This window comes from Vigna angularis, chromosome 1 (genome assembly GCF_016808095.1).
Source record: "Vigna angularis cultivar LongXiaoDou No.4 chromosome 1, ASM1680809v1, whole genome shotgun sequence".
Taxonomy (NCBI): Eukaryota; Viridiplantae; Streptophyta; class Magnoliopsida; order Fabales; family Fabaceae; genus Vigna; species Vigna angularis.
In genome coordinates, this window is record NC_068970.1 from 50,018,196 (window position 1) to 50,153,021 (window position 134,826).

The 134,826-nt window shown below is 33.8% G+C and overlaps 6 protein-coding genes and 1 non-coding gene across 15 annotated transcripts; 4 read left to right on the forward strand and 3 right to left on the reverse strand.

The window, feature by feature from the left end:
- The first annotated feature begins 22,510 nt into the window (after nt 1-22,510).
- Nucleotides 22,511-33,453, forward strand: LOC108346032 (MADS-box protein JOINTLESS). 2 transcript variants are annotated; one of them, XM_017584962.2, is made up of 9 exons: nt 22,511-22,637; nt 23,049-23,234; nt 24,155-24,230; nt 28,820-28,881; nt 28,967-29,066; nt 29,299-29,340; nt 32,408-32,446; nt 32,731-32,834; nt 33,238-33,453. In XM_017584962.2, exons 2-9 carry the CDS (start codon nt 23,053-23,055, stop codon nt 33,245-33,247), a joined length of 615 nt encoding a protein of 204 aa, XP_017440451.1. In that variant the 5' UTR covers nt 22,511-22,637; nt 23,049-23,052; the 3' UTR covers nt 33,248-33,453. The 2 variants fall into 2 exon arrangements, with proteins under 2 accessions (XP_017440451.1, XP_052728066.1); XM_052872106.1 differs by having other exon boundaries at nt 22,527-22,686.
- Nucleotides 33,454-35,551: 2,098 nt separating this feature from the next.
- On the forward strand, nt 35,552-42,687 carry LOC108345988 (guanosine nucleotide diphosphate dissociation inhibitor At5g09550). 3 transcript variants are annotated; one of them, XM_017584911.2, is made up of 13 exons: nt 35,552-35,837; nt 38,416-38,478; nt 38,552-38,635; nt 38,964-39,071; nt 39,199-39,371; nt 39,529-39,640; nt 39,851-39,931; nt 40,007-40,069; nt 40,534-40,635; nt 40,751-40,875; nt 41,277-41,487; nt 41,888-41,962; nt 42,465-42,687. In XM_017584911.2, exons 1-13 carry the CDS (start codon nt 35,751-35,753, stop codon nt 42,516-42,518), a joined length of 1,338 nt encoding a protein of 445 aa, XP_017440400.1. In that variant the 5' UTR covers nt 35,552-35,750; the 3' UTR covers nt 42,519-42,687. The 3 variants fall into 3 exon arrangements, with proteins under 3 accessions (XP_017440400.1, XP_017440386.1, XP_017440409.1); XM_017584897.2 differs by having other exon boundaries at nt 39,851-40,069; XM_017584920.2 differs by lacking the exon at nt 41,888-41,962 and having other exon boundaries at nt 39,851-40,069.
- Nucleotides 40,325-48,496, reverse strand: LOC108346015 (ycf20-like protein). 6 transcript variants are annotated; one of them, XR_008250526.1, is made up of 5 exons: nt 48,138-48,406; nt 44,637-44,859; nt 43,544-44,039; nt 42,187-42,242; nt 40,325-40,993 (listed from the first exon to the last, which is right to left on the reverse strand). XR_008250526.1 is itself a non-coding variant. In XM_017584933.2 (4 exons), the coding sequence occupies exons 3-4, from the start codon at nt 44,816-44,818 to the stop codon at nt 43,595-43,597; spliced, it is 627 nt and encodes a 208-aa protein (XP_017440422.1). In that variant the 5' UTR covers nt 44,819-44,859; nt 48,138-48,273; nt 48,367-48,496; the 3' UTR covers nt 43,395-43,594. The 6 variants fall into 6 exon arrangements, 3 of the variants coding, with proteins under 3 accessions (XP_017440422.1, XP_052736347.1, XP_017440431.1); XR_008250525.1 differs by lacking the exon at nt 40,325-40,993 and adding an exon at nt 41,314-41,447; XR_008250524.1 differs by lacking the exon at nt 40,325-40,993 and adding an exon at nt 41,314-41,447 and having other exon boundaries at nt 42,187-42,507.
- Nucleotides 48,497-56,314: 7,818 nt separating this feature from the next.
- On the forward strand, nt 56,315-58,444 carry LOC108325218 (uncharacterized). The gene is made up of 4 exons (XM_017558250.2): nt 56,315-56,465; nt 56,567-56,738; nt 57,840-57,956; nt 58,160-58,444. The coding sequence occupies exons 1-4, from the start codon at nt 56,353-56,355 to the stop codon at nt 58,289-58,291; spliced, it is 534 nt and encodes a 177-aa protein (XP_017413739.1). The 5' UTR covers nt 56,315-56,352; the 3' UTR covers nt 58,292-58,444.
- Nucleotides 58,445-58,916: 472 nt separating this feature from the next.
- On the forward strand, nt 58,917-61,316 carry LOC108338275 (uncharacterized). The gene has a single exon (XM_052872328.1). The coding sequence runs from the start codon at nt 58,917-58,919 to the stop codon at nt 61,314-61,316; it is 2,400 nt and encodes a 799-aa protein (XP_052728288.1).
- Nucleotides 61,317-62,989: 1,673 nt separating this feature from the next.
- Nucleotides 62,990-67,075, reverse strand: LOC108333989 (uncharacterized). The gene is made up of 6 exons (XM_017569541.2): nt 66,825-67,075; nt 66,653-66,748; nt 66,503-66,543; nt 65,516-65,633; nt 64,023-64,103; nt 62,990-63,250 (listed from the first exon to the last, which is right to left on the reverse strand). The coding sequence occupies exons 1-6, from the start codon at nt 66,993-66,995 to the stop codon at nt 63,194-63,196; spliced, it is 564 nt and encodes a 187-aa protein (XP_017425030.2). The 5' UTR covers nt 66,996-67,075; the 3' UTR covers nt 62,990-63,193.
- A 50,261-nt stretch (nt 67,076-117,336) lies between these two features.
- On the reverse strand, nt 117,337-117,443 carry LOC128195138 (small nucleolar RNA R71). Its single transcript, XR_008246710.1, has one exon. It is a non-coding gene; the product is annotated as a small nucleolar RNA R71 (small nucleolar RNA).
- Nucleotides 117,444-134,826: the final 17,383 nt, after the last annotated feature.

A 134,826-nucleotide genomic window follows, 5' to 3' on the forward strand; every position in this document is an offset into this window, starting at 1 on the left:
GATAAATTTATGTCTGTCAAGATATTAGCAAATGTAAATTTACGTACGTTATTGTAATAACAAACATAAATTTAGTGTAAGTTTGAAAAAAAATATTCAAATTAATTTACGTCTAATGTCTCTGCAACATACATAAATTTATGTTTGTTATAAATGGAACAAACATAAATTTGCATATGTTATTAAGTAAAAAAAAATGTAAATTTAAGTAGGGGATTTTAATATATGTAAATTTATGTCTCTTTCAATTACATTTAATCTAAAACAAATGTAAAAAACCTAAATAACAGAGATAAAAAGAATTTTCTATGTGAGTGAACTTAATTCGATGTGAAAAGTTAGCGTGTTTAATTCAAACACAATATCCATTTAAAATTGAAATGAGGTAGAATGCATAGAATAAATTGTGGATAAATAGTTGAATATGATAATGAATCCTAAACTAGTGTATGATTCGAATCCAAGACTATGTTGTTTAGATTTAAACTAGTTGTATTTTATGTATAAAACTAAGTATGACGGTTAAAAGAATTGAATTAGCTTTGTATATGTTTTACAAAATATACCTCATTTATTGTATGTCATTCCAGTGTTGAACTTGTTATTCAATCAACGCTAAAACAATAATGTTTATTTTAGTTATTGAGCAATATCATCAAAAAAATGTCCACTTGGTCATTCAAGAAGTAATGTTCCTTGCTTATATTATGACTTGATGTTTGCATAAAAGAGATAACAAATTAATTTTCTCTCTTCATAAATTCTCATCACTCAAGTAACGCGTGGCTCATTAGTAAAGAGAAGAAGTGTTGAAAATAAATTTTTGAAATTTTGTGGTTTGAGTAACAAGTCATGTTACACAAGCGATGGTGTGACACTTAAGGAGTCATTGTTAACTCTTTCCAATCTATTGTTTGGTGTTCAAAATTATCACTAGTCACTCGAGTATGGTAGAGTTAACATTAATTCTTCATTATCCTTAAATATATTGCTTAAGTAATTTGATAATGCTCAAGAGGAAACATTGTTGTCCAAGCAATATGAGTTGTCACTCAAAGCTTTTCAATCATCATATCCCTAATTCCTTTGTCATTCATTTTTATATTGTTATATATATGAACTACTAGAAGTTCTTTACAGTTGAATAATGGTTATTCAAATTCTTATATTTACACCATGGAGTGACTTTAATTGTCATCAATGAAAAATATTATGATTTTTATAAGTAGTGATTAGATCCATATTATTGTGATGAATACATGTTCTGTATTCTTTTTATCAATCAAAAAGAATATATAAATGTGAAACACTTGGGATGTTCCCATCCGTTTACAAAGTAGCTCAATGTACAAAGTAAATGAAAAAAGCTCAAAGAAACTAAAAAAAAATACAAAAAGTAGATATAAAAGAGACAAGCTAAAAGATGCATAATAAAGAGATGATCCGTACTCTTCCATGTGCTAACATTTTAACATATCCCAACAGAACTTAGCCACTCTTTAGAGCCTATTAAAACTTATACAACTAATGATTTGGACCAAAATATGCAAAATGTTGCTAACCGGTTTTTATTTCTTAAAATTGAAGAAGAATATGTAGAGGTAGCTCTATTTGTCCTATGTATGTCTGCAATATGCCCTGAATAAAATCTCAGCAGAAAATATATACCTTACAACCAAGATTTTGTTCCTCTATTAGTGTATGTCCCTACTCTTCTTTCTATATTACAGTCTTCTTGCACCCACACTGACATAGTATTATACCTTTCCAGAATATCACAGCCATTGCATCAACATACAAGAACAAAAACACTTAAATTATAAAGTCTTAGAGAAAAGTTAGACCATGCAGTAGAAGAAATTCAGACTCCCACAAAAGGTGAAAAAACAAAAGAAACTATCATGTTGGAAACCTCAAATACATAAGTGGACTCAAACACCAATCGAAATATAAGAAATAAATTGTTGGGTATTTACTAGTGATCCATGTAATAATTAAGATTTAAAGAAGTTTATGTATTGTATGAATAACAATTCAATGAGATTTTAGGTTCTATTTGAGTTGCGTAACTAAATGTATGGGATAATAAAATTTAATGAAGGTTGTTGTCATCAATTGAAAAGAAAAAAGGAATAAGTAACACTCAAATAAATATGTAAGAAATAATCTATCATAATACATTATTAAACAAAATATATATAAATTAGCTATTATGATAAATATTAGCCTCTAACTGTAAACATAAAGTTAGTATTTCCAAAATAATTTATCAGTAAATGTCTTTGACTGATATAATTTACAGTTTTTAATAGTTTTAATGTGCATTTATTAACAAATTCGGTGTATAGTTACATGTATACACCTTCTTAAGTTTGAAAAAGTAATTAAAAAATTGTGCATAAATGAATTGTAATAAGGTACTGAGGAGTTGATATTTGTTTAAAGTGTTTAAGAAGAGAGTTTGTAGAATGTGGGTAATTTTAAAAATATTTTATGGTATCGTTGAGTGTGGTGAGATGGTACGAGTGAGAATTAATTTTGCAGAAATGGAAGGAGAAAGGGTTGAGTGATGATGATGGGTTCACAGGGATAAGGCAAAGGTACGGGTAAAATATGAATCATAGATTGGTGAAGTGGGGTTTTTCTTTCACAAAATGGACAAGTTAGGCTTGGAGTGTCTGTGTCTACATAAAACAAAACTTCCAACAAATACAAATTCATTAATTACAAATCTTCACGTGTTAAACGGGTATTCAAGAGAGCTTCCTGTCTTACAATCACCACTTTCTAACAGCCACACATTATTTATTCATTGTTATACAATAAATAATGTATTATCATAAATAAAAGACGACTGTATATGGATGAAACTTTTCAAATAAAATTAGAATTAATTAAAATAAAAGCTTATTGCTATGATAAAAATTCTCAATTGATTTTTTTTACAGAACTTTTAATAAAAAAATTTAATTAGTAATTTAGACTTCTGAATCTTTTTAATTAATTAATTATGACTGTGATGTTTTCTTTTTTTTTCTACTTGTAACCACCCAAATTTCTTCCAATATACATTCATTAAATACTTAATAATCATAAAGTCTTTATGATAATAATAATTGGAGATAAACTAATTCATCTTGTTAGACCATATTATGTTTCAACATACATTTAAAATAAACTAATAATTATTTCAAAACACAAAATAGGAACTTAAGAAAACTAATGAGGTTTTCTTAACGGACAATGTCCAACAATAGCACTAATGCACAGTAGTATCAACAAATGTTATATCGATAAAGATTTATCAAAAAAAGGTCAATATTTACTTTTAGATTCAATGAAATAATGTTTAAAAATCGGTTATTGATAATTAAATGGACTTAAGTTCAAATTATAAAAATTATAATATTAAATCTATGGTGAGGTTGGTTTTTCTTTTTCTTTTTCTTCTTTTTCTGATATACTGTCATCACTCTTTTCATGCTTATTACATCCTTGTTTTATGTTCTAGAAGATTTAGGTTCGTTCCTGAATCACTATAACCTAAGGATTTCAGATCCAATGTGATTTATTCACTCTTTATTTTACTATGTAAGACTTTCACACATAGCACACCCTCTAGATTTTATGGGAGTCTTCAATAAGAATGTGATGGTTTTGATTGACCACAATTAGAGATTAATTTTTCAACTCAATCCAAATTAGTGAAATATGATAACTTGTCAACTCATCTAAATAATAAACACAAATCAAACAAAAAATCTATAAGAACAAGATGTGAATATTAAAGAAGTAGTAGTATAGAAAATTTAATTAATTACATCTAACCTTCCATTTCGAAGATTCAACCACTCATGATTATCTAGAATCAAAGCTCAAAGAGTTGCAAAACCTCCCTTATGACTCTTGCTATAGCTATTATAAGCATTATAGATAAATAAATAACTAATACTCTCTAGTATTATATGTTGAAAGTAGAGGCATAACCTTGTGTTTATAGAACATTTTGGGCATACTCCCCTAGAATGCACCTCAACTTTTTAATGGTGTCATCAACTTCCTATACTTGGATCATGTTTTTCTTGTTTGCACTTAATAAACTATGTTGCCTCTTGCGCACATAATTTTCCTTTCTGTGTGAAACTTGATTTTTATGTCATGTGTGATTTCACCTCCTTAGAATGTCCTAGACAATCCTTGGGCAAGAGGGTCATACCCCTGTAGTAAGAACCACAATGTACGTTTGTAATAAATTTATTTTATACATTATATATCATATTCTAACGATACCAACAAATTATAATTCTCTTTCTTTTATTCTTCATAATGAGTGTGTTTAACAAGACTCTCACATAACACATTGATGCATTTTGTAAGGAAATTGTTTGATAGTGCATTTGCCCATGCATTAGTGCATTTACTAAAGCTTTTCTCAAAACATTTAGATTTCATAAAGCTTATTCAAAAAAAAAATCTTATCTTTCAACTATACTATTTTTTCAAAGATAACATTTTGTCATATGCTCATTTTGTTTATTATTTTTTGTTAAACTTAAAAATAAATGAAGATGTTTAGACAAATCAGTCTTATAGACGACCTTGTCTTAACATTAAAGGGTAAGTGTCAAAAAAATTGTCTAATCATTGAGCACTTTTTGATCTTATCTAAGCATTTTTTTTTTATATTTGTAGGTTTCATGGCTCATGCTTCCAAGGTTGGGGGGAGGACAACTTATTCCTCCAAATCAAAGCTCAAATGGAAGGGGAGGAAAAGGATGAGGGTAGGATTGATGTCCCTAATCTTTAGGAAGTAGAGGTCAACATGCATAGGTCGGGTGTTAGAACGAAGAGACTGGTTATAAACCAAGGGACACTAGCAAGGAAAGAAAGAGGCTAAGAGCTAAACTTTTAGGTGAGGGAAAAGGGGTCGGTGCAAGTACCTCTGTTGGCTCGAGAGACTTGTCCTTTGATCTAGGGGAGTTGAAAGGCCCCTTAATACGTATGCGCAAAAGTGTTTCTATTGAGTTGTTGGCACTAATTGAAGGTGGTTGATAGTTCTAACCCAAGGTGTTGTTTTGGGGACTCCTAGAGTTTCTAAGCTAGGCTTTTATTCACAACCGTCGGATAGTCAACATGGCCCAAAAAGAATTAAGATAGGAGGGGAAGAAGAAAATAACCAAGGAACTGGCAATCGAGAAAAAGGACTAAGAAGAGGAACAAAAATCTTAGGCTGATAAGGAGAAGCAAAGGGCCGATAAGAATAAGCTCTTGGAAGAAGAGGTCTTGTGCATGAAGACGTGGAAGACTCGATGCTTACAGTGTGAGAAAAAGGCCAAGGGCAAAGTTCAAGACAGAAAATTATTTGAAGAAGACTGAAGAAAGATAGAAGATCTCTACAACCATATCTTTATTGAGTATAAGAGGCCAAGATAGGTCAGGGTCTTCTAATCCTTTGAGATGGGGAGTTTTAGTAATGTCATCAATAAAAGGGTGGCAACACTTCTCACCCACTACTAGAGAGTGATGAAACCTCATAACATGGCATAACTCACTTTCAAAGTCGAATGCAGGGTAAGTGTGACGGCTCCTCAACACGGACACCGTGTTATCAACAATCTCCTTCTTCTTCTCTTTCTCCTTCTTAGCAACAACATTGGCCTTAATCTTCCGTCTTAGCCTAGAGTTTTCCTCCTCCAAGACATCCATTTCCTCAACGTTTCTTTTACAAAAATCCATAAACTTCTATTACATCTTCGCCTGATTTTCCAAGATCTTAATTATGTCAACCACAAAGGGTGACTTCTCCAGCAGCTCTAACTGTCGTGGAAACATGTAACATCCCAATTTCTCATACTTGATAATTCATAATCGACATATTGTAGCATTATAGAGTCATTCATAAGGAAATATAAAGGATTTCACACATGATACACATTTAAATTTCAAATACAACATTCAAAAAGATAACTCGAACTCTTCTCTATTATTCTTCGGCTTCTCTCCTCACTTGCACTGGATCAGACAGTATTCTGTCATCTACTCCCACATAACACACATGTTATACGATCATCGCACAAAATATATATATATATATATATATATATATATATATATATATATATATATATATATCAACACAAACACAAACAAGTAGGGCTAAACTAACATGTAATAAATTATTTATAAAACATGCTTAATTATATTACTTCCCATAAAAATAATCATATCATCATGCAGTAATTATAATAAATTTAATCATTTTCAATGCAACACTCCATGCCATCCACAACGTTAACACTTATGCCCAAAATCGGCAGATAGAATAGGACCTCATGCCCCTCTCACCACGTAATTCATCCTTCTCTACTTGAGACTGGATGATTATTAGAGTACCAGGATAACCTCCAACAACAAGACTCTCAACATCAACGTGCACACTAAATACTTACAACCAAAGAGTCTCTCCATGAGACCCTTGACCAATCTCACATCACACTCATATTGATCAACTCATTCATCATGCAATACATATTTGATCAAAAATCACATTCGTAGCTTAACATAGAATAATGTTTTAAGTCAATGATACAATCAGACACACAAATCAATAAATAAAATTACTCAAAATTTCACCTAATATGATCAAATATTATTAACAATTTAACGAGTTATAGATTTATATGGGGTGATTATTCTTATTACTGCCTTTAATTTCATATTTGACTAATCAAAGTAAACAACATGTTTAGAATCTACTGTAAAAGTTTTAATTCGATCCAACGGTTAATGAAGTGGGAATCTTAATTTTACCTAACTGACTCAAAAATAGAATTTAAGATAGAATTGAGTTTTCTAATAAACAAGAAAACAATTTCTCTAAACATCGACATCCAATTAAAAATTTGAGCAGTCAATATGACTAAATATGTCTTAGAAACTATATATTAAAATTTTAGGTTAATCTAACGAATAACTAGGTTGAAATTGAAGTTTTACTAGGGTAACTTAAAAACAGAATATAAGTGGTTTTGAGATTTATCTAAAATGTGAAGTTAATTTCCCTAAACACAACCATCAAACTAAGAATCTGAATGGTTAAGATGATTTTATATGTCTTATCGACCATATACAAATTATCAGGTCAATCTAATTGTAAACAAAACGGGGATTAAAGTTTTTACTGGGGTAACTTAAGGACAAAATTACCGTTTTAATCAGGTTACTCAAAAATGCGATAATTATTCCTCTAAGTATAGATCTTTAATTAAAAATCTGAATGGTGAAAAGGGAGTAATATCATTCAGGAATCATATATAAATATTTCAGTTTAATCTAACAGTAAACTAAGTGAGAATTAAAATTTTACTCATGTAACTTTGAGACAGAAATAAAATGGTGGTCAATTTACTCGAGATTTGCAAAATTCATTTCTTTGATTACAGACTTTAAATTAAAATTATGGACGGTCAAAGTATATTAATATCTCTCAGGAATCATATAGCAAAGTGTAAGTTTAATCTAACGGTAAAAAAAATGGGGATTAAGGTTTTACAAAAATTCAACATGTTCATATCAAAATAATAAACCTAAAATATACATTTATCATGCCAAGAAGAGAGTTATCCCTTCCTTATTTATAGGCCAAAAATCAATCCACCGAAAGTTAGTTTTTCCTCTGTTTTGATTGTTTTTTATTATTATTAATTTTTTTATTTATTTTACAAAAATATATTTTGAAGAAATGTATTCCACTAGGTTTGAACCTATGTCCCAAGTGTTACAAGATAGTTACCATCTAAACTACGAAATTTTTTTGTTTAACTTACCACAAAACTTATTAATCATATTTTCTATCGATAAAAATTATTACTACTAATAATAATACTAAGAGAAAATTACTACTATTTACTAAGATGAATATTTTCATGGGCTTTAATTCTTCCCAACAACAAAAAAATTTTACCTCAAAAACTCTACACTTTAAGAAAACAGATAGGGGTATGATTCTTTCATATCTTCTTCTAGTTCCCATGTAGAGTCACTTGTTCTCTTGTCCCAAACCACTTTGACTAATTTGATAGTTTTTCCTCTAAGTTGCTTCATTTAAGGGTCTTCTATACCAACTAGTTGCATTTCTATTGAAACATCCTCTCGGATTTGAATCTCCTCCACTTCTAAAATATGAGAAGGATCAAGTACATACTTTCTTAGTTAGGAAACATGAAAACCTGAATGCAGATTGGCCAATTGAGGGGGTAATTCAATCTCATAGGCAACTAGTCCAATTCATCTGAAAAATTGGTATGGACTAATGAACTTAGGAGAAAGTTTCCTCGAGCAAAGAGCTCTTCCCACACCCGTGGTTGAAGTCACCTGCAAGAAAACATGATCCCCAACTTCAAACCCTAACGGTCTTCTCCTTTGATCAGCATACGACTTTCGTCTACTTTAAGAAGCTTTCATTATTTCCCGTATCAACTTTACTTTGTCTGTGGTTTGTTGTAGTAACTTAGGTCCTACTACAACTGTTTCACCATCCGGATACCAATACAACGGAGTTCGACATCATCTGCCATACAAAGCCTCATAAGGTGTCATACTTATACTTGCTTGAAAACTATTGTTATAGGCCAATTCCACAAGAGGAAGTATTTCATCTCGACCACCTAGAATATCCAATACATAGGTTTTCAATAAATCTTCTAACAACTAGATAGTTCTTTCAGATTGTCCATCGATTTGAGGATGATAGGCAGAACTCATTTGTAACCTGCTGCCCATAACTTCCTATAGAGTTTGTCAAAATCTTGAAGTGAACCTTAGGTCTCTATCTGATACAATGCTCAAAGGCACAACCATGCAATCTTACTATCTCTTTTATGAACAATTGTGCCAACTTAGTCATTGACATCCTCAGGTTTATTGCTAACAAGTGAACACTTTTAGCCAATCGATTTATGATAACCCAAATAGCATCGTGACCTTTCACCGTTCGTGGTAAATGAGTAACAAAATCCATAATAATGTTATCCTATTTCCACTCTGGTATGTCCAATTACTGCAACATTCCTCTATGTGGTTGGTATTCCACTTTTGCTTTCTGGCACATTAAACAAACTGCTACAAATTGTGCTACTTCCTTCTTTGTTCTAGGCCACAAAAAAACTCCTTAAGATCTTGATACATTTTAGTCATGCCTGGATGCATTCTAAAATGACTTTTGTGTCCTTCTTAAAGGATTAACCTTTTTATCTCCATATTGTCTAGTACACATACTCTACTTCTAAATCTTAACACATCATCAGATCCTAACCTAAATTCCTTAGCTTGTTCTGTTTCAATCAATTTTGTTGCCTTTTGTAGGCTAGGGTCCAATAACAGCTTCTCCTTGATTAAACTTAGAAAGTCATTAGATATAGTTATATTACTACATCTAATGAAGTCTGCTTCAAACTCCACCTATAACTTTAGATCTCTGAATTTCTCCACCAATTCTAATTCTTTGATCATCATGTGTGAAACATGCATTGTCTTCCTACTTCAGGCATCAACTACCATATTTGCCTTTCCTAGATGATACACCAGTTTGAAATCATAATCCTTTAAAAATTCCATCCACCGCCTTTGCCTCGTATTCAACTCCTCTTGGTCAAATAAGTACTTCAAACTTTTGTGATCGCTGAATCTTGAAATTGAGCACCATAAAGATATTGTTTCCAAATCTTTTGAGAAAACACCACTGATGCAAGCTCTAGATCATGGGTAGGATAATTCTTCTCATAAACCTTTAGTTGTCTTGAAGTATAAGCCACTACCTTTCTTCTTGCATGAGAACACAACCTAACCCCTAATGAGAAGCAACATAATAAACCTCAAAAGATTTACTTGGATCTAAGATAATCAATATTGGTGCCCTCGTCAACCTGTGCTTCAGCTCCACAAGAAGCTTTTCTCACACTTGTCCATCCAAACAAACGGTTGATCTTTGTGACTTAACTGTGTTAAAGGCATTACTATTCTTGAGAAACCTTCTATAATAGCCAGTTAAACCCACAAACCTCCTTATTTCCGTTATAGTCTTTGGTCTCTCCCACTATAGCATTCCTTAAACTTTGGCTGGATTCACCACTATGCCTTGAGCTTATGTAACATGCCCCAAGAATTGCACCTTCTGTGTCCAAAACTCACACTTTGACAGCTTTGCATATAATTTATTTTCTCTCAAGATCCCAAGCACGATCCTTAAGTGTTCAGCATGTTCTTCCCGAATTTTAGAATGGATAAGTATGTTATCTATAACGACTATGATCAACTTATCTAGGAAGGGTGAGAAGATTCTGTTCATGTAATCCATAAAAAAAGTTGGAACATCAGTTACCCCGAACGACATAACTACATACTCGTAGTGTTTGTATCTAGATCTAAAAGCAGTCTTTTGTACATCTTCAACCTTAACTAAAATTTGATGATATCCGGACCTTAGATCTATCTTTAAAAATACTTGAGCTCCATGTAATTGGTTCGTCAAGTCATTAATTCTAGGAAGAGGGTACTTGTTCTTGATGGTTAGCTTGTTTAACTGCCTGTTGTCGACACACAATCTAGAGTTATTGTCCTTCTTCTTCATCCGTAGTACAAGTGCTCCCCATGGTGATACGCTTGGTCGGATGAATTGTTTCTCCAACAACTCATCAATCTGCTTCTTCATCTCAGCCAATTATGTCGAGGCCATTCGATATGGATCTATCGATATTGGTCCAGCTCTAGCTACTATGTCGATGAAGAATTATACTTCCCATTGAGGAGGCAACCCTAGCACTTCCTCTGGAAACACATCACCAAACTCATTTACTATGGGAATATTGAGGTTTTGTTCATTTCTCTCGACTTCCATATGAGTTAAGATGATGAAACACATAGATCCTTCTCTGCCTTCTTATAACACTTGGTGTGATGACAAGAACTCTGATTATACTGGGTTAGGAAAGATCAACTTCTTCCCACTATAATCTATAAGGATATGATTAGCAGATAATTAATTCATTCTTAATATTACATTTAAACCTTAGAAGTAAGGATATAAGATGTACTTTGAATTTACGTTCTTCTACAACTATCAAGCAATAAGGACACATCCTTGACATTTTCATTAAACCAGAGGCTAGAATAGATACCATAAGATCATACCACAACTCTTTTACTGGCAGATTTAACTCTTGAATAAGAGTTTTAGACAAAAAAGAGTGTGTTGCTCTAGAATCAAACAACACATTCAAATTTCTACTAGCTATTATTCAACATCCAATGATGAGATTACCTAACGTAACAACTTCAGCTCCTGTCAAGGCGTAAACCCTCCTAGTAGCTTGTGGCCTATCATCAATCCTTCTCTATTGGGGTGGTTGTTGAGGTTAAGCAGCTTTTCTTCTGCTAGAGGAACAGTCTCTAGCAAAATGTCCTTCTATTCCGCAAAGAAAATATCAGTTGCGTGCAATAACTTGTGGACATACGTCCTTCAGATAAGGTCCTCCACAAACATAGCATTGGATTCTTTTCTGCTCGGGCTGCTATTGATGAGGATTCCCTTGAAATCTCTAAGGTCTTTCATAAGGTCAGTTCCTCAGGTTCTGTCCAGCTCTCGCTTCGATTGGTCCTCCTACTCTTTAAAGCTTACATTGAGTTTCCACTTTGCCTCTCAGCCTTTCCACATTTCTAGTATGTTCGACTAGAGTAGGGAATTCCTTAATAGCTAACAAAGTCACTGCCAACTTGATCTCGGCTCTCAACCCATTTGTGAATTTTCTACACCTCCATTCTTCGTTGATAGGTTGTGTATAGAAGCTTCCTAAATGCTTAAACTTATCAGCATACTGAGCCACTGATTTGTTGCCTTGCACCAACCAAGAACTCGAATTCTTTGACATGTCTTACGCTGTCCAAAAAGTACTAAGCGTAAAACTTATTCTTAAAAAGCTCCCAAGTAATAACTTTGCCCCCTTCTTCTAGCATCAACTTCATGTTGTCCCACCAGTGTATTGCTTCACCGAACAGTTAGTACTCTGTGTACACTAGTCTTGTCTTGCATGAACATCCCTTAGCATTAAAGATTCTCTCCATATTTCTGATCCATTGATCAGCCTCATCCAGACTCGTCCTTTCGTTGAAAGTAGTTGGGCGATGTTGTAAAAAGTTTTATAAAGTTCATTCCTGAACTTTGTGAGGTGGAGCGTGGGATGGTTTGACAAACATCCTATTCTAAACTAATTGTCTTAAGGCTTCCACATGCTATCTTTGGCTGGCTTCAGAACATTGCCTAGCCGATTCCAACTGTTGCATAGCCATCTCGTGTTGTTGCATTAAAGTAGTGCCTTATTATTGAAGAGTCGATGCAATGGATTCTATAGCCCTTGCCAAGCTAGGCATGTAAGAGGTTGGAACGGTTAGTGGGCTAGGTGTCATTACTCTGTTCACACAGAGAATTATCGTTAGTACGCTCTATTATATGAGTTTGTAGGACAAACTCACAACCCTCAGATCGTCCTAAGGATGAACTGCTCTGATACCAATAATGTAACATTCCAATTTTTCACACTTGATAACTCATAGTAGATATATTGTAGCATTATACTCATTCATAAGGAAATATAAAGGATTTCACACATAATACACATTTTAAATTTCAAATACAACACTCAAAAAGATAACTCGAACTCTTCTCAATTATTCTTCGGTCTCTCTCTTCACTTGTACTAGATCAGACAACATTCCCTCATCTACTACCGTATAACACACACATTATACGATCATCGCAAAAATTATATATATTAACACAAACACAAACAAGTAGGAGTGAGATAATATGCAATAGAATATTTATAAAACATGCTTAATTATATTACTTCACATAACAATAATCATATCATCATGCAATAATTATAATAGATTTAATCATCATAACATATAATAATCATGTCATACACAATCATCTAGATGAGACATTCATGCGTGATCAGGGAGGTTATGCACTTTTGGTAGCCTCCACTACTCTTTATAGATACACTTCCAATGAAAGACTCAATGTCATCCACAGGGTTAGTCTATTAGCACCTATGACCAAAATCGGCACATAGACTAGGACCTCATATCCCTCTCACCACATAATTCATCCTTCTCTACTTGAGACTGGATTATTATTAGAGTATCAGGATAACCTCCAACAATAGGACCCTCAACGAGTCTCTCTACGAGACATTTGACCAATCTCACATCATATTCATATTCATCATGCAATACATATTTGATCCAAAAATTATGTTTGTAGCTTAACATAGAATAATGTTTTAAGTCAATGATACAATCAAACATACAAATCAATAAATACAATTACTCAAAATTTCACCTAATATGATTAAATATTATTAACAATTTAATCAGTTGTAGTATTATGTGGGGTGATTATTCTCATTAACGCCTCTAATTTAAGATCTGACCAATCAAAGTAAATAACAACAGGTTTAGAATCTACTATAAAATTTTAGTTCGATCTAACAATTAATGAACATGAGAATCTTAATTTTACCTAGTCGACTCAAAAACAGAATTTAAGATGGTATTGAGTTTTCTAATAAACACGAAAATAATTTCTCTAAATATATACATCCAATTAAAAATTTGAGCAGTCAATGTGACTAAATATGTCTTATGAACTACATATTAAAATTTTAGGTTAATATAATGATTAACTAGGTTGAAATTGAAGTTTTGTTGAGGTAACTTAAAAACATAATTTAAATGGTTTTCAAATTTATCTAAAATGCGAAATTAATTTCTTCAAGCACAGTAATCCACTTAAGAATCTAAGTGGTCAAGATGATTTTATATGTCTTATCGACCATATATCAAATTATCAGGTCAATCTAATGGTAAACAAACCAGAGATTAAAGTTTTTACTGACGTAACTTAATGACAAAATTATTGTGTTAATTAGGTTACTCAAAAATGTGAAAATTTTTCCTCTAAGTACATATCTTTAATTAGCAATCTGAACGATCAAAAGGGAGTAATATTCTTCAGGAATCATATATAAATATTTCAGTTTAATCTAACGGTAAACTAAGTGGGAATTAAAATTTTACTAAAGTAACTCTGAGATAGAAATAAAGTGGTTGTCAATTTACTCAAGATTTGTGAAATTTAGTTGTTTAATTACATACCTTAAATTAAAATTTTGAACTGTCAAAGTGTAGTAATATATCTCAGGAATCACATATCAAAATTTAAGCTTAATCTAATGGTGAATGAAGTAGAGATTAAGGTTTTACTGTGGTAACTTCAAAAATAGAAAACACGAAAAATATAGTCAATGACAATCAAAACATTTGCAAGTAGACAGTTAGTTAACAATACAAAAATCTAACATGCTCATATCAAAATCATAAACCTAAAATATATATTTATATGCGCAAAGAAGAGAGTTTTCTCCCCCTATCTCTTTTCCAGTAATTTCCTCTCGGTCAAAAACTGCTCTCAGTAGCCTATCACAACTCTCCTCTTCTTATTGGTTGGTTGCATCTTGATTGCACTACCGAAAGTTAGTTTGTCCTTTGTTTTTATTTTTTTATTATTATTATTATTAATTAATTAATTGATTTTATAAAAATACATTTTGAAGAAATGTATTCCACTAGGTTTGAACCCATGTTCCAAGTGTTACAAGATAGTTATCATCTAAAATACTATAATATTTTGTTTAACTTACCACATAACTTATTAATCATATTTTGTACCCAAAAAAATTATTACTACTAATAATAATACTTAGAGAAAATTACTACTATTTATTAAGATGATTATTTTCACGGGCTTTACAAAACCAAACTTGCATATTAACACAACTAACTTCTCTTCACAAAATACTTGTTGGCCCTCGGTGGGTGTCAAATGTTCTTACAAAAACCAAACATACCCTACAAAGTCTCATTCTACTCCACAAACTCTTCATTACGTAGTACTTATCCTCCAAATCCTTTTTCATCCTTTACCAAACGGTGAGATGTCTGTAGAAGATACTCCCGACGCTCAAGTTAGTACTTGGTCAAATATTTTTGTCAATTTTGAATTAATACAAAAAGTAAAGTTAAATTATGATTAAAATAATATTTATACGCATATCCTAAATATAGACCTTGGTGTAGGAAACATAATACTTAGTATTCGATATTTTATATTTGACTAAGTGATTCATTCCTCATAAAATATATAGTGGTCATCTTATCAGCTATCGACTAACTAACACTAAGTACTCAATAAATAATATCACGTCATTATTTTAAGTAACTCAATTAATCAAACCCAATCTTATGAGATTTAAGTAATTCTTTCCCTCATACATATTATAATGGTTTAATATATAATCCAACCCTTTTTTACCAAATGTGTGTAAAAATAGTTTGTGTTTAAAAACATCACGTTTCTGTCTTATATTCTTTATAAATATTTTAAATTTGTTCTATAAATTCCTTTAAGTAAGGAAATCTTATAAGGAAAAGGTTGGATTTGATCGAATAAAAGTACGGAAAATTAGAAAATCAATAAAAGGCGTGGTATAATTAACTTATGAGTTAAAATGTGGAAAGTGAAAATAATACAACATAAAACAAATTACGTTCTTCATATAATTCATTATGTTGTGTTTTTTTATGACAACTCATAACAATATTATATAAATAAAAAATTAAATAATATTACGTTGGAAATATTTTATTCTCATTTTTTTAAACAAAATTATCTTTATCTTTATTTTTTTTTCCTTTTTCTCATTTTCCTACCCTCTTGTTTTCTTCTATAGCATCGAAATTAGGGATAGTAATACCAGCAAGTTTTTCCCATTTTAACTTGTTCAATATTTAGTCTTCGAAAAATAGTCATGGCGATTCATTTCTTGTAATGCTTTTTTAATTTTTTTTCTTTTAATAAGTTGCAAAATTTTAATAATTTTATTTTTATTTAATTAAATTAATAAAAACAATAAATTTTATAAATTTATTGTTCAAAATTAGTAATATTCGTAATTTTATAATTTCTAATTTATAAATATGAATCTGAAATAATTTTATAATAAATTTAAATAACTAAGACAACATCTAAAATTAAATTCTAAATGATTAAAATTGTGAAACAAAAATAATAATCATTAAAACATCTAAGTAAACATAATTAATAACAAATTCATATAATAATTAATTTCAATCAACTAAAACTATAAACACAATTATAATACAAATTTACGCATTCATCCCATATTTTGTCTTAGGAGCTTACAAATAAATCTACCTGACGAGTCTAGCATCGTAAGATGAAACGAAGTAGGAGTGAGCTGGAATATGATGTAAGACGATTGAAAGTAAAACAAAAATAAACATATATATATATATATTTGAGATGAAATAATAATAAAGAAATATCTATAGAGTAAACAAATAAAAGAATAATTGTGAGCATTAGCTCTGTTCCGAATTAAGAAATGCATAAAGGGACCAGTGTGAGTGAGAAAGGGAGTACGAGGGTACATCAATTGTCGTTGTCGTGCCCTCGACTCAAGATGGCAGCCTGTACGGACATCAATAAATGAGTCTTTGTGGAAACCAAAACGAAAAAAACCAAATAAATAAATCAATTCTACTTTCGGAAAATAATACAATCACTTTTACTTTTCCCAACCATTCCAACACCCTTCTGTTCACCACTGCTACAAACCCCCACTCATTCATGGCTTCACTTCTTTTTAAGTGGATAGTATCTGTAATTTCTTTTAAGTTATAAATTTTTATTAACCATTTAAAATTCTTTTCATTTTTAATAAAGTATATGTTAATGAGATAATAATTTTCTCATTTTCTTATAAACTTGTATAGTGGCATAAAATTAATAAAATAAATATTTTAAAATAATATTCTAAATAAAAAAATTATAATCTAAAAAATTATTATACAATTATTCAAAAGTGTAATTCTATTAACATGAGATACATAAGAAACCATAGTATAACAAGGAAAGCTAAATTTCCACATAATAATTATAGAAATATCATCATCATTCATTCATACTACTCAATCATTCGAATAAAGGATTGATATGAAATCTCAAAGGATTTTGCACTTATGGTGATGAAACAACTCTCTCACCCAAACTACCACACACAAGATTAGTCTAACAACATCTTTGGTCAAGGTAAAGTTTCTAGACTAGGATATCCTGCACATCTCACTGCATACATCATTGTACTATACCTGAGCTTAAATGGTTATTAGAACGACAAGATAACTTCCAACATTTAGACTTTCACATCAATGCTTACACTAATGAAACGTCACCGTAGAATCTCTCCATGAGATCCACGGAATTACACCAAACACAAATACAATACTCATCATTATGCATATACATATTTATTAATAAATCTATCAACAATTCTCATCAAAACTTCATAAACCAGCTATTGTTTTAACATTCACATAATACACATCATAAGAGACATATGAAAATTTGAGTTGACTTTTATATTTTCGCTCAGCTAGAATATCTACTCACTTAACGACTAGTGCCTGACAACACACTAACTTAGCTACTAGATCTACTTGTTCATCAAGTAATGCTTGACAACACACCTGCCTAGCGACCATATAGCTCGCCCAATGAGAATATCACTAAAGCTTACAATTTTTAATTCTCACAAAAGTCACCCAATAAGTCTGCATAATTTTGTAAAATAAAAATCCACATATTTATGTCATTCTGGTCCTGCAAATCAATCCAACCACAACCATAAATGTCAAAACATATCAATTATCAGATTATACACAACTCAATGATTTAATTAAATTCAAATGCAATATCAATCATACATCATATTATATTTCAACATACAACCACTAAAGATAATCAAAATCCTAACTCAACTCCACAAGTCATATTTCATCAAATAGTTCAATTAAACAAACCAATTATCATACAAGCATACCATCAACAATTATAAGTTATCTATCAGTTAAAAATAAGTCAATTAGTTTTCAGTACTTGGGCGATAGAGTAGACTGATCAAGAACCCTTAAAACATCTTCAAACACACAGAAAACTCTATTCTCTTCTAAAAACAACACAAACATGATCAGGACATACCATTAGATCCATTGATCAGTAGAGACTAAAAAAGAAAACTCAAACACCGCATGCGAGCCAAAAAAGTGTTACATGCAAAAGAAGAACGAACAGACCAAGGAAAGGAACAAAAAGACTTACTATATTCAAGAAATTGAATGATCCAAATTGAAGAGTTTGTTGTCAATCTTACAATTTTCGTTCTTAAAAAAATGATTTATAGAAAAAGATTGTGTATTCTAAAATAATAAAACTCGTTCACAGTCAAACTATTTATATTAAAAACTTATAATATTAAAATAATCCAGTCTCATTATTTTTAAACCAATATCACTTTTAAAATGCAAATTTCTAAATATTTAAAAAACTTCTTTATTTTTCTATCAATTATGGAGACAAGAAATAAGTAAATAAGTTAAAGAAAATAATAGAATAAATGTATAAAGTGATAAGTTAGAAATGTGAAAATAAAATTAACATTCACATTATTCAATTTATAAAAAATATTAAATAATAAGATATTTAGATAAAAATAAAATATATTTTAAATATATAATTAAATAATTGTTTATAAAAAATACATTAAAATGCATTTTAAATTTTTAATTTACTTAATATTTAACTAAAACTTTATTGTTATTAAAGATATTTTAAAACAGAAAGTACTATATTATATATTCTAAACAAACATATTTCATTAAATTAAGAAATTGTGAATTAATGTGGATAATTATAAATAAAGAAGATATCAAAAGATAAAAGTAATTAATAGAAGAGGTTAAAATCATCCAGAAAAAAAAAATTTACAACATAAATTTGATATCATGACCATTAAAAACTCCACAAATTAATAACTACGACTTAGACTAAACCCCAACTTATTTGTAGATGGTAAGAACTTCTACAAATTAAAAAATAAATTTTTACTGAATAATAGTTTTTTTTAGTAGTGACTAGCTACTAGTGATCATCTCGATGAAAACATCATCATCATGTGTCTTCAATCTAATAGATAATTTTAAATACAAATGTAATCATATATAACAATATTAAATTTTTTTATTTGAGTTTTGATTATACGGTTAAATTAATTATTTGAAGAGAAAAGTGTGAAACATGTGGTTTATTTTTATTCATGTGTAATAGTTTTTTAAATTGACTTATATTTGTAAACATTATTTGAATCGGCCTTTATGTGCGTATCATATTACTAAATTAATTTAAATACAATTTTACTTCAAGTAAATATCACATGTTTATTTTATATTTTTAAAAAGTATTTGTTAATTTAAAATTTCGTAAATTTCATAACCATTCTTTTTAGTCTTTATCATGAATTATAATTAATTTAACACTATACAAATATTAATTTATATAAATAAGTTAAATAATAATAATCAAATTAAGATAATATATTTTAAAGAACATATTTTAATTATATATATTTATTATTCTGATATACATCATATTGTTAAGACAAGATCGTTGATAAAAACAAGATTGTATATCATTTCCTGCTTTGAAGTTTAATCAACAACAATTAAACGAAATAAACATTTGTATATAAATCTGCTATTAAATAATGTTTGAGAAAATTGAGTTTTTTAGCATATCGTCTAACAAACAATGATTAACAAACAACGTCTAATAAAGGAAAACATTGAAGTGTACACTTAAAAAAACACTAAAGTTTAAAATTTTATATCTAAACAGGGTTGAACAAATAAGCGTTTAAAGAAATGAATCGTCTAGGAAAAGTTTGTTAAATGATGTAATAAAACTTACAACAAGCAGTTTTATAAAAATGAGCGTTTAACATTTTATATCGTCTAAAGATCATATATTAAACACTTTGCTTCCCTAAACGATGTTTCTATCAATGAGCTGACATGCGTCAAAATCTTTTAAATATGAACGTATTTAAATCAATATCAAAGTTTAAAAAATTTATTGGATGTACGAAAAGTACCTATTTACTTGTTTCATGTTTATTCTCTTTATCTATGCAGATCATAAAAGTACAAGAGTTTACTTAAATTCCTACACAAGATCGATAAAGACGTTAATAGATAGAAAGGCATCTGGGAATATTTCCTTAAAGCTTCAAGTTCTGCAAAATTGTGGAAGCTACTTTTATAAAAGCTATGATAAAACACAATAGCTCCAACATAGACCTGAGTTTGACTACTTATCTAAAACAACTATGAATTCTACATGAAAATCAACTCTCATCTAAGGGATCTTTCTCGAAGAAAGCTATATATAGATGATTTCATGAAGAGAAGACAAGAAGAATATGTGTATATAAACAAACTCGCTCTTCCGTTGTCTCTTTATATCATTTAACGCTTTCAATTAAAAAGAAAATCTTTACAAGTCTTTTAGATTTTCTTTGTGTTGAAAACCTATTCTCTCTCCTCTCTAAGAGTTATCACATATGTATCTTATTTGAAAAATCTTTTTGGTTATTTTTTTAATTCATAAGTAAATTAAAATACTTGGTATTTAGCTTAGTTGAGTTAAATGATCTAAGTGATGAGACTCATGTAATCTTTGTTAAAAATGAGTGAAACACCTTAAGAGATCTTAAGGGAGAATTGAACGTAGCTCAGGTTCGAGTGAACCACTATAAAATTATGTGTGTTATTGTTTTGTTTTATAAACATTTTTCTAAACTCTTTTTTAAACATACCATCGTCTAATAACTATTGCAAACCATCTAACACGTACAGGATTTATTAAACGCATTTGAAATAAAAAACTTAAAACATTGTTCAAATCCTCGTTCTGTTTTCCTATGTTTAACGTATAGTTATAAAATAGTTATAAAGATCATTTTATTTTTATTCAACAACTTATTCTTAATATTATATATTTTTTACTTAAAACAATTATAACTTACATAGTGTTTTAAAATTTATTTTTTATATGTATCAATTTTGAATGTTTAGGGTTTAGGTTTAAAATAGTAAAAACTAACGTTCTTTGGATTCGGAGAAAAAAAATAGGAAAGTGAAAGAAAATAAACAAGTGAAAAGTTTTTAATTGATTTGGTCAATCTAATAAAATATTTTTTTATATATTAATATATTTAAAAAATAATTAATAAAATGATTTTGAAAAATGTAAGTTGGAGTTAAAATTTATTTAAATTAAAAATAAATAAATAGTTGTTGGTAAATAATATTTAAAAAAAATCCATTTACTTCTTTAACCTTATTTTATGAAAAAAAATATTTACAATAATAAAATATTATGTAAGAAGTCATAATTTAGATAAATATATATTAATAAACATATAATAAAAATTTTATTTAAAAAATAACAAAAAAAAAAACAACATTAAACTTATAATAAAATTACATTATATTTTTATAAAAGAAATCTATTATGAAAAAAAAAAACCATAATTTTCTTCGCTAAATTCATAATCAACGTAAGAAATCATAATCAATGTGTGTCCATGTATTACATGAACTAAGATTTGGACGTAAATGAAATTAAAAGGGGGCGTATTATGCTTCAAGGATATACTTATACTGTGTATCTAGCCACTTTCCACGTTTGGATAATCATTCATTCATCCTCTTTTTATGTATAAAAGTGTTAAAACTAATCATTTTTGTGATTGTGTTTTCCCCCATTCCTTTCATGCAAGTTGTGGTTTTGGGTTGTAAATCCCTTAACAACTCATGTTTAATATCCTAATAACAATTTTCTTTAAGGATTTTTAATAGAAGATTGTGATAGTAAGATCTATAAATAATTTATGAATTAAAATCTTTTTTTTTAATATTAATGATTAAGTTTTAGTTATTTATTTTCATTAATTCTAAACCAGTCTCTAATTTTAAATTAAAAGCTAGTTAAAATTATAATCTTTTGGTAGTTAAAATCTTTATAATTAAGTTTAAAGAATATATTCTAATTTATATGTTAAATTAGAATATTATTTGTAAATTATATGTTAAAAGCTAGTTTTAAAGAATATTTATTCGTCTTTGATGATTTTAGTATCATTTATGTAAATTATATGTTAAATTAGTTTTGTTTAGTATAGATAACAATTGAATGTATTTTGACGCTTACTTTTTGGATATATAATAAGAATACTACGCGACCTAATAATCTATACGAGTAGCTGACACCCACCCACTGTTTTATGATTCTTCTTTCCTTTTTTAAGTTCACTTTGTTTTAACGAGGGTGTCCTTCAAAAGAGGTTTATTGGTTGTTGTATGATTGTGAAAACATCATTTTCTTTATTTTAATAATGAAAAAAAAGAAACATAAAATTAATAGTTGCAGTACAGGAACAGCAACTTGACCATAAAAGGCATAAGTGTATTGTCCCACACCCACATCAAATTGTATCCTATTATCTATCTCTCTAACTCTTACAAACTTCTCACTTCTCTATTCCTAACACCCATTTCAGCAACTCAAACCGACCATTCTTCGCTACACCCTTTCCATTATTGTAAGTTCCGCTTTCAACTTTTTCCTCTTCCAACTGCTTCATCTTCAAGGTTTCCATTTTCTGCTCCTTCCTCTTAGATTCTTCTTCCACAGACCTACTTCAAGAATCTCGTTTATTCCTTTTTTTTTTCTTCTTTTTTTTTTTCATTTTTTTAATGTTACTCTTTCTCTCTCTACCTCCCACCTTCCATGTATGATGTCAAAGCATTTTTTTTTTTTCTTTTAGCTAAAGAAAATTAAATTCCTGGGTAAGTGCAGTTTAAGGTTTAAATAAATGGTCGAGTGGTCTCGATTTGTTTATGTGTTCTTTCTTCCCGTAGTAGATGATTTCATCTGGATCCATTTTATTGTGGAGAAAGTGTTTCTTTGTGTTTCCTTTTTTCCCCCTTAGATGATGATTGTTCTGTGATAGGGAGATGACTAGAAAGAGGATACAGATCAAGAAAATCGACAACATCAGTTCGAGGCAGGTGACTTTCTCCAAGAGAAGAAAAGGGCTTTTCAAGAAGGCTCAGGAGTTGTCAACCCTTTGTGATGCAGACATAGCTCTCATAGTCTTTTCTGCAACTAGCAAGCTTTTTGATTATGCCAGTTCAAGGTATTCTACTATTTTCAGCATCAATGTCTTCCTTTCCTTTTGCATTTTCTCAACTATTACTTCGCCTCCTTTTTCTTTCCTTAGTATAGCTAATTCCTTCTTTTAATTAAGGTAATGCAAAGAGAGAACATTTATTTATAATTTATAATATATATATATATAATAATAATAATAATAATAATAACATCTGTTTCACGGGTTCATGAGATCAGAAGAGAGTAATGGATTTTCTGAGCTCATTACCTGTGTAAAATATATACATTTATGATTTCTTATATATTTTCAAATTCTTTTAATTTTACTTTAATTGTTGGGGTTGTTACCAGACAAGTTTCTCTCTCTTCGAGCACTGTCTTTAAACGTTAAATTAATTTTGTTAAAATGGTTTATACTCTCTCTTGTAGATGTTTTTGCAACTTGGTTTTCTGAAACCAGTTAATTTGGGGCAGTAGGTGTGTAAACTTCCCTATAAGGATCTTTATGCTGCCTGCAGAAGTATGAACAACATTCTGCAGAAAAACACTCGCAGCTATTGCGTTTGGAATTTGCTTGCATTGTACATATTTGCTGAAAAGCAAAAGTACGTTTAGAAATTAGCCTTTTATCAGCATTGCCAAAGTGTAAAGAATAGTCTTATTTGAAATGTATTTTGATTTCACGGTCATCTTTTTTGAAATACAAATTACTCGAACTACTTGTTGGTGATGTGAAAGATATGTATCTGTATAAACTCTACCACTTGCATACGAGTACTTGTATAATTTATGCAATTTTCTTCAATGAAGAAAAATCAAATACAAGGTAAATGGTTTCATAGGCAATTATATGAAATTATATGAAGTTCCTAATTTTATGAGCAGAATTAACTGAAAGGAAAGAAGGGAAATTGAAATGTAAACCTAATGATTATGGTTTTTCAGTATGCAACAAGTAATTGAAAGGCGCGATCGTCATTCAGCAATGCATAGACTGGATCGTCCTTCTATGGAACTGCAGGTTAGCTTTACTAACATCAACTCATTATTGTAGTTGCTGGAATGATTGTTGATATATATACTGAATTTCTTTATTATCTTGAGAGTGGAAAGCACATCAAATAATCATATATATATATATATAAAAGAGTACACAAAGATAAAAATATGGGACCAGACCAGAACCCCTCATGGTAAAACTAACCAAATTGAAAAGAAGAAGATAAATTCTATTTCAAGAGAAGTTATAACCTATGAAACTAGATAAACTAAAATTAGACAGCATGTTTGTGCATGTATTCTATTTCAATAAGTAGAAATTACTTACTGAAAATAAGTAAATTCTTTGCCAAACAAAGCCCCTCTTATCTCTTCTTTGGAGTATATGCTTGCTGATATAGGTCATCTATGAAAGAGTTCTTGCATGTTTGAATAGACTTCACATCATAATCTCACCTTGAACTGAAGTGTCTCATGTGCAATTATTGAATATACACCAATATTGTAATTTTACCTTGAGTTTTGAGTTTTCTCATCTACACATTTTTTTTTCATGGTTGCCTAAAGTCCTTTTCCTTAATTCTCAATATCTCCTTTTGCTCTATGTTCCTGGAAAGTTCTGAACTCTATGTAGGGACCTACATTTCTTTAAGTACAAATATCACCACTTTTAAGAGAAAACCAGCTTAATGTACTGTATTTTTTTATATCCAGAAAAAAGTGTCTGCATAAATATCTTTCTCAGAAAAAGAAAAAAAAAACTATGAAGTTTAATTTGCTTCATGTACTCGTACCAATGAATAACTCTTGAACACTTTATTGATACATCCATGAAATATCTAAACCTATGAAACTTCAATATATTTATTCGATTAGTGTACTTGATATCAGTATTTTTAGATGTCTACCAGTATGTACTATTGAAGCATTTCATGCCTTTAAAACATTTATATCCAATAAAACAAAGTGAAATAAACAAAAATGCGTGGTATCATCAAAACATTGTTTTTCTCCGTATCCAAAGCTGAAAATTGCTCACTTTATGAATTATTTTGGAATTAGATTGACAATTCTATTTCTATTCGTAAGTAACAGGAAGTTTATAATGACAATAAATTATAGTTTTTCTTTTTGTATTTTTGCAATGTTTAATGCGGTTTAAATTTGATTATACATTTATATATTATATGTTTTATGATCTTTTTATACATTTTAAATACACATAATATCTAATAAAATGTGTAGCTGTCCATCATATGAAAAGGTTCATCATAAGTAAGATTGAAGAAAGACAGAAAGAAAAAAATAAATGAAAAGAATAGAGAAAAAGAGAAAAATATAGTATGTAATACAATGAAATAAATGAGAGGAGAGGTAGAAAGAAAAGAAAAAAAAAAGAGTGAAAATAAAAAAAATAAAAAATGCTGGGTGTATGCATGTAAGTCATTTTCCTAAAAGTTGTTTTTGAAAGGATTCCTCACTTACAATTATTTTCGGTGATTAGCACAATTTGACAAACCATAGTTCCAATATTACAAACAAGTATTGCTGTGTTGTTGGAAATATCTGGTTCACCCTTTTTACTTTTTCGTGCCTGATCAAATTAATACAAAAATGTATCTTTGCTTCTCTCCCTAATGTAATTCAAAATTTCATTTAAAGAAGTCGAGTAATTTGGATTGTTTATCGGTTGATTGTGAAAAAAAAAATAGCACAAACTTGTGTTTCAGCATGATGAATATTAACGGTAAATTTAAGTTTTAAATTGAGTAAAAATAAAAAATTTAAACATTATATATATCTAAAATAAATTCTATAAACTTACAGTATTGAGATTTTCGATTAAAAGTGATATTGATTTTTTACTAGAAGTTAAAATGAAATCTCGTATATATAATATCTTCATAAAAAAACATTCATAAAAAAAACCATTACGGATTAGATTAACCTCTTTTAAAAAAAAAAACATATCAGAATACGATTACGTAATTAATCACCATTGTGTCAGGGTACTTGTAATGAATTTTCCTCCATTAAGGGTTCAAAACTTGTCATCTCAGATATTTTCATTTGTATGTGATATCAAGTAATTTACACACCATTCATTGTATGTGATTTATCAATCGATCATCCATGACCGAACTTCAGAGACTTGGTGTGTCACTTTGAAAGTTGTCAGTTTTGTGGCGTGGTTATTCTAGCTCTTAAATGCATGGACAATGCTTAATGGAGCGTGCTCTTTATTCTTTTCATTATTCTTGAGGAACATTGTTCTTGACGTGTTAGACGAGTCAAAAAAGACATTAAATTAGGGTTTTGATCTTGGTATGCTGTCACATGCAATTCTGAGCACGTCTGATGTTGACACCATTATGGGGAATGTGTTTGATTATGACGTTAAGGATAATGTATAAACAACACAGTTAACGTTGCTTCTCTGACATCGTTAATGTCATCAAATCGGGGATTCATCCCAATTGTAACATGGAAGCACTTATGTAGGATGCCTGTTCCTCGTGATAATTTTAGCTTCCATTATTGGAGATAAAATTAATAAGTCACGAAAAATTTAATTTTGTGAATTAGTTTATAAGAATGAATTAATTTTAAACTTACTTTTTATATGATATTAGAACCTATTTTAATGAAGATTTTATCACCTAATATTCAATCATTCACAAATATCATAAATATCGAGTATTACATTCGTGATATCTATGCCTGAATGTAACAAATCTCATCTCCATGTCAGACTTGTTACCTATTTGGTTACACTTTTGACAACAATGGATCTCTCTGTCATGTCAGAAGCAACAAGTTGTAGCTTCTGCGATGTTTCCTTATTTTGACGTGAAAATGTCGAAAAACTATTACTGACAATTGCTTCAATCCTATTATTATGAGAAAATAACATTACATATACATACGACAACTATTTAACCATGCATATTCATTTTAAAACAATATATAAACATTATCACTGGTATATGTTCATAGCTCATAGTAATAACATATACAGTTTTAACTTCCCTTGTTTAACCCCTATGTACATTATCAATTCATTAATTAGCAACATATTTTTTAAAAGTGTTGGCAAACTTCTACGGCTTTATCGATCTATCCTTTACATATCTTCAAATCTTACAACTTTATCTTTCCTTGACAACTTTGTATAAGTTTAATCTTCTTGGCATAACTTTACAATTTTGCAGACATTTTAAAGCAACTCTAAGATCCTCTTCATTATAGTAGTCTTATGTTCAAAATGATTGCCCTTATATTGACATACATTTGATTAAATTTGAATTTGCAATCATAAATTGTCTACTTTTGGAGAATACTACGTAAAAAATGAAAGTATAAATTGTTCTTGCAATTGAGATTAAGGTAAATGAATGTTGATGGCTATCAGTATAACTTTAACTGATCTAAATTGTATATAAAATAGCTAATTTATTCAAAGGAAAACTATATTAAATTGTTATATTAATTTAGGTTTTAAAAATGAATTGTTATCAAATAAGCTGGTTGAACTAAATTGGATTATGAATCATTATGTTTGAAAATATATCACGGGTAATAATTCAAACAATTCATATACTTCAAACAATTATACTAGTTCAATTTAGTTTAATTTACTAAAATCATAATCCATTCTATATCAATTCATTTAAGTTATTATATACTTCTATTCTCTCAACCCACTTTTAAAGTAAAGTTCAAATTTTACAGTAGTTTAATTTAATTCATACATTTTGTTGAACCTAAAAAATTATATCACCATTAATGATGAAACAATAAAAGTATATCAACCCTCAGTGAAGGTACGCTAAGTATCTTGGCAGCCTGATGGTAGCAAAACTAAAGATTTTATAGAAAGAACAAATGATTTAACACTTAAATGACTACTCCAAAAATATAAAAATCGAAGCTGAAAAGAAAGAAAAATAAACTACTAAAATCAAAATAGAGTAATTATGTTTAAAAATAGGAAGTTTCACTCGAATTACTTTCTGTAAACAAACAATTTCCCGAATTGTCATGAACCTGCCAAATTCCCCAAAATTGTCATAAACTTACCAAAATTCTATTTCACCTTTCAAAGACCAAGGTAATTAAATATGCTACTCATCTTGCAAGTCTAGACTCCAGCATAGTTTTCAACTACAATCAGACTTAGGTTGAAAACAAATTTACACACAGGACCAATTTTTACATACGAAAGGGGATGCTAATGATGAATTTATGGTGATTCAATCAAGCAAAATATTTATTATCTTTAAATCCGGTAAGTGAATTAGTTGAAAAGAAACTTACATGTATGTTGTACTGAAACTTCTGCTAACAAAAGTTTCATACTAACATTTTTCCCTATTTTTGGTAAGCATTGACATTTGAAGGAGAAATATACTTGTGAATTTTCTGGTGTGGTTGCATGAATGTGTTTTTTTTTTCAGCTTGACAGGTAGATTAGTAGAGGTGTATAAGGAAAACTGCAAATTGAGCTAATTATCTCGTGACTACAAGAAGAAAAGTATTATTAATTAACTGTCTTTGACACTATTTGCATGATAACTAGAAGTTGAAGATTACTTTCAAATTTATGAACAGATTGAGAGTGACTCCAACGACATCCTGCGCAAGAAAGTAGAAGATAAGAATCATGAATTGAGGTACATATGCACACTGTTTCATATGTTGCATATATATAAACATACTATACTATATCACAGACTAGGTTTTCCATCTTTAACACAGGCAGTTGAATGGAGAGGATCTGCAAGGATTGACACTGCAAGAACTGCAGAAAATTGAGGAAAATCTTAAAAGGGGTTTGACCAATGTTTCAAAAGTAAAGGTTTGTGCCCTATGATCAATGATGTTCATAATTCAGTATTTAACCTTTCTGCCTTTTTGCAGTAGAAAAAATGAAAATATTAGTTACTAGTGTGTAGTACTTCATTTCTCACAAGGGGTACCTATATGCTTTCACTGTTGCAACCTTCTCCTCTTGATTACTTGTGATTGTGATATTGTGGGGAAATGTATGAATATGTGCTTCTGACATATTGGATACTATTTTGTTTTAGGATGAAAAAGTTATGCAAGAGATCAGCAACCTTAAAAGAAAGGTAAAATCTTATCAAAATCTCTGATACATTTCAAATCTCATATATACTCTGTCGTTATTATTGTTATTATTCATAATGTTTATGTCTAATTAACATATTAAAGGAGTGGAAGTGTACATGTTGCATGCATCTAAATGATTGAGATAACGATATTCAGTAAAATCCTTTAATGGTATCAGTGAATTAAGGGCAAAACCTGGCTTTGCCTTTCTTATTTAACAGCTTTTTGCTTCTTTTTTCTTCTCTTTAATGTGTCAATTTGTATCCAACTTCTTTCTGGATCATGGTTCAGCTTTCTTTTCAATCTGGAAAATAGAAATACGTAATAAACTTCCACCCAAGTATGTGCAGGTTGGAGTGGAAATGAGAGATATTTAACATGTTTTATAGTGACTGGTTAGTTAAAATTGGTAATACAGTTTAATCAATGTATTTTTAAGTTAAATATTTTGTTACTTCTTTAAAAAGTGGGATATATATTTAGATATGTGTTTTCTAATTGGTATGAAAGCTTAAAAATCCTTTATCAGCTTTTAGTTATTTTCTACCAAAATATCTTTTGTACTGTATCAATTACAACATCTTCAATTTGATCTCAGGGAGAATATAATTTAGATAGTCCTGATCAAAGTATTTTTAATTGGATTTTAACAAGTAGTTCCACCTTCACCTTATTTAAACATCTTGAACTTAGCCTTTCTTAGTGTATATTTAACTCAGTTTGATCAAAGTAATTTCAGCTTAGTAAGAAACTTTTATTTCAACCTAGTTCAGAATATATTTCCATCAGAAAAAAAGATGTTAGATAGAAAAGTAAAATAAATCGATAGAAAATTTCAATGTTGCTGAAGTGCTGCAAGATTTCGAACCCATGATTAATCATTGTATAATCAGGAAGACATATTGTAAAGGATTTGACTTTTCTATATGGGGATGTACTTTAGAAGATGAGGTGTCCTTGTAATTATTGACTGAAAAAAGTAATGATTACAAAATATGATAAAACTAAATACACATTAAAATTTAATTAATTAAATTTAAAATTCAATGTGATAATAATCCTGATCATAAAAAAAATGATTATAATAACCTATCCATATATGGGAAACAAATAGATCTATACTTTTCATTATCTTTCTACTAATAATCTTCCTATATCTTTACTCATAATTTTTATTCTTTTTAATTGAGTCCTTGTAGTTTAATATTTTTGTTAACTGGATCACATGATTCTTATCCTACTAGATAGCTTATTTGTCTCCATGAATTAGGATTATTGATATAAAATTATAAAGATAGCTTATTTGTCTCCATGAATTAGGATTATTGATATAAAATTATAAAGACTTTTATTTATATTGGTCATGATTTTCATATAATTACCTACAACAATTAAGTAATTGTTTCCTTTATCGTCACTGATGTTAATGTTTTCGTTTTTACAACAGAAATTATTTATTATTTTACATTAATTATAAATATTAATTTATATAAACCACAAAATTTCAATTTTCTGAAAATGTAATTAAAATAACAATCTTGACATTCCAGTGAATGAAAATATTAAACACAAAAACTAAATGAAAAATGTTATAAATACTCACAACAACAAAATTTAATAAGAATTTAATTAAAAATGTTTAAATCTACATGAACTTCAAACTTAATTAAATAAAAAATATGATAAAATTTTCGAAATATAAATGTAATTTGTTGTAAATATTACATGTACGAAATACATTTGTATTATATAATATATATAAAAAGAAAGAAAGATAAAGGTTGTCAACTGTGGCTGGTAAAATGTCAGTACGCTTACGTTATGTCTGTCTCCCAACATATCTGCACAGATCATATCATATCAAATGCGTCAAACTGATGTTAGGGAAATGACACTTATATTCCTTTCAACTTATTTTTATTTTATAAGTACAATGCATTTATCTAAATTAATCATTAGATAAGTAGGGCAACAAAATAATTTTTACTTCGTTAAAGCATCTTCATTAAAAGAATTAGAATTTGTTTAATGGATGTCACCCTGTTAAAACTTAGCAAAATATGCCGATGTTGTCTGAAACTCCTAACTTTTTTTCACTGCAGAAAGGGATAACATTTCGAATTAAATATTAATCTCATAGTCAGTAAAGAAAATCGAAGCTCAGATATCTTGGGTCTTCATTGAAGTAATGTAATTGTGAATTGATTTAAATATTTGAATGAAATATAAATAAATAAATAATAATATTTTTTAAATGCTTTGTTCATTTTTTAAACAAAAATACTGAGGGGGTACTAATAATGTTAAGTCAAAAGAAACTAATACTCAAAATGTAAGTATTGAAATATTTTTTTTATGTTTTTGATGTACAAATATTACGTTTGGTTCAGTCAAAAATATTCATAATAGACTAATTCATGTTTACATTTAAAGGATATCATAAACGCTAAAACACAATATCTTTAAAATATATCAAATGTAAAATATTTCTTATTTAAACGAGAGAACAAATAGAAGCATTTAGAATCATTCTTTCATATAGAAACTGTGTTTATTAATAATGCTTAAACGTAATTTATTTCTAGGTTTGAATGACACAAAATCTACGTATTAGATTTAAAGTATCCACAAATTTCCGCAAATGATCTTGTCTTCACATCTGAATCTTTGTAAGCTTTCACAAAAGTTGAACATTCAAAGATATGTTGCAGGAAACATCCTTACTATACATAACACTCTCTCAGAAATAATGTGGAAAGTAACAGATATATAAAGGCAGATCCAAATAACTTTGGTTTAGAAAGCAAACATATGATTCTTTCTCTGAAAAATTTGTTTATCCTTTCTGCTAGCTAGGTTACAATCACAATAAGGAATCTAGAGAGAGACATCTTCTGCTGTCTAATATTTGTTAAGGCCAATTTGACAAGTGGCTCTCATAATTTGTCTGAGAGATATTACCGAAATGAATGAACTTTATTTTTTGTATTTAATGGGGTGAAACAAGATAAAACCTGCATTCTTTGCAACTCTCTGCTACAATGTCTGATTATGTTGCTCATACAGGGACTGGAACTAATGGAGGAAAACCAAAGATTGAAACAGGTGATATAAGCTTTTCAAACTTGTGTGTTTCTGTGATATTTTTTATCCAGATAAATAATATTTTAACACATAAATATTTTACACTCATTTGATACTATTATTCTTTACTTTTAATTGTATTTTTAAATATATTTTTTTATAATTATTTTATTTTTATTATATATATATATATATATATATATATGTCAAATGAATATAAATGTATATCATTCCATTATTATTATTTTGCTATTATTATTCTGTAAAGAAAAATAAATATTTCAAGTAATGCATATAAAATTTAGGTACCAAGCCTTATCCAGTTACACAGGCAATCATCGGAATCCATTATTAGCAATTCATCTAATCTTCCTGAAGATGGTTATAGTGACACATCTCTCAAGTTGGGGTTAGTTACTTTTTCTATACAATAATTCAAACTTACGAGTGCCCAATTTAGTGTGGTTATTTTACGTAAATATCTTCTTCATTTATTAATAATTCTTTAATCAAGTTGTGGCTAAGGATATGAAAGCTTAACTGCTTGTATATAGGATGAGTATAAACTATTTTTCTTTTCTAAAATTATTTAATTAGAGTTTATATAAATTAAGATGGACTAATTTACATATATGCATTTTGTACATTAAATTAGATTGTATGAGATTTGACATACAATTTTTAACATATATATATATATATATATATATATATATATATATATATATATATATATATATATATATATATATATATATATATATATATATTGAGGGTTACTCATTGAGTTCGACTATCTTTGTGGGTTTCAGGTTACCTTAAATTTCAAGAAAATTGTAGAATGTTAGAAGTGACAGCGTTCACTTCCTTTATGTGTCTTACTGAAAACCAATTGAATGGAGTGTTTATGTAAAGTAAATTTAAGGGATGCATTGTACTTAACTCATCCTTCTATATACTCATGAGTTAGTGGTCGATCCTTCGATCATGTCTATAGTTTATCACCATAAAAGTTAATTTCATTCTTACATATATGTTTCTCTTTTTCTTGTTTTTTTTTTATTGAAACCCAAATAAGGATGGAAGAGGTTATTCATTATTTTCTTTGTCCTACATCCTTTAATCAAATACTAGGTCAAAGATTGAAGATTTGTCATTACCATTTTGGTATTAAATTAATCTGCAATCTTCATTGCTTTCATTTCTCTTTATTTCAAAACTAAATTAACTATAAACATTACGAAATTATTTGTGGTATTAGTATACCTAGTTTTAATATTATAATACATTATACTAACAAATATTATGTTGGTGAAGAAATTGACATATAGTATTGAATATTAATGTCACTAATATAAATTCACCTTTGGAAAAAAAAACATATATAATATACAAAGATGATTTTCTAAAGGGTCATATCTTTTTTTCTAATTGAAGAACTCAACAACTTTTTTTAGGTCAAAACTAATGAAATCGCTCTATTTAAGGAAAGAGGTGTGTTGAACTTCTACTTCAAAAGCTATAAAATCATTAGTGAAACTATTGTAGATTAGATAGGGCTAATTATTTGATTCAATTCATATTTTTTCCTATAAAAAGCGGTTTTTAATTTAATTCGTGTCTTGTATTTTAAACTTTTTCAAACAAAATTAGAAGGGAAGTAGAAGTATGGTTACTTCTTTTAATTCTAGCTACCTCTCTTGAAGCTTAAATTTCAAAAAAAAAAACTAGAATAATAAACAGGCATTTGTACATATTTTAAGGCTTGATAATATTCTTGTGAAGTTTATCACCATCATGAAATATACTAAACGAGAACTTCATAACAAATTATAGGCATTTTCTCTCCACCATATCCTTATTTGTTATGTAATCTTATGTATTATAAATGTTTTAGTTTACAAAATAAAATACTGAATAGAAAATTTATATTAGAAAAATGTTTTAAAAGGTCAATTATCTTGAAAAGAATTAGAAAATTAAAAGAAGTAAGTAAACTTAGCAACAATTCAATTTAAAACAAGACTTGTAGTGGCAATGCACACCTAATCATATATTGGTATGAATGAATTGTTTTGGACAAATTTGACTAAATGATATAAAAGATTGAAAACACAAAGAAATAAAAAAAAGTAACGACAATTGATATATTGACAACAAATTGTTAGCTTAATTTAAAAATTCAAATATAAAAATAAAATTTTCAGTAGGAGAACTTAAAGAAAAAAAAATCCTTATGAATTATAAAACTTAAATTTCAGATGAATCAAAACTCATTATAAAAGTACACCAAAATCTGTTGGATATTTTGAGTCAACAAAGCTTTTCTCTTTATATTTTGATATACTTAAATTTTTTACATTCTTTGACACATTACAAACTTTTTCTCAAAAGTGTTCTATGTATGAGTCCTTTACTCCTCTCACACTTTCCATATATTGCATCAAATTATAACGATAAAGATAATTTTCATTAGAAGAAAAAAATAATGTTTAATCAAGCATTTCTTAACATACAATAAACACTAAATTAATCTGTTGGAGAAAGTTTATCTATAATAGAAAGTAAATTAGAAAAACAGAAGACCTGAATTTCCGTTGCTTTAACCTGCATTAAATTTCGTTGATATTTTTATCACAATAAAAATAAAAAAGTTTAAAATTGAATTTATATGCTTTTTTCTATAACACTCAATAATTTTCAGAATTATCAATGAAATGTTGTGAATAATTTTTAAACTTTTAGTGATAATATATTCTTTGTAAGTAAAAATGTGTATTAGAATATTTACAAATAATGTATTCGTTGTAAGTTAAAATGTGTTTTAGAAAATTTACAAATTTTATATAATTAAAAAGTTAAGGTTAAAAACTATATATTATTTATAAACACTTTTCTAAGTTCTCAACTCACTTTGAATTACTATAGTTTCTAATTTGTAAGAGCTTTTAGGCTTAACAGTTTCACTCCGTTATTAAAACTTTTATAAAAGAAAAAATGTGAAAATTTACTGACATTGATTATCCAAAATGAAAGTTAATGTAAAAAATGTTCAAATGATTGGGATTTAAATAAAAAAAATAAAATAAAATGGTTTGATAACAGAAAACACGTGTGTGCATTGTGAGAAGAGTTATTTTAGGGAGCGTTAGTCTCGTTACGTTGTGCTAAAGACGTGTTCTGCTTCAAATCTCTTTCACACACACAAATCCTTGTTCCTCTCATTTCCTTCCTCATCAAATTCAAAACCTCGTTTTGGTTTGCTGTTCTGTCAGAATTTCAGTTTCAATTTCAATTTCTCTGAAACTCAATCAATCGACATACTATGGATGAAGAGTACGATGTAATTGTGTTGGGCACAGGTCTCAAGGAATGCATCCTCAGTGGTCTTCTCTCTGTTGATGGCCTCAAGGTTCTTTTCTCAATTTCCCATTCTTCTTATGTTAATGTTTCATTCTAAAACCACATCGATCATTCTTTCACATTTTCTTTTCATTTCTTCCTATTTCTTCATATGTAAACACTTTTAAATATTCTTTCAAGGAACAATAAATTAATTACGTAAACTTATTTAAGACAATCAAGCTAATTAAGTAGCAAGAGGTGTATATCAAATAGGATATGATATATTTTTTAGGTTAAACATATTTTTTTCTTAATTTTAAGTTAAAATTAGAATTAACTTTTTTTGAAATTTTGATCTACTTTAATCACTGCGTTGATTTACTTACTTTAACTAAATTTTGTCAATAATGTAAATAAAATATTATCCTAAAACATCAAATAAATTTAATAAAATTTAGTTAAAAGAATTAATACATTTTTAAAGTTGAAAGATTAAATTAAATCAAAATTTTAAAAAGAAATTAATTTTGATTTTGATTAAAAATTAAGAAAATTAAAAACGTACTTAATTTTTAGCTAGAAATGTAAAATATAAAAATTCTTAAAGAATCTAATCTGGTTTATGACATAGTTTGGTGGGAGCATTTGTCTGTGTAATCACATAGTTAAAATTGACTGAGTTATTTATGTACTATTTATTAAAATGGATTTTTCATCATTTATAATTAATATATATATATATATATATATATATATATATATATATATATATATATATATATATATATATATATATTTACTTCTTTTTTTATAGACGATATCCTAAAGCCTCGATGGAAAAGTGATATAAAAAAGGAAAAATTATAAAAGAACTTTAAAAATGATGGTCAAATTTCCCTCGCTAAAAAAACAGTGCAATGGCCTATGTAGTCTTGTCTTTTCAAAGTGTGTCATATGTTGAAGTAGAAACATGAATTCAAGACAAGCTTGACCTATGCCTGTCTACGACGAACAAACAGTGGCTAGGTTAATTTATAAATTCAATATCTGAAATTAGTTTAGTTACTTCATATAAATATTTATTTAATGTTTGTATTCTGTTCGCTTTTTAACTGAAAATTGAACCTATTTAATTTATTTAATAATTTTAGCTTGTCTATGCTTAATAACATGTTTCGGAATGTCTATATTTCCCATTTCAATTTTTTAAACAAAATAGACTGTTTAAAGAGTAAGTTTAATGTTTGAGACATCTGCTCAAATTTAATAAAGAAAACTTTGTTTTTCTATGAAAAATAAGTTGTTTTGAGGGATTTTAAAAATCGTGATTTATAATTACTTTTCAATAGCTTTTTGTTTTCTTGTTTCGGGACGTGTACCCACTTGTAATTTTATATAATTCAACTAGGTCTAATTACACTTTTGTGAGTTGGGTTTTACTTAATGCACTTAAATACAATTGGATTGTGTAACATGTTCAACGAATTTCAAACTTCACTTAAGTCAATCCAATTACATAATTAATATATAATATAAAAAATAACCATTTGTTTGATATTTTAGGCTTAATTATCTTTTAGTCGTATTATTTATTTATTTATTGTTTAATTAGATCCATTTATTGATAATAGATATAATCAAGTCCTTAAATTTTAAAATTGCAATAATGTGATTTCTATTATTCAATCAAATCGATCATTTTTTTTTCCAATTTAACAATGTACACCTTCAATACATTAAAATTGATGTTATTAATTTTATACTTTTGTTATCCATTGGTAATAAATTGCATTATGCATAAATTAAAACCACTAACATGGGTTGGTTAAATTGTTTATCGAGTAAAATGATGTCACATTTTTAGAATTTTAAAAATTGAGGGATTTAATCGAACTTTTTTATTAATATGTAGAATAAATTGAATAAAATGAGTAACACAATTAAGATTAGAATGTCATAAATTTTAACAAAAATATTTTTATATTTTATGATATGATTATTATATATATATATATATAATAAGTAATTTTAGCCTTATAATTATGAAAAAAATGATAAAATTTAGAGGTATTTTTTTTTATAAATAATTATTTTTTAAAATTATACAATCTAATGATTCACGCTTTTGATTCGATTGGATTGTTAAATAAATAAAATAAAATAAAATGAACTACATTTGATTCAATTAAATTTAATTAACTTCAAACAAAAATTAGATTAAACACGATCCTACCTAGACGGTCCTCCTAATTCCAAGCATATTACATTTTCTTATGTGGAAGTTGGTATTTTTATTACATTTTAACAAAATTATTTACTTTAATTTTTTTAACTTACTGAAAAAGTAACATTTGTTGTTATAATATAGATTATAAAATAATAAACTATACATATAATATAATTTTCGCCTGTTCCAAATCCAAACATAATGAATTAAGGCATAGGCTAATATCATGATTTCATCTATTTTGCTTGACTTAGCAGATGACAACAAAGTGGAAACATTTTATATTTTAGGTAATTTGTTATATATAAAAAAGGAGTATTTTAATTGAGACCAAGCTTAGACTATGTCTCCACTAAGAAAGTTGTTAAATAATTCTGAATTTTGAAAATTATAAGTCATTTGATTATGGTTGAATTAGGTGTTGCACATGGATAGAAATGACTACTATGGAGGAGCTTCTACATCTCTCAATCTTACACAGGTAACTTGTTTGATTAGTAATACAAATATCTCCTTTTCAGTTTTCTTACTAAAATCCATTTTCTGCCGTTTAGCTATGGAAACGATTTAGGTCAGATGACAAGCCACCAGAGGACTTAGGTTCCAGCAGAGAATACAATGTTGATATGATACCTAAGGTAACTCACTGCTCTCATATTTATATGTATGTATGTACTTGTATGTCACATTTTGCAGTTGAAACATTGATGCATCTTGTTACTAGTATCTATGCATTGTGGACAAGCGACCTGTGCTAATTATGTGTTCATATTTCTTGGCTCTTGGAACTGTTGGGCAATGTAGATCAATTTCTTCTGTTATTTCCTTTTTGAGCATAAATTAATGTGGAAAAGCAAAGCAACTTGCTTTGAGTTCTCTCTCATCATGCATGAAATGGATCTTGTAGAGTTATCATTTCTGTTTATTTCTGAAACAAAAACCATCTTTTCATCTGTTTTTTTGTAGTTTATGATGGCGAATGGAGCTTTAGTCCGTGTTCTCATTCACACAGATGTTACAAAGTACTTGAACTTCAAAGCTGTAGATGGAAGCTTTGTGTATAATAAGGGAAAGGTAGGCAACATATTTATTTTCTCACGAGTTCTATGTTTCTTACTATGTTGCAAGCTTCAGATTTCACCAAACCTATTGCAGTTTGACAAATATCTTACGACAGAATTTCTGAATTTATTTATTCTAGATATACAAAGTCCCTGCAACAGATGTTGAAGCACTGAAATCGCCTTTAATGGGACTGTTTGAGAAGCGCCGTGCTCGGAAGTTCTTCATTTATGTCCAAGATTATGACCAGAATGATCCCAAATCTCACGAAGGACTAGATTTGAATCAAGTTACAGCAAGGCAGTTGATATCGTATGTATTTGATTCCTTTATTTTCCTCTGTATTACTTGATTTTTCATCCCTTAAAATCTTTCTTCAATCACATTAAGCATAAAACATGATTGTGATCTGCTTTAATACTTGAATAAATCTACCTTACTATATGTTTAATGGTTTCTCCAAATGTAGGAAATATGGACTGGAAGATGATACAATTGACTTCATAGGTCATGCCTTGGCACTTCATCGTGATGACAGCTACTTGGATGAGCCAGCCAAGGATTTTGTGGAGAGAGTTAAGGTACTGATTGTGCTGATCAGAATCTATTATCATATATTTCGCTAGAGTAGTTGAAATTACTAATTGAGATCACGAGATTCCACAGGCTTCCTGTTTATCTCCTTCATGGAAATTTTGTCTTGTGCATTTTAATTTTATTACATTGATATTTTGCAGACATGGAGTCACTTCTTAAACTTTATCAGCATGTAATATGTGTTTTCTGTACAGATTTATGCAGAGTCCCTAGCACGCTTTCAAGGAGGTTCACCTTACATATATCCACTATATGGACTGGGAGAGTTGCCTCAGGTTCTCCATATCTATTTCCATTTTAATCTTGGTAAACTACAGGCACTAAACTTTGGTTTCTTTGATTTCCTTAAGGCATTTGCACGTCTAAGTGCTGTGTACGGTGGAACTTACATGCTGAACAAACCAGAATGCAAGGTAAGTTACAGGAGAACCAATTGCTCTGTAATTACTTGTGAAATTTGTATCAAGAGAATTTATTTTAATTTTGAAGTTTATCTTGTCTGATACAGTTTTTTGGGAGTCATTTTAAAGAAGATAATTGTTCTTACTAGTCATTCTGTTGCCTTTCAGTTTTTGTAAATTGATCATTACTTTACTTTGTGTTGCTCAACTCCTGAAACCTGTTAAATAGAAGAATCCACAATATACAGAGCAAAATGTTATTCAATGCTCATCAAATATGGGTTAAGGAAACAAAAGTAGAAAGTACTTAATCACAAACATTATATTAAAAGAGAAAAATCAATTAGACTTACTTTTTAAGTAATTATAAGCCTCTATTAGAAGGTATACTAAATGCACCTTAACCAATATATGCAAAGGTACTCTCAAGTTCCTTTTTGTACATTTCTCCTCACATTTAATCTTGTGGTACACAGGTAGAATTTGACGAAAATGGGAAAGCCATCGGTGTGACTTCAGAAGGAGAAACAGCCAAATGCAAGAAAGTTGTTTGTGATCCATCATATCTATCTGATAAGGTTAGATTTCTATGATAACAAGAAATGTGAGCTACATGAATGTCCGAAGTCTGAAAACATGAATTGCAGCAAAGTGTGATCTCCTCCACTCCATTTGACACTATTCATTCATCAGGTTCAGAAGGTTGGAAGGGTTTCACGTGCAATATGTATTATGAGCCATCCTATTCCAGAAACCAATGACTCTCACTCAGCACAAGTCATTCTGCCACAGAAGCAGCTTGGTCGCAAGTCAGATATGTAGGTTTGCTTTGATCAACTGCGATGCTTTCATATTTTACCAAATATCCATGAAAAGAACAAACTATAAGAAAACACACAAGGGAACGGCCTTTTCCCAAAGAGGAGTTCAGAAATCCTGCAAAAATTTGTGTCATTCCCTCTTTAAAAAGGTCATATTCAGGTTCTTGAAGAAGAAAAGAATAGAAATCCTTGTAGAATCAAACTTGGCTCACTATAAATACCCGTCTGTTGACTTTTGTAATCACAGAAAGTATTTGTAACTGACAGATATTGTTGTTATACAGCAAAGTATGTTATAAAATGGAAAATTCAATTCAAATTTCCATTTTAAAAATTATAAAAGCAAAAGAAAAAAAAATGTTATTGGCAATGTTTGCTCATGTACGTCGTTATTGCAGGTATCTCTTCTGCTGCTCTTATGCTCATAATGTAGCACCCAAAGGAAAATTTATTGCTTTTGTTACAACAGAAGCAGAGACTGACCAACCAGAGGTGGAATTGAAGCCTGGTATTGACCTTCTTGGACCTGTAGATGAGATATTCTATGACATGTATGACAGGTTTGAACCCTGCAATGATCATGAGGCTGATGGTTGTTTCATCTCTACTGTAAGTATCGAGTAGAATCTCTCACAAGCATGTTTTACTTTCTTTAGTTGTTTCTTATTTCCAAACCATTGTGAACGGTACTTGATTGGGTTATCTAGAGCACATTCATACAAACACATACAAAGTAGCTTGTTTTATTTAACTTCGTAAAATATCCAAAGTCTATCACTAATGAATATGGCCAGAACGTGTTGTAAGAAACAAGAAACAAATATTAATTTGGTTTAAATAAAGCAATGAACATCACATGTTCTGTAAATTTACAATTAGAATCCTACGGTTTCCCCTGTTGTCCTTCATGATAAATACTTCTTTTTCAGCATATAAGATGGAATTTATTTCCTCGTTATTTTCATTTTCAAAAAACCAAGTGTAATGATCTGAAATTAAATCCTTGCAGAGCTATGATCCTACCACTCACTTTGAAACTACGGTTAAAGACGTGGTCGGGATGTACAGCAAAATCACTGGAAAGGTTTGTATCTTTTCACTTAAAATGGAATTTACATTACATATCTCATCACATACTATGACAATTACAGAGTTTGAGAACAAGAATTAAAAAAGAACTTGTATCTTTCATTTACACAAAAGCTTGTGCTTGAAATTTAACAATATTTCCTTTTTTTTTTACTTCTTACTTATGAAATTGCATTTTAAAACATAAAGCTAAATTATCACCATAATATAGAATGGTACCTGCACTTGTAGATTTGACCTAAAAAGCATGCGTAGCTGTGTTCCGATTTTCCAACCTACAAGCAAAATTTAGACCTACTTTGTTACCTCGTGTAACAGAATTTCTATACCTTTGAGAATCTGATAGAATGATTTACAGTATGATCTTGGTATTTCTGCCTCTGCATGCACCAAATGTAATGTTACATAAATAAAATATCATATTCAAGGGGAAAAGGTAATAAAGTCTGGATTTTTTTTCTTTTCCTGATCAGCATCACTTTTGTCTTTTGTTTCAGGTTCTTGATCTTTCTGTGGACTTGAGTGCCGCAAGTGCTGCAGCTGAAGATTGAGATTGCTTGAAGCTATATAAACATGCCCAAGTTTTGAAAGAGAAGCTTTATTCTTTTCTTTTTTTTTCAAATTTATCTTTTAGATGATTTAATGGGAACAAAACACATCCTTGTTCGTTTTCTCGATGGAATTTGTATGTCCCATGTGTGACAGCATTCTTTAATTCAGACGAGCTGTTTATTAGTCAATATAATTCTTTAAGATCATTTTCCTTCCATAGTTAATTCCATTTCTCAGAATATTTGCTTAAAATTATATGAATGTAACATGATAAAAATGACTATGATGTGATAATCTGTCTTGCAAGAAAACTAAGGATACTTAAGACATTTAACCCATATAAATTTTATACATCACGCTCATTTAAACAACTCGTAGATTATTCATTCATTTCAAATTGATGGCAAGACCTTTATTAACATAATGCTTTTGCACAAAAAATATTGTGCAATATATAGTGTAGTGATTATAACATTGGCAAAATCAGCACCTACTTTTCCCAAAATTCAATTTATCGTGTCCCCCTTTCATTATTTCTAGTTTTTGATCAGGTCACAAGTTCTTCACATTGCATACAACACCGAAAAAAGAAAAAGTAGAGCGACACCACCCAGCATTCATGATGATTACAAACACCACATCTTTTACTCTCGACTCGTTCAACACCGAAAAAAGAATATTTTTATATGAAAATATAAAACAAATTGAGATGAATCAAGTACAATAATTAGGTGTTAGATAGGTGTAGAAAGGTGTATGATTATATTTTTCCTAATTTAAATAGCTCTACACTGGGTGCAGGTAACTCCAGTGACTCATAGTTTCCTCTTAAACACAGCCAACAGGACAGATGTACATGCAAATGAATTCGGTGCTAAGAAAATAAAAGTTTCTCCTTCACACAGCACATGCAAAAGGGTGCACTGTGAAAAAAACTCATCAAGCAATCGTCATATATATTCACATGCTACAATTAGATGACTATTAAAGAACTAGAAGAGAAGTGCTATAAAAATTGACTTACCAGAGTTTGTGATATACAACAATAAATTGAAAAGAAAAGTCTTGTGGGCTTTTAGCTGCCTAACTTAAAAGCATCTACAAAGAGACCCAAACATATGCCAGCTTTCCAGAAGTTCACCATCACTAGAAAAGACTGCAACCTCCCGGGCCTTGCAGTGGCAGGCATTCTATATATTAGCATGCCAATTCCCTCAATTGCAGCCACCACAACACCAGCAACCAGAACATCCCAATCACCAGTTTGCCCAAGGATTGTAGCCAGTGCATTAGCCGTGTAGAAGCCCAAGAGTAGTAGGAATATTTTCAAGGGTAAGTTCTTTCTAGTTGAGTTCAGCTTTTCTAGAAGTTGTCTGCCACCTGCACTCAGTATCCTACCCAATCGAGTACCACCAAGATTGGAACTGCCTTCGTTGAGGCTTTGTTGGTCACCATTTCCAGACACTCCACCTGTGTTCAAGGCAAAAGCTATTTTCCACTCAGCTCTTCTTCCCAGGAAACTGAACCAGAGTAATGAAAGACAATTAATATTTGCATGGATAAAGATTATCCACTCCCTTAATAGTAAGATTCAGAGGTGCCCAAACTCTCCATGCTATTAGAATCATAAAGGCGTGCTTATTTCTAGCATCTTATAATGCAAAAAGAGAAAGTATCTTATAGGAAAGAAAAGACTAAGAAAAATATATGCACAAGGTTAGGTGAGAAAAAAGAATAGTATTCATGAGAAGGCTGCATGATATCTCCATTTTCAGGTTTTAAGATAAGAGTTGCTAACAAATAATATAAAAAGTATACATAACAGCAATAATCATTGCTCTTTTTCCCACTATGTGAAGTCAGCTACCACCTATACGAATCAGACGATGCTATTGTATTTTAATAAAAAGCAACTTTCCATAGAAGCCATTTAAATTTAAATCCCTTTCAAAGGTTTCCGTGGTCTTCCTCTACCTGTATTTTCTAGGCTATCCTTCATTTAATCAACTGTTCTAACAGAGGGCTCATTATTTTTTTTTACAACAAATAAATAATATGATGAAAAAATCACCATAATTTTAGATCAAGGGGCAAATTGTTAGAATAAGTTCAATTACCAGTTCTGAGCAAAAGGTGAAGACTTCATGCCAACTTTTAGAGTTAGCCCGGTAATATTTGGCTCACAAACACAACTGTGGATTCTGGAAGTTGCAAGGGATAGACATGAATTTTCGGAGCTTTCATTCTCTGTAAGTGATAATCTCCACTTCAGAATCGAAGATCCCACGTGACAAGCCATGCATTAAGAACTTATAGTGCTCCGAGGCTTCTAATCTGCACCTGTTCAAAATCTGAAGATGTTATACGCAGAGCTTCATATAATGTAACACCCATTAGAAATAAACATAAGTTAAACTTAAAACTATAATGTAATGAATGAGTTGTTAAGCATAATACTGAGGGGGCTGTAATTGGTAGTCAAACATTCAAATTCTATTCAAGGTGGTAATAGACAGGGCAATTGCATATAAAAAAAACATGTATGCAGATAATCACAGGACTTCTAGCTAGAGGGACCTAAGAATATCTTTACACTTGTTTAATTACTAAAATGCCACATTAATGTCAACCAAGAAGTCAAAACAACAAAGCAGCAAAACATATTCAAATGTGCAAAGGAAATAAAAAGAATGTTTAAGCCTCTTAGGCAAGCAAGTTAGTAATCTAAATTCTAAAAACATTTAAACATCATCGTCTCAGCTGCAATGTCAAGCATTGCATTCTGATCTTCCTCACTGTCAATGTTGTAGATTTGTTCCTCCTCCTCTTCCCTTTCAATTTCATCACCATACTTCTCTTCCTCTACTTCTAGCGCTAGTGCATAATTTCTTCTAATTGGCCTAGAACTAGAAACTGCCGCTGCATTCTTTGTGCTTGTATGTTGCCTACTGGATGTAATAAGCTCCCCAGCCTCAGTTGCAGCTGCTACAGTTCCGCAAGTTAAATCATCAAATACTATTTCTTCTTCTTGGACAGCTTCTTCTTCTTCTTTGATCATTTCTCAAAACAACCACTCATTACTCTCATCGACCTCATTCAAGACAATGGAATCCATCTGTTAGGCACCCAGAAATTGTGAGGAGAAAAACAAGACTGAAAAGAAGCACGGTCTGTAGGGTTGAAGCATGATCTGCCAAGTTGAAGCACAGTCTGTAGGTTGAAGCACGGTGGCTGGGTTGGAGCATGGTGTGCTGAGAATTGGCAGCGGGAGGGTGCATGTAACGGCAGATTGGAGCCGTGAATGAAGCGCGGTGGTTGCCAGAGGAAGACGGTCTCAATCGCAGTGATCATTGGAGGAAATGGATGCTCGATGACAGAGAAAAGGGGCACAAGTGGCTGCAGTTACTATTCATCCAAAAAAAAGAAAAAACCAAATCGATAGCCTAAACTATTGATACCACATAGAATTGTAGATATTCTGAATATATTGTGTGTCTAATCCAAAGCACACAAAATGTATTTATAGCATAGTACATAATCAATTATAATAAATACACCTAATAATTAGGAATCAATATCCTAATTTTCCAGATTATGTAACACTTAATTCCCTAGAAATCTATAATGGCTTATTAGATTCTAACATTATGCATGTCCAGACTTATGAACCTATTTTTTAATTGTTATGAACCCATTTTATAAATTATGTATGAGTTATTTTTATCATTTATATTACTTTTAATGATGCACCTATTTATGAATATAATATTTTATCTACTCATAACTCTTACAAGTCAAGTTATGATCCTCTCAAGTTATGAGTTTTCATTCCCTTTCCGATCCCCTTACGATCGTCGAGTTTTCAACATCGGTGATGGTGGCTAGAAAGGTTGGAGGTTGGTTGAATAAGTTGACTGGAAAATGGTGGTTGGCCAAATGAAGTAGTCACTACAAAGAAGAACTAAGTGTGCAGGTTTCATTCAATGTTGTAAGATTAGTAGCACTGGTGGAAGTGTCATCAGAATAATGACCAAAAAAATGGCCAAGAGTGTTGATGGTAATGTCATAAAAGTCCAGAGGCAATGGTGGTCTAGGTTTGAGGTAGAATGCAGGAGGGAGTGATTTGCAATTTGTAGAAGAGGGAAGTGAAAAATTGAAATAAAAAATGTGAGCATAGTTGTGAAAAAACGATATTGTTTCAAAGTTGTTTTAGGGGCCCCCTAGGTTAAAACCAAGTTGCATCAAAGACATCTGCATGATGGCATGATCACTCACAATTTGGGATGCAAAACATGTGCCACAACCACAACCAAGGACTGACACATCGCAACCTTCAGGTGCATAGAGTTGTCATTCCATTCTACACTAGCGGCATGAACACACTATTGATAACTATGAGGGTAGGGGAAGAGAGTTGTGTTAGGTTCCTCAACAATCAGCATAAAACTTGCCAAAAACCCCAATTATGGATCACTCATGATGGATTTCTACTAACACTAGGTTGCTACTTGAAAGTAATGCACTGTATAGCACAAATATAATGTTAAGTTAGCTAGTCACTGTATTGACGTCTAGATGTAGTGTTAAATGAACTAGGATCTTTACATTCTTCCATACTGCTTTAGGTAAATAAGCTGGTCTGGGAATGCTTGCTTAGGTTTGACAAGTAAAAACTAAATAGTGCTGGAGAAAGTGTTAATGAGATAGACAATACGCCGTTTAAACTTTTGTATGTCATTAAACTTATAGGAAAGAATGGAGTATGTATTACAATAGACGAGAATAGGAAGCAAAGTTTGGTGGATTGCAGCTGTATAACAGCCAAGATAATATCTTTAAAATTAATGTAAGACTGTCAATATCATTTTGCACCACAAATCCACAAGTAGGATCAAAAGCACTTTGAAATAAAGGTTTTGGGAGAATTTGGAGGGGTTGTTTCAAGGCATTCAACAAGAATCAGAAATTCTCATTGGCAGTGATCTACATGATGCTATCATCTTGCACTTTAATCATGTTAGCAGCAAAATTTAAGAGAACGAGTTTTGCAGTTTTCTACACTCAACAGAATATTTATGGCTGTACTTCAAGACTACTTGTGATAATTTTAGATTAGTAATATAATATGACTCTTGGTATAACGAGATGATAATGAGGAGTCATCGTTTTACCATGTGGTCGGGTTTCAAGTTAGCAATACCAATGTAAATTATATAGTTTTTTGAACTTCTAAGTATTGAAATTTCGAAGTCCATCACTGTATCCAAGTGATCTTAAGAAAACATTATCAGATACATCGAGAAGTTTGCATTTGCTTTTTTAGGCACAAATACAGGTTATGAAGATAAGCAGAAAAAAAAATCTCTAACACATAAGCAGTTCAGGATACCCAAGATTATAAACAATCCGAAAGCATTCAACAAACAAGTGAATAAAATAGAAAAGAAAACAGTAAGAAAATTTGAAAAAGCCAAAATGATACATAAAAACAAAGTTACCCTAAGAAGATCCTAAGGGGGTAACACCCTCCATTTAATTTAAAAGTGGCCACAAAAATCAAGAATAAGTATAGGAACAAGGTATTCCCTTATGCACTTTAAAACAAGCCGCAGCCTTACCTAAAACTCAGCCCACAGTTGCATACAAAATTAGCAGAAGCCAAAATTCTCAAGTTGCTAAACAACAACAAGAAAGTAGCCCTAATTGTTGGCAATTTCATGACCCCTGTGAATCCATCGACAATGGTTGAAGTTTCTGTTATGGTGCAAACAGAGTCATGGATTGTCAAAAAATGAAACATCAGTATCCAGAAACAGAATTTGAGTGAAATGTTAGTGTCAGTGTTACCTTCATCAAGAGAGAACGATGAAGGACAACCAAGAAACTCTTGCTACAGAAATGTAAACTGTTTATTATCTCTTTCTATTCCATGCCACTCACAATTCGGGTCAAATCGCTAACCCGAACGGGGTCCGGCAAACTCTAATTTACAATAAACCTTTTTCAGTAATGGTAAAAGGTTCAATTAATAAACCATATTTTTAATTCCTCATAATAAGGTTAGATAGTTTCATAGTCAGTTTATATTGCCACCCAATACCAGAAATTAAAAATATTTAATTTTGACTTTAAGACAAATATTTTACTCTTTTTTTCAACAATTTATTTAACTTTCTTATTATATTTTTATGTCAAAAGTATTTTAGATACATTTTGAAAGGTCACAACGAAAACTTAAGTAGCGCTTTTAAAACTAAAATATAAAGAATTGTTTATTTTTAATTCTATTATTTTCATATTTTATTCAATTTATACTTATTACTAATAGAAAAGGTCAATATGTCGTCTAGGCTTTGTTCTTTTGGGGTTAATTAGGGGAGATGATTTGGGTGGATTTAAGGGTAATTTTGTAGTTGTTTTTTTTAGTGGATTTGTGAATAATTGAGAGTGGATTTGGAAGTAAAGTTTGTGAGAATTAGTGTAGGATTTGATTGATGTGATAGATTTAAAAAATAGTTTAATTATTAAAAATGAAAGATTACCAAAATGCCCCTAGTTATAAATATAATATAAAATGTTATTTATTAATGTTATATTTAATTGTAAAAATGTTTATAAAGAGACAAAAAATATAAAGAATTTTTAAAATAAATATTTATAAATTATAAAAATTATAATGTAGTAATAGGTAACCAAAAAACCCAATACCCCTCCCCGTAACCAAAAAATCCAGTACCCCTCCCTGTAGCCAAAAAACCAATGTTCATGGTGGTATGTAACCGGCTACCACTTTCACGTAACCGATTACACAAGTGCACACAATCCTTCACACCACTGTAACCACATACCCAATGCATGTAACCGATTACGCCTTCCACTTTTTAAGAAGGTTTAATACCCAATTTTGTCCCCAGTTTGGTTCGGAAATCTCAATTTAGTCCCTTTTTATAAAACTAATTGTAATGGATCCTTACTTGTAATTATGTGAGTCAAATTAGTCCCTTCCGTTAAATATAGGCAAACGGAGTTAATGGGCTGATGATGTGGCAGTAGTCACTGATTAGGTGTTAACACGTAATTGAGATTGTGCTTACGTGGTGTTAGGGCACCTGATTTTAAAGTTAGGGCACCTAATTGGAAATTGGGGATAAAATGATTTGGGGGTGATTTGTTGCAGATTAGGGCATTTTGGTGTGTGCGAAAGAAGACAGAGGCAGTGATCGCGGGAACCATTAAGTTTAAGACAAAGCATTTGTCAGTGGACGACCATTCGTGGAGATCGTGTTGGTGGGGTAAATAACGAAAAGCGACTTTCGAATGTGCGTTTATGGTAGGTTTTGTTCTGTGTTTTGTTGCTTTCGGTGTGGTCCCCCCAGAACTTTTGATTTTTGTATGGTTTGTCTGTGTTGTGTACCCCATTGTCAGTGCATTTGCTTTGTTTATGTTGCGACATTGTCGTTGTGGTCCCCCTTGATAGTGTGTGGTACTGTGTTGTGGCATTTTCTTTATTTACTGTGATAAATGTGGTTTTGCTTTGTTTGAGTTGTTTATGGTCTGTACAGTGGTATGTTTATGCTTTGTTTTTTGGTTAGATATCATTTGGGTTAAGGGTTAAACATAGATTAACTGTGAACAATTTTTATATTAGATAATATGGCCAACTCAGACATTGAAGTCGTGTTTCACTATGGAGGGAAATTTGAGAATAATGGGACATTTGGATATCACTATGGTCAAACCACAACTTTAAAAATAGACCCTGATCGATGGAGTTATTTTGAAATATTAAGCATTCTAAAGGAGATGGGTTATAGGAATGTAAAGGACTTATGGTATTCATTGGGTCGTGGTCCTGTATTAGAAGATTGTTTGGAACCTTTATTAGATGACAAGGGTGCTTGTCATCTGATCAATATTGCTATGTTGAATGGTGAAGCTCACCTTTATGTTATACATAGGGTGTGTGAACCTGAGTATCTTCTGCAGTTGGAATACTTTTCTGAACCCCAAATTGGTAGACCTAGTGGTGAAGGAGAAGTTGAGAGAGAGAGTGTTGTTTTGGAAGTTGATAGACCTAGTGGTGAAGGAGAAGTTGAGAGAGAGAGTGCTGATTTGCAAGTTGATAGACCTAGTGGTGAAGGAGAAGTTGGGAGAGAGAGTGTTGAAAAGGAAGTTGAGATAGAGATTGGTGAAGCAGATGTTGAGGCAGTGGGTGAAGCAGAGGTTCAGACAGTAGCACCTGAGGTAGAACCTAAATCAGAAGTTGATCCACAAATGATAGAAGTTGAGGTTGATGTACAACCTGAGGTAGAACCTGATGTAGAGGCTATGGTAGAAGTTCAGCCAGAGGCAGTGATTGATGTACAACCTGAGGTAGAACCTGAATCAGAAGTAGCCCCAGAAATGATTGAAGTTGAGGTTGATGTAGTGGGTGATGTAGAGGATGTCGTAGAATTACAATCAGAGCCAGTGGAGGATGTTGGTGTGGAGGCACAGGTTGAGGTACAGGATGTTGGTGTGGAGGCACATCTTGAGGTACAGAGTGATTCAAATGCTGAGGGAAATAGTGTGAATGTAGACGTGCAGTCTGATGTGGAGGGGCAGGCAGAAGTAGAGGGTGAGGTAGAGGGTAATGGAGTAGAAGCTGATGAGTATGATGTTAGAAGTTGGAATGGGTCCGAAGAGGATGTATTGAGTGACCATGGAGATGAAGTGGGATTCGATATATTTGAAGCTACTAATGAAGTTGAATTTGGTGGACCTAGGGGTTTATCTGATAGCGATTGGGAATCCGACAGTTTGAACAGTGTTGTGGAAAGTGATAACACAGATGATGACAGGGATGACTATGGGGATTTTGGTGTTTTTTCAATGCCCAAAACTATGGAACAATATAAATGGGAAGTGGGCACGTACTTCAGTGACAAAAAAGATTTTATAGAAGCTATAAGATCGTATGGAGTAGAGAATGGTAGAAAATTAAAAGTTTATAAAAATGACAAAAGAAGAGTGCGTGTCAGATGTTGTGGGGCAAAAGGGAAATGTCCTTGGAATGCATATTGTGCATATAAGGCAGCTGAAAATACATGGCAGCTAAGGAAAATAGTAGACAACCACACTTGCAGTAGAGAATTTAACATCCGTTTAATGACTTCAAAATGGTTGAGTGGGAGGTTAGAGAAGACTATGAAAGACAATCCAAATATTAATCTGTATAACCTTCATAACAAAGTTTCTAAGAAGTGGAACATTGGTGTTTCTCGGTCCACAACCTGTAGGGCAAAAGCAATGGCTTTTAAACAAATAGAAGGTGATTTTAAAGAACAATATAGAAGAGTGTATGACTATGCCAATGAGTTGCTTCGGTCAAATCCTGGTTCAACTGTCAAAGTTCATGTTGAACCTAATGAGGACACTCCAATTTTCAAGAGACTATATGTGTGTTTGAATGCCTGTAAGGACAACTTCGTGTCATGTAGGAAGATTATAGGTTTGGATGGTTGTTTCTTAAAAGGGAAATTTGGAGGTGAGTTGTTAACTACAGTAGCAAGAGATGGGAATGACCAAATGTGTCCTTTGGCATATGCTGTTGTGGAGGTGGAGAATAAGGACAGTTGGAGTTGGTTTCTACATTTCCTCATTAATGATCTTGGTGGTGTGGAGATTTCTTCAACCATCACATTTATGTCAGATCAACAAAAAGTGAGTAACTTACTACCATTGGCATTTTTTTTTATCTTTTAAGCCTTCATGTCTTTTATTTTAACTTGTATACCTTCATGTCAATAGGGACTTTTACCAGCATTACAAGAACTTCTCCCTGGTGTGGAGCAAAGGTTTTGTGTTCGGCACATCTATGCTAATTTCAGGAAGAGGTTTCCTGGCCAGATTCTAAAACGTCTACTATGGAAGGCAGCAGCATCAACACACCCTCAAACATGGGAAGCGGTGATGAGAGAAGTTAAAGAGGTGAATCCAGACGCCTTTAAATACTTATTAGCCATTCCACCAAGGTATGTCAATCCACATGCCTTTAAAATTCATTGTTCCTATTAATTGTTCTTTGTTTTCATAGATGATATTTTGCACTTGTTATTTGTGTAAGTAGATTTTGGTCACGGTCAAGGTTTACAAGTAATGCTGTTTGTGACACCTTAGTGAATAATATGTCTGAAGCATTTAATAGTGTAATATTACATGCAAGAGGTAAGTCCATCATCACAATGATGGAAGACATTCGTCTGTACCTCATGAAGAGATGGGCAACAAATAGAAACAAAATAAGTACATATGAAGGTACTCTTTGTCCAAAGATTAAAAAAAGATTTGACAAGGAATTGCACTTGACTAAATACTGGATCCCTAGGTATGTTGACATCACTACATTACCATTTGACTTCTTTATGTATTCAATTTTGTACTATAAACAGTGATTTGTGTTTTAAAAATTTGCAGTTGGTTAGGACAAAAATTTTTTGAGGTCAGACACATTTCAATGATGAGTGACAAGTATGTGGTTGACATAGATAAACTGGAATGCAGTTGCAGAAAGTGGACTTGAACAGCTATCACATGCTGTCATGCACTAGTTGCCATGACATTTATCAACATCAATGGAGAAGACTACGTCCCACATTGGTTTACAAAGTCAACCTACCAAGAAACATACATTCCAATCATCTACCCTGTCAATGGTCCTCAGCTATGGGAAAAGACTTCTCAGCCTGATGTTTTGCCTCCAACTAAAAGAGTGTTGCCTGGTAGACCAAAAAAGAAGAGAAGGCTAGAGGCTTGGGAGCTAAAGAAGGATGACACACAACTCAAGCAAAATGGAACTCGTAAGAGATGTTCCATATGTAGACAGCTTGGTCATAAAAGAAATAGTTGTCCACAAGCTCCTCCAGCAAACCAAACTCAATATCAATCAACTGAGCAACCTGAAACCCAAGCTGAACAAAGTCAGCCAATTACTGGACCAAGTCAGCTTACTCAATGCGTTTTGGAACAAACTCAGCCATCTACAACACAAGTTTAAAAGTGATTTAGGACTGACAGTATGTTTAGGTTAAGTATGTTTAGCTTAAGTGATGGCTATTTTGTAATCACAGACATGTATTTTGTTAACTGTCAGACGTGCATTTGAAGTCCACTTTGTAATTCCAATGACAGATTTTGTTTTCTTTATGATGTAATTATGAATGGTGTTTGGACCTTTGGCATATCAATTTCAATGACAGATTTTGTTTGGATGTGCATTTCACAATTCCAATTTCTCATTATATTTTGATCACAGCTTCTGTTTTGATTATGATGTCATTATGAGTGGATTTGTTGGACAACTCCTTTTTTGATCACAGCTTCTGTTTTGATCACAGCTTCTGTTTTGGTGTTTGATCACAGCTTCTGTTACAGAACTCTTTTTTTGGATTAAAACAATGGACATATACTTCTTCCAATCACTGAAAGTCCCTTCTTATACAGAACTCTCTTTTTGGATTACAGAACTCTTTTTTTGGATTAAAACAATGCACATATCACTCCTCATTTTATTGCCAGTTACACACCACTTCCTCATTTTATTGCCAGTTACACACCACTTCCTCGTTTGATTGCCAGTTACACACCACTTCCTCATTTTATGTTGTATATATCAAACAAAATGTAAATTCAAACCATAATTTCAGATGCTTGAATTCAAATTTCACCTTCATTTCATAACATCATATTACAATTTGCCCAAAGTGCTCTTCACATAAACTATCTAATAGAACACATCATGGACTTTTAAACAAAATACATACAACAATAATGTTAATGAATCCCAGAAAACATATCATTGTTATTAACATCTTCTCCCTTTTCTGACATTCCCTAACACATTTCTCCAGGCTATTAATCTTCCTCCTTTGCCTTCCAATAGTACTAGCAGCATCATCTACGTAATCTTCATTAAGCCATTTAAAGAAATTGCATCCTTGAAGTTCTTCATTTCTTGTCCGCTGTTCAAAGTATCCAACCACAAAATTTTCATTAATAACTAAAAATAATTTATCACAAACATTAAACTACAAACCTTGTAGTTAGGGCAGCCCCATAATTGTTTCCCCTCGTTCTTAACTGTTTTTGCCACTCTCAACACAGCAGCCTCCCCACAATGGCATATTTGGCTTCCAACCAATCCTCTGGATGAACCACCACGAGAGCTCCCCCATGAGCAAGATGAACAACCGTGATTCGAAGACATTGCCAACCCCAAAGCGAGACAACCACTGAGAAGGAAGAAGAAGTCGTCAACCGCGAACCACCAGCAACTACTGACTTAAGCACAACCCGTAAAGAAGAACAACACAAATGCAAGATGATGAACAACAACACCCACAACTGCTCCGTGTTGGCAATGTACGTGAAGAACTCCAACTCCAGCTGCCCTAACTTTCTTTCTATTCAATGCACGTGAAGAACTCCAACTCCAGCTGCCCTAACTTTATCCCCAATTAAATATCCCCAATTAGGTGCCCTAACTTGAAAATCAGGTGCCCTAACACCACGTAAGCACAATCTCAATTACGTGTTGACACCTAATCAGTGACTACTGTCACATCATCAGCCCATTAACTCCGTTTGCCTATATTTAACGGAAGGGACTAATTTGACTCACATAATTACAAGTAAGGATCCATTACAATTAGTTTTATAAAAAGGGACTAAATTGAGATTTTCGAACCAAACTGGGGACTAAAGTGGGTATTAAACCTTTTAAGAAATAGGTCGAGGGCACACAGGATATTTCGCTCACAATCCGCACAAATCTCCTCCCATACGCGGGTGACCAAAAGTGCATGAATCCTGCAAATCTATCTTCGCTTATCTCTCGTAATCCTCTCAAACGAACAACCCAACGTTTTCAAATCATCGCTCTCTAGTTCGCATCAACAGTAAATTCCGTTCATGCGAACAGAGGCCTAATTTTTAAAATATATAATGAAATGATCATTTTTTTTTCATTTGATTAATAACTAAAATGGTTAAAAATAATTATTAATTTATGTATAATATAATTTACATCTAATACATAATTCATACCATAAATAGAATACAGTATTTGTTAACTTCTTTTTTAGTGCTATTTTTTAGTTAAACAACTTCATTGTTTAATAAATGAAAATAATTTATTTATTTACTTATGTATTAAAAATAAGTAATTAAGTATTCTTTATTATTTTAAAATACTAAAGAATTTATGTTTCTAAAAATAACGGTTACATAATTTTTTTAAACTATTCTTATAAAATTTTGTATATTTTTACATTATATTTTTTTTATATATAATTTTGTAAAATTATATATGTTTTAAATATAATAAAAATATGAATTAACGTATTCAGAAACCCGTATATTTTCGCCGGCAATTTATAAAACTAATTACTTTAATTCCAATTTAAGCTGGATTATATTATTGTACTTTAAAAGGAAATAAATAAATTATTGAAAATATCACATTATCATGTTATCAAAACTAAGGGACTTCGATAGAACATTTTATTAATGTAAAAAGAAGTAAATAAGTAATCCAAAAATAAAAATAAAAAGTATTAAAAACAAAACCAGAATTTGATTATTCATAAAAACAAAAACATATTTCACTGTAAATAGTGACAAAAAAAGTTAAATACTTTTTGAGTGATGAAATTGCACTAAAAACAAAATGTAAAAAATAAAAATTAGAAAAGAAAAACAAATTCCTAAATAAATAAAATGTTGATAATATGGTGTGAGTGGAAGAATATTTAAGAGCCAATAAGGCATGATCCATATAGAATAGGAAGCAGAAGCATGGAAGAGGTGGAGCAGGTCAAAGCAGAGGCATTGCAGATAATGGGAGTTTTTCAACTGCTTCCGAAGCTCGTCGTCTTCGATCTCGATTACACTCTTTGGCCTTTCTACTGGTTTATCTTCTTACTGCATCTTTATCATACCAAGTTGTTTCATAAATTTTTCAATCTTGTTTATTCTCCGAGTAAAAACCCATGTTCTTGTTTAATTTCAGTGAGTGCCGCTCGAAGCACGACACGCCTTATTTGTTTCCTCATTCTAGAGGCATTTTGCATGCGCTCAAACGCCAGAACGTTCATTCTGCAATTGCTTCCAAGTCACCAACTCCTGACATTGCAACCACGTATCTTGACAAGCTCGGCATCAGGTCAATGTTCGTCGCCGAGGTGTGTTGTTTTTCATTGCCTTTGTTTCATGTCCTGGTTCTGCCATTGCAAAGAGTGAAATTGAAGTGATGGTGATTTTCTTGTTGTTTCTGTTACAAAATCAGACGGCGACTTCTTGTGAAAGAAAGAATAAAATAAATTAAGGAAGTATGCTGCATCAAGGTTCTCTTGTTAGCAAAAATTAGATTATGTAGTTTAGCTGGTGTTGGAAGCTTAACCAGAAAGATAGATAAGTTTCAATTTATAAGTGATGTTTACTTTTTTTACTATTTTTTTCATGTTTGTTGGAGAAATTATTCAAATTGAGCTTCAATATATAAAAGGATTGATCTAGTCATTTACAAGAGGATGGCCATGTTGTAAGTTTCACATCCTAAAGATGAAGTAAGTCTATAATATAAGTGGGCAAAAACCTTCACATATTTTATAAAATTGAAATAGGTTTAAAATTCACTTATTACTTGATTATTGGATTACCGTAGAAGCAAATGACAATTTTTAGTTAAAATGCTTATCTAGCACATAGCATACAATAAAGCTTGAGCATAATCACACTCAACATAAGCGGTTCCTGTCTACTCAAAAGTATCAGAGAAACAACATCGAGATTATCCTCAACAGCCTCATTTTTATTTATTTTTTTATTTTGTCCTTTGTAGTAAGTATACTTTGAAACATGCGACAAACATAGAAGGAAAGTGAAGCGATATTAACCCTGTACCAAGACTTAATAGCCAGGTTGCTGTAGGAGAGATTTTTGGATTCAAGGCCAGCTTGAGCCTTCAGGAGGAAAACATTGTTAGATAGAGAGTTTGGTTAGGTTTATTTGTCAAATAATAATGTAAATATCTTAAGTTCAATGAAAACAGAAAGCTCGTGCAGAATTAAAAGATAAAAGTTCTTGAGTCTGATTTTCTGTAAGAATATGGGTGGTGAAAACTTATCGATCCTTTGGTTTTTTGGAATTGGAAATTAGAGATTTCAGACCTTGAATTCTGCGGATGAAATCCTTGTATACTCCTTAAGCCTTCCCTCTTATATGATAAATGTTTGTAACCAGATTCATGTCTTGACCGAATTTACTTCTTTCTCATTGTTAAGGAAATATTTTACAGCTGGACACACAAAACAGATCATTTTCAGAAAATTCATTTAAAGACTGGGATCCCCTATAACTCCATGCTATTCTTTGACGATGATAATAACAACATCCAAGAGGTAACAAAGTTTGCGTTTGCCAATTTTTTATTTCAATGAAGCTTGTTAAATTTTCTTACCGATAGTTGTTTTCACATTTTCAACTGGGTCTTTTATTTGACGGTTGGATCATACAGTGTTTTGTGTGAATTTACTATTCTTTGGTTGGAACAAGGATTATCGATTTGTTATATATGTAACATGATTTTTAGTAGTAATCGCAGATCTCAAAAATTGGAGTAACAAGTATTTTGGTTAGAAATGGGGTAAATCTTGAAGCATTTAGAAACGGCCTCGCAAAATTTTCTCAAAACGGGAATGCAGCAAAGAAGAACAAGCAGAAAAGGCCCAAGTAATACTCTCAACTAGGATGCTGAAATTGACTATCCTAATGAAATTTTTATCTGCGTTTATTCAGAAACACACATCGGTTGACGATTTCAAATATGTTATCTCTGTTACTCCCAATCCTCGATAGGAAATTGAAAGTATACTTGGAGCATTTTTAATATGAAATGTAAGTGTTTGTAACTGTATATCTAGTTGAGTAAAAAACTCTATGAGCAAGTGTTAGAGAATGAAGGGTTTATGAGAGAAAAAAGGGGAAACAGAAGATGTAACGGGAGAGGCCGTTAAGGGAGTTGGACTTAACTGTGAGACAGTTAAGTCAGTTGGGAATTAACTGCAAGACAGTTAAGGGGTTTTGGGGGAAAGAGGCCTATATAAGGACCTCTTTGTTGTATCAGACGGGTGGTTAGACATTTGTTGAATTGTGACCGGTCTTAGCACTGGTGAAGGAGGTTATGCTCCTGGAATGCTTTGTACAATAGTTTCCTTTCTGGTGAATACATATTCTTTTCTCATTCCTTATTCGGTGACTTGGGTTTTCGTGAGAGTAAGACTGCGCGTGTGTTAGAATTCCTACCAAAATCCCTAACAAAGTGGTCCGACCTGCCGGATCGCAATCGGAGAGAGAACGCGATGGAGGGAAAGTTACATGCTCTGGAGAACAGAATGGAAGGAAAAATGAACGTAGTTGAAGGACGTATGGAACACTTGGAGATGACAGTTGACGGGTTGAAGGCGGAGTCGGCGGCAAACCGGCAAGACTTGATAGCGATGCGTAAAGATATCCAAGAACTGTTACGGCTGATGGGTGTGCGAAGCAAGCCAAACGGGGAGAGCTCTGACGGGAGCAATGGTTCAGTCAATGATAATGGGGGTGGCCGGCGCGATGGAGCCGAAGGAGAAAGAGAAGGAGAACGATCAGAGAACCCACCGAATTGGAGGCGACGGGTGGAGTTACCAGCGTTTGAAGGAGCCGATCCGTTGAATTGGATCACTCGAGCCGAAAAATTCTTTGAGATACAGAAGGTGGCGGAGGCGGAGAAGATCGAACTGGCCCACATCAGTATGGAGGGAAGCGCCGGTTATTGGTTTAAATTTTGGAAGGAAAAGGCGAGCGACCGAACATGGGAGGGGCTCAAAGAAGCATTGCTGATCAGATTCGAGAGTCGATACCGGGGCGGTATTTTTGAGAGGATGGCGGCGATCAAGCAAACAGCCACGGTGGAGGAATATGTGAAGGAATTTGAAGCTCTGGCCGGACAGACGAAAGCGTTTTCGGACGACCAGTTGTTGGGATACTTCCTGGCGGGCTTACGGGAGGAATTGCGATGCCAGGTGAGACCCCACGACCCACGAAACTTGATGACGGCTATGAAACTAGCACGAGACGTTGAAGAGGCTCTACGAGGGCTAGGTCTGATGGGGTGGACGCCATCCAGGAACCCGCCATCATGGGGACGAACGACAGGAGGTGGAACAGGGGTGGTAAGAACCGATCCGCCGAAGAGCCAGACGATGCGAACGACCCCGACCGAGAGTGTCGGGTCCGTTAGACGTGACATCACTACGGGAGGCGGTCTAGTGAGAGGCGGAATGCACGGAGGAAGTGATGGCCGTGGAAGAAGCTCAAGAAACCTGCCCTATCCTGAGTTTCTAAAACGCCGAGAAGAAGGAAGGTGCTTCAGATGTGGGGGGCCATTTAGCCCAGGGCACCAGTGCCCGGAGAAGAGTTTAAGGGCGGTGATACTGGCCGAAGATGAAGAAGAGGATGTGGAAGGGGAAGATGTAGAGCCAGAACCTCCTGGCATGGAGTTATCGGCATTCTCGGCTGGTGGACTGACGCAACCTAAAACATTGAAGTTGCAGGGAAAAGTGGGAGGAAAAGACGTGCTGATATTGATTGACAGTGGTGTCAGCCACAACTTTGTGAGTAGACGGTTGGTGGAGGAATTACAGTTGGCACAGGAGGATACCCCTCCCTACCAGGTGAGTCTGGGAGACGGACGTAAGAAAAGGACTAGTGGATGTTGTCCGAAGGTAGTGGTCGACATGGGGGGAGTTGCGATAGGGGAAAAATTTTACTTGTTCGACCTGGGAGGTGTCGACATGATCCTAGGCGTGGAGTGGCTAGCTAAGCTGGGGGAGATTACCCTTAACTGGCGGGAGTCCACCATGGCGTTCGACCATGCAGGAAAAAGGGTGGTTGTTAAGGGCGATCCGAAGTTGGATAAGAGGGTGGTCGAACCTGAGAAGTTAATGAAGTTGAGTGAGGTGGAGGTGTGGGCGTTCGTCTGGAGTTTGGAGGGCGAGAGGACGAGCGCGAAGGAAGTAGAGGGAGAAGAGTGGGCGGAAGAGCCGAACGGGGATTTGGAGGACATTTTAACAAGACATGCAGGGGTATTTCAGGAACCCACCGGGTTGCCACCTAATAAAAAAGAGAAGCATCGGATTACGTTAAAAGAAGGAACCGACCCCGTGAACGTACGTCCTTATCGTTACCCGCACGTCATGAAGGAAGAGATCGAGCGCCAAGTGACGGACATGCTGCATGCAGGGATTATACGACCGAGCGTAAGTCCATATTCAAGCCCGGTCATCCTCGTCAAGAAAAAGGATGGGAGTTGGCGGTTTTGTATAGATTACCGAGCGCTCAACCGCGCCACGGTTCCCAACAAGTTTCCAATTCCCGTGATAGAAGAGCTGCTGGACGAGCTCCAGGGCGCACAGTATTTTTCAAAGGTGGACCTCAAGGCTGGGTATCACCAGATTCGGATGAATAAGGAGGACGTGCAGAAAACGGCGTTCCGCACTCACTTGGGACATTACGAGTTCCTTGTGATGCCGTTCGGCCTCACAAATGCCCCCTCCACTTTCCAGAGCGCCATGAACGACCTCCTTGGACCCTTCTTGCGGAGATTCGCGCTCGTCTTTTTTGACGACATACTCATCTACAGTGCAACCTGGGGGGAGCATTTACGACACGTGGAGCAAGTGTTGAGCTACTTACAGCAAAATCACTGGGTGGCAAATTAGAAGAAGAGTGAGTTTGGGAAGAAGACGATCAGATATTTGGGGCACGTCATATCAGGAGAAGGGGTCCAGATGGATCAGGAAAAAATAGAGGGGGTAATAGCGTGGGAGGAGCCAAAAACTCTGAAGGCGTTGAGGGGATTCTTGGGTCTCACCGGATATTACCGGCGATTTATCCGAGACTATGGGAAGATAGCCAAGCCCTTGACTGAGATGTTGAAAAAGGGGAATTTTGTGTGGACGGAGGCTGCCCGGGAAGCGATGGGAAGATTAAAAATAGCGGTGACCACAGCACCGGTGTTAGCAGCATGAGGAGGAACAGCGTGAACAGGTTTTAGTTGAATGGCAAGATGGAGGGGCAGACAGTGCAACATGGGAGGATCGGAGTTTGATGCAGGAACAATTTCCCGAGTTTGACCTTGGGGACAAAGTCGGTTTTCAGGAGGGGAGTAATGTTAGAGAATGGAGGGTTTATGAGAGAAAAAAGGGGAAACAGAAGATGTAACGGGAGAGGCCGTTAAGGGAGTGGACTTAACTGTGAGACAGTTAAGTCAGTTGGGAATTAACTGCAAGACAGTTAAGGGGTTTTGGGGGGAAAGAGGCCTATATAAGGACCTCTTTGTTGTATCAGACGGGTGGTTAGACATTTGTTGAATTGTGACCGGTCTTAGCACTGGTGAAGGAGGTTATGCTCCTGGAATGCTTTGTACAATAGTTTCCTTTCTGGTGAATACATATTCTTTTCTCATTCCTTATTCGGTGACTTGGGTTTTCGTGAGAGTAAGACTGCGCGTGTGTTAGAATTCCTACCAAAATCCCTAACAGCAAGCAAGGAGGTCTTGTCTTACTTAGTCCTAAAATAAGCCTTTGATACAAAAATATTAAAGTCTATTTACCGAAAACTGTTTTATAAGAATTCTTAAAATGGTAAAAAAATAGTTTAGTTTCCCAAAAGTCAAAATTATATTATACATGAATTAAAACTAGATTCAAGAAAATTGGATAATAAATAATTTATATCATTTAATTTATAACAAGTTTCCCTGATTAATGATTCGTTGAAGGTTTGAGAAAGAAGTGTTCAAGCATCATAATAATTGATCATATCTCTAATCATGTGCTGTCTCAACATTATGTAAATTATCTGTACCAAAGTTTTAAATTTCCCATGATTTTCCTGAAGATAAAAGATTAGTTTTATTTTTTTATTTTTTTTATTTCACTTTTCCGTATCTTACGATAGCTACGGGTAAAGTTTCTTGAAAAGAATTCAAGAAGCGTGTGTTCTTGAACAAAATTAAAGATCGTCTCTATAGAATTTGCTCCACCCAGCCCTAAGTTCAATTTTGATATTCATGTATATGAAGGAAAATTATTGTATGGAAGAGCATCGCTTTGGCGCTTCATCACTTGAGATTAGTTTCGTACTTAATTAGTGAATGGATAGCCCATGACCCCAAACACAACGACGATGACAACGTTAAATGCAAAATTATGATATCTGATTCTGATACCTTACTAGTAAAACTAGTGACTCAATACGACATATGTTAAAAGTACCTCCAACCAATAACAGTATCAAAATATAACTATTACAACAGAAACTGCTCTAACAAAGTGGAGAGTTTATTATATATCGTCAGTTATAATTGGATTCAAGTCTCTATAAAAACTGAGACAATTTTAAATACTGCTTTATATATTTACAAAGAATATGCCAACAGCCCACCTTTAATAAGCCTATATCTAAGAATATAACTCGGTTACAAAGAATGAACAAACAATTTTGTAAACAATACTGATAAACAGAGGTTCATTGGTTTGCCGTAGATTAATCATCACTACCGATTTATATCAGCTCACCACAACTTTAAAATGCTTTAAACTCTTTCGGAAAGGAGTAGTTGTTCAAGTTCTTCCCTGCGCCGTTCCAATTCCTGCATGTATCCATAAAAACAAGTAAATACAGCAGGTTTTCTTGGTAATAAAAAATCAAATTTTCATAATTTACTCAGAAATAAAAGTCTCAATCCTCCCAGTTAGGACTTAAGACTGAAAACAAGCCTAAGTTATTGATCTTTGTATCCAATCTCCACTAATGATCATGGACATTAAAAGGAGGAGAAAGCGCTAGTGCAATCTGGCTACAATGATCTAACATGCAAAGATGCAAGCCTCCCATGAATATTTGAAGTTGAGTAGGTATTTTCTTAATCTATATGAAAAAAACCTTAAACATTACACAGTATTTTCAAATCATATAGTCACTATTCAGTGTAACGGAAGCTGCCAACAGCATATTCAGATTTTGATATGATTAATCCATCTTAGATTTGTATAGCACGTCAGTTGTCAGTTTTCCCAATCATGCAAAGCATGTTATCAAGATCAGCATCAGGTCAAAATCAGAACTTCATCACTCTCTTCATCTTACAATGACTACAATTTAAGGTTTTTTCATATAGATTAAGGAAAACAATAGATATGCCACTTTCTAAAAATTTATTGAAATAAATGCGTTACTTAATGATAGAGAGACATTAATTTGAGGACAAGTATAAGGTGAAAACATTAGTCAATTTGAAACTGCTTTAAATGGCTAAAATGACAACCATTGTACGACGGGAAGAGTGTGTCATCGTAACTATGTAACCGCATATAATATATATGAATCAGATTAAATTGTAACATCTGAAAATAGAAGCATACCTCGAGATCCTTGGTTGCTTGCTCTCTTGTAATCTCCTGTTTCTGGCGGGCACGTTTAAGAAAACCAATGCACATGATACCCTTCATTAAGAAGAGAAATTAAAAAAAAATGATATTAAGATTAATAAAAAATAAATTTTGGTAAGATCAGAAGCAGATAAAAATTTATGGATAAAAATAAGTCTAAAACCTCAGTTGAGACGTAAGATTGAAAAACAAGCCAAAGCTATTGATCTTTGTATCAATCCCACCAATGATAATGGACATGAAAAGGAAACTTCCCTATTGCAATATGACTATAACAATCTAACATGCAAACCTCCCATGAATTATATGTCTGAAGTTTTGAGTACGTACTATACTTTACACAATATTTTCAAATCATATAGTCACAGTTCACATAGTCTTAGGGAATCTGAAAATGCCAACGGCTTATTCAGATTGTGATGATATTCATTCATCTTACATCTCTACAGTACGATAGTATGCAGGTTTTCCCAATCATGCAAAGCATGCCATCATTGAAGAGAGAAGAAATTAACCTAATGAAAGCAAAAAAAGAATGCCAATTTTCTCTATCAATTTCCCTTTCCAAGGAGAAAATATTTATTATTACAAGGTTCATTGAGGAAAATCATAGTAAAGAGTAGGAACTGAAATAAAACACGTAGTCTACTTGGCAACAGAACTACAAGCAAGCTCAAGATATCCGAGAATAAAAAGTATTTAGGAAAAAATAGAACAGAAAGAAAAGGAAATGTTTAACTCGTATGACCTCACTCTGATAATACTATATAGACTACCCAATACTTTTCCAAGTCAACTGAAGAATTACAAATATTTATGTTAACAAACTTACATAAAAATGAAAAATAATAATTTTGTACTAGCATTGCCAAGTGTTGAAGCTAATGTTTCATATATTTGATGAATCCAACCATTTATGAATCCAACCATTCCCATGAAGATTTTGAAGATTCATGAAGACCTAGAAGTATTTTAGGTTCTTTAGTGTTGATTAGAACATTAATGTAAGTATTTGGTTGTGTTTGTAAAAACTCTGATATTTTATTATGAGCTTAGTTGGTATGGTTGAGCAATTGGATGTAGTTCTTACTATAAAATGAACTAGTATAAAAATTTAATGTCTTGATCATTCACTCTCTCTAGGGGTGTTCCTTGAGCCGGGTTACCGATGACCCAACTCGACCCAATCCAACTCAGTTAGATTGGGTTGAGTTTCATTTATGATTAAACCCTACCCAACCCAACCTAAACTAACTCACTCTTAAACGTTGTGTGCATTAATTTAAAGTAACCAAATTCTGAAATTTAAAGAATTAGTGAGATAGTTCAGTTCACCCTATCTTGAACTAAGCCTATAAAACTAACACCAATAACTATAACCATACTTTTTTTATGCATAACACTAAATTGAAGTAATAAACAAATTATATGACTAAATATATTATTTCTCTTCAATGATCTCTTACTGAAACAACATAAATAACGCCACAGCCAAGTAGCAAATAACTTGCTATGCTCTGAAGAAGAAAAAGGTTCCTTCGCTCCCCAGTAATGTCAGGAAAAGCCCTTGTCATGACAGCAACACTGCACAAATAAAACCACTATTCAGAAACCAAGCCACAAAGTCTATCATGACGAAGAAAATAAAAATCACGGTGAGTACTAGTGCTAGCTACTCTCACAACAGTTTACTCTATTCTAAATACTACTTCCTAGTCAACAACATACCACTGACATTTCCTAATGGACACTATTCCATTCCTCCAACAAAGTGCACTTAAATATCATTATTGCAGCTTAAACTTTACAGCTAAACATCTAATACTGAAGATGGCTTTGCTAACCATAGACCAAGGACAAGAAACAAAAACAATATTACAGAAAAAGGCATTCAGTGATCCAAAATATAAAAGTGATTCAACACGTGTCTTTTAGTATAAAGGGTATTTAACAAGGTGTGCACCTATTCTTTGACGAAACATCATTTACCTCTCTTTGGTGAAAGAGAAATAGAGTAAAAACTAAAAGGTGAAAGTGCTTAGAAGAAAGAAAATGAGACGGTAAAATTTTAAACAAAAAAGTATGGAACTCACCAATTATTTTCATCTTATTTATCAATTATGTCTATTCACTCGTTTAACTCTTCTTCATTTCTTACCGGTTTCTCTAAATCAAACACTTTAATTTCGTTCTATTTCTTCCATATTTTCATATACCTTCTTTATTTGCATCTATGTTTTTTCTCACATGCTTCTTTATTACATATCAAACAAATGAACCCAAAGATTAAGGAAATGGTCAACAGAGGCGTATTAAAAAATTATGAATGCTAGGAAGTACTATAAACATATTTTATGACATGATATGAGATCAAATGATTTAATAAGCACAGGTAAGTCAAGTTAAAGAGCATAAGGTATAATAAATGTGAGTAAATCGAAAGGAACACGCACAAGATCTGCAGCATACCCCTGGCAGCCCAATACTCCAAAACCTAAAAAGGACCACCGTTCAATTAGATCACAACAGAGCATGCACCGCGTAACAACACAAGAGTGTTAACAACTAATCGAATAACCGCAAGAATGATGGTCAAACGGAACCTTAGAGAACTTGAGGATGAAACTCCATTCGGTCTCAGCGAGGACCACAAAAGCCGCTATGATAACAGCGTAACAGCGGAATATGCCGTCGAAAATCTGAAACGCGCTCGTGTAAGAAGGTAACGGAAAGTGAGAAGCGAAGAATAAAATTGAGAGAGAGAAGAGGTGTTACGTCGGATGCGTGTTTGAAGGAACGGACGGCGGAGAGAACATTGACGGCGATGCAGAGAATGGCGGCGAGCGAGGTGAGGAAGCTGAAGCAGCGGCATGCTACCAAGAAAGGGTCTGGTCTGTTTGTTCTAGTGACGACGCTCTCTTCCTCTACGTCGCCGTTTCGGGACATTTTTGTGGAACAGTGGGAGTTCGTTATCGGAGGCAACAGACAGAAGGGTGGAGTTGAAAACGGGTATGGAATCTGTTTTTGATTTGCTTTTGCTTTTGCTTTTCTCTGCTTCTTCCACATCAAGAGGAACACGTGGCGATTCAAACATTGGGATTAACACTTAATTACGTCTCCTAATGAAAAAACAATCACTATGTACACTTGTTAACAAATTAAAAGTTTGGGAAAAACAAAAGTATGTTCTACCTTTATACTACGGAAAATGACACTTGAACAACCATTTTTGACAACATTTAGACACGCGCACACGTGTCTAAATTTGAGTGGTCCATTTTCATTTAATTTTTCCAACTGGACCACTCAAATTTAGACACGTGTGCGCGTGTCTAAATGTTGTCAAAAATGGTTGTTCAAGTATCATTTTCCGTATACTACGTCTAACGGCTTTTGTCTTGCATCTAGTGTGTCAAAAATGGATTGCGAGAGTCTTGTAACTATACTTTAAAACAATAATAATATATGGTTCTTGTTAGATGACTTTTATGGTGAGAGAAGTACGAATGAGAGACAAGGTGAATCGAAAAACTTGTATGATAAAAGGAATATAATAGAGTTCAATCAATTCATCATCTACATGGAAGCAAGGGACATTCCAATTGATAAGGATCTAAGTATGATTTAGCTTGAAAATGAGATGGATACATTTTGAAGATATGAAAAATAACTTAAAGGAAGACTTTTGCTAAACATGATTTTAATTCAAGATGATATTATACAAGTGAAGGTTTGATTGCAAGAAAAGATTAAATATTAAAATAATAATTTAAAATTGGCAAAAATTGAATTAATTCAATTTAATTGGTACAAGAAAAATAAGATAGGAGCATGAACCATTAATAAAGATTATAAAAAACAAAAAAAAAATTGGAAAAGTTAGAAGAAACTTATAAAAAATAGGAAAATAAAATCGCCTTCCTATGAAGAAGTCTTTATCTTCAGGATAAATTCAATGAAGAATTGACATTTCTCTCCTAAAAAGTCCAAGATAAGATCAAAAATAGATTATTACTCACACAAATGCTTCACACAAACACAAATGCATATATCAATCCAAAGCAACATTGGAAAGAATAGAATGACTAATTAATGGACTTGAAAATAAGACTCAAGTATGATTATGATTGAATTATGTAAATGTCAAATATGTGCTTTTGAGTCATAACTTTCATTAGGTGTTGTTTGAATCTTTCACACAAATATGATTTATTTTGGTTTAGCATACAACATACATCTAAAACCAATTTAATAAATATGTTTTTAAAAAGAAAAGAGATTTCACAGCCTAATTAATCAATTATGTGTTTGAATAATTGATTAAATTGTTAATGAGAGATTTAAAACAACATGATCATTATCAATTTGTATAATCGGTTAAACCAACATATGCTTTTAAGTGTTGGAAAGCTTGAAAAAGTTTAATTTGATGTTTGAAAGTTGCTAGCACAATTCATATAATCATATCCTAACCTATGTGCAAATTTGCTTTCTAAACCATCACTTTTTGATCTAGTTTGGTGTTAATTTTGTGTGAAATTGTGGTGTTGTGAAGACTTTGTGGTGCAGTCCAGTTTTAGAAGCCTTTTCCATCTAAGGTGGCATCTTAGGAAGTGGAGAAGGAGCAGAATTTGTGAATTCAAAGGGGCTGTCCAGCCAGCAAAAGTGTGAAAATTGGCAACTCCTATAGCCAAATTTTGAGATACAAGCCATAACCAAGTGATGGTGAGATTGAGTATCTATCATCCAAAAGAAAGTTGCTACTGGAGATAAAATGCCTAAAACAGATCAAAAAGAGTGTTTGTGAGGTTACACCTTAAGCCCAAAAAGCCTTAACCGTGAGGAATACTACACTTTTTAAAATAAATAAAAAATCCATTTTCTAAGATTGATTTGTGCTATCAATTTGGTTTATACAGTATTGATCTGAGAAGCATTTTAAATGATCAACAGGATTTTGAAAATTTGTTGATTGAACTGATTGTTACAATTAAAGGTGCAGATTTTAGTTTATCAAAGTGTTCAAACATATTTCTTCACACTTTGTTTAAATCAAATTGTTCCTTTTCTTGTGCTAGCTAGTTTATTTCTGTCTGGAATATATGGTGGTTGTGGTTTAACATAACAGTGTAGGTTTGTGAATCTTAAAGGAAGATATTGAGTTGTCCAAACAGCTTAAAATGTAGAACAGAATGAGCCTTATGCTGGTGTTTAGTGCTTGGACCAATTGATCAGCGTTTGTGCAACAGTTCATAAGACTTTTGGCTAAGAAAGATCCTCAAGCCTATAACTGATTACATATCAAGGGCTGAATACAAGTTGTTCCAAAGCAGAAAACATGTTCTATAGTAGCCAATTTTGGTCAACAAGATTGAAACAACAATGTATAAGAGTTGAATGATCAAAACAAGAAAGGAAGCAACTGAACAAGTTCAAGGCAGTGCATACATGGAGCAACAGAGTAGTGTAGCTTGATCCTCTTGGAATTCTAAATTTGTAATTTGTTTTAGTTTTAATTTTCTTTTGTTTTTCTTGTAAAAGGCCATTTAAGACCAAGTGTTTGGAAGAGCCCTTGGTGCTCTCTCCAATCTTGGCAATCTTGTTTACTTGCTTTGATAGTATTGAGGATGATTTATATCATCAAGCTAGGGAAAATATTTCATTCTTTGGTGAGAATATTAATGCATTAACATACCTATCTTGGGAAAGTGAAATTGATTAAATGCATCCATTCATTGCTAGAAAAAGTGAATCTGAATCATATGGTTCCATTTTCCATTCTAAAGAGAGTGAATCTTATGTTCTTAGATTATACACTTCTAGATTGGAAGAACATTCAAGAGTGGTGGGATGAAAGGCAATATAGAGTTAATAAAGGTAGAAAATTCGCCATTCATAATTGGTATGAATTAAAATCTTGCATGAGAAGAAAGTTTGTGTCTCTAACCATTAAGAGAAAACTAGAACTAATGAGAGAAAATATTGAAGAAGGGAAAATATTTCTTGAAAGTTTAAATGATCGTGGTTTTCTTCGTAGAGAAATAGAGTTTAGAGGCAGACTTAAGGAACTTATGGCTAACAAAATAGAAAAAGAGAGAAAAGAGGAAGAGAGAAGAGAAAAAGAGAAAAAGAGAGAAGAGAAGAAGAAAGCAGAAAAGAAAAAAAGAAAGGGAGAGGAGAAAAAGATAGAAGAGAGCAAGAGAGAGTAGAAGAAGAAGAAAATTTGCTATTAATGGCAACTTCTCCTACAATTACAAAGGAACCCGAAAAGAAAGGTTTTAAATCCTTTAATTCTTCTCCAATTATCTTTAAGTGATAACTTCTCTTTTAAACTAATTGCCATACCAATTTTCATTATACTACCCTCTTTAAAAGATGGCAAATTAAATCTTGAGTTATTGTTACCCTTAAGAATACAAGAAACTCAAGACAAAAGAAAAATGACTTGTGAATTAGGACTTTCAAATTTTCTTCAAACTATAAAACAAAATATAGCAAGTCCCTATTCTAAAGTTACTTATATAATTGAAGATATATTTGATACTTATTGTAGATATATTTTTGATCCATGAGGAAAGCAATAAACAAAGTTGTGCTTCTTTATATCTTTCCGATTTGAGGACAAATTTTTTTTTCAAGAGGGAGGGAAGGATGGAAACCCATTTAGGGAATCACATTCAAAGGAGTACCAACTTAAGCTATGGCTAAGAAAGGGAAGTTGAAGAAGGACTTTTAAAAGCTCTTTCTTGATTTTCTTTCTCTAAGTCCTAGAAGGATTCTCTTTAATATGTTTATATGTTGTTTTGTAGAGTCTAATAAAGCTTGGATATCATGGTTGAACCACCCAAGAAGTATGAGAAGCCAAGGGAAGCAAAGGAGCAAAAGCTAGGAAGAAATAGGTGGAATTCCAGATTGCGAGTTTACCTTCCGAGTTAGACTTGTGAAGAAAAATGGCTTCCGAATTGGACTTTCGCCCAACCAAATCCACTGCACGCCTAGGCACTGCGAGATGCATTTTACACATGTTTGATTTCTAACCTGGATCAAGGCATGGCTTGCGTGACCTGATTACCTAGAGCTTCTTGTACGAATTAATTTGAATTTGGGTCAGAAACATGACTCATCTTTACCGGTAAATAAGAGAGCCATGTCTATGTAATTTCTCTCTTTAGAACTTAATGAAATGTTGTAGAATTGACTCTAGCTTCTTTTGCTCTTCAGTCACCTAAGAATTCCTAATTCTCTCACTCTCCTCTAGGTTTCTTCCTTAGTAAGAAGGCCTTCTAAGCTTGGAGGCATCATACACACACCATACCTTCATCCAAACTTTCATCAAACACCTTCTATGCATCCATTTCACTGTACCATTTTTCATTCCGTTGAACACCTGATTTGGAGCTGCTTCTTGCGTGCTTAATGCTAGGAGAGGGTTCCATCAGGATATGTGCCACCAAATGAGAGAAGTTTAACAACTTGTGTAGACTTTCCACACACTATTCAACCCCCTTCTAGTGTTTTCTATAGCTAGTGTACAAGTAAATAATTAATATTTTTCCTTTTAATCATCCACATCAAATAATTTATGTAGGTCATTAACATAAGTAATTAAAACAACACAAAAATAAACTATCAATTAATAATGTACTTAAAATGAAGATTGTCAAGTGTATTTTGTATTAAAAGGTTTCCTTGATTTTTGTTTATGAGAGTTGATATAAACCATCTTTAAGAGTTCCTTTTAGGATTTTCTTATCTACTAACCTTTTTCAATCATTAAACAATAATTTGCATCAAATTCAACAAGAATGTTATTATCATTGGTCAATATTGACACATTTAATCGATATTTTGTAATTTTAGACATATATAAGACATCATGTCAAAGTATCAATTGATAACGGTTGAAAATACTGTTATCTGTGATATAATTTTGATACTAAATGCACCATTTTCTTCTTAGAAATTTGCTTGGAATCATGTTTTTCTGTTAAGTTGTGTGAATAAGAGAGTTTAGGTTGAATTTGATGAATTTAGGAATAAATTCCCTTGTTTTGGCAGGAAATGAGATAATACGAAAAGTAGAGATGAAGTGCCAAGGAGATGGAGCTTAGAAAGGCCAAAAAAGCACGATAAGGGAGGAATGCTCGAAGCTTGGGCGCCCCTTTTTGAGGCTTAAGTGCCAGGAACCACCGCTCACCGCCCGGGAGCCTTAAGTGGGGTGCTTGAGTGCCAGCGACATGGGCCGGACTTCGTCTCTGTTCTGTTTTCGCTCTATTTAAAGGACCCAAACGTCCTAAGTTTTGTATCTTTGGCAGAGGGAGCGCAACATCACACTCTTTCAGTCTCTAGGGGCGGATTTGGATGCGGGAGCTTCCATCTTCTACTTTTAGGGTTTTTCTATCTCATTCTTCTCCATTATTCATCTAGTTTCACCATGTCTATGGTGAACTAAACTCTATTTGTTGTTGGGGGATGATGTAACCTTGAGAACTCTCATGTATTTGAATTGATTCTTGATAATATATGCTTTTTCATTAATTGTTAGAGTAATTCATCTGTTACAACGCTTGCTTTGTTTAACTCATTCAATAACATGATTTATGAATTGCATGAGTGCTGGGAGGTTCCTTACAATTCAGGTTCTTGTTGAATTACTCCCAAGAGTAATATTTCTCAGGGATGAGGGTATGAGTCTTGGTCGTCTTAAAGCTTTTGATCTTCACATTTAATTACTAGGAATGCTAAGAATTGCATGAACTAGTGATTAAGGACAAGCTTATTTCGCCGAGGGATCGGGTTTAAGAGATTTAGTGAGTGACGTTAACATTAATGCATAAAGAAGAATTCTAACCCCAACAACATACCCATCTCATATTAAACAACATTCGTTCATCATTGTGCTACTCTGCTATCAATCAACTTGCATTCATATTTAATTTGCTGTCTTTGCATCTGAAACCAATGATCTCATTTTCTTTAAGTCTTAATTAATCGAGTTATCACACGACTATCTAGTGCCGAGAGTTTCTTGGGATACGATACTTGGTCTTACCATTTTATATTACTTGTGCGATTCGGTACACTTGTCGATCCATCAACAAGTTTTTGACGCCGCTGCCGGGGACTCACGGTTTAAACTATTCTATTTGTGTGATTCTTGATTAACTTTGTCTCTATTTTTGTTTTTATTTTTATTTTTATTTTTTATCTTTTTTTTAATTTGTGTTTTATTCTGTTTGTTTTTGTTTTTGTGCTAATAATGTTTTCTAGGGTTTTGTGTCTAGTTTGTGCAGGATACAATCAGGACTAGGAGCAACAAAAGTTCTGAACCTCTTCTTGAAGGACTTGAGACTAGTAGAAGACCAATAAGAAATAGATTATCTAGAGATCCTTCTCTAGATAAAATTTCACAGGCCTTACAATCTGATCAGGAAAGCATGGACAACAATGGTGGTAAGTGTACTTTGGCAGATTATGCAACAGTTGTTGGCCCTCACCATTTTAACAGCATTGCAAAGCCGAGGATCAATGCCACAAGTATGGAGATGAAGCCTGCATTGATCAATCTAGTGAAGAGCAACCAATTCAATGGATTGTCACATGAAAGTCCATATGAGCATCTGACCACTTTTAATAAGATCTGCAATATTGTGAAGCTGAATGAAGTGCCAAATGATGCTATTAGACTGAGCTTGTTTCCTTTCTCACTGGGAGGCAATGCTAAACTGTGGTTGAACTCTTTTCCTGAAAATAGCTTGACTGAGTGGGAAGATGTGGTTGCAAAATTCTTGAACAAATACTTCCCACGGTCAAAGATCAACAAAGGAAAGCATGAAATCTCTTCTTTCAAGCAAGGCATGGAGGAGACATTAGGGCAAGCATGGGATAGATACAAGAGCTTGCTGAGAAAGACACCTACTCATGGTTTTGATGAAGACACGATAGTCATTCTTTTCCTTGGAGGTCTTGGCTCACAAACTAAATTGATGTTGGATGCCTCAGTTGGAGGCAATATCAAGTGCAAGACTCCACAGGAAGCCTACGAACTAATTGAAAACATGGCTACCAATGACAATGAGATGCACAGTGAAAGAGGAGCTCCATCACAACCTAAGGGAGTTCTATAGTTACAGTCTTATGATGCCCTACTTGCTCAAAACAAGATTATTACTCAACAATTGGAGGTCTTGACAAAGAAGCTTTCTCAGCCACCAAAGGAGTGCCAGAATGTCTTACAGGTTCAACAACAACTTTGTGAACTATGTGGTGGTGATCATATTAATGGTCAATGTGCAGTGCCCGAGAATCTCAATGAAGATGTTAACTACATGGGCAACCAGTTTCGTCCCAACAATTACAATCAAGGGTGGAAATCTCATCCAAGCATGGGACAAGGTCAATTTGGGCAAGCTGGTGGACAATTCAATAGACCACCACAATAACAACAACAACCCTCTCTAGCTGACAGAACTACAAAGCTTGAGGAGATTCTCCAACAGTTCATGCAGGCAACTCTCTCCAATCAGAAAAGCACTGAAGCTGCTATAAGGAATCTGGAGACGCAGGTTGGTAAAATAGCCAAGATGTTGGAAGAGATACCTATCAAAAGTTTCGGGGCTAATACTGAAGTTAACCCCAAGGAAGAATGCAAGGCTATTGTGAGTGTGAAAGATTAGAGGGAGAAAGAGAAAGAAGTAGAGAGAAAAGAAAAAGTTGAGTTAAAAGAGAGAGAATATAAAGAAGAGAGAAAAGTTGAAGTTGAGAGAAAAGAAAAAGAAAAGATTGTGAAAGAAGAGAGAAAAGAAAACGAAGAGGTTGCGAGGAAAAAAGAAAAAATTGAGAAAAATCTTCATCACCCTAAGGAGTGTTCCAGAAAAGAAAAAAAGATGCAATTAGGGTGCTTTGAAGAAATCTTGAGAAAATTGGGGATTAAAATTCCTGTGACTGATGCATTGCAACAGATTCCTTAATATGCTAAGTTTTTGAAGAAACTCCTGAAAAGAAAGAAATATCTAGAGGAGGAAACAATTGAGGTACAGGGAGAGTGCAGTGTGATCTTGCAGAAGGCACTTCCTCCTAAGGTTAAAGATCCAGGAAGTTTCACCATTCCTTGCACTATCAGGAGCCATAAAATAGGGAAAGCCCTAATTGATTTAGGGTCCAGTATCAATTTGATGCCCTTATCTATTCTTGAAAAGATTGGTGGTCTTGAAGTCAAGCCTGCAAGGATGACTCTGTTTATGGCGGATGGATCCACCTAGAAGCCCTATGGTGTGGTGGAAGATGTGATGGTTCAAAATGAGAACCTCAGATTCCTGGTAGACTTTGTAGTAAGGGAGATGGAGGAAGATTTGGAGATGCCTATTATTCTTGGAACGCCATTCATGAAAACAACCAAGGTGATCATCAATGTTGATGATGGAACTATAACACTTAAAGACCAAAAAGAGGAGGTGATTTTCAATGTCTTCAATGCTGAGGAGTAAATCCAGGTGAAGAAGACTAGTCTCAAAGCTGCAGGTGGAGATGCACCAGAGACTAGTACTAAAGCTGCCAAGCCAGGCAAGAAAGGTAAAAAGTGTTTTCTGTCACAGGTAAAGGAAGAAGTAAAAGACAGTAAAGGAAAAAGTGTTCATCAAGACTCCCTGGAGAAACATGAAGAACTTAGACCAGGTATCCTAGTGAGATTCAACAAAAAGTTATGGATTGTGAAAGAACTCAGAACTGTTGGACTGATAGAGATTGAATCTTCAATTTCCAGAAGAATAAAAAAGGTGAACAGGAAGCTACTGAAAATCAGTTGGTGTGGAGAAGGAAAAGATGACACCAAGATCAAAGAATTGACGTGAGTTTAATGGTGTCAAGCTAGTGACGTTAAATAAGCGCTTACTGGGAGGCAACCCAACTTTCTAAACCTTTCTTTTTAAACAATTGTTTTGTTATTGTACTTTGCTTGAATGAAGCATACTTACTGCTTTGATTCAACTATGATGTGTTTTGTGATGAGTATTGCTTTGTGATTTTCTAGTGTATTGATTGATGTCGAGATTATGCATGATGTGCTGATATACAGGTGATGGCTCATAGTGTATGAAACAAGTGCTTGAGGTAAAACTTGATTGAGATATTAAGCAGGATGTTTTTTTGAATTCTGGGACTTCTGAGTTTACTTGTGTGAGATTTTGGCTTCAGAGTTTTTTGTGAATAATTATTATTACTTTGGAAGCATGAATGATTTTGCCCAGATTTTCTGTGATTGAACTACTTGCTTGCAGGTTTCATATGATCAAGGCCATCTTTTGTTGTCCCTTATTCTTTTAGCCTTCACATGAATTTTTGCCAACTGAAAAGAGAATAATTTGTTTTAACCTTTGAACCTTGAGCCTTATGCAATTTTTGAAAACCCTTTGTGAAAATCTTTACCTTGAGTTAAGTTGAGAACATTTAATGAGGTATTGATAAAGGTTCAAGTTTGAGGTTACTGGAAAAATTGAAAAGAAAAAGCATTGAGCTAAGCAGTGAGGACATGAAAAGCAAAAGCAAAAGAAAAAGAAAGATGAAAAGAAAAGCTCAATGCAAGGGAAAGCTGGGAAAAAGAAAGAGAGTTTGTGCTTGAATGATGAAATCATAAATGTCTCTCTTAACTCAAGGATTTTGTTAACCAGAAAAACCAATTTCCTTCTTAGCCCAACCAAGTTACAAGCCATGAAAAACCCTTTTGATGACAACTTGCTTGTGAGTATGTTTGATTGTGGCTAAATGAAAGGAAAAGTTAATTTGTGTGACATTGTGATAGCAGAGTGAAAAAGACACCAACACCTCACTATACACCTTTGAGTTGAGTGATACACTTTTGAGTGCTTGAGTGATATATTTTTGAATGCTTGAGTGAAACACTTTCCTTGGTGAGGAGTAGTTCTTTGAATTTCTGATTACATCTCTGCTTGGTTGATTGATCATTCTTAAGGATAGCATCTATTGAAGTATATGAGCATCACATTGATTTTGATTGAGTTAAGGCATCTGCACATCTTGACTGACATCTTTATGTTGAGTTGATAAAAGTGATTCTTGTCCTAGAAGGAAAAGTTTTGAAAAATGTTGAATCATTGTAGTAATTGTTCTGAAAAGTTGAGTTACAATCTGTTTTGCTTGAGGACAAGCAAAGTTCTGTGATGTAATTTTGATACTAAATGCACTCTTTTCTACTTAGAAACTTGCTTGAAATCATGTTTTTCTGTTAAGTTGTGTGAATAAGAGAGTTAAGGTTGAATTTGATGAATTTATGACTAAATTGCCTTGTTTCGGCAAGAAATGAGATAATACGGAAAGCAGAGATGAAGTGCCAAGGAGATGGACTTCAGAAAGGCCTGGAAAAGCACCAGAAGAGAGGAATGCTCAAAGCTTGGGCGCCTTTTTTGGAGGCTTAAGCGTAAAAGAGTGTCGCTCACCGCCTGGGCGCCCCTTTTGGGCGTTTAAGCATCAAAAGCACGAAGCTTAGGCGCCCTTTTTGAGGCTTAAGCGCCAAGAACCACCGCTCACTGCTCGGGCGCCCTAAGTGGGGCGCTTGAGCGCTAGCGACATGGGCCGAACTTCGTCTTTATTCTGTTTTCGCTCTATTTAAAGGACCCAGACGTCATAGGTTTTGTATCATTGGCAGAGGGAGCGCAACAACACACTCTTTCAGTCTCTAGAGGCGGATTTGGATGCGGGAGCTTCCATCTTCTACTTTTAGGTTTTTTCTATCTCATTCTTCTCCATTATTCATGTAGTTTCACCATGTCTATGGTGAACTGAACTCTATTTGTTGTTGGGGGATGATGTAACCTTGTGAACTCTCATGTATTTGAATTGATTCTTGATTATATATGTTTTTTCATTAATTGTTAGAGTAATTCATCTGTTACAACACTTGCTTTGTTTAACTCATTTAATAGCATGATTTCTGAATTGCATGAGTGTTGGGAGGTTCCTTACAATTTAGGTTCTTGTTGAATTACTCCCAAGAGTAATATTTCTCAAGGATGAGGGTATGAGTCTTGATCGACTTAAAGCTCTTGATCTTCACATTTAATTACTAGGAATGCTAGGAATTGCATGAACTAGTGATTAAGGACAAGCTTATTTCGCCGAGGGATCGGGTTTAAGTGATTTAGTGAGTGGCATTAACATTAATGCATAAAGAAGAATTCTTACATACATGAGAGGGAACTTGGCGAAATCTAACCCCAACAACATACTCATCTCATATTAAACAACATATGTTCATCATTGTGCTACTCTGTTATCGATCAACTTGCATTCATATTTAATTTTCTGTCTTTGCATCTGAAACCAATTATCTCGTTTTCTTTAAGTCTTAATTAATCGAGTTATCACACGACTGTCTAGTGCCGAGAGTCTCTTGGGATACGATACTTTGTCTTACCATTTTATATTACTTGTGCAATTCGGTACACTTGTTGATCCATCAACATCAATCAGGTTGGTAAATTTATTCAGTTGGTCAAGTCTACTCTTAAAGGTTATCATTTGGGCCTTCAAATCAACCTAAGTTAGAGTAGTTTATGTTGAAAATACGTTGCAGAATGTTTGGAGTTTGAGAACAACCAAGAGGGGGGTTGTAAGGAGAGTCAACACACACATAAATCTCCATACTAGAAAGATATTATCCGTTTTGGGTCAAACGAGGTATCTTATGTGTATATAAACTCATGTCCATCTCTTGTTTTATCTAATGTGAGACTTTATTTGTATCCTAACAGGGGTGAATTGTCTTTCCAATAAAACTAACTTCTTTTTACATGGACTTCCTTTTTTAAGAAATAACTTCATGGAACAAAAAAATAAAGAATGATAAGAGCAAGTAAATAAAATAGTAAAAGAGAGAAAAGTTAACACAAGTAATTTTTATACTAGTTCACATAAAAAATGATCCTACGTCCAGTTGTTAATCTCTCTAAAAGAAAGATTAACTTATAACTAGAAACAAACCAATAACTTACAAAGTGAACTAAAGTAGAGGTTTAGAAATATACCTCTCTTGACTGCCAAGAGACTTACAACACCTCATTTTTGACACATACAAGGATGGACAAGCTAAAATTTTCTCAGTAGATGTGCTACCACACTTAGACACATTATGACCAACATTTCCTCTATTTAGCACCAAGTTTCTCAAGCTTTCTTAAAACACAAAGAGTTCAGACAAATCACTTATTTCTCAAGAATGTTTTAAGATTTTGTAACTTTGGAAGTGCTCATAAATGAGCTATATATAGGCTGAGTTCAAAAATAGGCCAAAGGCTTAAGAGTCTTGTTGCAACTACCATGGATAATCGATTATCCAAAGTAATAATTTGTTATCTGCAAACCTTATTAAAGTATTTTTCATAAGAGAATCGATTATCCTAAATGAGAATCGATTATCTGTGAACCATTAAAAAAATTTGTTCTTCTGGGATAATCGATTATCCCAAATGATAATCGATTGTTCTAGAGAGCATTGCCATTTCTGATCTTCTCTAGGATAATCGATTATCCCAAGCAATAATCGATTATTCTAGTGCGTTTTCTGAAAATTTCTTTAATCTTGAGATGTCCTTACCTTGTTGTGATCTTGACAAAGCTAAGTCTGAAATACAAAAGCTAATCTAGAATGCAATTACAAATAGCTAAAAACAAAAGCTTTGATTGAATAACAGTTTCTTCAATCTTCATCATCAAAATTCTTTTGTCTTAGATTTAATCTTTGTTGCAAACAATTTGATCAAATAACTTAACCATTATAGGAATGTATTCAAAAGCCAAATCATTCAAGGCTTGAATAATCAAATTTGAGTTGGAAACAGGATTGGCTGCAAGCTTAAGTTTGTTAGTGAGATTCTTCATCTTGACCAAATACTCTTCCATCTTTATCTGTCCTTTTTTGTGCTATGAAACTCGAATTTTAAGATAAATGATTTGAGATATTGTGTGTGCAGTGGCTAGACTTTGAGGTATCATAAAGCAATAACTATGTTTTTATTTCAATAGTCATTGAATTCATCAACATCCAAACGCTTAGTCATGTTTTTTCCAATCATTGAAGGTAGGATTACACTTTTAGCTTGGTTTGGTACAAATTGTGAATTCTTTAAGGCACTCCTTTGTCCCTAGAATATACACATCAAGCCTGCAACGTTTGATAATAGAAAGCACAAATGATTTTTATAGTGGATAGTTGTCTCTATCTAGCTTGACAGACATAATGGATGGGAGATCATTTCTACTATTTGAATTTGAAATGGATGTTATAGTTTGTTAAAATCATTTGGATCAAAGTCAATAGAAACTCTTGATTGAGGACGACCAAACAACCCAACGAAATAACAAATTTCAATCCCTAGTAAATTAAACATCTTAAATTGGAACAAACTATTTTAACAACATCAACCGAGAGTCTCCATGGTGAATATATGTCTTCCTTTCGATTTTAAACAAACTTTTATTTCTATGATTTGCCCTACTTTTATGTCTAATTATACAAAAGTATCTTCATATTCCTATAATTCAACATTATTGAAAATCTTTCAACCATTTTATGTTGTGTACCAATTCTTCCTAACTTGCTCTTATAAAAATTGGCTTTTAGTCCAAAACCTATTTCGAAATATTTAAGAATGATTTTAATTACCACTATGTCAACTGAACACACAAATATTGTATCGTTCACAAATTATATCATGGTAATTAGTATATGCATCTTGCTAACCTTATTCCTTTTACTACCCCTTTATACCCAACTTGTCTAACCACTCCTACTAGCCTTTGTACTACCATAAGGAATAAAAAAAGAGTTGGTAGATCCCCTTCCCTTGCCTAAGACTTTAGTAAAGAAAAATTATTTTGTTGGACTACTATGGACTAGAACTGAAATGGTTGATGATTATAAATAATCTTTTGTCCATTTATTATAGAAACTCAATCTATCCATCATGTTAATGAGAAATTTTCAATTAATTTATTTATATGTTTTCTTAAAATATGTCTTTATAATAATACACTTACTCTTTTTTCTCTTTACTTCATCTATGACTTCATTTATTATCGCCACACTATCTCTTTTCACTAAACATAAGATATTAATGATAGAAATAAATAATGAGTTGTTTTTCATATATTTTTATATTATATTATTTATTTTAGTCGTTATCCTATTTATAATATATAAAACCTATTTGTAATATAGTTATTTTATTATTTGGATATTAAATTTTAAGATATTGATATTATAGGTTTTATATGATATTATATAGTTATTATATTGATTGATAATCAATATGTCTACTTAAAAGTAATATATTTTATTTTATTTTAGATTTGATCGAAATATTTTACGAGATAATCTAATATGAATAGTAGAATACGAAAAAAAAATGTTTAAAGTAAAAATATAATTGAAATATTTTATCTATAAATAAAAATTAGAAAAATTGAATTAATGAAACCTGAAATCATTAATACTCTAAAATATTCTTTTTATCCATAAATTAAAATTTATATAATACATCATATTAAAATGTATTTTTGTAATTTTCTATTCATCGTATATTTAAATAATTAGATATTTATTATTTAATTCAATAAAATAGTTTAATATCTTTAACTTGCCAATTAAATTTTAACAAATTATATGGTTACTACCTTTTTTTTTATCCAACAAAAGATTTTGTTCAACGAAATGACGTTATACTTGTTGGATGTAAAACGATATTTCACGATATTATCATATATTAAACTATTATTTCTTTTAAGTATGTAGCATGAAAACAAATAATCAACCTACAAAATTCTATTAGTTATCAGTAGAAAAAAAATCAACATATTTTCATAATATAATTTATGACATGAAATAAATTATACTGTAAAGAGAAATATTTATTTTGTATACGTGTAATCCAAGGTACTAATTATTAATTATAACAAATATTACAATTAAAAAATTATTAGTAATAGTGTGGTACCACGGCAAGTTGCATCCCAAACACGTAAATCATAGTAATGAGTAATCAACTACTGAGTTGAATTATTCAGAGAGAAAGGGTTTTATCTTTTTAGGGTTTAGGATGTTCAACTTGGCTCAATCCTAAACTTATATTGATTAAGTATATTTGATTATTAGATCATTAGATAGGCTACCTTGGCTCGATCCTTCAATTTAGGTAGAACGATCCAACCTCTTGAATTAGGCTTACTTGGTTTGAGATTAGATCTTGGTCAACTTAACTCAATCTTTGACTAGAGTTAACAAGAGGTGACCTTCAATCGGGGCAAACTCGACCGACCTTTCATCAGGGTTGATTCGGCCAACCATCTGTCAAAGCTGACTCGACTAACCATCAATCAAGGTTGTCTCAACTGACCTTCAGCCAGGGATGACACGACTGACCTTTGGCCGGGACCAACCAAGTCGACCTTTAACTATGTCAACATTTGATCGAAATTGTCTCAACTAACCTTCGGTTAGGGAACACTCAATAGGCATTGGTCAACCTTCGACTAAGGTCAACTTAGTCAGCCTTCAACCGAGGCCTACTTGATTGACATTAGGTCAAGGCTGATTCAACTGACCTTCGGTCGAGGCTTTCTAGGGATTGAGTCTACGAAGGCTGACTCAGACCGACCTTCAACCAAGACTCATTAGTGTTGATCTTTTGTTGAGCTTCATTGGAGCTAATCTTCGCTTGGGGTCGACTCAAGTCAATCTTCCATAAGGGACAACTCAGGAAAACCTTCAATCGAGGTTGTAGCTGCCAAATTGAGGTCGAAGAGAGGACATCGTCCCTGGGTGAAACCGACGTTCATAGACGACAGGCTAAAGAGAAGATGATGTCCAGGTGCGTTAAACGACAGGATAACACCATTGTATGGAGGACCGGTAGAGTTGGATTGAGATCCTATCGCTCTATCCATGTTCTGTTTGGTAATGGACTAAAGTTTTTCTTCAAGTTTTCTTTGTATTTCTTGTTGTTGTTGTAGGCATTTCATGAAGTGTTTCTCCATAATAGTCATGTGTTGGTTAAGTATTTCCTCCATTTGGAGCTCCATCTTCTTCAACACCTCTTGACTCAAGGATTCACTACTTCTTTATGGAGGGCCAAAGTAGTCTTGAAGAGCAATTGCACCTCCAATGCCTCACACATAACCTAGGTGTTCTAGCTTTCCAATGGTTGTTGTGAGAATATTGTTCCTACCTTGGCCAACAAAGGAGCCCTACGTCTATTGCTCAACTAACTCATCATGTATCCCATAATGAAGTTTGCTACATAAAACACTTCATATGAATTGTGATTTTGGGTTTAGAGTTTGTACTTACAATTTTTGCTAATATCAGTTGAGCTGATTGTGATGTCATGTGCCCATCAGACTTAGTTCGAGTAGCCTTCCACATCTCGCACCTAGCAAGTGCAAGTACTAGGTCAGAGGACTCAAGTCCTAAGGCCTATACACAAGACTTTCGTCTCTTCAATAACGCATAACCACCTCATGAGAGTACTTGTGGTGCATCATTAAGATTTTTGCTTTGTTGGGTTATCCTTTTTCCCTATCACACCATATAAATTTATAAGTGTAAATCACAAATGAATATCTTGTGTGACTATAAACATTTTTTAAGAAAAAAACACGACAATTTCCAAACTTTCTAGATGCACAAAACTGCATCCACCCCTCCTCAATTATTTTGTACTTCCCACAATGAGTGTCATGTTGTTTGTCTCCGAAAATATAGAGACTTGTCAGCCTTGTCTTGAAGTCCCTTTATCTAATGGCTATGTGGGATAATATTTTCTTTCTAATTGACTCAATGTTTGGAATGTCAAAGTTTTGATGTTGAAAACAAAAAAAAAATATGTTAGTGAAATATTAAACACTGTATATATATTTTAAGTAAGCATACTAGAATATCATGCCATAGAAGGTTCTTCTTTATCTTTAGGACGTCATCCCAAGATGCAACGACAATAGAGACATGGATTTTGGCCAACATGCCCAAATAGCTTTAAAACTTTTCTACATGTGGGTCTTTAGGTATACCCAATTGATAATCAATCTCGGCCACCAACCTCTCCATACCAATCTTTCGGGATGTGACATCAAACAACTGAGCCACAGTTCTACCATGTCTGCTCTTTCCTCATCCATAGCTCATCATACCTGAAAACACATTGTTAGTACATCATATATGAAAAATAAAACAATTTATCTCTATAAAGTTAGAACAGTAAAAAAAATTAAAAAAATAATAATAATAAAAGGACACCTATTAGGATATTGTTTTCTCCCATATGTCTTCATTGTGATCATTTCGAAAAATAAAAATTAATAAAAGCAAAAATAATAAACCAAAAACATAACTAACTTTATATATTCGAGGGTGTTGTCAATGTTGAAGTAGAGAGTCGCCGTCAAAAAGGGAGAAAAGAGAACTCACTACTGGTGAGGGAGAAAAGAAAACTCTTCACTACTCAAAATGGTGTCCATGCACGAAAATAATCAATCAAAATGAAGAAAAGCATACCTAAAGCATCCCATGAAAATGTGTTTGTGTTAAATGATGCAGAAATTACCTTTGGTGGTAGTCAAAGTTGTTGCCAAACTATGTTCAAAAACCAAAGAACATTGAGCACGCAAAGACAGTGAGCAAAATACACTCTCTTGCACTATTTTATTTTTGTCATAAAATAGCATATGACGTCAGCCACTAGTCCAACCAATGTCATAAAAAATTAAATAGTGGATGCCCTAACTGGCCGATGTCTAATTGACACTCAAAATCCATTTTCGCTCTACATTTTTTATTAATTTGAACACATTTATACATTGACCCTATCAACCTTCCGATGAACAACGAAACATCTTTTCGGTTCAAGTTTTTAATGAATCCAATAGACTTCGATGATGGTTCTTTAGTCCAGCCTATGTCTAAATGACTACAAATGTCAACTTTGAGGATTTCCAACATCATATGCTTCATTTTTTTATAGCTCGAGCTCGACAGTATAACAACCCGAGTTAGGCAGCTTGACAGCACGAGCTCGACACCTTATCAACCTAAGCTCTACAGTTACACATGTTGGGTATCCAAGTGTGAGTCCAAGTCTCACATTGGATAGAAGTGAGAAAGTATAGCAGTATATAAAGGTGAAAGATCCATTAACCCATTGCCTTAAGGTTTTGGGTAAAGAGTGGTGTCGATCCCTTATATAGTTGACTCCAATGTTATTGGTGTTTGTGTAACCCACAGGGAACCTCCTCCTCGATAGACCCAACATCTATTTCGTCATTGTTTTACGAAGGTCGAACTCAACATGTATTCAACATGATATGCTTTCAATAAAAAGGACTAAAAGTTTAACTATAATATTATTTTGTATTAATTACAAGATCTCACATTTCTTTATATTTGGATACAAACACAACTTCACATAAAAATATAACAATCATGTTACCAAGATTACACGCAAGTTATAACAATTATGTCAATGAAAGAATTAAAATCCATTGACTTAGTTGATTGAAATGTATAGATATTTTTAGTAGTAAAAAGCTTTAAAAGAAAATATCTAAATTTAGAAAAGAAATAAAACTTAATTAATTCTAAAATTGTTTAGTTTTATGAAAATAAAGATATGGGAAAGAAGAGAGAGTTTAATTTACACGTATGTTAATTTTAGAAATATATATATTAAATAAGAATTCATGATATCAGAAAAATGGGAGATGACGTAAATGCTAAAAAAATAAAATTTTAGTGTATGGTTTAGAAGGTGAGTAAGAAGAAGAGAGAAGAAAAGGATGAAAGACATTGGTTGTGTGTGTATAAAGGGGCAGTGAGTGGTAGTGTTAAGAACATGCAGACAGAGTAAAAGAAGTAACTGAAATTGAAGTTAGAAATGATGAAGATGGTTTTGATTTTTGTGATGGGTATTTGGTTATCAAGCATGGACACAGCATTATCAGAACGCCATCTTCAGCAGTTTCTTCCATCTCAACCTCCACTTCCACAACCATGTATCTGTCCTGCAATATTCCCTTTCCGATGTCCACCTCCACCTCCACCTCCACGAGCCATTCTCCCAGGTCCACGAGCTCCATTATTTCCTTCTTGCTGCTGCAAGATCTTTCGACCTTTTCCACCACAACTACCCCTTGAACCTCTACTTCACTGATATCATCATGTCACATCATCATACCATAGTAATCAATAATTTCTATCTCCATTATCAATAATATCAATACTCTTTCATCACTCAAAAATACGATTCCACTCTTATTTCCCACACCTTACCCTTGTTACCTGCTTGCTGTCATGTTTTTTTTTGTTGAATTTTCTTTCCAGTTTACAGAATAATGGCATATTTCTATCGTATACGATAACTGGAATGTTTCTAGTTATGTACACGTACGTGTGTTTGTGTTTATTTTCCATGTTGCCCTTCTGTACTACAAGATATGTGATATTTATTGTATGATCTCATAAACCTTCCTTTCTTTTCTTCTCTTATAGTCTCATTCATCGCATTCTACTCGCTAATTTTATAACTTTGTGTAATCTTAAAGCTCACAAGAATTCTCAATCAATGTAAAAATAAATTCATATAACTTCGTAACTTCAAACATTCTATGTCAAATAGTTTTTTTATATACGAGTTATATTTTGAATTTTTAAATTTAAGTACAAAATTAAAATTATGTTATTATTTTAAATTTTAATATATTTTAATTTTTAAACTTTTAAAAAATTAGTCTTAATAATTCAACAATGCTAATTTTTGTACGTTAAACCGTGTTTTAAAATCATATTTAAGTTAGAACATGTAAAACCATGATTATAATATTATTGTTGTTTAAACAGTAAAAAATATTTAACCTGTTTCATATATCTAGTATTTTGAATTAATTTTTTATTATTACATAATATCTTACTCTATTAGATTATTAAAGAGGTCATAAGTTTCCTTTATTTAATGAATTCCTTTACTTGACCTCACTTTTAATTAATTATTTATTTACTAAAAAAGTCATAGTTTACGTTGCTAAACATCCTCGTAAATTTATATACTTTCATATAGGGGAAAGTAAATGCATATTTTTCCAAACATTGACCTGCAAAATAATAACTTCGCTAAATCTCAAAATAAACATCCCTTTAATTGAATTTAAACTCGTATGATTAAACGTAATCATAAATCACCCAATAGAAAATAACATAATTGATTAAACCTCGTAGATATTAAGTAATATTGCTACATAAGTCATAGCTTACTTGAGAAAAATTACTTAGTAACCACATTATAAAGAAGTACTTAGTGTTTTTTATATTCCTGAATATATGATAAAAAAAACTAACAACATGGAATTTTTTTAAGGAATTGGTGCATATATACCTTTAAATCACATAAATAAGCAAATTTAAAAATGTTACTAATGTTAGGTAAGTAGCGAATAATGATAACTTTTTCACATATAATAGTCGTAGGACGACTTTTAATTATCTTTTTTAAATTAAAAGTTATGAACTGAAAATACGACTTCAATGGAAAAAACCGAGAAAAAAAGTTGTGATCAAAGATGGTGTGCTTCAACTTTTTTATGAAATTAAAAGACATCGAACAAGCCTTTATTGAAAAATGAAAAAGAAGTCGTACTTGAGAGTAAGTATTTTGTATCTATCTAACCTAATAAATATATTTAAGAGTAAGGCTCATTCAATATTACTAATCTAAAAGGGTTAAATGATATCAATAGAGATATTTATTAATGTAGCTACCCTGTATTAACATAATATATAGTAAAATATTACTAGTTTGATTACATCATAAAAAGTCCTTTATACTATATATCAACATAATATAATCTCGTTGAATAATATATTACTATTATTATAATGTTGGTATATTATAAATATGGTAAGTTTTTACCATCTTTTATTTTATAACAGATTTCATTGGTCCTAAAAACCTCATAAATACGTGGTATTTTTTTTGGGAAGTACACTCACTTTCATATTCATTTATACATTCATATAGATCCAAATTCTCTTCCCGACTTAAGTGTCAGAAAATCTTTTGCAGATAAATATTTTTCTGTATTTCAATCTTCAAGAGCATTTATTAGGAGTCATCAAGCCACTCAAATCTTGTCACTTGTCATAAATGCTCCAAATCCTAGTAAGAACATTTGGCGCCTATCATGGGCCAAGATAAAACTTTATCTTGCCTCCACATGTTATATTAGTGTTACCTTGCGTAAAGATAGTCTACATTTTATACTACCATAAGTATTTATGATCAAAATTTTGTAATGTCTTTGAGGAGTGTGGTGGCCTCGTGAAATAAAAACACATTAAAAGTAGCACTTGAGTTGTATAAAATATTCTTTAATATTTTAATGTTTATTGATATGGATGAAGTTAAGTTTAAGTGGACTCAAGGTGTGAAAGTAAGTATTAAAGCTAGAAAACAACTTTAAAAGAATAACATTATATACTTATGTTTCATGTATAACCATAGAGATAACTTGTAAATCACTAACAACATAGGCAACGAGCTATGTTTATTGCTCAAGTTGCCATATGCATTCCTTCCATCTGTATCAAGTCCAAACCTAATGTTCTTTGAATCATTAAGGAATATGCAATCAATATTCTTCCATTGTAAATCATCTCTTGGATGCCTTAAATTCCGATATTTATATGTTCATCTACATGTCATCTCATGAGTTTTGCATCATTTGGATTATTGAGTAAGTGTTTCAACCGTGAAACAAGAGAAAGATACCACAAGACTTTTGTAGGAGGACCTTTACTATCACATTCAGACTCTTTTTGTTTATATCATCCTATCCCATATTGTGAACATTGGTGTCGCTTGGTAAACTTACTATTGTACCAGACACAATCATTTAGGCATGCGTCATTTTTTTTACAGTAAAACATAAGTCAGGTATAATATTAGTAAGGTAGAAAAGCTTCCCTATCAATCTGCGATAGATACTGGGGTTATCTAGATAGTTTTTCGTTTTGTATAAGGAGTTAGTGTTGCTAAAAAAGGGAGTAGAGCATGACTTGCTTCCTAACATTCCGATTTCTTCAAGGATATCAAGGGCATACTTTCTTTGACAGAGATGTATCCCTTTTTTAGATCTAGCAACCTCAAATCCTAGAAAGTATTTGAGTTCTCCCAAATCCTTTATCTGGAATTGATGATACAAAAGTGTCTTTATGTGAGTGATCTCCCTCATACAGTTTCCTGTCAACACAATGTCATCTACATATACAAGTAAAGCCGTGAAATCTGTGGAAGTTTTCTTGATAAAAAGGGAATGATCAGACTTAGATTGAACATAATCAATAGAAATAAGAAAAGTGGATAGTTTATCAAACCAATGTCTGCTGGCCTGTTTCAAGCCATATAGAGATTTAGTTAGCTTGTAAACTTGCCTTTTTGTGTTAGTGCTTAAACCAGGGGGAAGATCCATGTAAACATCCTCATTTAGGTCTCCATGTAAGAAAGCATTGTCCACATCAAGTTGATGTAGAAACCAACCTCTTGAGGCAGTAAGGGCAAGTAAAAGTCTGACATAAGTGAGTTTAGCTACAGGAGAAAAAGTATCTAAAAAATCTATCCCTTCTTGTTGGGTGTAGCCTTTGGTAACCAGACGGGCTTTATATATCTTTCTACAGTTCCATCAGCTTTGTGTTTAACCTTGTAAACCCATCTACATCCAATGGATTTCTTTCCAGGAAGAAGTTGGGTCAAATACCAAGTACCATTATCTTGTAGAGCTTTGATTTCCTTCTGCATGGCTTCAGCCCATTCAGGACTATTTTTAGCCTCATCATAGGAGTTGGGTTCCTTGTTAGCATTTATGGAAAGGGTGTACCTTAAATGTTTATCAGACAATGTTTCATAACATAAAGCATTAGTGATAGGATAAGGAGTTTTCAAACCATTTTTCATACATAGGGAGGTAGATGAAGATTGATCAGTTTCATGTATGTAATCCTTTAAGTACTCAGGGGTTCTTTTTACTATGTTAGATCTTCTTTGATTGTTTCCATGCTCTTCTTCAGCAAGATCAGTATTTTTGGTGCTATCACCAGTGTTCCCAGTAGGGCCTTGAACATTCCTTCTATCCTCACCCGAGTTCTCATTATGGCTGCATGTCAAACTATCAAGAAAAAATTTGTTGTCCTCATTGTCATTGAAGCTATTTTCATCTCCCTGCTTATTTTTATAGGGGAAGATGTCTTCATAAAAAATGACATTTCTACTAATGAAAATTTCTCTAGTGTTAATGTCCAGAACAATGTATCCCTTCACACCATTCTTGTACCCAAGAAATATTCCCTTTCTAGCTCTAGAATCTAGTTTGTTTATGTTACTTTCCAAAGTTGAAGCAAAACATAAGCAACCAAAAACTTTAAGATCAAGATAAGTAGAGGGATTATTATGTAGCACATCAAAAGGGGTTTTTGTCCTTAATAATAGTAGAAGGAAGTTTATTTATTAGGTATAAGGCATGAGACAAGGCATAAGACCAATAAGCATGGGGAATATTATATTGAAAAATTAAACTACGAGTAACATTCAATGTGTTGATGCTTACGCTCCACAACAAAATTTTGTTGTGGAGTTTCTACACAGCTTCTTTGATGTTCAATGCCATAAGAATTATATATATTGGAACAATTAAACTCAGGATCTTTGTCAGTCCTAATGATCTTAACAATTATGTTAAACTGGGTCTTAATTTTCATGACAAAAGTTTACAAAAGCTCTCTAGTTTCGCCTTTATTGTGCATAAGAAAGGCCCATGTATGCCTACTGCAGTCATCAACAATAGTGAGGAAATATCTATGTCCATGTACAGATGAGATGGAAATAGGACCCCATATATCACAATGTATAATATCAAAGCAATTAGCAGATAAAGAATTACTCTTAGAAAAAGGTAATCTGTGTTGCTTAGCATAATGGCAAATGTCACAAGCATCATTAGAAATAGTTTGTACATAGGGAAAAGTCTTGCATATTCTTTCAATAGTTTTGTATCCAGGATGTCCTAGCCTATAGTGCCACAAATTTATATTTACATGTTCATAGGAGAAAACAAAACTAGGTGCCAGATTCCTTTCAAAAGGTTGCAGGTAGTAAAGCCCTTTATACACGTTAGCACATCCAATCATCTTCAATGTAGAGTTGTCCTGAATCTGACACATCTTAGAAGAAAAGGTTAATGTGTAGTTTATATCTTTAGTTAGGCTTTGGACATATATATGATTGAAGGAAAAATCTGGTATGTACAAAACATTTAAAATTATGAATTCCTTAGAAAATTGCACAGTCCCTACATAGTGGGCTGTTACAATAGAATTATTAGGCAATTTAACAGATATAGCTTTGATCTTATTGAATGTCATGAATTGATTTTTGTCATGGGTCACATGATCAGTGGCCCTTGTGTCTATAATCCAAGAGAACATACCTTTTTTGTCTTCTGCAATGTTTCTGTGTATTTGACTGATGTTGTGTGAAGAGTTGTCAACTTTTTCAAGCATTTGCAAAATTTTTTGCATCTGTTCAAGAGTGAAAGAGCTCTAAACATGATCAACACTATTATGTTGGCCGGTTTGTGTCACATTGGTGGTAGAACAAGCATTTGCAGAACCCCATTCATTCTGTCCCATATTATTTGTGTTATTACTGTCAGTCTTCTTATACCATGGTGGATATCGATGCTTAGAATACCATTCATCAATAGTGTGATTAGTTTTATGGCAGTGGGAACACTGTTTCCCATAGTTGGGGTTTCTTCCTCTTCCACTGCCTTGACTCCGAGGGGCAGATCCACGTCCATAGGTTTTCCAATTTTGCTGTCTTTCACTAGTACTGGCAAGAACCTTGATGTCATTTTGATTTGTGAGGCCAGAATCATGTTTTTCCTGTCTCTCTTGTTGTATAATGAGGGAAAACACATGATTAATGCTAGGTAAAGGTTCCATTAACAATATTTTGTTCTCACAGTATTATAACACTCATTTAAGCCTTTTTAGGAAGCAAATAACATGTTCCATTTCCCTGTATTTATGCAAAATCTTAGACAAAGCACAAGTGCAAGGAATCTTGCAGCTACAACATGGAATGGGTCTAAGAAATTCTAATTCCTCCCACAGAATCTTCAGATCAGTAAAATACTGACTCACACTCCTTTCTCCCTATTTAATAGAGTGATTTTCTAGAAGCAAGTCAGAAAATTTAAAATAATCTCCCTTGGAAAATCTTTCTCTCAATTATTCTCATAGTTCTTGAGCATCTTCAATGTATATGACGCTTTCTGCTATCTAGGGTGAAAGAGTCTTTATGATCCAAGACAACACCATCATATTGCTCCTCTCCCAGGAATAAAAAAGGGGATAATCTCTTTGAAGTTTCTTGATCCCTCTATCTATAAACTTCAACTTGTTCTTGGAGAGAAGAGCTCTTCTTATATTCCTAGTCCAAGAAGTCTAATTGGATTCATTAAGAATCTGAGAAATAAGAGAGATGCCTGGGTTTTCTCCTGGATGAAGATAAAAGGAACTAGAAGGGTTGTTGAGTTGATCCACGTTTTCCATAATGACAAGAAACACTGGTATAAAGGATTAGCATAAAGAAAGCAAGAAAATTAAGTACAGCGGAAGTAGAAGCAGAACAGGTCCAAGACCTGCTTTAATACCATATTAAAACGTTGGCCCGTAGTGAATAATAATGGAGGCCCAAAAACCTTTGGCCCAAAAGCGTGAAACAAAGGTTTCACTAGAAGCTTCTTTCCATCAGAATTTCTGATGACGCTCGGGATCGTTCGACACGCGAGAGGAAAAGAGGGACGCGTGTTCTCCAGGCGCTGCTCTGGCGAGGCAAACAGTGGCACCGACTTGTCAAAAAGGAATTATGAAGTTCAAAAAGAAAAAGCACGGCAGCACAAAAGGTAAGAGAAAACTATCCACCTTTTATTATTATCGATCGTACAGTTATTTCAAAAATACTCATCTTTCTCTTACAATGGAAAAAGTTGGAATCCTATTTAAATAGGTTCCGGTGAGAACAAGAAAACATAGGGAGAATTAATTATCCCTAACCAAAAACATAAAACACTTAAATAGAAAAACCCTAAACCAAAAAGGGTTGCTCCAAGGAGCATTGATTACAAAACAGAAACGCTAATATATAAAGTAGTTAATTAACATGCATTTGTATCAAATGAAAGAAAGATTACATGTGATGGTCGTCAAACTTCGTTCGAGAAAAGTTTGAGAAGAGAAAAAGGTCTTGCGCACTGAGATAAAGTGAATGAATTTTCAATCTTCCGCTCAAATTTTTATTGAATTCATTAACATTTTGGCGTCTAACGTTGGGGCATTCGACGTTTTATATCCTTTTACGTTGAATTACAATTCTAAACGACGTTTAATAATTGCATTTATTTACAATAATGTCACCGGTCATTTTTAACATTGGTTATTCAGTGGTTGGACGTTGAACGCGTGACGTTATATGTTGTTTTTGTACTAGTGATAAGAAGATTAGTTTTAGTGTAGATATCCACGTAAAACTTTAATACATTTTGTATGGTATATGGGATAAACCGAACGGTTAGCGGTCAGGACCGTTCGGTCCACCCTCTACGACAAGGCTGGTCAACCAGATTAATGTTGGGACAACGCTTAAAGGTGTCTATGTTAGGTCAGTGTTTCAGTTATTAACGCTAGGCCATAATTGGGCCAGCGTGGAAAATATTATTGGGTCAATGACTTGGGCAAATAATATTTGAGAATAAATAACATAACAGTTAAAATATTGATTAAAAATATTGATAACTAATAAGAAAGCTGCTTATGAATAACAGACCAGATTTAAAGGTAAGTTTGTTTTATTGGACCTGTGATATTTTTAGGTCCATGAAATAACTTATAAATACAAGGTTTAGCCATAAAAGTACGTTTTACTAAATTCCAAATGCTCAATTGTGAGAAAAAGCTCATTGAGCAACGCCTAACTTAAGCGTCGGAGTATCTTTTGCAGGTATATCCCCTGTTTGGAGTTGAAGTGAGCAGAGCAGGTCTTCTTCCAAAGCGGCCCATGGAACTCGCGTTGCTTCGTCACAACACCTCTTCTTCTCTGTACTCTGAAGAACCCTAGGTCTAATGTTGAGAGAATTGAGGAAAATCTTCCAAATGGTCGAGCTCTAGCATTTTTGCACAAATGAAATGGACCCAGCAGCTCCGCCCCTTCTCGCAACATGAAACACTACATTCCATTAATCATCAAAAACTCACAGCTTCAAAACATTAGAAGGCTTCAGCCCAACTCCTTGCACACACTGCACTCCATTTTAATCAGCATTGGGCTTTCTAATTTGGCCCAAATAAACTTCAGTACAGCTGATGGAACCCTCTCCTAGCATTAAGCACGCAAGAAGAAGCTTCGAAACATATGCATAGTGGAATGAGATTTGGTGCAGTGAAATGGATGCATAGAAAGGTGTTTGATGAAATTTTGGATGAAGGTGTGGTGTGTGTATGATGCCTCCAAACTCAGAAGGCCTTCCTACTAAGGAAGGAAGCTAAAGGAGAGTATCTGAATTCGAAATTTAGAGGTGACTAAGGGATATAAGACATTGAGCAAGCAATTCTGCACCATTTCATTACATCCAAAAGTGAGAATTATAAAGGGGAGGCCCTCTTATTTATAGGTGAAGAAGGGCCTCAATGCTAAGCTAATTTCCCTCGAAAATTCAAAATAAAAGACGAGCTTGAAGGCCAAGTCAGTTAGGTCACAAGAAGCATGCTGGGTCACATGGACAGTGCTGCCAAAACGTGCTTCAGGCTGCTCCACTGGCGTTGGAGCCCCCCAAGTCTGAGGGCTCTGGAGCGCACGTGAGCCAAGAAGTCCATTTGGTGCATTTGAGTTGGAGCCCCCCCTGTATGAGGGTGCTTGAGCGACCCTGGTGTTGATTCCTTGAATAATGCTTTTTCTAAATCTGATTTGTTGACCATGGTTCTTGCCTTTATTGTATCCTACAAAACAAAAAAACCATATAGTATTAAAAAGGAATCCTTCTATGACATAGAGAAAGAAAATCAAGAAAGAGCCTTTAAAAGTTCTTCTTCAACTTCCCTTTCCTAGCCTTAGCTTAAGTTGATACTCCTTTAAACGGAATGCCCTAAATGGGTTTCAATCATACCCTCCCTCTTGAAAAACGATTTGTCATCAAATCAGGAAGATATAAAGAAGCACAACTTTGGTTTGTCACTTTCCTCCTGGATCAAAAATATATCTACAATAAGCATCAAATATATCTCCAATTAGTATCAATCCAAGAAAGAATTTTTTTATGGAAGTAACTTTAGAATAAGGACTTTGTTTTATAGTTTTAAGGAAATCTGAAAGTCCTAATTCACAAGTCACTTTTCTTTTATCTTGAGTTTCTTGTATTCTCTAAGGGTAACAATAACTCAAGATTTAAATTGCCATATTTTGAAGAGGGTAGTATAATGAAAATTGGTGTGGCAATTGGTTTAAAAGAGAAGTTATCATGCAAAGACTTAAAGGTAACTGAAGAAGAATTAAAAGATTGGAAACATTCCCTTTTTGGTTCCCTTTGAATTTTAGGAGTAGAATTTGCCATCAGTAGCAATTGCTCCTTTTCTCTTTTTTTCTTTCTCTCTTTTATCTTCTTCTTTTCTTCTCTCGTCTTCTGCTCTCTTCGCTTCTTCTCTCTTTCTCTTTTCTTTTTCTATCTTTTCTCTTAATTCCTCTTCTTCTCCTACTAGTGACAATGAGCTCAACAGTGAAAGAGGAGCTCCTTTGCAACAGAAGGGAGTTCTACAATTACAGACACATGATGCCTTGCTAGCACAAAATAAGATTCTAACTCAACAGCTGGAGACTCTTACTAAAACACTTGCACAATTGCCTAAAGAGTTGAAAACTGCTGCATAGGTACAATCTCAGTTGTGTGAATTATGTGGAGGTGACCATATCAATGGTCAATGTGCCTTTCCAGCAGAAGCCGTAGAGGACGTGAACTACATGACCAATTAGTACCGTCAATGGAACTACAATCAAGGGTGGAAACCACACCCAAGTATTGGTCAAGGGCAAACTGGGCAAGTTGGTCAATTTAATAAGCAGCAGCAACCCACCTTATGGCAGCAGATTTCTATGCTTAATGAAAGGTCCATGAGGATGGAAGAAACTCTTAATAATTTCATACAGAAAACTGAGTCTACCCAAAAGAGCACTGAAGCTGCTATAAAGAATTTGGAGATTCAGATGGGGCAGATCACTAAGCAGGTGGAAGAGAAGCCAGGTAAAAACTTTGGGGCTAATACTGAGGTTAACCCCAGAGAAGAATGCAAGGTGGTAGAGAGTAATAATGAAGAGATAGTTGAGTTAGAAGAAGGAGAAACAGAAGAGAAAAGAGAAATAGGGAGCAAAAATACTTTTCCTTTTCCAATAAATGAACGAAAACAAATGGATTTCACAGAATTATTCAAGATGGTGGATAATGATGCACCTTGGGAGCAGATTCTACAACAAATTACAGTTTACACTAAATCTGATGAAGAAGTCTCTACTAAGAAAAGACGTAGAGATGATGAGGCAAAGAAGTGTAAAACTGTTAAAAAGGAGCCATTCCCTCCTAAAGCGACAGATCCAGGAAGTTTTTCTATCCCTTGTACCATAGGGAAGAAAAAGATTAAAAAAGCTCTTCTTGATTTAGGTTCAAGTGTTAACTTGATACCTTACTCTTTACTGGAGCAAATTGGCAATGTTAATGTGAAACCTGTTAAGGTTAATTTGGTGATGGCCGATGGATCTTCAAAGGAACCATGTGGGATTGCAGAGGACATTATAGTTTGTGTGGGTAAACTCCAGTTCTTGGCAGACTTTGTGGTGATGGAGATGGAGACAGAAAGGATACATATCATTCTTGGAAGACCGTTTATGAAAACGGCCAAAGCTATTATTGATGTAAACGAAGGTATAGTGGTACTCCAGGACCGAGAGGAGAGAGTTGTTGTAGATGTCTTTAAAGATGAGAGGCAAACACAGGAGGAAGAAGCTAGTTATAAAGCTGCATTTCAAGATGCACACATGACTAGCCATCAAGATGAAGAGCCCAAGGTTACAGGTAACCATTGTTTGTTGTTTCAGGTACATAAAGGGGAAAAGATTGGAAGAGGAAGAAAAGTTCCTGAGGACTGGAAGAAAGGAAGACCCCAACTTGGTACACCAGTGAGAATCAAAAATAAGTTGTGGGTTGTGAAAGGCTATAAAGAGAAGGAGATGATAGAGATAGAATCTCCACATTTTGGAAGAATCAAAACAGTGTACAGGAAACAGCTGAGGAGTTGGTGGGATAACAACATCAACCATGAAGAAGGAACTTGAACTTTACTGGGTCAAGCTAATGACGTTAAAAGAGCGCTTGCTGGGAGGCAACCCAGTAATTTAAAAACTTTTAATTTTAGTTTGGTTTGTAACTTTTAATTTGTGGACATTATTTTTTTGTAAATACTTGTTTGGATATAGCATCTACTGAAGGATGCTAAGTTTGTAACACATACTGATGGGTGTTGGTAAGATTGTAACACCTACTGATGGGTGTTGGTGAGAAAATTTTGCACCTACTGATGGGTGTTGGTAAGTTTGTAACACCTACTGATGGGTGTTGGTGGATTTTGGGTCAGGCTCGTGACGTTAAACAAGCGCTACTTGGGAGGCAACCCAGTTGATTGATTGTTTTTGATTGTTTCATTTTAGTTGCATAAAAGGGTTTGCATAAGTATTCTAAACATTGAATTGCAGGGAACCAGTGAGGGGCATGTCTAGGAGGCACGTAGGTTAAGAAAAGAAGGAGAAAAGCACTTCACGAAAGTGCCGCTGAGTGGCAATTTACCGCTGAGCGGTACTCTCGCAGAATGGGCTTTAGTTCCCCTTAGCGGGACCCGAGCCCATTAGGGTATTTTTATACCCCAAGCTGCGTTTTAGGTTTTCTTTCCAGGCTCTTCTCTGCACAAACACTCCCACATACCTTTTCTAAGGTTTTCCACATCTTTTCATTCTTCCCTCTTGAAAATTTCTCTTCCACTCACTTGCTCACTAGTGTTCCATTCAAGTTTGGGGTTGGAAAAGAGTATCTTAGCTTGGAAGCATTCTCATTGCATCTAGTATCTCCACCCAAGTAAGTAAAAGCATTTTGTTCATTCTAGGGTTCTTTATTTTGAATGTGATTGTCAAAGCATGAATATTTATGGGTTTTGATTTCTATGCATGATTTGATGATATAATTGATGTTTGAACCAATTAAACTGCATGATTCTGAACTGGAAAACTGAAAATTGCATTTGGGTGGAGATAGGACAGTTTAAAAGAGATTTTTCAAAATTCTGCAGAGTTACCGCTCAGGGGTAAACTGCCGCTGAGCGGCACTCTGCCAGACTTGAGCTTTTGTGATTTTTTGCGTTCTGGAACGTGGCACTGGTGGCGCTGAGGGGAAATTCTGACCCTCAGCGGTGGTTTAGCTTCGAAAGGAGTTGTGTTCTGTGTTTTATTAATGATTAACATCATGTTCTATGGTTTTGTATGTGTGTTTGATTGTAGGAATGGCATCCTCTTCAGGAAAGAGATTGAAAACCATGGCAACCAAGAGAAAGGAAAAGGAACCAGAACAGCCCCATTCTAGTAGGTTCCTCTCTCGGAAACATGAGAAGCACTTCAAGGTGGTGCAAGACAGGAGACTCCTTATGGAAAGAAAAGCTGGAATGATACCTAACTTTGCTCCTCAATTTGGAGAGCAATTGTTAGGGAATGACTGGGAAAGCTAGCCACATATCCTGCACCTGCCAACATAGTTGTGGTAAAAGAATTCTACACCAATGCAAAGAAGATTGGTGATTATCCAGCTGAAAATTATCTGGGCTATGTCAGAGGCCATGCTATCAGGTATGATCCTGATTCTATCAATAACTTCCTGGATACTGTGTGGGCTGGTGAGTAGTGCCAGTTTGCTCTTTGCATGGAGGAAGGGGCTGATTTTGAGGATGTAGAGAGAGTACTGTGTATACCTGGAGGACACTTCCAAAGGAATAGATCTGGCTCAGTGGTTAACATTAGGAGGACTGATCTGAATCCTCTTGCAAAGTATTGGATGGCATTTTCTCATGCCAACATTCAGCCATGTTCACATGTGTCAGATATTACTCTCAGCAGGGCACTCTTCATCTACTGTGCTATCAGGAACTTAAATGTGAATATTGGCCAGGTGATAGCTGATGAGATTAGTGTGTGCGCCAACACCTCAAATAACAAAGCACCCCTAGGACATCCCTCCTTAATCACTCACCTTTGCAAGATAGTTGGGGTGGACACTTCTGCTCCACCATTTGAAAGGCCAAGAAAAGCCATTGATGAGGCATACTACAGACAGTACTGTGGAGGTGAGGAGGCAGCTCAACCAGTTCCACCACGCCGTGCTCGTAGAGAGAGAGGGCAAGCACAGAGCCAGACATCTGCTGAAACACATGAAGCATAACCGTTCCAGATGAGGGACATGTACATGTCTCTTATAGGTGCTCAGTTATAGTCCATTCATAAAGGGCAGGTGGCTACAGCTGAGATGATTGTGGGGATGTATGATACACCTCCAGCTCACAGGTGGACTATGGAGGAATTCCATAATGTGGTAGCTTAGCCAGAGGAGCCAGTGCAAGGAGAAGGAGCTGAAGCAGCTGAAGCTTCAGTTAGAGAGATGGAAGAAGATGAAGCTGATGATGATGATGCATTCGAAGATGATGAAGATGAGGAAGAAGAGGAAGATACAGAGGACATCTCAGATTGATGAGGAGCTGAGATAGCATTTACTGATGAATGCTATCATGAAGTTATGCTTTTGGTGGTTTAAGTGTTTTGAACTTATTTATTTTTGTTTTTGTTTAGGGTTGATGTACTCTATTGGAAACCTGGTTTGTTATGATGGTTTGCTATTGACTGTGATCGTGTGATAAGTAATGCTTGATGATGATTATCGATTGATTGATGTTGAGATAGATGTGCACATAAGATGCTTATACAGGTGATTCACAAGCTTTGTGAACAAATGAAGGATATTATGATTGTGATTATGAGATTAAGCAGGATGTGTATGTCAAATGTGAATGAGCTTATATGTGAGATTTTGAGCTCCAGAGTTTTTATTGATTGAATGCTATTGCTTTGAAAGCATGAATGATTTTGCCCAGGTTTTCTATGATTGAATCAATTGCTTGTTTTGCATCATATGATCAAGGCCATTTGTTGGAACCCTTTTTTATTGGCCAAATTCATAAAGTTATCCCATTAAAAGAGAACACCTTGTGTTCTATCCTTTGAACCCTTAGCCTTGAACATAAATTGAAAACCCTTATTGAAAAGCTTTACCTTGAGTTGAGTAGAAAATCTTGTGTGGTATTGTTAAATGTTCAAGTTTGGGGTTGTTGGGAAAGCATGAAAAAGAAAAAGCATTGAGCTAAGAGCTAAGGAATAAGAATGTGAAAAGAAAAAGAGAAAGAAAAGAAAAGAAAGGCAAAGCTCAATGCAAAGGCAAGTTGGGAAAAATAAGATTAATTGTGTTGTTATGATTCTCTTAACTCAAGGATTTTGTGATCCAGAAAAACCAATTTTCTTGTTAGCCCAGCCACGTTATAAGCCATTGAAAAGTCCTTGTGATGATGCATGCTTGTGAATGTTTTTGATTGTGGTTAAATGAACGGCAAAGTTGATTCATGTGACATTGTGATAGTGGAGTGAATGAGTGATTACCTCTTATACACTTGTGTTTGAGTAAAACACTTTACCTAGTGAGGAAATATTCCATGAGCACATGAACATCCATGCTTAATTGATTGATCATTCATAAAAAAATAGCATTTGTTGGATATTAAGTGACTTTGTGAACACCAAAGCATGTGCACGTCTTGATTGAAATATTGGTCATAAGTTTGATTGAAGCTTTTACTTATCTTGAAAAGAAGATTTTTGAATGAGTGAACCATCATATGAATTGGTAGAAGATTGAGTTACATCTTGTTTGCTTGAGGACAAGCAAAGTTTTAAGTTTGGGGTTGTGATAACAGTTGAAAAACTGTTATTTTCATGCTTAAAATTGATATTAAAAGCAACCTTTAACACTTAGAAACTAGCTTGAAATCATGCTTTTGTTCATATTTTCAGAAATAAGAGAGCTGGACAGGTTTATGCTTGATTTCAGTGTTTTTGTGCAGGTTTTAAGGTGAATTTGGTGAAAGAAGTGAAGAAGGAGAGAGATGGAATCAGAAAAGACATCAAAAAGTGCAAAAGGAGAAGCCGCAACTGCCGCTGAGCGGCAGTTTACCGCTGAGCGGCACTCAGGAGGTGACGTTGGATGCGCTGAGGGGCAAAATGGCCGCTGAGGGAAAGAAACCAACTCACGCACTTACCGCTGAGCGGTACTTTACCGCTGAGCGGCACTATTCTTGGGCTTGGGCCTAATTTTCTGTAATTTACGAATAGTATATAAGCTTTAGGGTTTCCTAGGGTTTGTATCTTTGGCTGGAACGAAGCAAACACTCTCTCTACCACCCCTTTGAAGGAGGATCTTGGATGCTCAGGCTACCTTTTCACCTTTCTAGGGTTTTATCCTTCATTCTTTCATTATTGTTCATCTAGGTTCACCATGAATATGGTGAACTAAACCTTGTATGTTTGTTGGGGAATCAATGTAATCTTTTGAAGCTCTCATATATGGAATTTGTGTTTACATCTTAATTTAAGACCTATGCTTTCTTTCATCATTAGTTAGGGTTTTTCCTCTTTGCTCAATGCTTGCTTTGTTTAACTCATTCAATGCATGATTATTGGTTTTGTCGATACGGGAACGTACGGGGAAGTCTAGATCCGAGGAATTTCTCCCAATAGTATATTGGTTGCCTTAAGCTCCTGCGCTAAATAAACTAATTATTAGGAATGCTAGGAATCGTATGAACTCTTGAAAGGTAATTTAGAGAGTGGCATTAACAATGATGAATTGAATGTTGAATTCCTAAAATATATGAGAGTGGATAAGATGAAATTGATAACCCCAACAACATACTCATCCATATATTCCATTGAAAGTGTTTGTATTTTGCTTTAGCCATTGATCACATTCATGCATACATGTTTATTTTCGTCTTTTGCATAGTAAAATCCAATTATTTCGTTCTTAAGTCTTAGCTAATCAACAAATCACATAACTAAACTAGGCCGTGAGTCCTTTGGGAGAACGATACTTGGTCTTACCGAGTTATTACTTGAAACGATTCGGTCATACTTGCCGATTGTAAAACAAGTTTGTGACATCACATTTTGGTGTTCATAAATTTTTCCATCACTAAGTCAAAAAGGGTTGATTGATTATCAAAATTAAGTATAAAAATAACGGTTTGTCAACCCTTATCAGTAGCTGCTATGATTTCTGTTGTTTGAAGTTGTCCAGCATTGACACTATTTAACAGCCATGTGTGCTTCCAATTTCCAAAATATTGAAGCTTATCACCAACCAGATTTAAATCATGTACAGTTAGATTATAAGAGAGCAACAAATATTCCAAGCTGAGAAAATCAATGAACCACAGAACTGGTTTTAATCTAATTAGACTTTTTAGAGACCAAACTGGTTAAAACATGTATTAGCACCAGAAACCAGAAAATTGAATTGGTTTAAACAAGGAGTGATGAAAAACTGTTTTGAGTAGCTTTAATGATTTGAATTATGCACTTCCAGTTGTAAAACCAATTCAATCAAGTGTTTTAAAAATCCTTTTGATCATGTAGACTGCCTCTCAAATCATAATTGTATAAGCCAATTGCATAACACAAATCAGATTCAGAAACTGGACTGTTTCAGCATTGGACAATGGTGCAGTATTTCTCTCGGCCAAGGCTATTGGGCTTCATGTGCCTTCACTCAAATCTCACTTCCTTTACTGTTTCAGGGTGCTCTAGCAAGCTTCTTTTAGGTTCCAAACACTCAATCTCTCATTCACTTTGGTATGGAGCTGGTCTCTCAAAATTTGGCTATAGGAGTTGCCAATTTTCACTCAAATTTTCACTCAAATTCTCACTGCAGAAAAGTGTTTTATGCTGCTGAAAAAATACAATTAATGTTTGCTGGACAACACACTTGAATTCACAAATTCAGGTTCCTCTCCACTTCCTAAGATGCTACCTTGGTAGGGAAAGGGTTCTGCAACTTGAATGCTCTAATTGGACTTCACAACACCATCGCAATCATCCAAAACAGTCACCAAACAGATTAAAAATCTACACTAGTTTCAACACCAAAATTTGACTTGAATTGGACAATTTAAGAGGCCAGAAGCTTAAAAGCAATAAAAATAGGTTTAGAACAGAAGTAGGCACTCAAATGGATCCTAAGAAAGGTTTTAGAACAGATTAAGAAAGCAAGAAAACTCAAAATGCGGGTTGAAAGACAATTAGCACGAAACTCTTTGATAAAAACAGAAGGTGTTCGATGAAATGCCTTAAAGAAACCCTTTTTGGGTTTGGACTAGGCTGCACGGTTCAGAATCCCTTTTAACACTTTGTTTTGCTTCTTTTAACCATTTAATTCTATTTTTAATCACCGAACTAAGTATTGGTGCAAGCCAAATTGGTTTTCAAAGCACATTCATCAAAACAGATTCAGTTGTCAACACTCCAGCATAAAATTGGCTTGGTTTTAGTGGTTTAAAACTCAACTTTGCACAGAAGTGGCTTAAACTGGAAAAGTGAATCACTTCAACAACTTTAATTAGTGATTTGAAACGTGTTCAAACTCTGAAATGAGTTAAAAACATATTGTTACTCAAATTGACCTTGCCACTTCCTAATTTAACTCAAAATATGATGGTTTAAGACACAACTCTGCACTTAGGCCAAGATATTACTAATTGAAATCTTCTAGCAACTTTTAAACACCATTTTAAACTTATTCAAGCTATCAAATAGCTCAGAATTAGCAGAAATCAAAATCATACTTTGTTATGGCCAATTTATGCAGAAAAATACCCCAACAATCCACCAAAATCAAGTTTGATTGATTCAAAAGCTATAACAACAATGAAAATGACTCAAGGAAGTCTTAATACACTAGATCAAGCTGGAATTTATCAGCTAGAATGAATTAAATTCAGATTAGACAACCAAGGATTTTAAGCACGGTGAAAATCTTGAAATAAGACAAAAACAGTAGGTGTTTCGGGTTTATGAGGTAACCAAGCTATGCTAGATGCATTTCATTGCTTTTTATCATTTTTCATACCATTTGCAACCTTACACAACACCAAACAGTTGTGGACAATGCATCAAAACAGACTTAAAAGACTTAAAACAGATTCAAAAGAAACTTAAACTAGAAAATGAATTTTCAATCAGATTTGAAACTTGAACCAGAGTTTTAGTGATTCTGCTCATATGACCAAGGCTAGATTAAGCTATCATTGCCTTATTTGGTTGATATATGAATTCACTTTCATCTGAACTCAACCACATCCAAAAACCAAAGCAGGAAAACCAGATTTAATGACAAATTAAAAACTGCATCAGAATTTTGAGCACATGACTTGACAAACTGAAATTAAAATCTAAATTTGGAAAGAACTCAACCAATGGATATTCACTGTTTAAAATGATAGAAAAACATAAACACAGATAGAAAAGAACAGAATAGTTACTGGATAATCAAATTCAGCACAAAAACAAAAATAAAAAAATAACAGAACAACACATGTGGAATAAAAATGGAGTAAAAAATGGAATGAAAAACTTAGTTATGGATGCGTGGACGACCACAGCTCATGATACCACTTGATGGAACCCTCTCCTAGCATTAAGCACGCAAGAAGAAGCTTCGAAACAGATGCACAACGGAATGAGATTTGGTGTATTGAAATGGATGCATAGAAAGGTGTTTGATGAAAGTTTGGATGAAGGTGTGGTGTGTGTATGATGCCTCCAAACTTAGAAGGCCTTCCTACTAAGGAAGGAAGCTAGAGGAGAGTATCTGAATTCGAAATTCAGAGGTGACTAAGGGATATAAGAGGCTAATCAAGCAATTCTGCAGCATTTCATTACATCCAAAAGTGAGAATTACAAAGGGGAGGCCTTCTTATTTATAGGTGAAGAAAGGCCTCAATTCTAAGCTAACTTCCCTCCAAAATTCAAAATAAAAGACGAGCTTAAAGGCCAAGTCAGCTGGGTCACGGGAAGCATGCTGGGTCACATGGACAGTGCTGTCAAAACGTGCTTCAGGTTGCTCCGCTGGCGCTGGAGACCCCCCTATCTGAGGGCGCTGGAGCGCACATGAGCCAGGAAGTCCATTTGGTGCATCTGAGCTAGAGCCCCCTGTTTGAGGGCGCTTGAGCGACCCTGGTGTTGATTCCTTGAATAATGCTTTTCCCAACTCGATTGGTTGACCATGGTTCTTGCCTTTATTGTATCCTACAAAAAAAAACAACCATATAGTATTAAAAAGGAATCCTTCTAAGACATAGAGAAAGAAAATCAAAAAAGAGCCTTTAAAAGTTCTTCTTCAACTTCCCTTTCCTAACCTTAGCTTAAGTTGATACTCCTTTGAATGGAATGCCCTAAATGGGTTTCCAGCAGCTTCAATTCAATATCTTGACCAAATTCAGCATCTCTGATTCAAAATAAAACAGCCCAATTACCAGGGATGACTCTGCAAAATAGAAAAGTCAAAGAATAGGGACCAATTAGCATATGAGAAAAGGTTATTCAACAATTGAAAAACATTAACATCCATTTAAACAAAACTAAAAAAAATTAGAAAAAGATTAATTTCCTAATTATTTAAAAACTCTACAAAATACACCTAAAAACCTATTTTTAACTAAAAATTTACAAAACCTAAGATTTAATAGAAAAAACTAAAACTAATCTAGTTTTATACAATTAAGAACAAAGATGAACTAAAAATGACTTTTAAACATAGAAAAATGGGGAAAAATAGAGAGTTATCATGCACGAAACTTCATCCATCCCTCCTTAATTATTTTGAAATTCCCACAATGAGTGTCATGTTGTTTGTCTCTAGACATATAAAGACTTGTCAGCCTTGTCTTGAAGTCCCTTCATCTAAAGGTTATGTGGGATAATATTTTCTTTCTAATTTACTATGTGTTTGGAATGTCAAAATTTTGATGTTGTAAACTAAAAAATATGTTAATGAAATATTAAACACTATATCTATTTTAAGTAAGCATACCAGAATATCCTATCATAGAAGGTTTTTCTTTATCTTTAGGACGTCATCCCAAGATGCAATGATAATAGAGACATGCATTTTGGCCAACATGCCAAAATAGCTTCAAAAATTTTCTAAATTGGGTTTTTCGGTATACTCAATTGATGATCAATCTCGACCACCAACCTCTCCATACCAATCTTTCGGGATGTGAAATCAGGCAACCGAGTCACAAATCTACCATGTCCGCTCTTTCCTGATCCATAGCTCATCATACTTGAAAACACATTGTTAGTACATCATATATGAAAAATAAAACAATTTATCTCTATAGAGTTATAATAGGAAAAATAAAATAAAAAAGCAAAAAATAATAAAAAGACACCTATTAGGATATTGTTTTCTCCTATATGTCTTCATTGTGATCATTTCGAAAAATAAAAATTAATAAAAGCAATAATAATAAACCAAAAACATAACTAACTTTATATATTTGAGGGTGGTGTCAATGATGGAGTAGAGGAGTCACCATCGGAAAGGGAGAAAAGAGAACTCAGTACTAATGAGGGAGAAAAGAGAACTCATTACCACTGAGGGAGAAAAGAAAACTCGTCACTGCTTAAAATGATGTCCATGCACAGAAATAATCAGTCAAAATGAAAGAAAAGCATACCTAAAACATCTAATGAAAGTGTGTTTGTGTTAAATGATGCAGAAATTACCTTTGGTGGTCGCCAAAGTTGTTGTCGAACTGTGTTCAAAAGCCAAAGAACATTAAGTGTGTAGAGTGTCAGAGCGGCTGCAGCGGAATGGTTAGCGTGGGATAACAAACCAATAGGGGGGGTGAATTGGTTCTTACTAAAATCGTGTGCCTTAAAAATTTCTACTCAATTAAACTTACTTAGCAAATAATAAAGACAATAAAATAGAGTAAGGTTGAGAGAAATTTGCACAGTTGATTTTATCCTGGTTCGGATCTTACCAATCCTACGTCCAGTCGCTTATCTCAAAAACAAGATAAACACTTCACTAATCACAAAACTATTACAAACTACAATCACACAGATACAATTTGTAAAAGTTTAGAAGACACCTCTCTTGAAGCCACAAGAGATGAAACAACACCTCCTTTGAATCTTCACAAAGGATGAAACACTTCCTTCGAATACTTCACGAAGGATGATTCTCTTCCAGACACTTCCTCAGACACACCAAGGATGAACAAGCTATTCCTCTGTCACCGCAGTAGCACTTTAGGACTTTGCAGACAAGAGTTTCTTTAGCTTCAATAGAGTTCTCAAAGAGTTCAGAGATTTTTGCACAAGGGAAGAGTTGAAGTTGAGAGAAAATGAGAGTCTATTTATAGACTCATCCAAAGGCTCCTCCATTTTCGCTTTTAGACTTTCTGACTGTGTTAGATACTTCAACGGCTCTAAAAACGGCTAGTTTTTCAAACGTTCACCTTGTTAATCGATTAACAGCCCTTGTTAATCGATTAACGCTAATCGATTAACACCCTCTGTTAATCGATTAGCACTGCACTGCTGGGCTTCTCCATGGCTCTCTGGAACAATCGATTAACAGCCCTTGTTAATCGATTAACGTTAATCGATTAACACCCTCTGTTAATCGATTAACACTGCACAGAATTTTGCTTATGATTTATTTTTACATCACTTTTGAATACATACATGAAACTACTAATTTTCCTATGTTCATACAATTATTACAAAATATTTCAAGTCTACAAAGATCATTCTTGATTGTTCTTGACTTGATTTGGACATCATCAAAACTTCATCTTCATCATTTTGCTAACAATCTCTCCCTTTTTGATGATGATCAAAACCTTCTTGTTTTAAAGCTTTTGGTAATAATCTGTATTTGAAATACAACTTAAGGAAGAAATAATTTGTTAATGAACATAGAGATAATTTGAAGACTTTAAATATTTCTCCCCCTTTTTGATCATTATTAAAAAGTGATGTAGAAGTGCTCCCCCTAATTTGATTAGAAATTATACTCCCCCTTAATAAAAGCATGTATGCATAGAAAGAATAAGAAAAGACAACATACATTTTATTGAATATTAAGATGCAAGCATACAAGGAAATATAAAGGGCACACACTAATAAAAACATAAATTTCCTAGGGCTCATCATCGCTATCGGGTACATAGAGTTTTGCCAGTTTGTCATCAATCTCCTTAAGATGATTATCAATTTCATCATATCTAAGAGCATGATAAGCCATCATATCATCCATCCGTGATTGTTGCATAGAAGCCATATCTGCAATTTGTCTAGATATACTCTCTAGACTATATTCTTGGGGAGGATGGGATGGTCCAGCAACATTGGTTGGATGAGGCATAGGTATATCTTCATCTTCTTCAGCTGATGCATCATCTTCTGGTGCAATATCATCTTCAGCACGGACAAACAGATTTCCTTGTCGTATAAAGCCCATTTGATGCAAAGCTGATTCCTCAATTTTATGATTTCGTAAGACGGAGAGATGTTTCTCTCTGGTAACATCAACTCCTTTATACACACATATTAAGGAAATAAGGAGGGGATATGGAAGATGACTTCTATCATACCTCTTTGCCCGGACAATAGTGTCGGAGATGAGATCTGCCCAATTGATTTTGATATTTTGAGTAATGGCAGACATGATCATGAGATCAATTTCAAAGCATTGGGCTAGGTTTGAGCCTCTTGGACACAACAACCATACAATAAGATAATGAAGAACCCTTTCCTCCATTCTAAGATTTCCTACAAGAAGATATCGCCTATTTGGTAGAGGTTGTTGAGGGTTGCGCATGAACGAACGATATGCCAAAATTTTGTTAAAATCACCAAAGTCATTTGGCACATGCATGGTATTTTCTAAAATGGGAAGATGAGCAACATTTGTCCAAATGTCATTATCCAGAATGATATCTATCCCTTTTACACGAGTGTAAACAATACCATGTTGGGATTTTAGATTGTAGTAGAATACTCTTACCAAATCTGGATAATAATGCCCTTGAAGTTGCATTAGATGTTGGACGCCTTGCTCAATCAATTGCTGAGAAAATTGAAATTGATGTGTGGTGAACCAATTGAGATCTACAAATTTTTGACGAAGAATCTTGCGTTCTTTCCACATTTGTAGATATTCGTCATGCTTTCCATCATCGGAAATCCACCCATGAATGTTTGGACCACGTGCAAGAGATGTGCTTTCCGATCCATAGCTTCTTCTTCTTCTTCTTCTTGATGGTTCAGCCATGAGAGTGTGAAAGAAGGTTTGGACAGCAAAAGAATGGAATTTGAGTGAAGAAAAGAAGTGAATTTGAGTTGTAGAGGGATGGGTAAAGTGAATGGGTAAAAATGAGGGATGGTATGGGTTTAAATAGGCTGAAAATGACCCCCCTAACGTTCAAAATTAAGAAAATGACCGTTTATAGCCGTTTATAACGGCTAGATTATGCAGAATTTACTGCAGGTTACCGTTGTTAATCGATTAACAGGGTGTGTTAATCGATTAACGTTAATCGATTAACAGGACGTGTTAATCGATTAACAGACGCTGATTTCCGAAAATCAGCAAATTTGTCCCTTTGTCCAATTTTAAGATATTTTTAATATTCCTAAGTCTCTTCTAAGCTCATAGAATCTATCTTTAGGCAATGCTTTGGTGAAAATATCAGCTAATTGATGTTGGGTATCAATATATTCTATTTCACAATCTCCTTTTTGCACATGATCTCTAAGAAAGTGATGCCTAATCTCAATGTGCTTGGTTTTAGAGTGCATTATGGGATTCTTTGTAAGGTTTATTGCACTTGTATTATCACACTTAAGTGGTATATGATCTAAGTGAATGTCATAATCTTCTAATTGTTGTTTCATCCATAAAATTTGTGCACAACAATTTCCCGCAGCAATATATTCAGCTTCAGTGGTAGATAAGGCTACACAGGCTTGTTTCTTAGAATGCCAAGAAACTAAGGAACTACCTAGAAGATGACATGTTCCACTAGTGCTTTTTCTATCTATCTTACAACCTCCATAATCTGCATCGGAAAATCCTACAAGACTAGGTTCCGTTCCAGATGGATACCATAAGCCAAAGGATGCAGTTCCCTTAAGATATTTCAATATTCTTTTAACTGCTGTAAGGTGAGATTCTCTAGGACTAGATTGATACCTAGCACACACACAAACACTCTGCATAATATCTGGTCTACTAGTAGTGAGATATAACAAAGAACCTATCATACATCTATATTTGGTTTGATTTACCTCTTTACCTGACTCATCTTTGTCAAGATAGCATGAGGTTCCCATAGGTGTAGATGCTTCCTTTGCTTTGTCCATTTCAAACTTCTTAAGAATTTCTCTACAATACTTAGTTTGAGAAATGAACGTACCTTCTTTCGTTTGCTTAATTTGAAGACCAAGGAAGAATGTTAATTCTCCCATCATAGACATTTCAAATTCACCCTGCATAGTCTTAGCAAATTCCTCACAAAGAGATTTATTAGTTGATCCAAAAATAATATCATCAACATATACTTGAATAATCAAAATATGTTTTCCGACTCTCTTAATAAACAAAGTGGAATCAACTTTTCCTCTATTGAAATCATTTTCTAAAAGAAAATTGCTAAGTCTTTCATACCAAGATCTAGGTGCTTGTTTTAAACCATAAAGTGCTTTCTTTAACTTATAGATGTGGTTTGGAAATTTAAAATCTTCAAAACCGGGTGGTTGTTCAACATACACATCTTCTTTTATAAAACCATTTAGAAATGCACTTTTAACATCCATTTGAAATAATTTAAATTTCATTATAGATGCATAAGCAAGAAGTAGGCGTATTGCCTCTAACCTGGCAACTGGAGCATATGTCTCATCATAATCTATACCTTCTTCTTGACTATATCCTTGAGCCACAAGCCTAGCTTTATTCTTGGTGATGTTTCCATCTTCATCCAGTTTGTTTCTGAATACCCATTTTGTTCCAATTACTTGATGAGTATCTTCTCTAGGAATCAATTCCCAAACTTGATTTCTTTCAAACTGGTTGAGTTCTTCTTGCATTGCTATACACCATTGTTCATCTTGAAGAGCTTCCTTAATGTTCTTAGGTTCTATCTGCGACATAAAAGCTACATTCATACAAAAATTTACTAAATTTCTTCTAGTGTTTACCCCTTTTGATATGTCGCCAATGATGTTGTCCAATGATAATCCTCTAGGTTGTTGCCATATTTTGTTTAGATCTTCATCATCTTGAGGATTATTCATTTTCTCTTCATTGGTTGTCTTTTGCAAGTCTTCATTTTCACCTGCATCTGATTCATCTGACTCAAGAGGTTTTACCTCAAGGTCCACAATTTCGTCAAAGACAACATGTACAGATTCTTCTATTTCAAGTGTTTTCCGATTAAAGACTCTATAAGCTTTGCTAGTTAGAGAATATCCTAGAAAAATAGCTTCATCGGATTTGGAATCAAATTTTCCTAAATTTTGTTTTCCATTATTTAAGACAAAACATTTGCATCCAAAAATTCTTAAATGTGAAACATTTGGTTTTCTACCTTTAAAAAGTTCATAAGGAGTACATTTCAAAATTGGCCTAATAAGCATTCTATTCAATACATAACATGCAGTACTCACAGCATCAGCCCAAAATTGTTTAGGAACACTATATTCATTTAACATAGTTCTAGCAAGTTCCTCTAAGGATCTATTCTTTCTTTCTACAACTCCATTTTGTTGAGGAGTTCTAGGTGCAGAAAAATTATGAGAAATGCCATATTCTTCACAAAAAGTTTCAAAAGATTCATTTTGAAATTCACCTCCATGGTCACTTCTAATAGCCTTTATTTTCAAGTCCTTTTCATTTTGAACTAAATTTGCAAACTTTTTAAATTCTTTGAAAGCTTCACTTTTAAGAGTAAGAAAGAAAGTCCAAGTATATCTTGAATAATCATCCACAATAACTAAAGCATAATAATTTCCTCCAAAACTTTTTATCCTAGAGGGACCAAATAAATCCATGTGCAAAAGTTCCAAGGGTTTTAAACTAGAAACAACATTTTTCGAATGGAAAGATGATTTCACTTGTTTTCCCTTTTGACATGCATCACACAATTTATTTTTCACATATTTTAGTTTTGGTAAACCAATTACTAAGTCTTTAGAAATGAGTTTATTCAATTGTTGCATATGAATATGTGCAGCTCTTTTATGCCATAACCATGGATTTTCTTCTTTTACTACTAAACATGAAATATTCCTATTTGATGCATTTTCTAAATCAATCAAATAAATATTGTTATGCCTTATTCCTTTCAAAGCAATTTCAGAAGAATCATTTTTATAAATAGTGCAAGAATTTTGTTCGAAGGTTACCTTGAATCCTTTATCGCATAATTGACTAATGCTAATTAAGTTGTGCTTTAATCCTTCCACATATAGCACGTCTTTGATCATCAAGGTATCTTCACTTCCAATATCTCCTATTCCAAGGATTTTTCCTTTGTTGTTGTCACCATAGGTGACAAAGCCTCGTTCCTTTTTCCGGAAGCTTGTAAATTTCTTTTTATCTCCGGTCATGTGTTTTGAACATCCACTATCAAGACACCACATATACTTCCTTGGTTTTGATAATTCCTACAACATAAAAAGAACAAGCTATTTAGGTACCCAACTATTTTGTATGGGTCCTTTGGGTTAGATTAAAAAGATTAAAATCATTTTACAACCCAAGCATATCTTCCACTTGGAACACCATAATGCTTAATTTTACATTTATTAGATGTATGACCCTTTTTCATACAATAAAAGCATGATGCAACATTTGTGTTCCTATAAGTTGTTCCTTTTTCTACCCAAGTTCTACGGGTTCTATGATTATGTTTATTTTTAGGAACATACTTATTTTTAACAACCTTATTTTCATTATTTTTACTACATTCTCCAGTGGTTGTATTTTCAGAAAAATATTTGAATTTTATGCAAGATTCACATTCATTATTAGCAACATATTTTTCTTTTTCATAATATAAAACTTTACTTTTTAAATTTCTAATTTCTTCCGCTTGATATAAAAATTTATTTTTCAAACTTCTGTTTTCTTCAGATAAATTTGTAAATTCAGTTTTCAAATTATCATTTATCTTAGAGAGATTTTCAGAAGTAGATTTCAAATTTTCATTTTCTTCAAGAATATTTTCAAAATTCAATTTTAACTTTTTGAAGTCCCTTTTCAATTTCTTATGAGCTATATCTAATTTTTCAGATTCTACTAATAAAGCAGCATAAGTATCATGCAGTTCATCTTCATCCATATGACTATCATTATCAGAATAGTGTGAACTACTTACTTGGCTGACGTTATCATCATCTGCCATCAAACAAATGTTTGCTTCTTCATCTGAGTCGCTTGAATCTGAAATGGTCTCATTGTCGTCTTCCCAGGCAATGTAGGCCTTCTTTTTCTTGAAGAATCTTTTCTCCTTCTTGTCTTCACCCTTCTTTTGATTTGGGCAGTCTGCTTTTAGATGCCCCTTTTCTCCACAGCCATAACATCGGTAATTTGAGGAAGATGCTTGATTATCTTTCTTTTCGTATCTAAATCTTCCTTTACCTTTAGACTTCATGAACCTGTTTAACCTTTTGATCATAAGACTTAAATTTTCTTCTTCGTCTGAGTCTTCATCTTCTGATTTACCTTTGCTTCTTTCGACTTCCGACTTTAATGCCAAACTCTTCTTGTTGTTTTTGGCTTTTGCTTCTTCTTCATCAAGTCTTCCAAGATCTAGTTCATGTTCCCTCAACTTTCCAAATAATGCAGCCATGGTCATTGTGTTGAGATTTTGTGACTCAGAAATTGCAGTCACTTTTGGTTGCCAAGACCTGTCTAAAGATTTCAAGATTTTAATAATAAGCTCATCAGTATCGAAAGACTTACCTAATCCAATAAGATGATTTACGATGTTGGTGAAGCGTTTCTGAACATCTACTATTGTTTCCCCTTGCTTCATCCTGAACATTTCGTATTCCTGGATTAAGGTATTCTTCCTAGCTCTCTTAACATCATCTGTACCTTCATGGGTTACTCTAAGTACTTCCCACATTTCTTGTGCAGTTTTACAAATAGAAATCCTGTAAAACTCGTCAACAGTTAAAGCAGATGAAATAATATTACGAGCTTTTACATCATTACCAAATTTTCTCTTATCTTCAGCAGTCCATTGGTCACGGGGCTTTGGTTCCTGCATATTGTTAATTGGAACAAAAGGACCAGATACAACAGCATCCCAAATATCTATATCAATAGATTCCATAAATATTTGCATTCTTACCTTCCAGAATGCGTAATTTTAACCTGTGAATAGTGGTGGTCTATTGATAGAAGCACCCTCTGCAAATGTTTGATGCGATCCCGCCATTTGAATGACTATCAAAGCAAGCTCTGATACCAATTGTCAGAGCGGCTGCAGCGGAATGGTTAGCGTGGGATAACAAACCAAGAGGGGGGGTGAATTGGTTCTTACTAAAATCGTGTGCCTTAAAAATTTCTACTCAATTAAACTTACTTAGCAAATAATAAAGACAATAAAATAGAGTAAGGTTGAGAGAAATTTGCACAGTTGATTTTATCCTGGTTCGGATCTTACCAATCCTACGTCCAGTCGCTTATCTCAAAAACAAGATAAACACTTCACTAATCACAAAACTATTACAAACTACAATCACACAGATACAATTTGTAAAAGTTTAGAAGACACCTCTCTTGAAGCCACAAGAGATGAAACAACACCTCCTTTGAATCTTCACAAAGGATGAAACACTTCCTTCGAATACTTCACGAAGGATGATTCTCTTCCAGACACTTCCTCAGACACACCAAGGATGAACAAGCTATTCCTCTGTCACCGCAGTAGCACTTTAGGACTTTGCAGACAAGAGTTTCTTTAGCTTCAATAGAGTTCTCAAAGAGTTCAGAGATTTTTGCACAAGGGAAGAGTTGAAGTTGAGAGAAAATGAGAGTCTATTTATAGACTCATCCAAAGGCTCCTCCATTTTCGCTTTTAGACTTTCTGACTGTGTTAGATACTTCAACGGCTCTAAAAACGGCTAGTTTTTCAAACATTCACCTTGTTAATCGATTAACAGCCCTTGTTAATTGATTAACGCTAATCGATTAACACCCTCTGTTAATCGATTAGCACTGCACTGCTGGGCTTCTCCATGGCTCTCTGGAACAATCGATTAACAGCCCTTGTTAATCGATTAACGTTAATCGATTAACACCCTCTGTTAATCGATTAACACTGCACAGAATTTTGCTTATGATTTATTTTTACATCACTTTTGAATACATACATGAAACTACTAATTTTCCTATGTTCATACAATTATTACAAAATATTTCAAGTCTACAAAGATCATTCTTGATTGTTCTTGACTTGATTTGGACATCATCAAAACTTCATCTTCATCATTTTGCTAACATAGAGATAGTGAGCAAAATGCACTCTCTCGCACTATTTTTTTTTTGGTCATAAAATAACATATGACGTCAGCGACCAACCTACCCAATGTCATAGTACATTATACAGTGGATGCCCTAACTGGCTGACGTCTAATTGGCACTCAAAATCCATTTTTGCTCTACATTTTTTTATTAATTTTATAAACACATTTAGGCATTGGCCCTATCAACCTTCTGACATATAAATTTTATATGGAGAGCGAAACATCTTTTCGGTTCAAGTTTTTAATGAATCCAATAGACTTAGACGATGTTTCTTTAACCCAACCAATGTCTAAACGACTACAAACATCAACTTTGAGGATTTCCGACATTATATGCTTCATTTTCTTATGGCTTGAGCTGGGCAGCATAACAACTCAAGCTAGGTAGCTTGACAGCACGAGCTTAATAGCTTGTCAACCTAAGCTCTACAGTTACACAGCTAGAGCCTGAGAAGTGTTCAACATCGTATTGGACATCGGTGGAAAAGTAAAGCCGACTTTGAACTACTTTATGATGTTAGTTAGGTTGGATGGCCAACATCTATTTCATCATTTTTTTACAAAGGTTGAGCTCAACAAGTATTGAACGTGATATTGAACGTTGATGGTCTACCAAAACTGACTTTGAACGTGTTTATGACGCCGATCGAGTTAGGTGACCAACGTCTAATTCCTGATTTGGTTTGCATGTACTTGCAGTTTACCTCCACCCCCTATGTTTCACTATGTTGACTTTTGGTGATAAGAGTTGACTTAGTGCATGACTAGGGGCAATCTTGGGCAATTACCACCCTTTCATCGGTAAGCTAGGCATTCTAGGAATTTTTCTTTAGAGATAGTCCCACCATTTGAGTCCATACCATTAGAGTCTCAGCATTCTGATTATGTGTCTACTGCTTCATACGTTGTGCATACCACATCTAATTCTGCATCTGCATATGATTGTGAATCTGCATCTTCATCTTCATCTACATCTGCATCTTCATATTTTCAGCATACTAAGAACAATATGGCTCAACCTCCACCTCGCGAGAGGACTCTTAAGGAGTTGGCTACACCTGACTTCACATATGAAAGCTTGTGCCATCCAGTATCCTGATGAAGGCGTGTCATATGTTCTCAAAACTAGACTAATCCATTTGTTTTCCAAGTTTCATGGTCTTACAAGTGAATGCCCACACAAGCATCTGAAGGAGTTCCACATAGTATATTCAACAATGAAGCCTTCAGATGTTCCTAAAGATCACATATTCCTAAAGGTGTTTCCACATTCATTAGAGGGGGTGGCAAAGGATTGGTTGTACTACCTTGCGCCTATGTCTATCACGAGTTGGGATGATCTTAAGAGATTATTTTTGGATAAATTTTTCCCAACATCCAGGACCATGGCCATAAGGAAAGATATTTCTAGAATTAGGCAACTCGGTGGTGAAAGCTTATATGAATATTGGGAAAGATTTAAGAAGCTTTGTGCAAGCTGCCCACACCACCAGATCTTAGAGCAAATCCTTCTCCAATACTTCAATGAAGGTCTAAACAACTTGGAAAGGAGTATGATAGAAGCTGCCAGTGGTGGAGCCTTTGGTAATGACACCTGCTGAAGCCAGACATTTGATTAAGAAAATGGCTTCTAACTCTCAACAGTTCAGCGCAAGGAATGATGCTAGGTTCTTATTTTGCAAATATAAAGATAAAGAGCAAGCTTGATGCTCTTGTTAATTTGATGACTCAATTGGCTGGGAATCAGAATCAGAAGTCTGCAACTGTTGCACGTTTATGTGGTATTTTCCCTTCCAGTGACCATTATACTGATGTTTGTCCATCTTTGCAACAATCTATTGGCCCTGATTCACCTCAAGCTTATGTTGCAAACATCTACAACAATAGGTAGTCGCAGCCACAACCACAACAGCAGCAAAATTATGACCTCTCTAGCAACAAATACAAGTCAAGGTGGAGGAATTACCTTAATCTGAGATGGTCTAATGTTTTGCAGCAGCAACAACTTCCACCACCACCACCACCATTCCAGAATATTGGCGGTCAGAGTAGACCGTTTGTGCCTCTACCACTAGTCCAACAATATCAAAGGCAACAACATCAACATGATATGTCTGCACCAATAACTCCTCTTCAACCTTCCACCTCTGAGTCATCATTGAAAGAGTTAGTCAGGTATATGACTATGCAAAATATGCAGTTCCAACAAGAGACTAGAGCGTCGATCTAGAGCCTGACCAATCAGATGGGGCAGATGGCCACACAACTAAATCAAGCATAGTCACAAAATTTGGATAGATTGCCTTCTCAAACTGTGCAGAATCCTAGAAATAAAAATGTTAGTGCCATCACCCTGAGATATGGGAAGCAAATTCAGATATCCACTATGTCACCTCTTGCACCTGCACCTACATCCACACATGCACCTACTCAACCTAATAAAGAGGATGATCTTACTACATCTAAGAGAAAAAAAGAAGAGCAGGCAGGTACAAGCAGGAAACTTCAGCCAGGTGGACCTTCTTCTTCCCCAGCACTTCTTTTGACGTGAACCTTATAGAAATTCTTACAATATTTACAACTAACTATATAAATTACCACTTTTTATATTAGTTAATATAAAAAATCACTATAAAAAGTGATTTTTATTTGTATTTTGTTTATAGCTTTATATTTTTTTAAAAAAATTAGTTGTTTTTAGCGTGAACAAATTACATATAATATTATCATATAAGCAAACAATACACATAATATAGTTTATTAAAAGAAATAGGTTTAATCATCTTAAAGAAATAGGTTTAATCATCTTGGACATCCCTATTTCTGTAGGATTTATAATGCACTTATCATTTGTAGATACTTAAAAGATAATATTTAAAATTATTTTTTAATTAAACTTGTAATTATCTCTTTAAATACAATTAACTTTTATTTTTCAATATTTTTGTTAAAATTATTTCTCATATATACACCATTGGTTACAATATATTATAATAAAATTAAAATTTTAATAATGATATAAAAACAAATTATAGAAATATTTTATTAATAGAAGTCAAATATTTTTAATATTCAAAATTAATATAAAAGATAAAAAAGAAAATCACGCAATCATTATTTCTGATAATAAATAACATGTACTAATACTGCAATTAAAAAAAGTTATTGATTATTAGTGTGGTGACTTCCCGGATACCACGGCAAGTTGAAACTAAAAAGTATCTTACTTTTTCAATGAACTTAGAAGTCAAATTTCGAGATATATATATATATATATATATATATATATATATATATATATATATATATATATATATATATATATATATATATATATATATATATATATATATATATATATATATATATATATAATGTCTTTGATATAATATTATACATATAAGTAATGGTAATTAATATAATATAAAAATAATTTAATTATGTTAGAACTCTTTTATAAATTGAAACTTTTTAATTGAGTTTTTATTAAAAAAAATTATTAAATATATAAAAATTTATATTTTTAATTGAGTTAATGTGATTAATATATGAGAATTAATAATAAATTATATTTATATAAATATCTAATTTATCATTTTTTTTATAATTTACTTTTAGTTAAAAAACTAGTAGTGAATTTTGAATTAAGAAAATAATTTTGTTGATTTCCATCTAACTTTATTAATTATATATATGATTCTTTTGTAATTTTCTCAAACAAATATAATTTGTCTTGTGAGAACAAAAATATTTTATTTTATACGAATAATTTGTTGATTGTAGTTTAATATTATTGTTGATGTGAAATTAAACTGTTGGGGTTAATACAAATAATTCTTTTGTGGTTAATATATATATTAAATTGTTGTGATTAATAAATTATGTATGAAATTTTAGGAGTTAAGTAATTTTTATCTGATAAGAGTGCATATGTTGTGTCCGATTCTGTTCTTAATATATATATAAAAAAAACACTTAATTAAAAATATCCAAATATACTATAGACTTGAAACCTAATTAGTTCCAAAAATTCAATGTATCATCTTATAAACCCTTTTCTTTCTTTCTTTTCTTCTCTTATCTTCTCATTTCATTACATTCTCAACCGTAACTCATCTAAGAAGATCAAATCAATATAATGTAATCTGGATAGACCCATATGCGTAGTGGTCTTTATCAAATAAAGATTAAAAAATATCATTTTTTTTTTCAAATTACACGTATATAAATGTTACATATAGATATATGATCATTGAAGCGACTCAATGAAAAATTTATCAGTAACAAATTCTGTTGAAGAAAAACATAACTTTCATTAGCTTTGAGACTATAATGTAATTAACAGAATATTTATTATACTTCGATATTGAACATTTAACGTATGGTGATGTTGGTTGAATTCTAATAAAAAATTCATGAACTTTTGATAATAAGTTTGAACTCTAAAAAAATAAAGACTTTGATTAGAATATTATGAATGAAAGAAGAAATGAATATTAAATCATTCATCATACGTTAACTTATTATAATTTAACAATTATATTATAGTTTAGAGTTAACTTAAAGTTGTAAGTTTGAAAGAAATATTATATTAATGTTTTAATGATTATATAATAAAAAATAGTTCATATTATCTTATTCTTAACTAGGTTTCAATATTATTAGTAAAATTAATTTATTACTGATTTAGTAATGAATTCATGGAATTACATACCAAGAAGTGTTCTGATATTTGTTGGATTAAAAAATATTATTGATTAAATTAAAAATTTTAATTTTATATATTTTCTTTAAGTAAAATATTATTATATGTTAGCACAAAAAATATAATTAATATTGTACTATATAAAATATATCGATCGGAGTTAATGGTCATTCATGAGCAATTATCAGGTATTAATAGGTTAGATTGTCTTAGGCTTTAACCTACGATATTCAAGGAAGGACGACCGACCCTCAAACAAATTTAACCGAAACATTTTGCCACCTATCGTGGGACTCGAGCGGCATCTCCATGAAGCCACGAAAAACCAGACGCGCGCTCGGTCTCAACATCGCTACTTCGGATTAACACCAGGTTTTGCAACAAGAGTAAAAAAATTCCGTAATAATTTCTAAAGACCTCTTAATTTTAAATTATAAAATATTATGCACAAGATGGTTCAGAGTTGCGTTCAACTTGGTCAGGTTCTACCAACTCTTAATTTTAAATTATAAAATATTATGCACAGCATGGTTCAAAAATGCGTTCAACCTTGTCAAGTTCTACCGACTCTTAATTTTAAATTATAAAATATTATGCATAAGATGGTTCAGAGTTGTGTTCAACTTGGTCAGGTTCTACCAACTCTTAATTTTAAATTATAAAATATTATGCACAGCATGGTTCAGAAATGCGTTCAACCTTGTCAGGTTCTACCCACTCTTAATTTTAAATTATAAAATATTATGCACAGGACGGTTCAGAGCTGCGTTCAACTTGGTCAGGTTCTACCAACTCTTAATTTTAAATTATAAAATATTACGCACAAGATGATTTAGAAATGCGTTCAACCTTGTCAGGTTCTACAAACTCTTAATTTTAAATTATAAAATATTATGCACAAGATTGTTCAGAGCTGCGTTCAACCTTGTTAGGTTCTACCGACTCTTAGTTTTAAATTATAAATTATAAAATATTATGTGCAGGAAGGTTAAGACCTCCACAGGTCAGGTTCTACCAACTTTTAATTTTAAATTATAAATTATAAAATATCATGTGTTGAAAGGTTCAGACCTATCTTCAACTGTGTCAGGTTATAATGGTCGCTCGGGGGGAAGTCAGAAAAATGACTTCAGAAATCCTCCCTCAACGCAGGAAGTCAGAAAAATGACTTCTGCCTCAAGCCGCTCGGGGGAAGTCAAAAAAGTGACCTCAGAAATTCCTGTTCAATGCAGGAAGTCAGAAAAATGACTTCACAAATCCCTGCTCAACGTAGGAAGTCAGAAAAATGACTCCTGCCTCAAGATCGCTCGGGGGAAGTCAGAAAAATGACTTTAAAAATCCCCGCTCAACGCAGGAAGTTAGAAAAATGACTCCTGCCGCAAGCCGCTCGGGAGGAAGTCAGAAAAATGACTTCAGAAATCCCCGCTCAACGTAGGAAGTCAAAAAAATTACTCCTGCCTTAAGACCGCTCGGGGCAAGTCAGAAAAATGACTTCAGAAATCCCCGCTCAGTGCAGGAAGTCAGAAAAATGACTCCTTCCTCAAGCCGCTCGGGAGGAAGTCAGAAAAATGACTTCAGAAATCCCCGCTCAACGTAGGAAGTCAGAAAAATGACTCCTACGTCAAGACCGCTCGGGGGACGAAAGAAAAATGACTTCAGACCACTCAACACAGGAAGTCAGAAAAATGACTCCTGCCTCAAGACCGCTCGGGGGAAGTCAGAAAAATGACTTCAGAAATCCCCGCTCAATGCAGGAAGTAAAAAAAATGACTCCTACCTCAAGACCGCTCGGGGGAAGTCAAAAAAATAACTTCAGAAATCCCCGCTCAACGCAGGAAGTTAGAAAAATAACTCTTGCCTCAAGTCGCTCGGGGGAAGTTCGGAAAAGGGCTTCAGAAATCCCCGCTCAACGCAGGAAGTTCGAAAAAGAACTCTTATCAATCAACTACTCAACAGGTTCAACTTTGTCAGGTTCCATTGCCTTTTCATTATAAAAATAAATTATAAAATATTGAAGCGTTTACTTTATTTTATTTAAAAGCATATTTTTTGAAGTGAAAATCTCTTGTAGAGAAAAAAGTGTCAAAGAGAACTCTTAGCATTTTCTGTTCAGTCTAGGGAACAGTTCCAAAGAGAACTCCTAGAGTTCGCAGCTTGGAACAAGGTGCAATGAAGACTTAAAGCGCATCGAAGATAGACTCTCTAAATACAACATGAACTACCTCTTTTAAAGCTCATAATAATCCTTATGCACCTCTTTCAACAAAGAGCTCGCTCGGGCTTGGGGGGCTTATGTAGTATATAAAATAAACCGATCGGAGTTAATGGTCATTCATGGGCAATTATCAGGTATTAATAGGTTAGATTGCCTTACGCTTTACAAATATACGATATTAATAATTGATTATTGGGTTTGATTGCCTAAAAATATATTGCGCTAATGGTTAATCAATGGACTTTGTCCTATAAATATACAATTGATGTTCAGGTACGATCATCTTTTTCTATCATAATAAAATAGTGATCTCTCTTTATGAAACATATCTCACTTGAGCGTCGGAGTGTCTTCTGCAGATCAACAACTCATCAAAGTGGATTGCATTCTCGGAGAGGATTGAAGATCAAAAGACAGTAGAGCAATGAAGGACGACCCAACCCTCATACCAATTTAACCGAAACAAATATAAAATTGGAGAAGTTGTAAAATTAATTGAGTAAAACTAAATCAATTAAGTTAGTTAGTAAGGAAAAATATTTTTTAAATATGGTTTAATTAAAAAATATGATTTATTACTAAAACTATAAGAGAGAAAAAAATGCAAAGGATGATTTTTATTGGATAAGAAAAATGAAATATTAAAAAATTTCAAATATATATATATATATATATATATATATATATATATTACTGCTTCAAATATACACCACGTTCAAAATCATTCTCAAAAGTCTTAGTTTGTTGACAAAATTTAGGATTTCATGAGTCTAAGCGTTGACATAAGAAGATTAGTTTCAGTGTAGATATCCACGTAAAACTTTAATATATTTAAAAGAGAATTTTTTTTGAAATCATGATTATATAATGGCCTAGAGGGATCCCGATCGGGACAAACGCCCTAGTGTGGCCGGTCATGGGGTAAGTCGTAATTAACCAAGATGTAATCCTGTCAACCTGGACAGTCAGGAAGAAAGGGAAGCAAACAGTAAGGTCATACCTTCACTAATACCTTACAAACCCTACGGTCAACTAGCTTACATCTATCCACGACAACTATTATGGAAGCTCCTATGTCGGAGAAACCTCCTCCTGTATTGGATAAATATGATGGTTCCACGGATTCAGATGATCATCTCAGAACGTTTGTTAATGCGATGACATTCTACTCATCTAGTGACCAAGTTATGTGTAGAAGTTTCTCATTATAACTTAAGGGGGAGGCATTGGTATAGTACAACACTCTTCCCCAAATACAGTGGACTGTTTTGCCACTATGGAGTCTCTTTTTGGGAGACAGTATGCTTCCAGTCGAGTGTAAGAATTAATGCACATAGCGTTGGTGAATACTAGACAAGAGAAGGAAGAAACTTTAAAAGCTTTTATGAAAAGGTATAATGAGACAGCGCAAGGAGTTAAAGATGTCCATCAAACCTTTATCATCAACAACTTGTCTTCATGCCTAAAAGAAGGGTCATTTGCATAAAGTCTATGTGCTAGACCGCCTAAAACCATAGACGAACTTCAAGAAAGAGCTGCTGAATTTATCCTCATAGAAGATATGCGAATTCATAGAAAAAACAACAGCAGGAAGCCTCTACGGGCGAAGATAAGAAGGACGAAAAGCGATCATTTGGCAATGACGACAAAGGAGGGGAGGGGTCCTCGTCAAAAGGATTTTCCCTGAACACCCAAGTTTAATCATTATACAACCCTCAATGCACCTAGGGCAAGAATTATGGAGGAAGCCCTTAGTTTTGTCCTTCTCTCAGTCCGAAAGGCTCATACACCTAAAAATGCAGAGAGAAGGAAGCACTGCTAATATCATCAAAACATAGGGCATAATACGGAAGAATGCACAACACTAAAGGATGAGATCGAAAAGCTTATCCAAGCGAGTCATCTTCATAAGTATGTAAAGGAAGAACGAGCACAAATAAGAAGCCCACCAAGAAAGAAGTCTCGAACGGTTATATCGAAAAGATGAACGAAGACAGAGGCAAAGTCGAAGTCGCAGTCGCAGTCGTGATCGATCGGTTCGTGGGCATATCAATACTATTTCGGGAGGATTTGTTGGAGGAGGGGTGTCTTCTTCGGCTTGCAAGAAGCAGCTAAGGAGCTTAAGAACCATTCACACGGTGGATAAAAAGCCTAGATCTTTACTACCTATTACCTTTACTGACAAATATTTTCATGCTCCCGATCCTGATTAGGACGACCCAATGGAGATTATAGCTAAGATAGCTTGATATAGCGTTAGCAAGGTGGTAGTTGACTAAGGTAGTTCGGTTAACATCTTATATTGGAAGACATTCCTCAAAATGGATTTATTTGAAGACATTATAGATCCGTTGAACAAGCAAATTATAGGGTTTGCGGGTGAAATAGTTGATACTCAAGGATATTTAGACTTGAGGACTCGACTCGGTAGAGGTAGAGATGTGAAAGAAATCAGAATAAGTTTCTTACTAGTAGAGGCAAATACCTCATATAATGTCCTGCTAGGGCGACCATGCTTGAATGCTTTTGGAACTATTGTGTCTATTCCTCACCTAGCAATGAAATTCCCTTCAGATACGGGGACTATATGCATTGTGCGGCAGATCAATGAACGACGAGGGAATGTTATGTAGCTGGAATAAAAGTCACACCTTTCCTTCCCCTTAGAGGAGTAAGGGCGTGGAAGTAGCTCTGATTGACCTTGATCCCCACACAAATACTGATGATCGAATACAACCTTAGAGAGATATTAAACCGTTTGCGCTTGGCAAAATCGAGTTACAAACTACTTCCATTGGTAGGGGTATGAAGGAAGTTGGTGAAGAGGATTTGGGAAAGATCCTAAGGACTAATGCATATTTGCTTGCCTGAAAAGTGTTAGACATGCCTGGGATTCACCCTAGTGTGATGTCTCACAAGTTACCTATATTCAAAGAAGTCGGTCCAGTAGCTTAGAGGAAGAGGAGGTTGGGCGAAGAGAAAAGAAAGGCTGTGGAGATGGAGGTTACAAAACTCCTTCAAGCGAGATTTATTACTGAGGTGACGTATACTACATGGCTGGCTAATGTGGTCATGGTTAAAAAATTGAATGGTCAATGGAGAATGTGCATTAATTTCACTTACTTGAATAAGGCATGCCCTAAGGATGCCTACCCACTTCCTAGTGTCGACAGGTTAGTTGATGGTGCCTCAGAGCATGAGGTGCTAAGTTTTTTGGATGCATACTCTGGGTATAACCAAATCCCTATGTTTGCACCAGATTAGGAGAAGACAACCTTCATAATGGAACATGCTAACTTTTGTTATGAAGTAATGTCGTTCGGTCTTAAGAACACAAGAGCTACTTACCAGCGTTTGATGGATAAGGTGTTATGTCAACAAATTGGAAGGTGCATGGAAGTGTATGTTAATGACATGGTAGTTAGAACTAGGTCATGAAATTGGAAGGTGCATGGAAGTGCATGGAGGAACATTTTAAAGACCTGAAGGAAGTTTTTCTACAGGTACGGAAATACGGTATGCGGTTAACTCCCTTCAAATGCACTTTTGTAGTGTCAGCAGGAAAATTCCTTGGGTCATGTTGACTTCTCAGGGAATTGAGGCTAACCCAGATAAATGTCGAGTGGTGTTAGAAATGTTGAGTCCTATTAACTTGAAAGAGGTGCAACGATTGGTAGGTAGGATAATGACATTATCACGTTTTATTCCAAGACTGGTCGAGCGTTAAACCTATTTTCAAGGTTATGAAGAAAGGTACCACCCAACCTTGGGATGAAAAGTGTGAACGGGCCATTGATAAGATTAAAGACATATTGACTAACCTGCCTGTAATGTCACAGCCGGTCCAAGGACATGACTTGCAATTATTCCTAGTTGTCTCTGACAATACAATCAGTGTTGCGCTTATTCAAGAGTTACCTGAGTTCAAGATGACCTACTTCATAAGCAGGGTATTACATGGAGTAGAGGGGCAATACTCCCAGATAGAAAAGGCGGCATTGGCGTTACTTACAACTGCATGTCGGCTTCGACCATATTTCCAAAGTTACCAGGTAGTCGTCAGCTGTATATAAAGACTTGGACGTCCTAGAAGGAGTATCTTTTGACAGAAGTGACACAAATTCCAACTTTTCCAACTCTCTGGAGGCAGAAGTGGATGCGGAAGCTCTCCTCTTCGGTTTTTAGGATTTATCTTTCATTCTCATTCCATTGTTCATCTACTTTCTCCATGATAAAGGGGAACTAAATTCAATTTGTTGTTAGGGGATGATGTAACCTTGTAAACTCTCATGTATTTGAATTGATTTTAATTGATATATGATTCTCTCATCAATTGTTAGGGATTTTCTCCTTTGCTATATGCTTGTTATGTTTTGATCATTCATGGCATGATTTTATGGTCTTCTTTGTTATTGGGAAATACCTAGAAACCACGATCTGGAGAATTTCTTCCAAAAGCAGTATTGCTCAGGGATGGGGATATGACTTTTGGTCATCTTAACCTTTTACTCGTAATGCAAAATTAATTATTAAGGATGCAAGGGATTGTGGTCTAGTAATTAAGAATAGGCTTTCTTCGCCGAGGGATCGGGTTTTAAGTAATTTAGAAAGTGATGTTAACAATTGAATGAAGAAGATGAATTTTTATACGCACGAGAGTAAACTAGGTGAAATCTGACCCCCAACAACATACCCATCACATAATTTCAATATCATTCATTCACCTTTGTGTTTTTCTTCAATTGATCAAAAGTGCATTCATATTTACTTTATTGTTTTGCATTCAAAACCCTAAATTGTTCTTAAAAGTCTTAATTAGTTAAGTAATTACATGACTGTTTAGTGTCGTGAGTCTCTTGGGAAATGATACTTGGTCTTACCATTTAGGTTTAATCATTCTGGAGGTCCCTATTTTCGGGCAGAATCTCAATTTGGTCCTTTTCTTTCTCGGCGTCTCAATTGGGTCCTATTTTTGTAAAAATTGCAACAATTCGGCCCTTGCCGTTAAATTGAACCCAACGGCGTCAGTGTCTTGTTGATGTGGCATGCTGGAATGAGTTTTTAATTGACGTGTAGGGGCTACTCTGTCTGACGTGTATATTTATATTTTTTTAAAAACAAACAAATGGAAAGTAGGGTTTTGGTGTTTTTGATGATGGTGCTAAAGACGGGAATGGTAGCTGCGGAGGTGGCGGCTAGGGAGAAACCCACTGACCGCGGTGGTGGTCGTCGACGGAGTCTAGTGGAGGCAGAGCTCTTACCTTTTTCCATGGCAGCTTTAATGGCATCCGAGAGATCCGTTCAACATGTTAATTAGGGATTGGGATTGGGAGAAGTTTGTCTTGACATTGTGGGGTTCTTGTAAGGTTCGTCCAAGGTTCAATCAATGTCTGCTATTTAACTCCGTATTTAAAAACTGTTTTATGTACTTTTCAATTCTGTGGTATGGTTGGATGAAACGCACCGTTCAGTGTTTGCATCGTGAACACAACACAAGGCACGCACTGTGGTCTCTCCACAAAAGAGGCGAGCTGAGAAGAGAGGCATGTTGGCTGTCAATGGCAATTAAGCTTTCCTCATCGGTAAAAGACTGTGAAACCCAACCTCCAAATGAATGGCCAGATTCTCCACGCGCCAACGGTTCCCATTCCGAAGAACCTTTCTCACGCGCCCCATCACCACCACTCGCACTTCATCTTCTTCGCTCACTGAAGCGAAAAAGCCAGGATTTTCGCTCTTCTCACAATTCGAAACGCTTCTTCGAAACTCTTGCCAAAGTGCTCGCCTACCTCCTCCACACCGCCCCCAAACCGGAGACCCGAACCATGTCCGCTATCCTCCTCTGCCGCCACCTCACGCACCACCACGACTCTTTCCTCTTGCCACTCCTCTCCCCGGCCGCTCGCTCCTCCCTCCACTTCGTCCTCCTCTCCTCGCTCCAACAAGAGCCCATCAAATCCATCCCCAAGAAGCTCTACGACACCATCTCCGAACTCGCCGCCACAATTCTCCCCGACGACCCATCCGCCTGGTCCAACCTCCTCCCCCTCCTCTTCCAGTGGGTCACTTCTCCCGAGCCTAGGCTCTAGGAAGTCTCCCTCCTGATATTCGCCTAATTAGCGCACTACATCGGTCAAACCATACTTCCTCAATTGTCCACTCTCCACTCTGTCCTTTAACTTTTCTCCTAATTTTACAAAGTTTTTAATTTTAAAACTATCTTAATACACATCATTTATCCACGTCAAGCAAAAAAAAACAGTACAAATCAGTACAGCGTGCCACATTTATCAGATATTGACGCCGTTAGGCTCAATTTAACGGCAAGGGCCGAATTGTTACAATTTTCACAAAAATAGGACCCAATTGAGACGTCGAGAAAGAAAAGGACCAAATTGAGATTTTGCTCGAAAATAGGGACCTCCGGAATGATTAAACCTACCATTTATTATTACTTGATACGATTCAGTATACTGGCCAATGTCTTAACAATAACGAAAATCAAACACAGGTTTACTAACCTCATGACTTAGGGAGAAATAAGAATTAACACGAATTTAAGTGAAAGTAAAGCAACAACCATAAAGTATTTAAACCATCAAAAGAGTTTGGAATATAAGCAAAATACATTATGTAAGCTTAAAGAAAATGGCTAGCTAATCTTCTATGATGACTACGGTGGTGGTATCATCTCCAGGAGGATTGACGAGGTCTTAATTACCTTTACCTTCTACAGTAAATGCTTCTTCATTTACATCTTCTTTAGTTGCTTCTTCCTCAACTATTTCCTCTTCAGACGGAATCTCTGCTTCAAATTCATCATCTAGGATGTCCTTTAGTGGTACCAATTCTCCTTGGTACATATCCTTCCTTCATAACATCGAACCCGGCCCCATCAATGGACACATTCAGAAGATGGGGGATTTGCCTCAACGCCTTTTCAAAGCCTAGGCTATGTTCTTCATAGATATCCTTTTTCATCTCCGCAATTTGTAGGTCTTGGGCTTGTATTTTTGCACCCAGAGCATCCTTTTCAAGTAGGATATTACCACAAGTTGTGCTAAGGTTTCGACTATAGGCCATCATCTCCTTCAGTTGGTCTCTTAGATTCACAATGGTGGTAGTATGTTCTTTGTCTCGCTTCTTAAGGTCTTCATTTGTTTTTGCAAGTTCCTTGTTCTGACCTTTAAGCTCAAGGTTGGCTCTTTGCGTATCTCTCATTATGCGCTTGACATCGGCCAATAATTGAGAAGACCTTGCTTGCATCTCTTTGCATTGTGCATGAGCAACAATTTCTTCCTCCAATTTCCGCTGGGACTCGTCCAACTAAGCTCTCAGCTTACCCCTGTCAGATGTATATGTCAGATTTCAATTAGCCAATGTTGCTCGATAGGTTAATTCAAGACTCGAGTCAATCAATTGTTGGTCAGACATATGCTCCACAACAATTTTTTCATCTTTGGCCAAATTAAAGTCTATCTTGTGGCCAAGGCAAAATGCGGAGCTCCAAAGGCCACCAGGGAGCGAACGGGAAGGGGTAACGGTCTTTTTACCTTTTTTACTACCGCCACCCTTTTTAGTAGGACGTCCACTTTTCCTTTTCTTGGGGGGATCGTAAACAATAGTGGTGTTAAGAGGCATTACCTTTGCGATCGGTTCAGGTGTTGGCTAGCGAACGGATCCGGAAGGAGTTGCAGTCTCACCAAGAGTTAGTTCAGCATTTGGAAGAGGTGTAGGCGCAAAGGGTTGACATTGGTTGACCACTTGAGGTGCTCAGAGGGTGTTGGGATGATTCTCCTAGCCCAACTTCACTAGCCACCAGTTTAAACCAGTTCCTTTTTGGATTCTTTGCTGCCATTATGCCTAAGAAATTACAACAAATTCAACTTAATTATAATCACAAAGAAAATGGAGTAATCAACAGAAGGTGGCACACCGAAGACCTCAAAGATGAGGTCGCCCCATTCAACGCAGTTCATTATTTTGCGGGAGGAGAGCTGGCAAGGCAAATTGTCCAGTACATTCAAGGTTTCGAGTTCCTCAGGTGTCATGTCAGGTTGAGGCTAGGAGGTTAATCTAATTGGATTTTGGGTCCAATAAAGGGGGAATTCAGGTTTATCGTCCTTAGTGAAGAAGTGTGGTCGGCCTAAGTCGGTTATTTCTACTTTTAAAACTTGTCTTTAAACCCATTAAACGATAGGGAAAAAAGCGCGAACAAGAGCATTCCCTGGTTTAGATACTATAGCAAAAGCTTGTATGTAGCCTCAACTATTGGGATGCATTTGGGATGGCGCTGTGTTCAATGCCTTCAGTACTCCCATTTGAAAGGAATTGAACGGTACTCTTACAAACATCTCGTGAAACATATAGGTATATGCAAAAAATAAATTTTTGGGATAGTTGCCCTTCCCATGAAAGACTCTCTCGTTCTCTTTACAGGCAGATCATTTAATCAGTGGACTACATTCTAGGGTTTTAACTATATAGTTATTTTCTACCTAATCTCTTAATAATGTTTTATTGGTAAACAAAGTACTGAACTCATTCATGTCGTGGGAAGCCCATTCATATCCACTAATGCTAGGAAGGGTTTGAGTTGGATCTCCATCCTCTTCGCGACCCTCAACAAGGACATTCCCATAAATGAAAGCTACTTCGCCGCTTAACAAGGTTTCTTTTGTTTTTTTTGTAGAGCTTGGTTGGTTGGTAGAGGGTGACGACCCTAATGGTGTAGAGGTTGATATGTCGTCGACGTTGCCTCACCCCTCTTCTCCCAAAGATTCAGTATATGAAGGAAAGTTTACAATGGAAGTCATGGTTACCTAAAATTTCTGCAAACCGGGTGCTCTGTAGAGAAAACTGTTGGAAAAGTGGAATAACGTAGTGGGTTGCACATATTTATATGAGATAATCAAAACTAACAAGAGTCGTAGGATGAACTTTAATCTAAGGGTCGTGATTGCAAGACGGTGCAACTACCACATGAGCGGGAAACCAAAATAACCATTTAATGGATAAAGTTTTTAATCCAACAACGCAAAATTTTCATTTTTAATACAGGTGCGGTTACGGTACCGAGCCTTAATACTTGTTTCTGTAAAAGTCCTATAGTTAACATTGACTTAGGCCGAATAGTTAACTCGGACTTGGGGGCATATGTATGGTATGAAGAATAGCTCGAATGAGTAATATTTGTAACCATTCGGTCTATTTCTTGTGACAAGGGTCAAGCATATTAATGTTGGGTCAGCGCTGTCATTGATGTTGGGCCAACACTTAAGTCATTAATGTTGGGCCAACGTTTAAGTCATGGGTGTTACTCCTTCCATCACCTGTTACGTTTTTTATTTTAGGGTTTGTTTTATTAGTTTATTCTTTATTTTGGAAATATTTTAATAATTTAATTTAAATGTTTTGATTTATTATTTTTGAATATATTTTTAATGTATTTTAATAATGTAAGGAAAATGAAGAAGAAAGAAACGAAGGAGGAGAAGTGAAACGGAGAAGACAAATGGGGTTGCAAAGTAAAATGGAAGACAAATTGTTAAACACAAATGAGAGATGGAAAGATTGGGTGCAGGGAGTAAAGTAGGAGAACTAGGTTTGAAATAAATTAAAATAGTAAAAGTAAAAATTTTTAATCTGAGGATATAATTGGAATTAAAAAAATTGGAGAGGTGGAGGGAGAAAGGTGTAGTGGTGGAGGGAGCAACACCCTTAAGTCATTGATGTTGGGTAGCGTGTAAGTTGTTAATGTTGGGCCATAATTGGGCCAACATTCAAGATGCTGTTATTTGGCCAATGGTTTAGGAAAATAAAGAGTTAATAAATTAATAACAGAATGATTAAAGATATTGGTAACTGATTACAGGATAAAGAAGTTGTTTATTGGACCTATGCTAGTCTAGAGTTCATGAAATAACTTATAAATAAAAATTTAAGTAAGTTTTAACTAAGTTCTAATACTTAATTGTGAGAAAAAGATCATTGATCCACATCGTTCGAGAAGTGTTTGAAGTAAGAGGTTTAGAAGTCAAAAGACTACGACAAAAAAATATATCTATCTCTGTTCTATTAATTATACACAGAACACCTGTAATATATTTTTCGACTGTAAACATTCATTATGCATATGATGGGTTTCAATGTCCCATTTTTCTGCCCATTTCCCAAACTTTCACTACGACGAAGAATGCTTTCTTCTTCTACTATACACTTTACTTTCGAAAAGCATGAAAAGTTCGGGAACCTTTTCTTCTTCCCTTTTTATAACATCTTGCCTATTTTTTTTAAGGTTTAATGTCTCCGTAGGTCCCTATTTTGGTCATGAATTTCAAATAGGTCCTCTTTATTTTTGGTGTATCAATTGAGTCCTTGTTTTTGTAAAATTGAATCAATTACAGGCCTGCCGTTAAATTAGACAAACGGCCGTTACAGTATTGATTAGGTGGCCTGATTGAGTGCAGTTACGTGGCATTTAAATTTCGAAACACATTTTTTAAAATCGTTTTAAATGCCACGTTTTATTAGTCAAAGTCTTTCTTTCTTCTTCTCTAACACCATTCACAAAAATTTCAGAAACTCAAACAAAACCCGAATCCAAATCCAAATCCAAAGACCCTTTTTCTTCCTGAATCCAAAGCTTCCACCTTTGCAAGCTTTCTCCAAGTGGGTCATAAAAGAATTAGAAAAAGAAGAAGAAATGTTGCAGCTGTTCTTCACAGTGGCTTTCTCCACAGTTCCTCTGACTCTTTATGTGCCACCGATCAGAAGCTTGAATCTGTTTGTGGAAGCTTGATTTTTCTTGGACCCTTTTTTGTGGTTCTTGATTTTTTTGTGCTGCAATATTTCTCCTTTTTTTTTCTTTTCTTTTTCTTGGTCATCATCACCGCCCACGAGGTCCTCCTCCTCAACTCACGTGACCCCTCCGTCACCCCCTTCGTCCAAGAGCTCCAGGCCAGGATCCTCCGCCACCACCAGGCCTTCTCTTCCAAACATCACGACCACCACACCGACTCCGACCCCGACCACGACCACGTCCCCGATGCCATCAAGATTCTCCCTTTCGAATTCGTGGCCCTGGAGGCCTGCCTTGAAGCCGCCTGTAGCGTATTGGAGAACGAGATCCGTGCTTCCCTCTTCTCTTCTTTTCATTTCTTGCCGACAATTTCCCTCTGTCTTTACCCTAAATCTCTCTCTGATGACTCACAGGCAAAGACGTTGGAGCAAGAGGCTCATCCCGCCTTGGACAAGCTCACATTCAAGATCAGTACTCTCAATTTGGAACGCGTTCGTCAAATTAAGAATCGATTGGTCGCCATCACTGCCCGTGTTCAGAAGGTTGGTGGGTGTGATTGATGCATGGCATGGGCTTCCGGGGGTTTGATTATTTCATTGTTTGATCATTTGTTCAGGTGAGGGATGAATTGGAGCACTTGCTGGATGACGACGATGATATGGCTGAGATGTATCTGACGGATAAGTTAGCCGAACAGCAGATGGAAGAGAGCTCTTCCGCATCCTCCATAAATGACCACGACGAGCAGGATATAGATGACAGGCATCCACCTTTTTTTTTTTTTTCTTTTACCTCTTTTTAACTCTCTTTCATCCCTCTGAATGTAAATTTTCTACCCATTTTTAGGACCACTACAGAAATATATATATATATATATATGTTAAATGCCACATCAGATAATGAATACACTCACCATACCACGTAGGCCAAATTTAAACGCCGTTGATTGAATTTGACGGCAGACCCCTAATTGCTGCAATTTTACACAAAAAAGGATCCAATTGAGACGCCGAAAAGAAAAAGGACCTATTTGAGATTCACGCCAAAAATAAGGACCTACCGAGACATTAAACCTTTTTTTAACTGTGAAATGTTGGTATGTTTAGATTCAAAATTTGAAATTTAACTTTTTCCATCTCTTTCATAGACTATAATAT

Excerpts from the sequence above, each read along its gene's own strand:
- LOC108346032 (XM_017584962.2), top strand. The coding sequence starts at position 23,053 with ATGACTAGAAAGAGGATACAGATCAAGAAAATCGACAACATCAGTTCG. Across the intron at positions 24,231-28,819 it reads GTCCTTCTATGGAACTGCAG|ATTGAGAGTGACTCCAACGA; the intron begins GTTAGCTTTACT and ends ATTTATGAACAG. Across the intron at positions 29,067-29,298 it reads CCAATGTTTCAAAAGTAAAG|GATGAAAAAGTTATGCAAGA; the intron begins GTTTGTGCCCTA and ends ATTTTGTTTTAG.
- LOC108345988 (XM_017584897.2), top strand. The coding sequence starts at position 35,751 with ATGGATGAAGAGTACGATGTAATTGTGTTGGGCACAGGTCTCAAGGAA. Across the intron at positions 38,479-38,551 it reads CATCTCTCAATCTTACACAG|CTATGGAAACGATTTAGGTC; the intron begins GTAACTTGTTTG and ends TCTGCCGTTTAG. Across the intron at positions 39,372-39,528 it reads ACAGCAAGGCAGTTGATATC|GAAATATGGACTGGAAGATG; the intron begins GTATGTATTTGA and ends CTCCAAATGTAG.
- LOC108346015 (XM_017584933.2), bottom strand. The coding sequence starts at position 44,818 with ATGGCTTGTCACGTGGGATCTTCGATTCTGAAGTGGAGATTATCACTT. Across the intron at positions 44,040-44,636 it reads TCACCTTTTGCTCAGAACTG|TTTCCTGGGAAGAAGAGCTG; the intron begins GTAATTGAACTT and ends ACTCTGGTTCAG.
- LOC108325218 (XM_017558250.2), top strand. The coding sequence starts at position 56,353 with ATGGAAGAGGTGGAGCAGGTCAAAGCAGAGGCATTGCAGATAATGGGA. Across the intron at positions 56,466-56,566 it reads ACTCTTTGGCCTTTCTACTG|TGAGTGCCGCTCGAAGCACG; the intron begins GTTTATCTTCTT and ends GTTTAATTTCAG. Across the intron at positions 56,739-57,839 it reads GGTCAATGTTCGTCGCCGAG|GAAATATTTTACAGCTGGAC; the intron begins GTGTGTTGTTTT and ends CTCATTGTTAAG.
- LOC108338275 (XM_052872328.1), top strand. The coding sequence starts at position 58,917 with ATGGAGGGAAAGTTACATGCTCTGGAGAACAGAATGGAAGGAAAAATG.
- LOC108333989 (XM_017569541.2), bottom strand. The coding sequence starts at position 66,995 with ATGTCCCGAAACGGCGACGTAGAGGAAGAGAGCGTCGTCACTAGAACA. Across the intron at positions 66,749-66,824 it reads CCTTCAAACACGCATCCGAC|ATTTTCGACGGCATATTCCG; the intron begins GTAACACCTCTT and ends AGCGCGTTTCAG. Across the intron at positions 63,251-64,022 it reads AAGCAACCAAGGATCTCGAG|GAATTGGAACGGCGCAGGGA; the intron begins GTATGCTTCTAT and ends GGATACATGCAG.